This window comes from Lepidochelys kempii, chromosome 20, assembly GCF_965140265.1.
Source record: "Lepidochelys kempii isolate rLepKem1 chromosome 20, rLepKem1.hap2, whole genome shotgun sequence".
NCBI lineage: Eukaryota > Metazoa > Chordata > Testudines > Cheloniidae > Lepidochelys > Lepidochelys kempii.
Genome location: NC_133275.1, coordinates 20,778,869 through 20,919,100, shown reverse-complemented (window position 1 = coordinate 20,919,100; position 140,232 = coordinate 20,778,869). Strand labels below are relative to the sequence as shown.

At 53.6% G+C, this 140,232-nt stretch overlaps 4 protein-coding genes across 6 annotated transcripts; 2 read left to right on the top strand and 2 right to left on the bottom strand.

Annotated features, from left to right (window-relative positions):
• The first annotated feature begins 36,033 nt into the window (after nucleotides 1-36,033).
• On the top strand, nucleotides 36,034-59,833 carry LOC140900664 (cAMP-dependent protein kinase catalytic subunit alpha-like). Of its 2 annotated transcripts, none has more exons than XM_073318283.1 (10): nucleotides 36,034-36,229; nucleotides 46,018-46,079; nucleotides 47,454-47,582; nucleotides 47,762-47,860; nucleotides 55,856-55,938; nucleotides 56,825-56,951; nucleotides 57,195-57,290; nucleotides 57,407-57,529; nucleotides 58,657-58,821; nucleotides 59,625-59,833. In XM_073318283.1, exons 1-10 carry the CDS (start codon nucleotides 36,034-36,036, stop codon nucleotides 59,748-59,750), a joined length of 1,206 nt encoding a protein of 401 aa, XP_073174384.1. In that variant the 3' UTR covers nucleotides 59,751-59,833. The 2 variants fall into 2 exon arrangements, with proteins under 2 accessions (XP_073174384.1, XP_073174385.1); XM_073318284.1 differs by lacking the exon at nucleotides 36,034-36,229 and adding an exon at nucleotides 43,514-43,523.
• Nucleotides 59,834-64,256: 4,423 nt separating this feature from the next.
• Nucleotides 64,257-72,702, top strand: SAMD1 (sterile alpha motif domain containing 1). Its single transcript, XM_073318771.1, has 5 exons — nucleotides 64,257-65,307; nucleotides 69,406-69,805; nucleotides 70,326-70,419; nucleotides 70,987-71,098; nucleotides 71,772-72,702. Exons 1-5 carry the CDS (start codon nucleotides 64,579-64,581, stop codon nucleotides 71,928-71,930), a joined length of 1,494 nt encoding a protein of 497 aa, XP_073174872.1. The 5' UTR covers nucleotides 64,257-64,578; the 3' UTR covers nucleotides 71,931-72,702.
• Nucleotides 72,703-78,685: 5,983 nt separating this feature from the next.
• On the bottom strand, nucleotides 78,686-118,870 carry LOC140900853 (uncharacterized). Its single transcript, XM_073318756.1, has 6 exons — nucleotides 118,732-118,870; nucleotides 90,707-91,229; nucleotides 89,514-89,568; nucleotides 85,240-85,385; nucleotides 81,840-84,476; nucleotides 78,686-80,308 (listed from the first exon to the last, which is right to left on the bottom strand). Exons 2-6 carry the CDS (start codon nucleotides 91,140-91,142, stop codon nucleotides 79,881-79,883), a joined length of 3,702 nt encoding a protein of 1,233 aa, XP_073174857.1. The 5' UTR covers nucleotides 91,143-91,229; nucleotides 118,732-118,870; the 3' UTR covers nucleotides 78,686-79,880.
• A 10,612-nt stretch (nucleotides 118,871-129,482) lies between these two features.
• Nucleotides 129,483-140,024, bottom strand: LOC140900642 (CCN family member 1-like). Of its 2 annotated transcripts, none has more exons than XM_073318203.1 (5): nucleotides 139,970-140,024; nucleotides 137,973-138,186; nucleotides 135,316-135,633; nucleotides 133,613-133,812; nucleotides 129,483-131,881 (listed from the first exon to the last, which is right to left on the bottom strand). In XM_073318203.1, exons 2-5 carry the CDS (start codon nucleotides 138,115-138,117, stop codon nucleotides 131,573-131,575), a joined length of 972 nt encoding a protein of 323 aa, XP_073174304.1. In that variant the 5' UTR covers nucleotides 138,118-138,186; nucleotides 139,970-140,024; the 3' UTR covers nucleotides 129,483-131,572. The 2 variants fall into 2 exon arrangements, with proteins under 2 accessions (XP_073174304.1, XP_073174303.1); XM_073318202.1 differs by lacking the exon at nucleotides 139,970-140,024 and adding an exon at nucleotides 139,169-139,329.
• Between the last annotated feature and the right edge of the window lie 208 nt (nucleotides 140,025-140,232).

Sequence of the window (140,232 nt, the reverse complement as noted above, 5' to 3'; positions counted from 1 at the left end):
GAGCTCCGACGAGACAATCAGGCCAGGCAGCCTAGGTGGGCTGAAGTGTTTCAGGCAGCTAATCTAGAACACTGCAGGATGTGGGGGCAAATACTGAAGAATACCAGTGTCCAGAAAGAGCATGTCATTTTGCGTCATTGCTCTAGAAAGCCACGTTACTGTGGGCTGCGACTCTAGAATCCCACAGCATTTGGACTAGGCCTCCGGACCCACCACAGTATTGTATTTAGAATGCCGTAGTGCTTGGTGCGACTGCTCTGGGCCAGCCCTGTGTTTCTGGACACGACTCTCAAATGTCACAGCACTCGGGATAATTATTCTGGAATGCCTCCATGCCTTAGGCCGTGACTCTAGAATATTGCCGGGTTTGGACCAGCCCTCCAGAACACAGCAGAGCTTTTGGGTTGCGGCTCTAGAACACCACACTGTTTGAAGCCCTGCCTCTAGAATGCCAGGGCACATGGGGGTCCGTTATGAGAACTCTGCAGTATCTGGGCCCATCATTCTAGAACACAGCAGCATTGCGCCCCGTGGCTCTAGACCAGGGGTGGGCAAACACTTTGGCCCGAGGGCCACATCTGGGTATGGCAATAGTATGAGGGGCCATGAATACTCAGGAAATTGGGGGTCGGGGTGCAGAAGAGGGGGAGGGCTCCAGCTGGGGCTGTGGGCTCTGAGGTGGGCTGGGGATGAGGGGTTGGGTGTGCAGGAGGGTGCTCCAGGCTGGGACCAAGGGGTTTGGAGGGTGGGAGGGGGGTCAGGGCTGGGAAAAGGGGGGTGGGGTGGGTGCAGGTGCCAGGCGGTGCTTACCTCAGGCAACTCCCAGAAGCAGCAGCATGTCCCTGCTCCAGCTCCTACGGAGAGGAGCAGCCAGGCAGGTCTGCGCACTGCCCCATCCGCAGGCACCACCCCTGCAGCTCCCATTGGCTATGGTTCCTGGCCAATGGGAGCTGTGGGGATGACACTTGGGGCGGGGGCAGCTTGCGGAGCCTCCTGGCTGTCCCTATGTGTAGGAACCACAGGGAGGACACGCCGCTGCTTCCAGGAGCCGTGAGGAGGAGGGCAAGCCCTGGACCCCGCTGCCCAGTGGGAGCTCAAGGGCCAGATTAAAATGTCTGGAGGGCCGGATACAGCCCCTGGGCCATAGTTTGCCCACCCCTGCTCTAGACCACCACCGTAAATGGGCTCGTGGCTCTAGAAAGCCATCTAGGTCTGTTTCTGTGACTCCCATCGCCCTTTCCTGTCTCTGCCCTAAAAACTGTTTCCACCTTGATTATTCAGTCCAGATTGGATGCTGTTCTAAGAGATCTGCTCCTGAAATCGTTTGGGGGAAGTCCTACGGCCTGTGTTCTCCAGGAGGTCAGACCAGATGATTCCACCGGTCCCTTGGAAGCTCGGACTCTATTTTGTCCTGTTCTCACCATACTGGCCTGTTCCGTGCCCATCTCTCCCCCCACTGCCCGATCTGCACCCCGGAAGCCCTGACTCTCCATTCACAGACGCCTTGCCTGGCACATTGGGCTCTTTAATACCAATTTTAGTTCTCCGATTTGCTTTAAAGTGCCATACATTGCTCCGAGGGCGACTCTTGGGGAAGCGCGGCAGCCAGGGCTCTTGGAAACAGGCAAAGGGATGGGAGGAATAGCTCCATTTGGAGGAGGAAAAATAATCACAGCTTCTGACAGATGATATGTTAGTGACGGGCAGTGTGAGCAGGGAGGGGCCGCGGCCTTTGAAAAAGCCTACAGATACTGGTGAAATTCTGGGCTTGATTTTTGGTGCCCAGCTACTGACACAAGCCTGGGAATTAGCAGAGCTCCCCCCGCCACACACACACCCACAGTGAAGGAGGGGCCTGCATCCTGTCCAAATGCCTGAATGGAGTTGTTCTGGACCAAGCCCCAGCCAGGACTGTTGTGGTCCAGTCAGTAGTATCTCGGGTAGGAGTCAGGACATTGGGGTTCTGGCTGGGCCTAATCTGGGCAAGTCGCCGCCTTTCTCTGTGCCTCAGTTTCCCCTCCCAAACAGTAGATTGTAAGGTCTTTGGGGGCAGAGGCCGTCTCAGTGTGTTTTTCTGCAGACAATGGGGCTCTGATCTCGGTTGGGGGTCTGTGCAGCACCTGACACAATGGGGCCCTCATCTGGGGCTTTCTGTACAGCACTGGGGACAAGGAAGCCCTGATTTCAGCTAGGGCCTCGAGGTTCTGGTGTGTTATTAATAGCTCTCAGTTTGGGAACACGTGACAGGGAGAATTATTCGGATGATGGGTTGGACTCCTGGTTGGCTTTCCGTGCTCGAGCTCAACCATCAGCTATGGGCTGGAGGCAGGAGTAGCCAGGCGGATTCCCTGGCGTCTGCTATACAGTGGGTCAGCCTGGAGGGCCTGAAAATCTAGGAATCTATGAAAGTTGCAAACAGAAAGAGAAGGGAAATTCCTCCAGTACATTATTTGTTGCAAACTTTTGGCCCCGTTCTAGCAAGGACCCTGTTACCCCCTCCCCCCGACCGCCCCATTTCTGGGAGCAGGATGTCTGTTTTATGATGCATATAAAAGGCAGCCCTGCTACTCCATGTTGGGGCATTGGGGTCAGCGCTGAGGGAGAGGGGAGAGGGCCCCCTGCTGAGCCCACACCCTGCTCCCTGCAGCACAGCGCCCCCTAGTGCTGCACTGGGGCATTGGGGTCAGCGCTATCCGAGAGGGGAGCGCCCCCTGCTGACCCCTCACCTCACCTCACCTCGCAGCACAGCACCCCCTCCCCCGCCAATTCTTTTCCCTGTCTGTGCGTCCCCTGTGGCCAGGCATCCCCCGTGAAATGGCCGATCACCTGGCGCCGGTGGCTCGGCTTGTTTGGTTCCTCTCCTCCACCCTCGCTCTGTCTTATTTTCCCTCTATTTATTCTTGTTTTCCCCCCCCTCGAGAGAAAAAATGTTGCTCTCAGCATGAGAAAAAATAAATAGCAGTGAGCAGCATCGGAGACGGATGCCGGGAGCGGGGCGGCTGCAGAACGTCCAGGGGAAGAGCTTAATGATATGATGCTTCCTCGCTAATGAACTTCTCCTTGTGTTCACACGCAGCCTGCTGTTCTAGCTTCTCCTCCAACCACCCAAGCAAACAGCCAGCCCTGCCGAGGGGCTGAGCGAGTCCCCATCACCCCACTTCCCGCACGGGGGAGCTGGCCCATGTCCCCGCTTGCAGCTGGCTTTGGTGGTGCTGCAGAGCGGCATTGGTGGAGGCTTGGTCGCCCCTTTAGGGGATGGGGGAGGTCATGGGGTGCTTCCATGCCCTCCCCCCAACCCTAACAACTAGGGGCTCAGGGTGCGGGAGAAGTAACCCTGGGTCCATCCAGAGGGGGGGCAGCTAAGCAAGGCTGGCTCAGAGGGGTGGGAAATAGAGCACGGAGCCTTTCTCCTCTAGGGGGCGCCCGTTAGGCAGGGGGGCTGGAATGGGACACAGGAGCCTGTCTGCCCTGGGGGGGGGCTGCTGGTAGCAATTGAACTCTTACCCGCTGCCCCCCATTCTGCTGCCTCAGGGGCCCCCTTGCTGCAGTTCATTCTGGCCCCCAGCACTCCCTTAGAGTCCACAGAGATGAAAGACTGATGCCAGCTGAGGATCTAGTTTCTTATCTGGCTACCAGCCTCAACCAACGGCTCCTGGCCTGAGGGATGGTACCAGGCACAGCTCCATGCAGGACATCTTGGGTATGAGGCTCCAGCCAGACACGATGAAGGAAGTGGGGGTCAATGGGGGGGCTGGGGCGAGAATAGCAGCCTTGGTTATCATCACTTTATAGATGGGAAAATGAGGAAGAGAGAAGGGCTCAGGTCACACAGTTGGTGGCACAGGACCCAGGAGTCCTGACTTCCAAGCCCCACCTGACCTAACGCCCAGAGCCCAGAGCCTCTAGAACCCAGGAGTCCTGACTCCCAGCTCCAGCTGCCCTGGCCTTACTCAGTAGATCCCGTCACAGAGCTGGGACTAGAACCCAGGAATCCCAGCACACAACCCAACCCCCACGCTCATGCACCCCACTTTAACCACTAGAACATGGTCCCTTGGCATTGCTGGAAATAGTAGCCAGTCACATGATCAGTCCTATGCCCTCTGACATGGGGGGTGGATTAAGGAGGGGCCATGCTTGAAGCCGCCCTGCTGCGCTAATCATGGAAGGCATCCAAAATGGTGGACGGGGACAGTCTGCAGAGGTGTAGCCGACGTAGGCGGGGTGGAGAAAAGGACTTGGAGAATCCAGACTCCTGGGTTTTATTTCCAGCGGTGGGAGCGGAGTGGTGTCTAGTGGTTAGGGGAGGGACTGGAAGCCAGGACTTCTGTGTTTGCTCCACTGTGTATGAGGGGGATAATACCTGACACACACATTAAAGACAGTCAATATGCAATCTCAGTGATTTTTTTATAAAGGAACTAAAAGTAGCTTAGGTCCAATGCCCGCCCCCACCCCAAAATCCTCTGCCAATTTTTACACCCATGTTTTCTTTTTTAGGCCCCCCACTCATGTAAGACCCACACCAAACAAAGAGGGGGATCTGCCCATAGCCAGACAGCAACAGAGACCCGAGAAAATGCTGCAAAGTGTAAACTGGGCAAACTTGGAAGGCTATTTGCCTGGCTTCTGTCGCTGCAGCGATGCCAACCCCGACCGGTGAAAAATAACGATGGGCCTCAAACCAAATCTTGAGATTGGCTTCAAAATCGTGAGATTTTATAAATACTTGGCAGGGTGTTTTTATTCATTTCCTGCTATGGGGACTTTTAAAAGGTCACCTGGTTCAAGATTTCTCTGCAATGAAGAGGGCGAGACAGGGAGGGTTGATTCGGTGACTGGTGCTTTAAGAAAAAAAAAATCCCCACAAAGAGTGTCAGCCTCGTGCCCAAAGCATAAAGGTTGCTACGAGTAACAATATGAAGGTTACATTAAAAAATTGCAGCTGGATTCCTTTGTACAGGCAGTGGCAGCCCGAGGCAGAGCTGGGCAGGAGTTTTATCACCAGAAAACCTGATTTGTAGACAACAAAACTTTTCAAGGATAGATTGGTTTCAATAAAAGGTTTCTCAGGTCAAAATGAGACACCCTCCCAGTAACCCAGTGGTTTGGGCACTCACCTCTGCTGGGGAAAAGCAAGGTCCTGCTCTGACTCACTCCAATGTAGAATGGGATCGAATTTGAAACCCTCAAATTCTCTCACAAAACACAATTGGTTTCCAGCGCTTGGAACCCCCTTGTGCGAGGGGCTGTACGGAGGGCCTCATCACTTTCATTTTATTCCTCATAAACTGCCTTTCATTCACAGGGGTTTCCTCTCTCCCCCCCACCACACCGGGAATTAGCTGGCGTCTCATTACCTGATCCCCTTTGGAAGCAGATTCACACACATGGCAGGAGTTGCCCTGCAGTAAGGAAGGTGTGCACATATCCACACTTTGAGGAGAGTATTCTGCTTCTGGCAATCCCCTGCATTGCTGCACACCGGGGTCGGCCTGGCTGTTCTCCTCTCCTGCCCCCGCCTCATAAGGCTAGATTATCGATTCAGACAGGACCACTGTGAGCACCTCGTCTGACCTGTGTAACACAGGCCACAGGACTTCCCTGAATCAACTCCTATTGGAATTGGAGCTGATCCTTTAGAAAAGCCTCCCATCTCGATTTAAACAGCGTCAGTGATGAAGAATCCACCACGATGCTTGGTGAATTGTTCCAACGGCTAATTACACCCCCTCTCCCCACCCCAGTTAAAAATCTGCCCTTTTTTCCTGTCTGAATGTTTCTAGTTTCAGCTTCTAGCCACTGGCTCTCCTTCGACCTTCGTCTGCTAGTGGGACTAGCCCATTATCACAGTTTTATTCCCCATGTGGGTACTTTGAGACAGGGATCACGGCACCCCTTAACCTTTGCTTTAAGAAGCTCCTTGCATCTCAGCATAAGGCAGGTTTCCCCCCCATTTAATCGTTCTCATGGCAACTCTCTGCCTATTTTTCCCCTTCCTTCTCGAATTGTGGGTGTCAGACCTGGCCATGGTATTCCAGCAGCTGTCCCCCCCCGCCAGACACCGTGATAAAATAACCGCTCCGCTGCTGCTTGCGATGCCCGTTTATCCATCGGCCAGATGCCCCCCCCCCCGCCCCCCCATTGACACGCGGACACTCGCCCCTTGGGGCTTCCAACTCCAGGCGAGTTCAGGTCCTGCTTATGGCAGCCGCCGGCCCCCCGGCTCCATCCCTGAACACCTTGGGCCTCCGGGGAGAGGAACAGCTCCCAGCTCATCCCAGCCATGACAACTGTCTCCTGGAACCGGACAGCCCACACGCCAGTCTGATTTTTGTTTTTTTAAACAAAACTTTATGGTTTCCATAAAGCCTTATGGGGGGCACCAACCGTCACACTCTCTCTCTAGCCTGTTGAGAGGGAGGGACCTTGCTGCTGGGAGCTAAGCAGGTACCTAGACTGGAGCAGTGCTGGGGGCAGGCCATAGGAGCTGGGGAGCTTCGGCCTGGAAACCCCCCAGGCTGCAGGCCTAGTGTAAGGTCAAATAGGTACTGGGGTCACAAGGGCAGCCCAAGGGTAGGTGGAGGCAGCAGGTCCAAACCCTCCTTGCTGGTGATGAGGGGCAATTATACTACAGTCTGCCCCAGTGAATGGGGGCTAGATGGTGTCTGATAGAAGCCATGTACTGAGACAAGGTGGGGATAGGGGGTTGGGGGTTCCCCGTGGAGGGGAGACCCAGTGAGACGGCAGGGTACTGCCAGGGGGCAGCCCCCAAGAGAAAGGGGCACCGGGGTCCAGGAGGGACACGGGGGTCCAGCGGCAAGTGGGACATCGGCCTGCAGAGGGCGCTCCGACCACCGGAAAAGCTAATTCCTGAGACGACCAGCAGGAGGTGCCACAGGGGTGAGTCTCGCCTCGCTATGGCGGGGGGAGGGTGGGGGTGGCGGGAGACCCCTTATTCTAAACCTGTAGTAAGTAAATGACAGTTGAAAAGGGCAGGAGTCTATTTTCTCCCATGCACACCCCTGATCCCCCCACTTGCACATGCTTCCCCCCACAACATCACAAGCCTGCAGCCCCCCCAAGCAGCTCTCCTCATCCCCCCTCACCTGGGGTTTAAACAGATTTCCACACACACACACTCAGCTCCCACTAGTTACTTTCCACCCCCTCACACTGATCCGGTTACCCCCACACTGCCTCTCAGTCCACACGTGCTGCCCCCCCACTGTCCTGGCCGGCTTTATTGGTGGTTTTTAGTTTTTGAAGGGAGGCGCGGGGGGCGTGTTTTGCCATCAAATCTCCCCCAGATCTTCATGGCTATTTTCAAAGGCTTCTGGGAGCAGGGTGTGGAGCAAAGATGCCCCAACACCCACCGACATGGCAGATCAACATCCTGGCTTCTGGAATAGCTTTGAATCCCTCCACCCCCCAAGGGGGAGACAAAATCACAGCCCCCCCCCCCCCACCGCCACTCTGGAAAGAGGAAGAAGGAGGGAAATCTTGTCTCATTTTTTAAACTGGGGCAGGGGTTGGGCTCCTTTTTTTTAAATTAAAAATAAATAAGTAAATTAAACTTTATTTTCTGTTGCGGGACGGGGGTGGGGAAGAGGTTTTAAAAATGCAGGCATGGGGCTGGGCTGGGCTAACTTACCCTACATGCCCTACCTTACCCTGGGAGGTGTTCTCACAAGAAAGCACCTCTGAACTCTGAGGATAACATCAGTGAGTGGGGTGAGGTGGAGGGAAAAGTGAGGGGCACGTTAAATAAACATTTGTTTGTTGGACTATATTTTAGTGACTTTGCTCTAGAATGCTAGATTTGTGACTGGGAATGGAAACATATAAATGTGTTTCCTAGTAGGCCAAGATTTTTAAAATGCATTATTTGCCAAGGTTGTTATCTCACATCGTTGCTATCTTGAGAGGTCATTATGTTGGGGAGTTTCTGTACTAAACATCATATTTAATTTTTACGTAAGAATGGTCATACTGGGTCAGACCAATGGTCCACATAGCCCGGTATCCTGTCTTCTGACAGTGGTCAAGGCCAGGTGCCCCAGAGGAAATGAACAGAACAGGTAATCATCAAGGGATCCATCCTCTGTTGCCCATTCCCAGCTTCTGGCAAACAGGCTAGGGACACTCAGAGCATGGTGTTGCATCCCTCCCCATCCTGGCTAATAGCCACTGATGCACCTATTCTCCGGAACTTATCCAGTTCTTTTTTTAATCCTGTTATAATTTTGGTCTTCACAGCATCCCCTGGCAAAGATTTCCGCGGGTTGACTTTATGTTGTGTGAAGAAGTACTTCCTTTTGTTTTTTTAAAACCTGCTGCCTATTAATTTCATTGCGCGACTGCTAGTTCTTGTGTTACGTGAAGGATTAAATAACATTTCCTTATTCACTTTATTCGCACCAGTTAAGATTTTATAGACCTCTATCGTAATCCCCCCTTAATTGTCTCCTTTCTAAAATGAAAATTCCCAGTCATTTAATCTCTCTACTTGTTTCACACCCCTAATCATTTTAGTTGCCCATCTCTGTACCTTTCCCAATTCCAATTTATCTTTTTTGGGATGGAGTGACCAGATCTGCACACAATATTCAAGGTGTGCACGTACCATGGATTTATATAAAGGCAATATGATATTTTCTGTCTTATTATCTATCCCTTTCTTAATGATTCCAAACAGTCTGTTTGCTTTGTTGACTGCCGCTGCACATTGAGTGGATATTTTCAGAGAACCATGCACAATGACTCCAAAATCTCTTTGTTGAGTGTTAACAGCTCATTTAGACCCCATCATTTTGAACGTATAGTTGAGATTATGTTTTCCAATGTGCCTTACTTTGCATTTATCAACACTGAATTTCATCTGCCATTTTGTTGCCCAGTCACCCAGTTTTGTGAGATCCCTTTGTAGCTCTTCGCAGTCTGCTTTGGACTTAACTATCTTGAATAGTTGTGTATCATCTTCAAATTTTGCCACCTCACTGTTTACCCGTTTTCCAGATCATTTATGAATATGATGACAAGTAATGGTCCCAGTACCAGCCCCTTAGGGATACCACTATTTATCTCTCTCCATTCTGAAAACTGATCATTTATTCCTACCCTTTGTTTCCCATCTTTTAACCAGTTACTGATCGATGAGAGGACTTCTCTCTTATTCCATGCTGGCTTACTTTTCAAAAGTCAATTTAATTATTATTTTTCTTTAAATGATATTTTTTTAGAAATCTAGAACTGTGATGTGTTTTGGTGTATTTTGCATTATCCTTATGTTAAATTTGCATTATCCTAACAAAACATTTAATGTATTCATATCTCTTTTATATGTTGCAAGTCAAAGTGAAAATGAAAGACAAAAAACAATACAACAATTTTTCCACGCAAAGGCCACAAAAACTAACCAAGGTGAAGAACACATCAAGAACCAAGACTATATCAACATGTCATCTGAAGGGTCAAGTGGTGTACCTACATCTGACCAGCCCGAAGCACAAATACAGCTACCTACTGAAGAAACAGTGTCTCCAAAACCTAAAGGCAGTTCCCGATGTTTGTCGATCAAAGTGTTCCCATTTATTGAAGTTACAAAAGATGGCTACTGGTGCACCTCTTGTAAAAAAGCTTACGAAGACGGAAAGCTTCCCAATGCTATAATTGGTAAAAGTGGAGGAGCTGGGCTTGTCAGACCGATTAACAAAGCCAATGCTGACAAACTACGTGAAAAGGCAGCAAAACACCTCTGGAGTGCATCAACATGCAGAAAGCCTCATAAGCCCCCTTTCAAAGCCAATTTGAGACGTACTTAATGAGGCTGTTAAGAATGCTGGAGACACAACACAGTTCATAAAAAGAAAAGGAGTACTTGCGGCACCTTAGAGACTAACAAATTTATTTGGGCATAAGCTTTCATGAGCCACAGCTCACTTCATCGGATGCAGTGAGCTGTAGTTCACGACAGCTTATGCTCAAATAAATTTGTTAGTCTCTAAGGTGCCACAAGTACTCCTTTTCTTTTTGCGAATACAGACTAACACGGCTGCTACTCTGAAACACAGTTCATGCGAACAAACATGGCTGTGGCATCCTACTTTCTATTTAAGCAAGAGATACCACACGCTACAAACTGGAGGCCAATGTTAAGTGCATTGTCACTTGTTCATCCTGAAGCTGAACACTGGTTCCGAACAAGACCAGCAAATGCTCACTATCTTTCTGCAAGAAACTCAACTGACTGGCTAGAAGCATGCAGTGCAACAGTGAAAGACTCAACAGCTAAAAAAGTGAAGAACTCTCTCACCACATTCAAAAAATTTGCATACATGGCTGATGAATGCACTGATGCAAATGGGCATCAAGTATTAAGTCATTGTGTACGTTATCTTGATGTCAGTGGTAGGCCAGTAGATGCATTTCTAGATGTTCAAGTTATAGAAAATACATTGGCTGCATCTGTGACAACCCACATCTTAGAAGAGTTAAATGCTTGTCAGCTGGACCCCAAACAGATGGCTGCTTGTGCATTTGATAGAGCTGCAAACTTCTCTGGAAGACATGGTGGAGTACAAGCTTTGCTCAGATAAAAGTGTAACTCTGATCTCTCCTATACACACTGCAAAGGCCATCTACTCCAACTAGCACTAGTACGAGCAGCAGAATCTTCAAAAGACATTTAAAAAGCTATAAATTTAATGTCTTCATTATATTCTTTTTTCAGCAAGAGTCCAAAAAGACTGAATATCTTGGAAAATATCAAAGATACACTGGGACTGAAGTTCAAATTAGTCCAACCTGGGAAAACCCGCTGGCTTTCTCATGAGCGATCCTTCTCTGTTGTCTTAAAATTACTCCAGCCATTATTACTGGCTTTGGAAAGTATCTACCAAGATGGGATGGATCTAAGTACTGAGGCTGGTGGATTACTTTTGCTACTACGTTTAGAGAAGACTATTGCCATTCTCTCTCTCGTAAGTCTACTGTTGAAACCACTTGGGTCATTAAACAATGCCATTCAGGCATCTGCTACAACACTAGTAGATCTTTGTCCAGCAATAGAAGCTACATTTGGATCAATCAGAGAGCTATACATTGAAAAAGTACTGGAAGGAGCAAAGATTTCAGTCCAGAAGTTGACTAATCAAGTTGACTAATCAAGTTGACTAATCAAGGCATTTATATTGAATCCTTACGTGAAGAGGACAAGAAGTGTTTTGTTAAGACAACTGAAAATGTACACAGACTTGATTCTTAAAAATCTACAACAGCAACTTCTAGATTCTGCTCAACCTCTACATAGCTTGTACAGATGCCTGTCCCATAAAACACCGACAGTTGAGTGGAGTGAGGCACTACCAGCAATGGGGCTGCCATGTGCACAGGACAGAATAGAGAATTTGAACACAGAGTGGAATATCATACGACAAATGAATGAAGATTTGACTTCAACTTCTTTTTTATCATCACTACTGGCGCGACCCGATCTTTGTGCTATGTGTCCTGGGATGAAAGAAGTAGGAATTCATCTCTTGCTACTCCCAATCACAACAGCTACAGTTGAGCGTTCTTTTTCATCATTGAATAGAATTTTGTGTTCTGAAAGAAGTCGCCTTCTGCCTGATCATGTGAATGAACTAATGAGCATATCAGTTGAAGGAATGGAAGTACTGGACACAGGAGAAGCTACAAAAGATGAACACATTGCATTCAAGAAATTCATTAACAGAGTTGTGCAAAATTATAACAAGAAACCAAGAAGGATGTAGACGTGGTGCTTCACAGAAGGCTTGAGTAGCCAACTTTAATTTGTGTGATTTTAAAACATGAGTTAAATCTAATAAAATGGTCATGAAACATTTTTCAGTTTTTACTATGATGCTATACAGCCCACCTTCACCCCCACGGTCTCACCCCTCATTGGCCCTGCCACCTCCCCCCTCCCCCGTAAATTCGAACATGCCCCCCTAATTTCAATTCCTGGGGAAACACTGATCTGGACCGGATCATACTCTCTGTGGCCAGCCCACCCCACCTCCTGTGCTGCCATGGCTACACAGCTGCTCTACCCACTAGCTCAGTTGGTTCCTGAGCTGGAAATTACTCCTCTGGCTACAGTGTAGAGGCAAGTGCCAGAGATGGGTTGAAAATGCACCAGCAGGATTTGTAGCACAGCACGGGGCTGGGCAGGGAGGGCAGACATGCAATCAGAGCCCAGCTTTCTAACCTCTCTCTAGTTGCTAGTGTGAGCCCCGTCTCATAGCTTAAGCCAGGAGGGACCATCAGACCATCCAGTCTGTGTAGCACAGGCCATTGCACCTCACCCACATGTCCCTAATGCTGAGCCAAGTGACTCCTATTAGACAAAAGCATTTCAGCCCTCGGGTAACTCAACTGGTGCAGAAAACAGGGAAGATCTAGGTGCTGCCAACAGCCGAGGCCCCTGCAAGGCAGGGCATTGATTAGGGGAGGTGCCCAGCTGCTCCCAGCAGGCGATCCACGCGACATGCTGAAGAACAAGCAAACCCAACCCAAGGTCCCTGCCAATCTGACCTGTGGGAATCATCCTGAATAACCCCAAACCTGGGGTCAATGTGACCTTGAGCTTGGGAGCAAGAGCTACCAGCCAAAGACCTGAGTGCCATCCTCCCAGCCCTGGGGTGACGGGCACCTCTATGCACCACTGCACAAATCACAGCCATTCCCAGGTAGCGCTGGGCCGCTGGCACACAGAAGCCACTAGCTTGAGCTCTCATGGTCTAATGCACTGTACTGGCCTGTGTGCAGACACAGGAGAGACGGTCCCTGCCCCAGAGAGCTCACAGTCTAAAGAGACAAAGGCCTGGGAGAGGAAACTGAAAGAAAGGGGAACTGACTGACACAAGGTCACCCAGCAGGGCAGTATCAGGACAAGGAACAGAACATAAATTGCCAGAGTCTCAGTCCGGTGCTCTAGCCATGAGACCACAGAGCCTCTAAACCTAGGGAAATGAATGATGAGGCAGAGATCTTCCAAAGGTCACAGTGCAACTCAGGTTGACATCACCGGCCTGACAAGCTGGTGCGATGGTGTCTAGTTACTGCTGTTCTTGCTAAACAAGTACACCGGACCCTCGTTATAGCTCACGTCACTATAGCATGGGTTTGCGTACAGCATGGTCGTTGCCATGGATCCCAAATTTAAATATTTAAATTGGGATCCATGGCAATGCGTCCCCTGCTTTAACGCAGGGACTGCACATGGATCCCAAACCCCAGGCTGTAGTGAGGGTCCGGTGTACCTCAGAGAGATAATATAGAAGTGTTGTAACAGTGAGCTTGCAGCAGAGTAGGAAATAGAACTCAGGAGTCCTGATTCCCAACCCCCTGGCCCACCTAAAAGACTCCACTTCTCTCCCGAAGTGGGAAATAGAACCCAGGAGACCTGACTCCCAGCCCCCCTGCTCTAAACCTGTGACAAAGGGGAATTTTCTGTAATATTTTTATAATTCCTAGGCATGTCTCAGTTTCCCTCAGTACTTTGCATTGCTTCCCAGTGAGTGCAGAAGGGTTAACTCTGCTCTTGGAGCTGAGCAGAAGCACTTAGGTCACGTAGCTGTCTGGGATGGCATGAGTGGGGCATTAAAGGACTGGTGGTAGCAGTGGAGGATCCAGAAAGACAATGGGACCCCAAAGCCTGAGCAACTGACACCTCTCCACAGACAGAACATGTGAACTCAGCCTAGGCCTGGGGGAGGAGGTGAATGGACTGAGGGGTGGCAGGAGGCTAAGATAAGAGCTGGCCTCTGGGGAGATGCAGAGCTCACATCTGGGACTGACAAAAAGAGAGGGCCAAAAGTGGATTGGCTGGGTGGTGCGCTGGCCATGGCCAGGATGGACGGTGTCTTGGCCTTTGCTTCTGTGCGCTAACCTGGGGACTTCCTGGGATGGGTTCTAGCTAATAAACCTGACTGGTTGTAAAGGCTCCTGATGTCACTGCAAATCCTTGCTAAGGTGCATTGGGGCCTGAGGTGCGGACAAGTGTCTGACCAAGTGTCTGCCTCAGCTGGATTCACTCCAGCCCCAGAGGCTCAGTCGCAGAGGCACTGAGGCCTATGTTTGAGGAAGAGCCTGCAGGACCCCTTGGGGGACTGGCCAACTGCAGGGTTTCCTTTGAGGGACTGTTTAAATGCTGGGGCATAGCACAGATCCTGTGGACCAGTGATATATCTCCACTCCTCACCCAGAGCTGGGAATGGAACCACAGGGCACTGACCACCATCCTCTCCAGTGCCCAGCTGCCCTGAACTTTGGCACAGGGGAAATCCCAGGAGAAGAAGCCAGCTGGGATTGACACAATAAACAGATCCCCCTACACCCAATCCACAATGGCCTTCCTGAGAGAAGTGGGTGTGTGCAGGGGAAGCTCCTGCCTGGAGCTGCGGGGGGGAGGGGGGTTGGTTCCCCAGGGCCCCCCTTCACTAGTGCTAAATTCACAGATCTCTTTGACACTGATGGGGTTCCTGCTGGGCACACGGAGGCTGAACACGCCCAGCCCCTCTTGGCAAGGCACAGTCCTTCCATTGTCCCCAGCCCCAGGGCAGCCGCTCACCCAGCCCTGCTCCCTCAGCAAACAGACTTCACCCACATCGGAGCAGCCACGGACTGGTTGGTGTACATGGGGCACCGTTTCTGCCAAGAGCCAGGGTCAACCAGCCAGGGGACTGTGTTGAAACTGACACACGCCAGGCTCCCCCAGGGACCTGGGAAAACTGAACATTTCCCCTGGGCCCCCCAGCCAGCAAAAGTTCCTCACCCACAGCACTGAGTCCGTGTGAAAAACACTGAAAACTTCATTAAGGGGACCAGGCACAGAGCTGGAATCTGGGAGATGCAGCAACCACAACTCATCTTGATACGTGCACTCCTCCTCCTCCCCCTCCCCTGCTCTGTGGATCATGGAGGGTCTTGGCTCTCTCACAATTTGCCCCATACGAAGTGTGTCTACAACTAACAACTAAACCACCCCCCCACCCTCCCCGCAGTGCCTTTGACAGTGCCCTTTGCTGCCATGTCCCTTTTGCAGGGGTGAATTTCCAATGAGCCCCCCTCTGCTTTGTACCATCCCAGAGCCCTGGAATACACTGGGCCAGCCCCCATCCAGCTGCCAGGGGAAGCTGCGTGGTCTCATTCAGAGACCCATAGGCTGGCCCAGCAATAGTGATTTCAGCTACGCTGGCGCTGGCAGGGGGCGTTGCCTCTAACCACAACACCATCTTTGTATGCCAGCTCCACTGCCCAGGGTCCCTTACTGAGCCAACTATAGCAATTACAGTGCTAGTGGCACCGGGGAAAGGGGCCCTTATCAGAGTCACTCAGCGCGGTCAGTGCACTTAGCAGTTTCAGGAAAGAGCTACCAGGGATGGAGGCCCATTAGCAGATAAAATACCCATGCACAGAATCCATGTCACCACACTCTCCCCCCGCCCCCACCTTAAAATGAACCTGGCTGGTTTGTGCCCATGCTTTACTCAGCTGTACAAGATGAAGGCTCTGGTTATGGTGACTCCTCACTCAGGGTTTGCTGGTGCACTTCTGCTGCAGCCTTGTCGTACAACAAGGAGCCCCACCTTTCATCAGCCCTGCACCCACAACGTAAATGAATGTTAAACTAAATGGCCAAAATGGTCCCAATGGGCAACAAACATGCAAATAAGGTCCGGCTCATTCTGTCTCTTCCACTAGATGGCGGCAGAGAGCCCCTTTCCTCTACATTTTAGACCAGAGGGCTTATTGAGGTGCCCTGTGTACATTGGGCAGGGAGGGGGTTCGACTGGGTTGAGGACACAGGGCTGGTGCTGTGTTTGCTGCTTTGTTATTGCCCTAGAGGGGTTCTCACAATAAATGTTTTGGTGGCCTCAGTGTGTGGCCACCAACTCTCACTGGTGGCCGCTCTGACACTTTTTCCTAAAATACTTCCTTAACTTTAGAAAAAACAATTAAATGTGCACAGATTCACATCCAAATCAGTGTGATTTATATTGGTAGGGTTTTTTTGGCAGACTCAATAACAAAAATAATGCTGCCTCCCCTCCCCCAATTCAGGGCTTAAGTGAAAAGTGATATTTGTTAATATCACAGCACACAGCTACCTGGGAGGCTATGAAAAGTGATACGTGATATTAACAAACATACAAGTATCACTTTTCATAGATAGGTAGTAAGTCTGCTGTGAAAAGTGATACTTGCATGTTTATTAATATCACTTTTCCCAGCAAGCCCCAGGACCCATTAAGCCCTGGATGGGGTGGGGGCTAAGGGAAGGCAGCAGGGGCCAGAGGCAATGGTGGGATGGATGCAGGGCCTGGGAAGGCAGCGGGAGCTGGGAGAATGGTGGCGAGGTGAGGAAGGCAGCAGTGTCCTGAGGGGATGAGGGGGGATGGCAATAGGACTGTGGAAGGCAGCGAGGGCCCGGGGCAATGGTGGGGGCATTGCATGCGGGGCTGTGGGAGGCAGCGAGGACCAGGGGCGATGGCGGTGGGTGATGAGCCCTGCTGTCTCATGGCCAGGGCCAGGGCCTGGTGTCTGCTGCCGTGGGGCCAGGACTGGTGCGGCTCAGTGCCGCTGCGTGGCGAGTGCTAGCACTTGCCGCTATACAGCCAGGACCAGGGGTCAGCATCCGGAGCCAGCTCCCACCACTGCATGGTCAGAGCCTGGGAACAGAGCCATGGGTTGGCATCGGCTGCCATGCAGCTGGGGCAGGGGATCAGCACCAGGGGCTGGGGCCATGTGGCTGGAGCCCGGGGCCAGTGCCTGCCACCGCACGGCTGGAACTGGGGGCCAGAGGCTGACTGAAGCTCCGCGGCCGGAGCTGGGGGTCAGCACCTGCTGCCCTGTGGCCAGAGCAAGGGGTTGGTGCCCAAAGCCCCATGCTTGGAGCCCGCCGCCGTGTGGCTGAGGCTGGGGGTCGGTGCCTGTGGCCAATGCCTGCCATTGTGTGGTCAGACCCCAGACTCCTATTACCCCCCCACACACACACGCACACACACACTCCCTCTCCCGATTTTTCACACTTGCTGTCTGGTCAGCCTACTTTCCCATCCGCCACTTGATTTCATGAGCGTCAGTGGGGGATGAAGCCCAGAGTCTGAGCTATTCTGACTGTAGCCAGCAGAGGACAGTAGATCCCCCTGCCTTCTCATGACCATAGGGACACTGGCAGTAAGATTTCAAATGGCCCCTAACTTTGAGTGCCCACGTTGAGACACCTGGGGCCTGGATTTCAGAGGTGCTAAACACCCGCAGCTCCCAGCGGGGCTCGTGGGCACTTAGGGTGTGTCTACACTGAAGTTACATGCCCATGGCTGGCCCGGGACAGCTGACTCTGGTTCAGGGGGCTCGAGCTGAGCAGCTGTTTACTTGCAGTGCAGATAGTTCTGGCTTGGGCTGGAGCCCGAGCTCTGGGACCCTTCCACCTCGCAGGGTCCTAGAGCCGAAGCTCCACCCTGAGCCCCAAAGGCTACACTGCAGTTAAACAGCCCCGTAGCCCGAGCCTCGGGTGCTGGATTCAGCTGGCCCGGGCCAGCCACGGGTGTGTAATTGAAAATCAGCCTCCAGCCGTCTCTGGGTGGGCATCAAAACCTGAATCATCCACTGCTGGCCATTTACTCCCTACCGAATCCCTGGACCTGAACTCCATGGGCAAGGCCACCTTGCCTGGCCTGCGTTTGGCTCTAGGCTGCATCTACTGGGAGCCTAGCAGGTCCTCTAGGTTTGATGTATCTTGAGGGCAGCACATGGCTCTGGGGAGGCTCAGTAATTGGATGAGTCTGTTCAATTACACGGATCTGCTTCTAGCCAGGCCAGCATGAGGCGGTTTATTGCGTTTTGCTTGGGTCTGTAAAACAAAACTAAATCAAAGTGGCTAGTGGAAGCAGCGCAATGAACATTTAATAAGAATCAGTGGCAGAGCTAAAAGCGGGCCGGGGGGCAACCGCCCCCCTTGGCAGCCATTAGGTATACGTGTGATGCCTTTTCAAGCCAATAGGTATAACTGAAGGTGGAACCACCAATGACCCAGCTGCCTCCTGGTTCCACCACTGCTCAAAATGTAGCTCTGTTGATGCTAAGAATCTGGAGTCTATTGAGCAGGAACATGGGACAGACAGCACCCTTGCTTGGAGAACCCATACTTTGCAAAATGAGACATGGACTTTCATTCACCCTGCACTGAACTGCAGCCACTTCTGGAGTGGAGCACAGTAGCTGCATAACAACACACAGCAACACTGCACAGGGATTGCTCACCCAGCACTGAAATGCAGATACCTCTGGGGTGGAGTGCAGCAGCAGTGTAGTAACACAGCAACACTATACAAAGATCACTCGCCTGGCACTGAAATGCAGACATCTCTGGATGGAGCACAGCTGATTCATAGATTCATAGATACTAAGGTCAGAAGGGACCATTATGATAATCTAGTCTGACCTCCTGCACAACGCAGGCCACAGAATCTCACCCACCCACTCCTGCAAAAAACCTCTCACCTGTGTCTGAGTTATTGGAGTCCTCAAATCATGGTTTAAAGACTTCAAGGAGCAGAGAATCCTCCAGCAAGTGACCCGTGCCCCATGCTACAGAGGAAGGCGAAAAACCTCCAGGGCCTCTTCCAATCTGCCCTAGAGGAAAATTCCTTCCCGACCCCAAATATGGTGATCAGCTAAGCCCTGAGCATATGGGCAAGATTCACCAGCCAGATACCCAGGAAAGCATTTTCTGTAGTAACTCAGATCCCACCCCATCTAACATCCCATCACAGGCCATTAGGCCTGTTTACCATGAATATTTAAAGATCAATTAATTACCAAAATCATGTTATCCCATCATACCATCTCCTCCATAAACTTATCGAGTTTAATTTTAAAGCCAGATAGATCTTTTGCCTCCACTGCTTCCCTTGGAAGGCTATTCCAAAACTTCACTCCTCTAATGGTTAGAAACCTTTGTCTAATTTCAAGTCTAAACTTCCCAATGACCAGTTTATATCCATTTGTTCTTGTGTCCACATTGGTACTGAGCTTAAATAATTCCTCTCCCTCTCCGGTATTTATCCCTCTGATAGATTTATAGAGAGCAATCATATCTCCCCTCAACCTTCTTTTAGTTAGGCTAAACAAGGCAAGCTCGTTGAATCTCCTTTCATAAGACAAGTTTTCCATTCCTTGGATCATCCTAGTAGCCCTTCTCTGTACCTGTTCCAGTCTGAATTCCTCCTTCTTAAACATGGGAGACCAGAACTGCACACAGTATTCCAGGTGAGGTCTCACCAGTGCCTTGTACAACAGTACTAAAACCTCCTTATCTCTACTGGAAATACCTCTCCTGATGCATCCCAAGACCGCATTAGCTTTTTTCACGGCCATATCACATTGGCAGCTCATAGTCATCCTATGATCAACCAATACTCCAAGGTCCTTCTCCTCCTCCGTTACTTCTAATTCATCCGTCCCCAGCTTATAACTAAAATTCTTGTTATTAATCCCTAAATGCATAAGCTTACACTTCTCACTATTAAATTTCATCCTATTACTGTTAGTCGAGTTTACAAGGTCATCCAGATCCTCCTGTATGATATCCCGGTCCTTCTCTAAATTGGCAATACCTCCCAGCTTTGTATCATCCGCACACTTTATTAGCACACTCCCACTCTTTGTGCCGAGGTCAGTAATAAAAAGATTAAATAAGATTGGTCCCAAAACTGATCCCTGAGGAACTCCACTGGTAACCTCCCTCCTTCTCTGACAGTTCACCTTTCAGTAGGACCCGCTGTAGTCTCCCTGTTAACCAATTCCTTATTCACCTTTCAATTTTCATATTGATCCCCATCTTTTCCAATTTAACTAATAATTCCCCATGTGGCACGGTATCAAACGCCTTACTGAAATCTAGGTAAATTAGATCCACTGCATTTCCTTTGTCTAAAAAATCTGTTACTTTCTCAAAGAAGGAGATCAGGTTGGTTTGGCACGATCTACCTTTTGTAAAACCATGTTGTATTTTGTCCCATTTACCATGGCACTCAACAACACTACACAGGGGTCACTCACCCAGCACTGAAATGATGCCACCTCTGGGGTAGGAATGCAGCAGCTGTTGAACAGCCACAGAGCGACACTCCTCACAGTTTAGAGCAGGATGTGAAGAAGACTCTCACTTCCATTCGAAAGCTCTGGGGGAGTTCACAGAAACAGACCATGCTGTTAACCTGAGCTGAACAGCAGCCAGGACACAATAGATTGGGTCTGCACTGCGGGTAACCAGACAACAGCTCTGCCATGAGGGATTCGTTCTGATTGACGGAGGGAGGGATGGGGCAGGGAACCAGTCAAGCTGGGGAACAAATTCCTTCTCCAGGACGCTTTGCTCCAGGATCTTAGAGCCCAGGCTCTACGCCATTAATTCCTGCACCACCCAGCCGGAAGGGAAGGGCTGGGGCAGGTCTCTGCGCTCCACATGTCACAGGAGGACAAGGCAGAACTAACCATGTCACAGAATGAATCAATTGCATCGCCTGGACTAGAACCCAGGAATCCAGCTGCCAGCTCTCTGCTCTAACCATTAGACCCCACTCCGCTCGCAGTCAGGATAGACCCCAGGAGTCCTGATTCCTAGACACACACACACACACACACACACACACGTTTCTCTAACCCAGTGGTTCTCAACCAGGGTTACGGGTGCCCCTGGGGTACGCAGAGGTCTTCCAGGGGGTACATCAACAGGCTACACAAAAAGCATTAGCGAAGTCAGGACAAACTAAAATGTCATACAGACAATGACTTGTTTATACTGCTCTGTATACTGTTGGGTGTGTTTTGTTATAGGATTATAGTCTGTTAAAATATGTGTATATTAAATTCAATATGGGGTTTGTAAAGACAGAGCAGCAATCCAAGATGGCGTCGGAACGGCCATCTTGTGACCGCCATCTTGTTGTTTACGGTGATCATGGCCCAGTCACAACTGGATCCAACCGGTTTTTCCCGCCATTGGCAGCTCCCAGGACAATTTTACCTCAGACTGTTTCCACCCCGCTGGGACTGTACCATGTTTTCCCGCCGCTCCGTGCAGGAGGGGCCGGGACTGGCTGAGCAGTGGTACAGTCCGTTCCCTCCGGCCCTCCCCGCCCCCGGCAGCGCTGAAGGACGCCATTCCCGACGGGGCGAGACGGGCAGAGGCCGTTCGCTCCATTCGACCTGCTCCTGTTCCTGGGTACAACACGGGGCCTGGCTGAGGGGGGCTGGGTGGAGGGGGGGCGAGGGGCCTGGCTGACGGGGGGAGGCTCGTTGGAGGTGGGCGAGAGGCCTGACCGAGGGGGCGGGGTGGAGGTGGGGGGCGAGGGACACTGCTGAGGGGGGACACTGGTTGGAGGGGGGGCTTGCAGAGAAAGGGAAAAAGAAAAGGAGGACTTGTGGCTCCTTAGAGACTAAGAAATTTATTTGAGCAATATCTGTTAGTCTCAAAAGTGCCACAAGTCCTCCTTCTCGTTTTGCGAATACAGACTAACACGGCTGCTACTCTGAAACCAGAGAAAGGGAAGAAGCCATTCCTCCTGACCTGCTGCTGTTCCTGGGCACAACATCAACGTGCGGGGAGGGAGAGCTCAGTGGTTGGAGCATTGGCCTGCTCAACCCAGGGGTGTGAGTTCAATCCTTGAGGGGGCTGTTTAGGGATCTGGGGCAAAAATTGGGGATTGGTCCTGCTTTGAGCAGGGGGTTGGACTAGATGACCTCCTAAGGTCCCTTCCAACCCTGCTATTCTATTCTATTCTATCCTATGATCACCAGAGGGTTTTCTTCCACCTGGAGACATCGAGGGACTCTCCAGTGCTCCTCCTCTGCGGGTTCCAGTTACCCAGCGAGTTGTAGGTCCTGGACGTCACCACCACCACAGAGGTGCTGACAATACAGTGAGATCAATCGGGTTTTTTCTCTCTCTGGGGATTTCTATGTGTTATTGCCAGGGTGATTTGTAGTTTGGGCCTGAGCTTCATGCTCCTGTTTTAAAGCTGCTGTTTCACTGTTTTGTATCGTTTATCTAGTTACTGTTGATTCCCATTTACCCCTTCCCTGATTTGTAAATTTATCCCCCCAATACACTTACCTGTCGTTTTTACCTTTACCTATTGCCAGTTTTTATTTATTTGCACCACACACAGGGAAGAAGGAAGGAGACTTGTACACCAGTCCGCCGGTGACAGACACGGCAGAGGGCGGGTCTGCTCTTCTGAGTAAAAGGGGCTTGTTTTACATCTCGTTACCTACACCATTATACATTTAGGGTTACCTTGGCTCCCCTTTGAGGTAACATTTTCTGGCGACCGCGGCAGGACTCTCTGGGGATTGGATTGGCTGTCTCCTTAGGGTCCTGTTAGGCTTAGGTTTTGTTTTATTTTGTGAACAGCAGCAGTGGTGGTCCGTGAGACTGGGGGAGAGGGTCTGTGCTGGGATTGTATTGTAATAGCCGAAGAGCAAGGAAACCAGTTGGCTCCTTTTCCCTGCCTTTGGCAAGGCTGGGATTTATTCACAGCCCCCTTGAAATCCTGCTACTGTGGACCAGAGGTCACGGGGACGCCCGGGATGCCCCATCGGTAGTAGGTAGCGGCTACTGGTTGCCCTGTCCAGTGCCGTTAGGCCTTTCCCAAGAGAGGATTGGTATGGAGTCGTCTGTGCCCCAGAAGGGTGGCCACTTTTCTCTTTGGCATAAGGCAGCATGTTAGGCTAGCCTAGTCTGGGCCGAGGTGCTGTGTATAAGGGCACAGTTTTCTTACCAGAGCCCCTCTATCTTTCTGAGTAGCCCTTTTATTTCCTGGAGTTGGGTAAGCAACTCCTAACAACAGCACAATGGACCGGATCTTTAGCCTGCGCGGAAGGACTCCCCGGTCTAATAAAAACTCTTTGGACTATGCAATTGATTTATTTGGGAAGGGAGGAAATCCGTGGCAGCAGGAATCATTGGCAGGAGATGATTCCTTGGGCAAGTTCTCCATCCTATGGGCTAGCTATAACACCAGCAGGCCAAAGCCCAGTAAAATGGAGAGGAAACGAGCTCTAATCTACGGCCTGGCCATGGTCCGCTATGAGTTCAACTCCCAATTGGTGCTGCTTAAAGAGCAGGTAGACCAGAAAACTGACAAGAACAAGCAGCACATTCAGCAGGCTGAACAGCAAGCCACTGAGCTGCAAATGGCCAAAGCCACTGTGACCACGCTGACACTTCAGGTGGCTCAGTTAGAACAGCAGCTGAGAGATCTTAGCCTTAAGGCTACAGCTGCGGCTACAGCCGCTGAAAGGGCAGTAGAAATCAAAGCGCAAGAACTGCTGGAGTCACAAGCAGCAGTTCGGCAGCTAATAAAGGAGGCTGCTGATAGCCAAAAACAGCCTGACTCACATGTGGAATGCCAGCATCACATTAGGCAATTGCAAGAACAACTGCAATTGACACAAGGGGTAATGAAGGCAGAAAAAACCAACCCTTTAGCTGCCTTAACAATAGACTGGTGTGAAAAACATCCACCAGAAAGTTGGTGTGAAAGAGAGCAACCATCTTGTGCACCCCCAAGCTGGGAGGAGATGGAAGCTGCACAAAAAGGATGCCCGCTGGCTCCTGTCGTAACAACGGTTACCCAGTTCGAAAATGATGGGGAACCTCCCCTGGTAAAGCACGAGAGTAAAGCTCTGACACCAGAGCAAGCTCGAGCAATGGGTAAACATAAGGGTCCATGTAATCGGGACACTGTGCTTAATTGGTTAGCTAAATTATCTGTAACACCGAACGTAACACAAGAGGATGTGATTTGTGCATTGAGGGAGTGTATGTCCAGTGATGATTTTGCAGCATTTCCTTACAATGTGTTAATTGAGGCAAATGAACATCAGCTGCTGCCATGTAGCTGCCAGCTCCCAGCAGCTGTGATGCCCAGCAAGGCACTGGAAGGGCATTGCTAGTGCCTGTTGCAGCTGTTCACTAGGCTATTGGGGGTGGGGGAGGAAAGGGCGAGGATGAGCCCCCCACCAGGGGAAGGGCTGGGCTGGGCTGGGCCGGGCCAGCTGGAGGGGCCTGGCTGGTGAAGTTCTGGTTGAAATGATTGATGGTTTCAATGCTTCTGGAATTTTCTCAGATTAGAAATGATGGCCCAGGTGCTTGGAGCCTCATTACAGGAAGGTCGCACCCAGTGTGTCTTCATGTAGGCTGGGCCACATACCCACCGGACCCTGAGCCCCCACTCCAGAAATCAGAGCACCAGGAAAGGTTGATGGGACTGGATGTGACCAGAATCCGTAGAGCTCTGATCAGAGTGAGGGGAGCAAGGTCCCTGGCTCAGGGGCTAGAGTTGGAGGGTGAGTTGCCCGGGGGTAGAGAGCTAGTTGGAGTTGGGGATCAGGGGCCTCGTGCACGCAGTGGGGGTTGGCTGGAAAGGGGAGGGCAAGAGACCTGGGTATGGTCTTCTGGTTAGAGTTATGGGGGTGAGAGGCCTGGGTGAGGGGGCAAGGGGAGGCTGGCTGGAGGTGGGGGGCCAGAGGCCCAGCGAGGGTACAAGGGGAGGCTGGCTGACAGTGCAGGGTCAGGGGCTTGGTAGCAGGAGAGGGGAGGTTGGTTGGAGGTGGAGGGCAAGGGGCCCAGCTGTCTTGATCACTACTTATAAATACACTAGGAGAAGATTTCTGATAGCAGGGGCTCTTTTGTCTGGAAGATGAAGGCAAGACAATTCATCAGTTGGAAGTTGATGCTTGACAAATTCAAACTGGGAATAATAAAGAGCAAATTTTTAACAAGGAGTGAAATTGACCATGCAAACAGCTTACCAAGGGATGCAGTGAATCCTCCATCGCTTGGAGTCTTTAAATCCAGGCTAGATGTTTCTTTCTAAAAGATCTGCTCTTATTCCACTACAGTTTGTTGGGCTGGATGCAGGTGTGACTGGGTGGAATCCCCTGGCCTGGGTTATGCAGGAGGTCAGTCGGGAATGATGATGATCATCAGCGCTCCCTTCTGGCCTTAAACTCAGTGCACCTATGAATTGTCTCACTGCAATTGAAGATTTTAGAGAGATTTATTTGAAGACCAGTGAAAATTTCCCCCCCAAATTTCTCAACGGTTTTGAAAAGTGGCTGGAGTCATGGCACGGTCCAGGCTGCCCAGGCCCGCCTTAACCGATGGTTGGAGGGGTTGGAGCCTGGTCGATGCTCTGGCTCCAGCTGGTTTTAAAACTGGTTAGAATTTTTTGGGATGGGTGAAGGAGGGGGCATTTCCCCATGTAGAGAGGGCTGGGGTTGATTTAGACCTTGAATTTAGGGGTTGTAAAAACAAGGTTGTTACATACCCCAAAGTCCCTAGAAATTATGAAATTCCAAAGAGAACAGTTTGTTTTTTAAACCTTCCCCAGAAAACCAAACAGTGCAGCATTCAGAGTAGCAGCCGTGTTAGTCGGTATTCGCAAAAAGAAAAGGAGGACTTGTGGCACCTTAGAGACTAACAAATTCATTTGAGCATAAGCTTTCGTGAGCTACAGCTCACTTCATCGGATGCATTCAGTGGAAGATACAGTGGGGAGATTTATATACATAGAGAGCATGAAAAGGTTCTAAGGTGCCACAAGTACTCCTTTTCTTAGTGCGGCATTGTGACAGTGCAGGCTGCTTTGGCAGGCAGTGCAGCCTAGTGCATAGAGCACGGGGACTTGGGAGAATTGGGTTCTATTCCCAGCTATGACCTTTAGCAAGTCCCTTCCCCGTGCCTCAGTTTCCCCATCTGTAAAATGGGGCGTGTGTTACTGAGCCTCCTTTATAAAGCACTTTGAGATCTGCGGATGAAAAGTGCTTATTAAGAGCTCGGTGTTACCTCAGACTTTTGATAGTGTGGGGTTGAGGAGGTCCCCACGGGGCCCTCTGTTCCCATTGTGCCATCCCATCAAGCAGCTCCTCCTTCATGATCCCCTAATGTCCTGGGGCAGCGACAGCCAACGCGGAAAAATAACCTGAACGTAGCAATTGCCAGACTGGGTCAGCCCTGAGGTCCATGTCGCATCAGCAGTAGAGGCTGCAGAGGAAGGGTAAAGAACCCACAGTAGCAGTGGGGAGGAAAACTTTTCACCACCATAGGTCTCATCCTGGTGTCTAGCAGTTCAGCTTAAACCTTGAAGCACAAGGTTTAATATCCATTCCAGAATTATTGTTGTAATTTAAATTATAGTCCTGGATAGTCTTTCTCCATGTGAATGTCCAGGCTGGTTTTGGTCTCAACTTCATGTGGTGGTGAGTTCCACGGGCTAATTGAAAAGTGTTTCCTCTTATTGGTTTTGAATTCCCTACCTTTTCATTCTATTTGAGTGTCCCTTGGCTCTTGTGGGATGAGACAGGAAGACCAGAAGCTCCTGATCTCCCTTCTTCATCCCAATTATTATTTTATAGATATTTATTATGACCCCTCTTATTGGTCTCCTTTCTAAAGGTAAAGAATCCTTTCAATCTCTCCTCATAGGAGAGTTTGTCCAGGCCCTAGATCATTCTCTTTTCTCCCTTCTCTGAACCTTCTAATTCTGCAGTATCCTCTTTGATTTAGGGTGAACCGTGCTGCAGACATTATTTCAAATTCAGATGAAGAAAGTCTTTAGTGGGTTGATGCAGTTTAGTGGCTGTAAACAAGGAATCGGCACTAGCAGTTGCTGAGGTGTCTCCATCTGCTGATCAGGGTTCAGTGTAGCAATGTGGAGTGAGTAATGTACCAGAAGTGAAACTGACTCGAACTGGAGTGAAATTGACCAGCTGTAGTGGGTGTTTTTCCCCCTATTTGTCCATGCTGAAATACCTGCAAAGGCAATAAGTGTGGAGGGATTTATATTAAAAACAAGCTTTAAGTGTAATAAACCCAGGTGCCGGTAACACAAGAAGGAAACATAGTTTTTGTTGTAATGTTTTTTTAAACCAGTAACATCTCTCTAAATCCTCAAGCAAATAGTTTTTTTTTTTACTGAATTTTCTTTCGGAATCCTGAAAAGTTTCTCTCTGCATTTGGTTTTTGAGGAACTCTTTGAGGGGAGGCAATAACGGTCTCGGCAGCTCCAGCTGAGCCTCCTGCGGGCAGCGGGCGCCGGAGGGAGTAGCAGGGGTAGCGGAAGCTGCAACCGGACCCGCCCGGGCCCCAGCAGCACGATGGGCAATGCGGCGACGTCCCAGAAGGGCGGCAAGCTGGAGAGCAGTGAGTGCTGGGAGGATCGGGGAGCAGGGAGTGGGGGAAGGGGAGAGCGCGGGGTCTGGCGGGGGTGATTGGGGCCCCGGGGGGGAGCAGGGAGTGGAGGGATGGGGAGAGCGTGGGGCTTGGCGGGGGGATCGGGGCTCCAGGGGGGTGGGGACAGCGCGGGGCCTGAAGAGAGGATCGGGGCCACAGGGGGGAGTGGGGAGTGGGGGGAGAGCAGGACGCGGGGGGAGTAGGGAATGGGAGGCCTTGCGGGGGGATCGGGGCCCTGGGAGGGATGGAGACAGTTCGGGGCCTAAGCTGGGGCGGGGGAGAGAGCATGGGGCCTGGGGGGAGGAGTGGGGGGGGGAAGTGGGGAGTGCGGGGGATTGGGGATTGAAGCGGGGGGGTTGAATACAGGACCTGCCCTGCATTAAGAGGTACTGGGCCCGGGGTCATGGGGACTGGGGAGAGCAGTGTGCCCGGGCCTCGGGGAGAAGGGCTTAGCAGTTCTGGAAAAAGGCCTGTTGAATCCGGGCAGGGTGAGTGTGGAGAGGACAGGCTACTGAGGGGGCCCCCTTCCGCCCCCACTTCACCTTGCCTGGGACACCCAGCAGTTCTGTGCTGGCCTGGCTGCATTCTCCCAGCCCCGTGAACCCATAGCTCTAGAGCCTTTTTCATACCTGTGTACCCCTGCCCTGTTCCTCCATGCCCCACACTGCTGCACTTTGCTGTTGCCTGTGCCCCCACCCACCTCATTGTGTGTCTGGAGGGGTCTGTCTAGGACACTGGTTCTCAAACTCGGGCCGCCGCTTGTTCAGGGAAAGCCCCCGGCAGTCTGGGCTGGTTTCTTTACCTGCTGAGTCCGCAGGTTCAGCGGATTGCAGCTCCCAATGGCTGCGGTTCGCCGCTCCAGGACAATGGGGGCTGCGGGAAGCGGCGGCCAGTACGTGCCTTGGCCCTCGCTGCTTTTACAACCCTATGTTTGTAAATATACATAGTTTTGGGGCTGAAAATGATTGCAATTCTCTCCTGCATCAGCATGTGTTTGTGATGTGAGCATCCGAACTGGCTTCCTGCTTTCCTTTTGGTTAAGAATGGGATGGATTTGTATTATTTGTATTACAGTAGCACATGATGACCCGATCCGAGACCCTCCAACACCTGGAAAGAGTCTCTGCCCTAAAGAGCTTTGAATCTAAAGAGAGCAGACACACAATGGAGGGATTCATAGCCCCATTTTACAGACAGGGAGCTGAGCTGAAATGACTCACCCAAGGTTGCGTGAAGTTGGTGTCCAAACTAGGAATGGAACCCAAATCACCCGAATCCCAGTCCCCTGCCTTTACCACAAGGCCATCGGTCAGAGATCCCAAAGCCAGCCGAGACCACAGTGTTCGTCGTCTGGTGGTTTTCAACCTGTAGTCGGCAGACTCCTGGGGGTCTGCAGACAGTGTCTAAGATTTCCAAGAGGTCTGCATCTCCATTTGAAATTGTTCAGGGGTCCGCAAATAAAAAAGGTTGAAAACCACTGGGCTAGTCTGACCTCCAGCGTGGCAGAGGCCATAGGACTTGCCTGTTTGACTTAGAGCAGATCTCTTAGAAAAGCATCCACACTTGTTTTGAAAATTGCCTGTGCTGGAGAATCCGCCACAGCCCCTGGTAAACTGTGACAGAAAGCTTGCTGTAACTTAGGGAGTGGAGGATTGTGTGCAGAGCCTAGATCTATATTTCATGCTGTCTCTTGCCTCCCCCGCCCCCCCCCCGATCTGTTACATCTTCCCTTTTCCCTGCGTGTTCACAGACCCAGCTCGCTGCTGTTGGGGGAGCAGAAGCAGGGTTAAGGGGGGCAAGATGTGTATGTTCTATACCTGCAACTGCTTGGGTGGGCTTCAGTTGTTCAAAGATCATGAGTCCCTGTGATGGCTTCTGAAGCAGGGTGGCTTGCCTGCTAGGCCAAAATGAACCTATCTGTGTTAAATGGCCTGTACTCCCAGTGGTGCTTCCTTGGGTGCACAGGGCTGTTCAGCAATAAACATTCAATGCTTCCCTGATGCACCCACTTCTGGGGTGGAGCAGGGATTCCACTGCTGAAATGAATGACTAATGAGCTTCAGGCTGCCAGACCAGACACGCCCCTAGTTAGACCGGGTGTACCAAGTGGGGCTCTCACTGGTGCTGCCCCATGAGGCTGACTGCCCTGGGGTCACCATCTGTGGCCAGGCCATGGTGCTCCGATTGCTGAGGAGGGCAAAATGCCATCTGCTGTGTCCGTTTGTCCCTCCTGCTGCTGCTCGTTGCTGGCTGCAGGCAGATGATTTTTAGTGAGCACGCTGGAATATTTTAAACCTTTCGTGCTGAACCTGCGGGACCTGCCACCTGAGATGGCAGAAAATTCCCCTGGTGCTGCCAAAGCTGCACCTGCACAAGGTTAACCCTTTCGGCGTCGCTCTCGCCAGCCTGTCGGATTGGCACGTGGTGGGGGGGCAGCCCCTCAGGAGTGCGGACTCAGCTACATATCTGTTACCCCCACCCCGATCACCCCAGTTAATTCCCTCTGCTGGTGCCTTCAGACGGGGCTGGCAATGGAATTGTTCTGACCTGAACAGCTTGAGCACCCCGGGTTCCATGGAAGGGGGTTTAGGCTCCAGCTCTGGAGGATGGGCACTAATGGCCTGCTCCAGTCCCTTCCATGGAGAGTGGCTTCGAATCAATCCCCTTTTAGGCCTTATAGTGATGGGGGGAGCTCCAGCACAGGTCCCAGATGGGAGGGGCTGTCTCAAGACCCACCCCCGGAGAGCTGAGCGTGCAGCAGCTAGTGGAGACCTTCCCGCCCAGCTGCTCAGCTGATCTGCTCTTGTTGGCTGGTCAACGTCAAGGCTTCCATTCACCCAGGCGCAGCTCAAATAAGCCAATCATGTTGCACGTGGGAGCAGCACTGGAAACAATACATAGCGCGCTCCTCACCAGGGCAGGCTGAGCCCTGAGCCTGGGAAGCGACAGGAACGAAGCTGGCTGCTTCCCACCCTGCTACCCTCCAGACATTTCTCCCCCGGAGATCCCGCTTCCGCCCCTCAAAGGGTCCCGGAGGTCTGGTTGGAAGCCATGCAGCCATGGGGGATCCTCGAGCAGCGTAGATAAGGAGGGCAGTCTGAATCAGAATCCCGGCGGCCAGGAGCCAAGGTCTGCGTCACTGGGGGCAGCGGCATGGAGCTCAGACCCAGTCACCTTTGTGGGATTGAGGAAGGCTCAGATTTCGACTTCCAGTTCTGGATCCAGCTCTTCCTCTGGGTGCACTTTTTCAGCCGGCTGGTCCATTACCTCCTCTGCACCTTTTGGGGGCTGACACAGTAGCCCCCTTGTCCATTGCATCCATGGTGAGCAGCTTCCTTTCCGGATTCCCCCCTGCCACCTGCCTGCAGAGTCCCGGTCTCTGCAGACCCCAGCTGTTTGGAAACTGAGATTCACAAGGAAGGGCCTCCTTCTTCCCCATCCCACCCTCTTGCTTCTGCCCCGGAGCGCTACCCGGCTCTCTTTGGTTTCCGCTGACAGTGGCTTCTCGCTCCCAAGGTCAAGGAGCACAGCAGCGCTTGTTTGGGAAAGGCAAAGTAAAGAAACCTCCAGGCGACTAGTCCTGGGTCCCGCCCCTGCCAGCGTTTGGTACTGCCTGGGACTGCACGTCATGAGAGTCAAACCCCATGGTGCTTCGAGATCTCCTCCCTGGGGTGCTGTAGCAGGGTGCCTCCGAGGGCTGAGGGTTTCCGAATGTGGGTCTCTTTGAACGCCACTTGGAGAGCCACCTTTGATGTGCTGCAACCCCCTGCTGTTCGTCTCTGCGAGCGGGGCCCCCAGCAGTGGACTTAAGGACCTGCACCCCTCTGACTCAGGCCTCATGTGAGCCACAAGCCCACCCGCAGCCCCCCGATTTCCTTTGCAGCCACAGTGGCTTGGCCTGGGGGACACTGTACTTATAGGATGGTGTTTTTTCTAGAAAAAAGAAAAGGAGTACTTGTGGCATCTTAGAGACTAACCAATTTATTTGAGCATGAGCTTTCGTGAGCTACAGCTCACTTCATCGGATGCATGCCGTGGAAACTGCAGCAGACTTTATTTATACACAGAGAATATGAAAAAATACCTCCTCCCACCCCACTGTCCTGCTGGTAATAGCTTATCTAAAGTGATCATCAGGTGGGCCATTTCCAGCACAAATCCAGGTTTTCTCACCCTCCACCCCCCCACACAAATTCACTCTCCTGCTGGTGATAGCCCATCCAAAGTGACAACTCTTTACACAATGTGCATGATAATTAAGTTGGGCCATTTCCTGCACAAATCCAGGTTCTCTCACCCCCTCACCCCCCTCCTAAAAACCACACACACAAACTCACTATCCTGCTGGTAATAGCTCATCCAAAGTGACCATTCTCCCTACAATGTGCATAATTAAGGTGGGCCATGCTCAAATAAATTGGTTAGTCTCTAAGGTGCCACAAGTACTCCTTTTCTTTTTTGCGAATACAGACTAACACGGCTGTTACTCTGAAACCTGTCATTATGCAAGGCACTGCATTTAGCCGTATGGAGTGGAAATCTATCAACTGCATGAAAAAACTTGTACAGATACAGACAGACATCATCTTCCTTTCCAAATGCAAACAGATGGACATCGTACCAAAAGGACTGAAGGTAAAAAATCCATTACAATCTACATACCACACAGACTATGCTGACAGCTTGTGCCACACGCTCTCAAAGAAACTGCGGAATCACCTGATCAACATCCTCTACAGCAAACAGGGAAAGATTAAGAATGAGCTCTCAAAAATGGATACTCTCATAAAAAACCAACCTTCCACACAAACTTCCTCGTGGCTGGATTTTACTAAAACTAGACAAGCCATTTACAACGCACACTTTGCTTCTCTACAAAAGAAAAAGGACACTAAACTTTCTAAACTACTACATGCTACAAGGGGCCACAGCAATGGTTCCCTCAACCCACCTAGCAATATTGTTAACCTATCCAACTATAATCTCAGCCCAGTAGAAGCAGCTGTTCTATCTCGGGGCCTTTCCTTCTGCCCCTCCACCCCCACGAACATGATACAGTTCTGTGGTGACCTAGAATCCTATTTTCGACGTCTCCGACTCAAGGAATATTTCCAAAATACCTCTGAACAACATACTAATCCACAGAGACCTCCCTACCAACACTACAGAAAGAGGGATTCTAGGTGGACTCCTCCTGAAGGTCGAAACAGCAGACTGGACTTCTACATAGAGTGCTTCCGCCGACGTGCACGGGCTGAAATTGTGGAAAAGCAGCATCACTTGCCCCATAACCTCAGCCGTGCAGAACACAATGCCATCCACAGCCTCAGAAACAACTCTGACATCATAATCAAAAAGGCTGACAAAGGAGGTGCTGTTGTCATCATGAATAGGTCGGAATATGAACAAGAGGCTGCTTGGCAGCTCTGCAACACGAGTTTCTACAAGCCATTACCCTATGATCCCACTGAGAGTTACCAAAAGCAACTACAGCATTTGCTCAAGAAACTTCCTGAAAAAGCACAAGATCAAATCCGCACAGACACACCCCTGGAACCCCGACCTGGGATATTCTATCTACTACCCAAGATCCATAAACCTGGAAATCCTGGGCGCCCCATCATCTCAGGCATTGGCACCCTGACAGCAGGATTGTCTGGCTATGTAGACTTCCTCCTCAGGCCCTACGCTACCAGCACTCCCAGCTACCTTCGAGACACCACTGACTTCCCAAGGAAACTTCAATCCATCGGTGATCTTCCTGATAACACCATCCTGGCCACTATGGATGTAGAAGCCCTCTACACCAACATTCCACACAAAGATGGACTACAAGCCGTCAGGAACACTATCCCCGATAATGTCACGGCTAACCTGGTGGCTGAACTTTGTGACTTTGTGCTTACCCATAACTATTTCACATTTGGAGACAATGTATACCTTCAGATCAGCGGGACTGCTATGGGTACCCGCATGGCCCCACAGTATGCCAACATTTTTATGGCTGATTTAGAACAACGTTTCCTCAGCTCTCGTCCCCTAAAGCCCCTACTCTACTTGCGCTATATTGATGACATCTTCATCATCTGGACCCATGGAAAAGAAGCCCTTGAGGAATTCCACCATGATTTCAACAATTTCCATCGCACCACCAACCTCAGCCAGGTCCAGTCCACACAAGAGATCCACTTCCTGGACACTACAGTGCTAATAAACAATGGTCACATAAACACCACCCTATACCGGAAACCTACTGACCGCTATTCCTACCTGCATGCCTCCAGCTTTCACCCTGACCACACCACACGATCCATCCTCTACAGCCAAGCTCTGCGATACAACCGCATTTGCTCCAACCCCTCAGACAGAGACAAACACCTACAAGATCTCTGTCAAGCTTTCTTACAACTACAATACCCACCTGCTGAAGTAAAGAAACAGATTGATAGAGCCAGAAGAGTTCCCAGAAGTTACCTACTACAGGACAGGCCTAACAAAGAAAATAACAGAACGCCACTAGCCGTCACCTTCAGCCCCCAACTAAAACCCCGCCAACGCATTATTAAGGATCTACAACCTATCCTAAAGGATGACCCAACACTCTCACAAATCTTGGGAGACAGGCCAGTCCTTGCCAACAGACAGCCCCGCAACCTGAAGCAAATACTCACCAACAACCACATACCACACAACAGAACCACTAACCCAGGAACTTATCCTTGCAACAAAGCCCGTTGCCAATTGTGCCCACATATCTATTCAGGGGACACCATCACAGGGCCTAATAACATCAGCCACACTATCAGAGGCTCGTATACCTGCACATCCACCAATGTGATATATGCCATCATGTGCCAGCAATGCCCCTCTGCCATGTACATTGGTCAAACTGGACAGTCTCTACGTAAAAGAATAAATGGACACAAATCAGATGTCAAGAATTATAACATTCATAAACCAGTCGGAGAACACTTCAATCTCTCTGGTCACGCAATCACAGACATGAAGGTCGCTATCTTAAAACAAAAAAACTTCAAATCCAGACTCCAGTGAGAAACTGCCGAATTGGAATTCATTTGCAAATTGGATACTATTAATTTAGGCTTAAATAGAGACTGGGAGTGGCTAAGTCATTATGCAAGGTAGCCTATTTCCTCTTGTTTTTTCCTCCCCCCCTCCCCCCCAGATGTTCTGGTTTAACTTGGATTTAAACTTGGAGAGTGGTCAGTTTGGATGAGCTATTACCAGCAGGAGAGTGAGTTTGTGTGTGTATGGGGGTGGGGGGGATGTGAGAAAACCTGGATTTGTGCTGGAAATGGCCCACCTTAATTATGCACATTGTAGGGAGAATGGTCACTTTGGATGAGCTATTACCAGCAGGATAGTGAGTTTGTGTGTGTGGTTTTTGGGAGGGGGGTGAGGGGGTGAGAGAACCTGGATTTGTGCAGGAAATGGCCCAACTTAATTATCATGCACATTGTGTAAAGAGTTGTCACTTTGGATGGGCTATCACCAGCAGGAGAAAGAAAAGGAGTACTTGTGGCACCTTAGAGACTAACCAATTTATTTGAGCATGAGCTTTCGTGAGCTACAGCTCACTTCATCAGATGTTTACCGTGGAAACTGCAGCAGACTTTATATACACACACGGTAAACATCTGATGAAGTGAGCTGTAGCTCACGAAAGCTCATGCTCAAATAAATTGGTTAGTCTCTAAGGTGCCACAAGTACTCCTTTTCTTTTTGCGAATACAGACTAACACGGCTGTTCCTCTGAAACCAGCAGGAGAGTGAATTTGTGTGGGGGGGTGGAGGGTGAGAAAACCTGGATTTGTGCTGGAAATGGCCCACCTGATGATCACTTTAGATAAGCTATTACCAGCAGGACAGTGGGGTGGGAGGAGGTATTTTTTCATATTCTCTGTGTATAAATAAAGTCTGCTGCAGTTTCCACGGCATGCATCCGATGAAGTGAGCTGTAGCTCACGAAAGCTCATGCTCAAATAAATTGGTTAGTCTCTAAGGTGCCACAAGTACTCCTTTTCTTTTTGCGAATACAGACTAACACGGCTGTTACTCTGAAACCTGTTTTTTCTAGGGGTCTGCCCCCCAATGCAAGCAGGATCGGCAGTGAAGCCAGAGGGAGCCTCTCATGCTGCTTTCAGCCCAAGGATTTGAGAGGAGCGGAGACCCAGGGCGCTGTTTTAAGCCCTGCTGTGTGGGTGTTTCCCCTTCCACTGGCCATTGTCCCATCACTTCTGATGCAGAATCTGTCCTCCCCTCACCCTCCCGGAAGTGAAACTGACTTGGCTGGCTGCGTAAGTGACCAGACTCCCCCACTCCAGCTCCATTTCCGCCACCAGGAAAGCCAACTCTCCAGAGAGAGGTGGGAGAGAAGAAACCATTTCCAAGTCCCTGGGTCTTTCCCGCTTGGGAATGTGCATGGATGTGACTGGCTGGTCCTGAAGAGTCGCACACCAGTCTGTGAGTTGACAGCCATGCTCTGGGGCTGCTGCAGGGCAGGGGAGCTGTTGGATGGAAATTCTGCCTCCTGGTTTGAAGTCGAGAACAATCAGCTCAAACCCCCTGTCTCTGTCGTGAGTGGAGGAGTTTTGCTGAGGCTTGGGGCCATCCCTCTAGTTCCTGATCCTGCTGTCTTCTCCGCTGCTGGGTATACCAAGGCTGGAGGATTCCTGGATCAGGGCTGAGCTTCGCGTCTACTCTGGTTGTGAGGGCCGGGGAAGGAGGGAGATAAATAAATGAAGGGAAACATGAGCCATGGAGCAGAAATGACCTGCCCCAACCCCAGCAGGCACAAAGGCGCTAAGATGTCACTGCTTCAGAAGCTGGAGACCCTGGCTGGGCGGATCTTCTACTGGGGGTCGTGGAGCGAGGCGGGGGCCCCGGCCAGTAGCAAGACAGCCCACCTTAGCCAGCCTGACACTGTTTCCCAGCGTGATCTGCAGCCGAGGTACAGCTGGGGGAGGGATTGATCAAAGAGGGCGGGGCTCTCTCCAGCTTTTAAGCTTTGGCTCCTCCCCTAACGCTCATGGATCAGCTCCAGAGCTGAGTTTATTGAGTGTGGCATTAAATCTGGCCACTGGGAAATCGATCAGGGCTGCTGCTGCATCAACTTTCCAGCCCTGGGGCAAAAGTTCTGTCCTTCATCTGTTCCGATAGTGGGCGGTGGGGATGAGGCAGCGTGCTGGCATCGGGATCGGAAACTCCAGGAGCTCTGTGCAGGATCCGGCTGTAGCCTGGCACTCTCTGGATGGGGGAATCCGGGCGGCGTTTGCCAAGGAGGGAAAAGATCCTGGCAATATCTCAGAGTTGAGAAAGTCAGGCTTCTCGTCAGAAATGCAGGAGTGGGGGAGGGGGCGGGAAGCCCAGTGCTGGAATTGCCAGCCCTCGGATTGACTATCCAGGTGGCTGCAGTGGCCAGCTCATCCTTCATGATGTTCGCCAGCCTCTAGCCAAGGAACTTGTAAACACTTTTGTGAATGAACTCCGCCCCCCAGCACAATCCTCAGCCCCAGTTTACAGAGCTGGAAAATGACTTGACTGAACTCACACAGTCAGTCAGGCCTCCTGAGCGCTCCTGGCTTATCCAAAGCAATGTCAAGATGCCCCATTACCTCACTGGGTGCAGGAGCAGGTCCCACAATAACCCTGACCAAATGCCAGCGTGGTTAAGGGTACGCCACCTCCTCTGAAGTCCACCTCCCAGTGTGTTGGACCCTTCACTCTTCTGCACCGCAATGTGCCTGTTAAGGAGCTGCTGTCCCCACCCCAGAAGCAGCTGCATTTTGGTGCTGGAGGAGCAGTCCCCATGCAGCATTGCTGTGCGCTGTTGACCAGCTGCCATGACCCACCCCATGAACGTGCTTAGGGATGAGCCAGCCTATGAAGGAGAGGGGGCAGGAAGGGATTTCAAGTCATGTCTTTGACCTTATCTCTTGGCATGAGGGTACAGTTACATGCCCGGGGACGGCCAGACAGCAGGAGGCATTTGGCTTTCGTGGCATCCGCTGGAGCTTTTAACCACCCTGGCCCATGTTCCCTTGGGGGAGGAGGGGCGAGTGTAACCTAGTGTGTGTTGTGTGTCCCTGACCCATAGACGCTGCGAGTCTGTTCCTGCCCCAGCTGCAGAGCCTGGCTGTGATGAAAAGTTGTAAAGACTCCGGCCTTTAGCTCCTCAGGTCCCTGGTTCAATCCTTGGTGTTGACCGAAACAGTGGTTGTCACAACCCCTTGGACTCCTTCTGGACCTGGCTAGCTTTGGTCTTGTGCTGGTCAATTGCAAGTTTCTCAGGGCTAAGCCAGCTCCTGGGAGCCTACGGGTGGGTCTTTGCTCCAGAGTTAGCCAGGCTGATCAGCCCCCGGTAGCCTAGTCTGGGTCTGAGCAGCCCCCTGCAAAGCCGTTTGAGTAACTGTGTCCTCACTGGCTCTGCACTTGTTCCAAGGGAAAATCCCAGGGCTCTTTGTGCTGAGATGCTCAGATTCTTTCCCTGGCCATTGCGGGAGAACTTGTCTGCCCTGTAGAGGAATTGTGAGAAGGCCTTGGGGGACTGTTGGCACACGAGGGTTTAGCCTCTGCAGAGTGGGTGGGTTCCAGCCCGAGTAAAAGCAGAGCCTAACTGCTACCGTGCCCCCAGCTAGGCCGGCTGGCCCCTGGGCTCCATCTCCCACCCCCACTTGGCCGGCTAGCCCCTCCCAACTGGGGTCAGAGGTGTTTGTGTGTGGAGAGTAGTGGGGTTACGTCAGGTATGCCTGCCATGCTGCTCCAGGCCAGAATTTAGGGGAGACCCCTGGTGGTGATACCATGTAGTGCTGGCATGGCAGTGGCAAGCCAGAGAGATCTCCAGGATGTCTCTGTCAAATAGCCTGGATAGAGGATCCCTGTTTAGTATCTCTGCTTTGTGGGGTGCCCTATAGAGGGGCATGATCTAGTGAGTTAGAGCAGAAAAGGGGCGGGGGGCTTGGAGACAGGACTCCTGGGTTCTATTCCCAGCACGAGGCAGGGAGGGGTGGTGTATTGCTTAGCGAAGGTGTGGAGAACCAGGACTCCTGGGTTCTGTTCCCTTTTTGCCACTGTTCTGCCATGGGACCTTCAGCAAGATTCCTTCCCTTCTCTCTGCCTCAGTTTTCCCACCTGTAAACTGGGGTTGATTGTATGCCATGGGAGTTCTGCTTTGAGATCCTCAGGGTGGGGGGATAGAGACGGGCTTTCACAGCTCATAGGGGGATAGGGAGTTACAGTGAGGCGGCTGAAGTGGTGTGGGGGGGGAGTTGGGGGATCCTCTCTTCGTCCTCCAGGAGTGGATCAGGGCAGTGTCCAGATGCCCCAAGGGATTATGGGTGATGGGGTATTGGCTAAGAACCCAGTTAGACCAGTGTGGATGGGGTGGGGAAGCTGCAGTTGTTATTTATAAATAGACCCCTGGAGCATCGCTGTGTGAACGTTGTCTCCCTCCACCATGTGATCGGCTCTGTCCCTGTCCTCCCCACCCCCTCCCTGGATGTGCGTCCTCACGCCCAGAGCTCAGAACCCATGGAAGGGCTGGCGGCAGGCGCTGCTTTCTGGAACCAGCTGCCCTACATACCGGGGCGGTGAAGGGACACTTTGGGGCGTTGCCCTCGCCTCGTTGCTGCCTCCATCCCCAGGCAAGTGGGATTGGCAGCACTGGCAGATCCACCTCTAGCGGCAAACAGGAACCCAGGAGTCCGGGGCAAGGCTGACCTTGGGGGCGGACACTGCTGTATCCAGGGGCAATAGGCACTAACGGGCACAGACCCCCTGCGCCAAGGGGGCTTGAAGGCACCTGTCACCGGAGGATCCGGACACCGTGATGGGGCCCTCCAGCCTGGCATAAACCCGGCCCCTCCGATGCAGCCGAGGGAGTGGTGGTGCCAGAGACACACCCTGGAGCTGCACTGGGCCCTGTGCTGGCTCGGGTCTCTCCTCGGCTCGCCGGAGAAGCCGGGGTCGAAGCAGAGGTTGTGTTTGCTCCTGCTGCCTGGGACAAAGTCCCCCATGAGGCGCCAGGCCAGACCTCCCTCTCTGCCTGCCATGACCTCCTAACCACAGCCGGCGGCCTCCGTGGGTCACAGCATGGACGGTAAAGGGGGGCTTTGGGGGAGGGGATCCCAGGCAGGGTGTGTGGTCATCTCCCCTCCCTTAGTATCCCTGATGGCTTGAAGTGCCAGGGTCTGTCCCTTCCTTCCTCTCTGCAAAGGGGAGCTGATGACTCACAGCAGGCACACGGTGATCCTGCACCCCCAAGGCACAAGCCAGTTCTGGTCAGTGGTCAGCTCGTTTGAGATCTGCTTAACCCATCTATGAGTTTAACCCTCTGAGACCCGAAGCTCACCTCTACCTGCATCTGGTTACATTATGGTAGCTCTTGAGCCCTGACTGAGCTCAGGGCCCCATTGTGCAGGGCGCTGTACATACTTCCAGTCAGAGACAGTCCCTACCCTGAAGAGTGCAGAGTCTAAATTGACCTGAATGGGGAGGGGAAACAGAGCCCTGGAGCGAGGCAGTGACTTGCCCAAGGTTAGAACCCTACCTGCTAGGCTGCGCTGCTTCTCTATGCCAGTTTCTACTAGCAGCCTTGGCTGTGATCTTGCCGTTGTGATCTCTTTGGGGCAGGGAGCGTGGCTTTGTACAGCACCTAGCTCAATGCGGCCGAGCCTGGTGGGGGCCTGTTGGTGCCATCGAATCATAGGCTTGACATCATTGTAACCAATCCCCATGGGAGGTGAAAACCTGGCAGCTCGTTGCACCCAGCGGCCATCCAACAGGAGGATGTCAGGGTTCAGGGCTCTGTATCCCTGGCTCCCACAGCCACCTGGCCTGTCCACCCCGATCACTGTAGTGAAGGTCTCAGTACTCAGCTCTCTTCCCCAGCCCAAGCGAGAGGCAGGACGGTCGTGCACTGGCCCCTGCAATCGTTAGCAGGGTGCTGGGTGTAACGCGGACCACGTGCGCCAGACCGGGTTGTAATGTAGATCTTCATTAGATCCTTCGCATCAGGAGCCAGGCCCTGGATCGCTTACGCTCCAGCCCCATCACCTGCCCCCTTGGGCCTCTTTCCCCACTGGGCTCATTAAAGGAAATAAACCAGGTTTTTTTTGGAATCTGCTTGGTGCTCACCAGAGAGAGACAGTGAGTCCTTAGTGGCAGGGAAGCTCTGGGTTTAACCCTTCAGCCACCAGCACTGGAGGGATGGGGAGGAGGTGGATTCTCCTCGGTTCTGCCCAGGTAAGATGGAGTTTACACTTTGGGAGATCGGGATCTGGAGCAGCTGGGGGCATGAGATGGGCGGGATGTAGCTGGAATCAGAATAAGGCCTGGGGCTGCACTAGTGATGGTTCTTTCCTGTGGTGCTTGCAGCTTGCCCTGCCCCGCCCTTCCCCCCATCCTGGTCAGGCGTCATCCCAGTGGAAACCCTCCCATGGCCAGAAATGGCATCCAATGTGGAAAGTGGGGCTGAGGCAGGTTTGCTAACGTGCATCTAGTGGCCTGGGGGAACAGGCCTCAAAGGGCTTAAAATCTAAATCCATGATGGCAGGTGATGATGCTTGGCTAAGAGGGAGGATGGAGGGGAGTGGAACAAGCCCATGGGGGAGCTGTCAGCATGTTTGTTCCTATCGGACAATCATCGCTCGGGCACGCAAGGGCGGAATCTGTGTGGGTGTTAACCCCGGTGCCATTCTCCCTCCCTGAGTTTTCACCTGTAATTTCAGGATCTCTTTGCTGTTGTACAGTGTCCTGAAACAGCTGCCCTGTTTCACCCCAGAGGTGGCTGCATTTTGGTGGCAGATGAAATGATCCTTTTAGTGACCACTTAGTATTGGCTGCTGTGGAAGCTTTGCCTTCAGGAGTCCTGACCCCCTGTCAGTTACACTCCAAATGGCAGGGGGAATGAGCCTGCTTTTAAATTCTGGCTGCATTCCAAGGTGACCAGTCCCTGTAAACCTCTAATCTGCTCTTCACCATTCATGCCCTTTTTGCCTCTGGGGCGTGGTGAAATTTGATTAGTCAATTTCACTTTGTTTCTGATTTCTCCTGTGTTGATTTGCAGAGGCTGGGGGCCCAACACTGGTTTTGGAGGCGGAGTCTTTAAAGTTTTGTCAAACCAGCCCCCCTCCCCCAAATAGGGGGAAAGTTGTGTGACGTTTTGTAACCCTGGCCTTGTGCAACTCAATTGTTTTTCTTATGCATCTGGCCCTGATCCTGCAACGGGATTTCAGAAACAAGCCTAATCTGTCCTCTCTAGGTTCTTATTCTGCTCTTATCACCGCAGTATCTGAATGCCTTCCAGTTGTGCATTAAATTATGTGACTTCACATCTGTCATGTGGCTTGTTCTCTCATCTTCTCCCTTGAAGGAGAAGTGAGGCAGTGGAGTGTCTTATAGTTTTTGAGGTTCCGTAGGTCAAAGAAATGGGTCTGGATTTGGGATGGTCCCTGGTTCATGTGGCAGGTAGTTCCATAGTCTACAACCAGACCCTGAGGAAACTCTGTCTCCTGCACAGCTGAACTTCACCGTGGTGGTAGGTGCCATTGTACCAATGAAGTAGAGTTGTCAGCCATTATCTTTCTGTCAAAGTCGTACGCTCATTTAGATCCCCCTTGCCGCAAGCCATGGAGGCCTTGAAGATGGGGACTGAGAACTTGACTTGGTTTGAAAGGCAGAGGCTCTACAGTGAAGCATGAGGTTGGAAGCTGCTACCCACAAGCTGGCGTGCATTAGGTTTCTGTAATCACAAATGTTGGGCCTAAAACTTGTCATGTCTCTTTAAGAGCAGTCTGCCCTCTGATTAGGAGACTCAGCTCTCTTCCAGATAACTCTGATCTCTCCTAATTACAGGTCCCTAGAGCCCTGGTGCTGGGCTCTGCTGGGCTTTGAATCAGGCTCTGATTTCCCTTCAACAGAGAATGGCTTTGTTAAGCAGATCTGTTGTCCTAAGTGGTCTGAGCTTGTGCATTTTCCTTTCTGTGTATTGGGGTTGATCCCTGTCCCAGGTATTCGAATAATACCTCGTGCTGCTGCATTGGATACAAGAGAACTGGGTGCATTGTGATAAGCAAGAGTGCAGTCTAGCGGTCAGAGTAAGGAATGGGAGTTGGTATTCCTGGCTCTGGGATGGAGAGTGGGATCCAGTGGTTAGAGCAGGGGACTGAGAATCAGAACTCCTGGGTTCTATTCCCAGCTCTGGGAGAGGAGTGGAATCTAGCGGTTGAGGACTCTTGGTGCTCTTTTCAATTCTTCCACTTCCTGTGCAACAGTGGGCAAGGTCATGTCTCCCTGCCTCAGTTTCCCTTCCCATAAAAAAGGGAATAGTACCTACCTCCTGGAAGGATTAAGGAGGTTAAGGTTTTGCTCAGTTTGTTGAAAGGTGGTACAAAAGATTAGCGGTATGAAAACATCTCCATTAGCCAGCTATCCTCTGGTGTTTATCCTGGCGCAGGTCAGTGTGTTAGTCTATTGTGTAATTAGAGACAGTCAATTAGTTTCATATGCCAGATTTGTGCCATCTGACAAAACTGACATGAATAGAAATGCATTAATGGGTCTTTAAAGGGGCTCTCTCAGCTGAAAGGCCACTGAGCTGGAAAGGAATGGCTACAAAACCTCGGGGTTATTAGAACAAGAGGATTCTAAAAATCCAGGTTGCCATTTACTATTTATGAGTTACCATCAATGGCATGCAGGCTCCTAAAGCCTATAAGCCCTTTGGAAAATGTTACCCTGTTCCCGCTATTGCTTTTGCATAGAAGTTGCTCAGATACTAGGGAGCTGGGCACCCGTATAAAACCCTGAGATAGATAAGTCTGTCTGCTAAGCAAAGGAAATCTCACTAGTATCAATTTCACTCCTGCTTATAGTCATTTTCACTCTAGGGCTCTCTGAGCTGCAAGAGGCATGGGGGACCTTTTGTCTGTTTCAAGTGGGACTTAGTTCAAAAATAATTGGAATATTTCAGGATTTGTTTTTAGACAGCATTGGCGGGTTTAACCAAAACTTAAATTTTTGGAGGCCAAATTTGAATTGGCTGCTCGTTAAATGGTTTTTTAATTACAGTAGCCCCCAGAGATATTGATTGCAACCGAGGACTCCTTGTGTCTGGGTTCTGTACAGACCTGAAATGAGCCAGTGTCTGCCCCAAAGAGCTTACAATGGAACTCCCAGAGCTTGCAATTGATTGTACAGGGAGTATCCCCTTGGAAATCAATGGGGCTTAGTGCCAGGGTCTGTCCATACACTCAATTGCGGGATTGGAGCCTCAGTTAACCCTTTGTCCTGCCACAGTGCTGAGAACCTGCAGGATGGCATCTTAACCCTGCTGGCGAAGGAGTGAAACTGACCAGTGTAGAGGCACTGTGTACGTTCCTATCCTGCCCTCACTACCATAGTGTTTTGTCACTTTTCAGTCCATGCCATAAGCAAGGTGACTCCCATCTGTCCCCTGCAGTTCATTCTTTCACCAGGGGGAGAGCTGTGTGTGCAGTGGAGGTGCTGGTTTTGGTAGGGTCTTTTTATACATGCCTGTGCTGTGCTGTTTTTATAGTGGGGAAGGCTGATCAGAGGAGGGCACATAGAACTAGGAAGAAGAGGTGGGGAAGTTTGAGATGATCCCTAGATCCTGTGGCAGTCAGTCAGTCAGCGGCTTCCAGCAGCTGAGGTTTTGAATAACAGAGGCGTTACGTTTGCATACCCCTCCCCTTAGAGATTTCCTGGGAAACGTACTTAACTTTAGAAGGCCCCATAGTTTCAGATGATCCCTCAAAGCCCATAACCCTTCCCTGGGTTTCCATCGGAGACGTCACATACAGTCCCACAATAATACATAACCGCCTGCCTTTGTAATACAATGAACTCCTAAGCTACTTAAACTTAGTTCTGTAAGGTACGGCCAGGAGAGTGCAGGAAATTGTCTTCTCTGTCCCGTGTCCATGCAAGGATCCCTCTTCCCCGCCCCCTTGGGGCTGGGATCGATGATGGGACACAGTGGCTGGTGAGCCAAGCCTGTTTCTATAAATAATCCAGAGAGAGTAGGAGACAAAGTGAAAGTAGGTCAGACAGACTGAGCGTCTGGGGGAAGCAGATGTGAATTCAATCCCGCTCTGTAGGGCTCCACGGGAGATGGGCTGTGGAGACTAGAGGGTGAAGGGAGTGTGGGCGGGGGTAGTTAGCCAGCAAATAGCTGATCCCTAAAACCCTTTCAGGGCTGCCCTGCCCTGTCCTGTGGGATCAGGGGAATCCCCGTAATCTTGGTCTCCTTCCCTCCAGCAGTGAATCAGTCACATCTGTAGGATGTTGTTCTGCTTCGCTGGTGCATTTCAGGCCCTCGCCTGGCCCATTTCTCAGCTCTTTCTGTAGGGCAGGGATGACAGGACTAGAGCGCGGTGATGCCGGGTTTCCACAGAAGTGTTGCTATTTAGCGATTAAAGTGGGGGGCTCCTGGGGTTCTGTCCCCAGTTCTGGGAAGGGAGTGGGTTGTAGTGGAGAGAGTGGGGCGGCAGGGAGTTGACTCCTGGGTTGTGCATCTGTGACCCCAAGAACTGCAGCACCCACATCTGGATCTAGGCTTTTAGCTTGTCCCCTCCCTGGCATCTCAGCACCAATGATCCCTGGGGGAGGCAGTTAACTTTATACACCTCCGGTGTGGGGGAGACTTGCCTGTGATGGTGGGGGCAAGGGGGGAGCTCTGGGCTCAAAGCCACCCCCTGCTGCTGCTCTGTGCTTGGCCTTGCTGCTGCAGCCATTCCAATCCCGTGGGCGTCTCTTGCACTGTTAAGAGCTGCGGGACTTGTCCCTGTTGGGAGCAGCAGGAGGCAGCGAAGATAAAAGGGGCTCTCAGTACCAAATATCCCTCCAGATGCTGCAGATTGCTCCAACCCTCATCCCGCTTCCTCCCTCCCATGGTTCTGGGATCTGGCAGCAAGGACAGGGAGCCCGGCTGGCGAAGGAAGGATCACCTGGCTGGATGCCAGAGAGCGGGACACTTGGCTGGTCCCAGGCTGCTGCTGTGGAGGCTGTGGCAGGTTGTTTTAACCCCTTTGTGGGCAAAGCCCAACTGGGGTTTGCAACTTTCACGGCTGCCTTCTGCAGCTCTGTGTGTGTGCACGGAGCACCCCCTTGAGGGCTGTTGGTGTCATTGATCTGTGAGGCCTGCATGGTTGAGAGAAGGCTACACACAGGCCTCTGCCCTTTGAGCTAAGGGGGAATCTCCTTCCTCTTCACCCCCCTTTGCTGGCAGCAGTAGTAGATCACGTATCCTCCCATTAGGGCAACTTGATCCATGCATCTTAACGTCCTTTGGAGGGTTGTACGAGTGTCTCCTTATGCGGTGCAGTTTCTGTGTCGAGGGGCGTGGACCAGGCACCCCAAGTGGCATGTTCAGCGGGGGGATAGAGGCACAAGTGCATCCCCTTGGTGCTGGGGGCTGCATTAGCCCTCCCTGACGGGGCTGTTTGGTGTGTCCAGGGGCACGGGGGTGGGGATGTTGCGGGAGCACCCCCACATGGACCTCTCCCTAGCCAATCCCACCTGAGCCGCCCTTTATAGCCAATGAGGCATCACCATCCGGCTGATATGCTTAAAATCCCCGTCCCCTTTGTGACTGTGTGCCTCTTTGCTGAGTGGGGCGGGGCCTGAAAGGGGAGCTCTGTCCACCAGGCTGGGTGCCCCACCTTCTGACTCCTCACGCTGCTCCCTCTCTTTTTCCCTTACAGTGGAGGAATTCTTAGCCAAAGCCAAAGAAGACTTCCTTAAGAAATGGGAGAGCCCCTCTCAGGTACTGTGCCCCCAACCCAGATCACACCCCCCTCAATCAAGGCCTTTGCAGCCCCAGGCTGATTACTCCGCAGTCACCCCCTAGATCTCTTTCCCCATCACTGAGCCACCTTGCCACACAGCCTCCTCTGATGGTCTGGGGGTTGTTTTTGCTCCTGGGGGGCGGGGCTGAGTGGACCATGTTGCTCTCCTGCCCGTCCCTCCAGTCTGCCCTCTGGTAACTGGAGGGCCAAAAACTCTGTAGGTTCAACTCCACTCTGCTGAGGGAGGGGGACACTAACAATGTGGGACTCCTCCTGATCCAGCCTGTCTCCCCCATCCTCCTTCTGAGGGTCCAGCGTGGTCGCCCAGCCCAGCCCCAGATTGGCTCCCAGGGGAGTTGTGCTAACAGGGACCCTGTTCAAAGGGCCTCCATTTGCTGCCTACGCTTGAGCGCAGTGCCCCAGTGCCCTGGGTCTGTCCCCGCTGGAAATCCCGCCTGGGGTGGTTGTGGGTAATTCCTGAGGCAGAGCTGCTGGTCCCTCTGCAGCACCGTCACTTTGCTAGTCCTCCCGCACACCCTGTGTCATTAACGCCATGGCACAGATGAAGAAACTGAGGCCCAGAGGGGAAAGGGACTTGGTCATGGGTATAGGAAGTTGGTGGCAGAACTAGGAAGAGATCTTTTGACTCCTAGTCTCCTGCCGTCTGACCACTACACTTCACTCCCTCTCCTCACAGACCGAGGGCTAGAACCCAGGAGTCCTGACTCCCAGCCCCGCCCCCGCCAGCCCCACTGAATGGAGGTGGGCGGGTCGCCTGTCTGGAACTGGAGTTTGGTTCTGCCCAAGGAGCAGGGAGTCCCTTGTCAGTGTCTCCTTAAAACTGTAGTGGTTTCCTTTGGCGCCCTCTGGTGGTGAAATGTGACATGTACTTCATATCAATGTTCTCAAGAACAACCCCAGTGCGGGGCTAGCGGGTGCTGTGCTGCAGGGAGTGGCGGGCTCAGTAGGGGGCACTCTCCCATCACAGTTAGTGATGACCCTGTGGGGGCTGCCGTTCTGGTGAGCTATGAAAACCAAAGCTCTGACCAGGGGCGGCTCTGCCAGTTTTGCTGCCCCAAGCAGTTGCTGCTGAATTGCCGCCACCGGAACAGCGGCAGAGCTGCCACCAACTTGCGGCTGTGGGACACAGACTGCCACCCCCATTCTGAATGCCGCCCCAAGCACCTGCTTGGAAAGCTGGTGCCTGGAGCCGGTAGTGGCTCTGACCCCCCTCATGGTCATTAAAGATCCCTCCAGTCTTGCAGTGCAAATCCCACTGTCCTGGGCAGGTTCCTTCCTGATGCCCCCAGGACCAGTCTGGCCCCACATCACATTTATTTTACCCCTTCCAGAATACGGCCAGTTTGGATCAGTTTGATCGAATCAAGACCCTGGGCACGGGCTCATTTGGGAGGGTGATGCTGGTGAAACACAAAGAGACCGGGAATCACTATGCCATGAAGATCCTGGATAAACAGCAGGTAAGATGCTGGGGGCTTCCGTAGAGATCTGGCCTGGGGCCGTGGAATCCCCAGTGCAGGGGAGGGATTTGGGGCTGAACCCTGTGTGGGGACGCTGGAGAAGGGAGTGCATGGGAGGCGTAGGGGGTGCTGTGGCAGCAGAGGAAGATCAAGTGTTGCTACTTCCTTTTCTCTCCCAGGTAGTGAAGCTGAAACAAATTGAGCACCCCCTCAACGAGAAACGGATCCTCCAGGCCGTCAACTTTCCATTCCTCACCAAGCTAGAGTATTCTTTCAAGGTAGAGAGAAAAGGAGTACTTGTGGCACCTTAGAGACTAACCAATTTATTTGAGCATGAGCTTTCGTGAGCTACAGCTCACTTCGCCGGATGCATACCATGGAAACTGCAGTAGACATTATATACACACAGAGACCATGAAACAATACCCCCTCCCACCCCACTGTCCTGCTGGTAATAGCTTATCTAAAGTGATCATCAAGTTGGGCCATTTCCAGCACAAATCCAGGTTTTCTCACCCTCCGCCCCCCCCCCCCCCCCAAACTCACTCTCCTGCTGGTAATAGCCCATCCAAAGTGACCACTCTCTTCACAATGTGTATGGTAATCAAGGTGGGTCATTTCCAGCACAAATCCAGGTTCTCTCACTCCCTCGCTACCCAAGATCCATAAACCTGGAAATCCTGGGCGCCCCATCATCTCAGGCATTGGCACCCTGACAGCAGGATTGTCTGGCTATGTAGACTCCCTCCTCAGGCTCTATGCTACCAGCACTCCCAGCTACCTTCAAGACACCACTGACTTCCTGAGGAAACTTCAATCCATCGGCAATCTTCCTGATAACACCATCCTGGCCACTATGGATGTAGAAGCCCTCTACACCAACATTCCACACAAAGATGGACTGCAAGCCGTCAAGAACATTATCCCCGATAATGTCACGGTTAACCTGGTGGCTGAACTTTGTGACTTTGTCCTTACCCATAACTATTTTACATTTGGGGACAATGTATACCTTCAGATCAGCGGAACTGCTATGGGTACCCGCATGGCCCCACAGTATGCCAACATTTTTATGGCTGATTGAGAACAACGCTTCCTCAGCTCTCATCCCCTAATGCCCCTACTCTACTTGCGCTACATTGATGACATCTTCATCATCTGGACCCATGGAAAAGAAGCCCTTGAGGAATTCCACCATGATTTCAACAATTTCCATCCCACCATCAACCTCAGCCTGGTCCAGTCCACACAAGAGATCCACTTCCTGGACACTACAGTGCTAATAAACAATGGTCACATAAACACCACCCTATACCGGAAACCTACTGACCGCTATTCCTACCTACATGCCTCCAGCTTTCACCCTGACCACACCACACGATCCATCGTCTACAGCCAAGCTCTGCGATACAACCGCATTTGCTCCAACCCCTCAGACAGAGACAGACACCTACAAGATCTCTATCAAGCTTTCTTACAACTACAATACCCACCTGCGGAAGTGAAGAAACAGATTGATAGAGCCAGAAGAGTTCCCAGAAGTCACCTACTACAGGACAGGCCTAACAAAGAAAATAACAGAACGCCACTAGCCGTCACCTTCAACCCCCAACTAAAACCCCGCCAACGCATTATTAAGGATCTACAACCTATCCTGAAGGATGACCCAACACTCTCACAAATCTTGGGAGACAGGCCAGTCCTTGCCAACAGACAGCCCCGCAACCTGAAGCAAATACTCACCAACAACCACATACCACACAACAGAACCACTAGCCCAGGAACCTATCCTTGCAACAAAGCCCGTTGCCAACTGTGTCCACATATCTATTCAGGGGACACCATCATAGGGCCTAATAACATCAGCCACACTATCAGAGGCTCGTTCACCTGCACATCCACCAATGTGATATATGCCATCATGTGCCAGCAATGTCCCTCAGCCATGTACATTGGTCAAACTGGACAGTCTCTACGTAAAAGAATAAATGGACACAAATCAGATGTCAAGAATTATAACATTCATAAACCAGTTGGAGAACACTTCAATCTCTCTGGTCACGCAATCACCGACATGAAGGTCACTATCTTACAACAAAAAAACTTCAAATCCAGACTCCAGCGAGAAACTGCTGAATTGGAATTCATTTGCAAATTGGATACTATTAATTTAGGCTTAAATGGAGACTGGTAGTGGCTAAGCTATGTTTCTTGACTTTAGCAAAGCTTTTGACACGGTCTCCCACAGTATTCTTGTCAGCAAGTTAAGGAAGTATGGGCTGGATGAATGCACTATAAGGTGGGCAGAAAGCTGGCTAGATTGTCGGGCTCAACGGGTAGTGATCAATGGCTCCATGTCTAGTTGGCAGCCGGTATCAAGTGGAGTACCCCAAGGGTCAGTCCTGGGGCCGGTTTTGTTCAATATCTTCATAAATGATCTGGAGGATGGTGTGGATTGCACTCTCAGCAAATTTGCGGATGATACTAAACTGGGAGGAGTGGTAGATACGCTGGAGGGGAGGGATAGGATACAAAAGGACCTAGACAAATTGGAGGATTGGGCCAAAAGAAATCTGATGAGGTTCAATAAGGATAAGTGCAGGGTCCTGCACTTAGGACGGAAGAACCCAATGCACAGCTACAGACTAGGGACCGAATGGCTAGGCAGCAGTTCTGCGGAAAAGGACCTAGGGGTGACAGTGGACGAGAAGCTGGATATGAGTCAGCAGTGTGCCCTTGTTGCCAAGAAGGCCAATGGCATTTTGGGATGTATAAGTAGGGGCATAGCGAGCAGATCGAGGGACGTGATCGTTCCCCTCTATTCGACATTGGTGAGGCCTCATCTGGAGTACTGTGTCCAGTTTTGGGCCCCACACTTCAAGAAGGATGTGGATAAATTGGAGAGAGTCCAGCGAAGGGCAACAAAAATGATTAGGGGACTGGAACACATGAGTTATGAGGAGAGGCTGAGGGAGCTGGGATTGTTTAGCCTGCAGAAGAGAAGAATGAGGGGGGATTTGATAGCTGCTTTCAACTACCTGAAAGGGGGTTCCAAAGAGGATGGCTCTAGACTGTTCTCAATGGTAGCAGATGACAGAACGAGGAGTAATGGTCTCAAGTTGCAGTAGGGGAGGTTTAGATTGGATATTAGGAAAAACTTTTTCTCTAAGAGGGTGGTGAAACACTGGAATGCGTTACCTAGGGAGGTGGTAGAATCTCCTTCCTTAGAGGTTTTTAAGGTCAGGCTTGACAAAGCCCTGGCTGGGATGATTTAACTGGGAATTGGTCCTGCTTCGAGCAGGGGGTTGGACTAGATGACCTTCTGGGGTCCCTTCCAACCCTGATATTCTATGATTCTATGATTCTAAGTCATTATGCAAGGTAGCCTATTTCCCCTTGCTTTTTCCTACTCCCCCCCCCCCCCAGACGTTCTGGTTAAACTTGGATTTAAACTTGGAGAGTGGTCAGTTTGGATGAGCTATTGCCAGCAGGAGAGTGAGTTTATGTGTGTGTGTGTGTGTGTGTGTTCCCCGGGGGTGGGGGTGGGGGGTGAGAAAGCCTGGATTTATGCTGGAAATGGCCCACCTTGATTATCATGCACATTGTAGGGAGAGTGGTCACTTTGGATAAGCTATTACCAGCAGGAGATTGAGTTTGTGTGTGTATGGGGGTGAGGGGGTGAGAGAACCTGGATTTGTGCAGGAAATGGCCCACCTTGATTGTCATACACATTGTGAAGAGAGTGGTCACTTTGGGGGGTCGAAGGGCACAGTCTGCATCTCTGTTGTATCCTGAGAACAAACCTTCCTGGCGTGATGTCTGGGATCAGGTTTGGAGCTAAGAAAAATCAGTTTGGATCATTCCCCTTTTTCACTCTCTTCTGTTCTGCTTTTGACTCCAGGTTTTGAACAGTGATACTTCCCCCCGCAACCTAGTCAGTTTTGCTTTCGTTCCTAGCCAGTTTCAGTTTCCGGCTCCCATGCGCTGGCCCTAGGGCATGAGGTCTGGCTTGCAGGGGAGTCTCAGAGGAAGTCCTAACTCCATGCACAGTTGACTTTGTGGAGACTTTGAAACTATCACATGGGATCGTTTCCTCCTGGTGGAGTTTCTGTGAAAGATAAAATTCAGGCCCCTGGTGATGCGGCTTGGACCCTCTTCCCTGAACCTGGATTTTGGGGCCTGTGAGCTATACCCTGTGTGTAGGGGGGAGAGCAAAGGTAGTTGTCCCTTAGAGCTCCACAGCACCCCCTGTGGCTGGCCTGATTAAAGAGGGGCTGGCTCTGAAGAGAGACCTGTCTCCTCGTCTGTAAGCCTGTGGTTAGTGGGTTGTAGCAAGGAAGAGTTGTCAGCTCAGAGGAGGCTGCAGGATAAACTGAAGCCCCCTGCGGGAGCCTGGAGGCTAGGGTGATGGGTGTGTTAGCAGTAGGCAGTGCTGGAAGGGTCGTTTTCTTGGGGGCCCCTCATCGTCCCAGGGTTAAATAGCTTTGATCTCTGGCCCCTTGTCCGCAGAAGTTGCTACAATAGAAATATCCCACCTGCTCCATGCCAGCTGCGTGGGACTGGGCTGTGTAGCTCTCGGGTGACACAGTGGCACTGGGGCCAGCGGCTGCTGTCACACAGGCTGGCTCGCTGAGCCAATCGCTTCTCCTATGACAGCGTAAAATAAATACCTGAATCCGCGGGTGTAAATATGGGAGAACTTTGTTGAAATCAATGTGACTGCTCTGGATTTACCCCTCTGAGCTAGGAGTCTGTCCTGGTACATGCTGACTGGGCATTGGGGGCTGTCTCATTGGTAGAGGGTCAGGAAGGCCCATGTCACAGCCCAGAATGGCCTGAGCAGGGAGATCAAGGATGGGCTGCCTTCATCCCCTTCGAGGACAGCAGGGTTCAGGCATTGTTCCCCGTATGCTCTAGGGCACCCACCTTTACCCTGGTCCTGGCTCAGGGCATCACCTCACACTCTGTGGGTTTGCAGGGTCTTTTCCCAGTGAAAGAGCCTCACACAGTAATATCCTTAACCTCTATTTATTAACAGTTACCAGAACAGAATACACCCGCTCCGCATACAATGCCCATCACTGCCAATAAGGCAGACCAACTTTCCCTGGTGGCCAGTCGGGATCAGGTCGTGCTGGGTCTCCAGCTTCTGCCTGGTGTCATTGGCAGGGTGTTGAGGTCTGATATTGGGCTGTGTCCTGGAGTTGGTTGCAAGAACTTCCTTTTGGACCCCAGTTTATAGAGTGAAACTTGAGTCCTGCTTAGCTCTACCTTAACCCATCATTTTATGCAAGTAGTACAAAATAATTCTCTGACCAATCCGAACATAGTGTGAAAGAATTCTTTACCCAGTCGGATCCCACCACCTTAGTTGATGTACACCTAGCAAAATTAGTTAGAAACAATCAAAGAACCAGACAGAAAGCAGACAGATAAACAATAGAGAAGTGGGGACCAGCAAGGGAAAACAATAAAGAAGTAGAGATTTCACACCCGCACTGCTGATAAGTGATTCCTTTGAACATCCTAAGATCTGTTTCTTTGCCTGGTGATGGTGGGTCCTAGTAGGACAGAATTGCCTTCTGAACAGCCCGATATTACCTTGTTTTGATATAATTTAGCTGGAATGTGAGGATGTGACTTTCTGCTTCTTGGCTGCTGGCTCCTGCTCTCCTAATGCGGCTGCAGAAAAAGGTCTCTGACCATCCAGCATGGGGCGCTGTGCCCATGCCCTGGCTGGACCCTCTCTCCAGGGCTAGCTGGAAATTGACCCTGGGCTCGAGGGCAGGGGCAGTGGTCTCTGCTGGCTTGTGCGTGGGTGCTTAGTGCTCATGTTCTCATCACTGAGCCGGGTCGGCTTTCACTAGCAGAATGTTTCAGAGGGGCAGCCGTGTTAGTCTGTATCAGCAAAAACAACGAGGAGTCCTTGTGACACCTTAGAGACTAACAAATTTATTTGGGCATAAGCTTTCGTGGGCTAAAACCCACTTCATCAAATACAAGGAGTGGAAAATACAGTAGAGAGGGAAAATTCACAGCCCCCCAACGTGAAGCAAATACTCACCAGCAACTACACACCACACAACAAAAACGCTAACCCAGGAACCAATCTCTGCAACAAATCCCGTTGCCAACTCTGTCCGCATATCTATTCAAGGGACACCATCATAGGACCTAACCACATCAGCCACACCATCAGGGGCTCGTTCACCTGCACATCTACCAATATGATATATGCCATCATGTGCCAGCAATGCCCCTCTGCCATGTCCATTGGCCAAACCAGACAGTCTCTACGCAGAAGAATAAATGGACACGTTAGAGAGCTTATTCCTTCACTCTCCCTGTTCCCTGGTCCTTCTCGCATGAATAGAGAGCAACAATACCCGAAGTCCAAAGGTGCAAACAATTCGATGTTTATTGGGGTGAACTTCCAGCAAGCTTAAATCCAAGTTCCTTTTTCCTTATTTTCGAATCCCAACTTACTTCCTGTTTGCCCCTAATTTATATAGTAATATTCCTAGCTCTACCTTAACCAGTCATTCTACTGAAATTTACCTAACCAATCCTAATATATTGTAACATGATTAGCTAACCAATTATATCCCACCACCTTCATTAGTTTACACCCAGCAAAATTAATTATACAGCAGACAGAAACAATCACAGAACCAGACAGAGACCATGCAAATAAACAATAGCAAAGTGGGAACTATAATGACAAAACAATACAGAAGTGAGGATTTCACAACTACATCTATAAAGACATAAGGGTTTCCCAGCTGTGTCTATTGATAAGTGAGTTCTTACCAGACAGAAAACTATCAAACTAAATTTCCTTTTACATCTTCTAGGCTCTTCCCTTTCTCTGGTGGTGATAGATCGGATTATCATTTTAACAGCCCCATATTGACTAGTTTGGAATGTGAGGATGTGACCAGTCGCTTCCCAGCTTATGGCTGTCTCTGCTGCTTAGCCAAGGCATTGGCGTAAGAACAGGGCCTCAGACTGTCACAGTGAGAGAAGACCCTTACACAGATTCTTTCTTGTATACCTCTATTACTAGCTAAATGATAAACATATACCTAAATTCTTAAAGTACAGGCCTTTACAGGCAGGCCTGAATATCTATATCCTAACAACACAAATCTGACATCAAGAATGATAACATTCAAAAACCAGTAGGTGAACACTTCAGTCTCCCTGAACACTCAATAACAGACTTAAAAGTGGCAATTCTTCAACAAAAAACCCTTCAAAAACAGACTCCAACGAGAAACTGCAGAACTGGAATTAATTTGCAAACTGGACACCATCAAATTAGGCCTGAATAAAGGCTGGGAGTGGATGGGTCACTACAAAAACTAATTTTTCCACTGCTGATACTCACACCTTCTTGTCAGTTGTTTGAAATAGGCCACCTTGATTACATTGAACTCATTAGCACTACAAAAGTGATTTTTTCGTCCCTTCTTTTGTCAACTGTTGAGAATAGCCCACTAGAGGAATGGCTTTGTTGGGCTCAGCGGAGTTACTTTGCAGCAGTGAGGGAGGGTGAAGCCAACCTGGTCAATTTCACACACCGCTTTTGAGAAAAAAGAACAGGAGTACTTGTGGCACCTTAATTTGTTAGTCTCTAAGGTGCCACAAGTATTCCTGTTCTTTTTATGGATACAGACTGACACGGCTGCTACTCTGAGACCTGCTTTTGAGAAGTTTCACTTCCTGCTTCTGCTCCTTTGGCTGTCAGACCTGGCGGCAGGTTGGGTTTCCCCTTTGATTGGAGACATCAGAGCTGGGAAATCCCTCTTGGGCCTGCCTGTCCCTGCCTCTAGACCAAAGGTGGGGGAGGGGTTGAATTTTCTAGGGCTCTAGTACGAAAATACTCCAAGCAAATAAAGCTTGCGCCCTCTCATTAGTGAGTCTGTTCCCCAGCCGCGTCTGTGCAGCAACTCCCACTGCAGGTGTGTGCCTGGGACCTTCAGCACCAAGCACAACCCCTCTGGCCCTTGAGCCAAAGGAGTAACAGAAGCAGGTGGTGGCAGTAGTAGGCTGTTATCTCCCAGACAGCGGGTGTACTGCATTGTGTGCTGGGGGAAGCCAGGCCAGTTCATCAGGCTCCCTTGAGGAGTGTGGGGTTAGTGCCCTGAAAAGGACGGGGCTAATAAAGGAGCAGGGGTGTGGTGAGCAGCTTCATCCCGGTGTCACAGGCACTGACGGGGGCCGGAGTGACTCCATCCCTTGCACTCAGTTTCTGCTGCATTTCCTTCTAGGATAACTCCAATCTGTACATGGTGAAGGAATACATCCCGGGCGGGGAGATGTTCTCCCACCTACGGCAGATTGGGAGGTTCAGGTGAGCGTTGCCACGGGAGCCGATGTTGGGGACAGAATAGCTAATGGATAGAGCTGGGTCCTAATCCTGCCTCTGCCATTCACTCCTTGTGGGGAGGGGGGAGAATCACTCTGTGCCTCCGTTTCCGCAGCTGTAAATTTGGGATTTAGTTCGGTAGAGAACTAGACCTTTTATCCACTAGCAGCATCTGCAGCGACGCTGGCTTTGATCCTCATGCTGCAGGGTGTGACCTGATCCCCAGCTGGGCTGGTCAGGAAGGATTCCCCATGGGGAGAGCTGCTGAGATCTTCTGCCAGCATGAGCCACAGTCAGTGGCAGGGATGCCAGGGCCAGATGGGGCCAGGCTGGATGGAGCTGGAGGTCCATGGGGGTGTGTGCTGGGGGGGGAGATGCTGGTCTGGGAGGGGTTTGCCAGGCTGGGTGGACTCAGGGGTCTAGCAGTGGTGGATGGGATGTGTGGGCTAGGGCAGATGGGGCCACCAGGCCCAGAAGGGTTGGGGCATCTTGCCTGGGGTTGCCTGGGTAGATGGAGTCAGGGATCTATAAGGAAGGTGAAGCAGCCGCGTAGCCAGGTGGAGGGAACAGGGGGAGCGATCACCCAGCGGCGCTCTGCAAGCCTGCCTCACTCGCACTGGGTGTCTGCAGCCGCCCTGACGCTCCCACCGCCGAGGTGCCGCCGAAGGCCCGCAGCAGGTGGAGGTTTCTTTTTTTATCGCCAAGATATTCAAAAGGCACCACTTGTGCTCAGTGAGGGGGGCCGCTCCCCCGTTCCCCCCCTAGCTACTGAGGTGAAGGTGGGGGCGGCAGGGGGCAGAGGGTGCTGAGCTGGCTGTGAGGGGGCAGATCTGGCCTGGGATGTCCACGTTCTCCTCCCACCTCATTGCAGTGAACCTCACGCCCAGTTCTACGCTGCGCAGATCGTCCTGACCTTTGAGTATCTGCACTCGCTGGATCTCATCTACCGAAACCTGAAGCCAGAGAATCTCCTGATAGACCAGCAAGGCTACATCTTGGTGATGCCCCTCCCTCACTCCTTCCCATCCCCATCCCCATCCCAGCGCTGGCTCCTGGCTCCCTGCCGTGATCTCCTGCCTGTCTAAGTCTCTCTCTGCTGCCATCCCCTTCCCAAAGCCAAGACACCCCCAGAAATGTAACACGGCCAGAATACATCAATCGTCTGCTCCCCCCCATTCCCCTCCTGCTGTCACAGCCTCCAGGCTGATCCAGCTTCTCCCCTCTCTGTGTTTTGGCTCCAGGTGGCGGATTTTGGTTTTGCCAAGCGGGTGAAAGACATAACCTGGACTCTGTGTGGGACCTCAGAATACCTGGCCCCTGAGATCATCCTCAGCAAGGTGAGCTGGGGAGGGCCTGTCTGCTGCCTGATCTCTTGCTGGTCCCTGGCCACCAGGTGGTTCCTCCCGCCCCCCAAATGTTCGGTGCATGACCCCAGCCTGCTTTCCCTGGGCAGGCTTATAACAAGGCTGTGGACTGGTGGACTCTGGGCATCTTCATCTACGAGATGGTGGCTGGTTACCCCCCATTCTTCACGGACCAGATCATGAAGCTCTATGAGAAGATTGTCTCTGGCAAGGTATTTGGGCTGTGGGAGGGGACACTTGTGTGATTTTGTGGGGGGCAGGATTTCGCCAGCAAAAGGGACGTGCCAAGTCTCAGCGACTGATCAGGGAGATGCTTACACACACCACACACGTGTTCATGCCCTCCCATGCTCCCCCAATCCCCAACACGTGGGCATCCTCCCTGTCATGTACCCCATTCCCCCTGCACCCCAACACATAGACCCTTCCTTGCCACATACTCCTGTTCTCCAACATATGGACATCCTCCCCATTATGTCCCCCACTCCTACGCCCCACACATGGGCCCTCCCTTGCTGTGTACCCTACTTCTCCAATACATGGATTCCATTCCCCACCCCACCACCACTGGGCTCCCTGTAACTCTCATGGGGACTCCTGGAACAGGTGCTTTTGGTTTTCTTATACACTGTCGTGAATTGCAAAACTCTCCACAACTCTGCTACATTGCAAGACTAAATGTTCCTTAAAGACATCAGTCACCTCCAGGCACTGGTAGAGCACTCATCACCATAGTAACCAAGAGCCCATAATATTCCTCTGCCCAGCCCAGCGCCTTCTCGCCAAGGATCTCAAAGCACTCGTGTCGGACACGGTCAGCTTTAAACGTAGTGGGGTTTTAAAAAAGCAAAGTTGTGTTGCAGACCTGGGTTCTGTTCGCGGTTCTCCTACCAGCCTGCTGAGTGACCTTGAGCAAGTCACGTCTCCCTGTGCCTCAGTTTCCCCTTATGTAAAATGAGGATAGTGATGCGGCAGCCCTGTGGAGGAAAAATGCTCAATAAGAGCTGGGGGGCTGCTGCTAATTAACCGTTTCAGCTCCTGTGTCAGTCCTCAGTAGCCTGAGGAATAACTTCTTGTCCACTCATTGTCCTGGAGTGTTTTTAAAGGGCTTGTTCTTTATTATTAGGTGTATTACAATGCAGTGCCTACAAGTCCCAGTCATGGGTCAGGACCCCATTGTGCTATAGGGCCGTACATTACTACGTGTATTATGGTAGTGCCCAGGTGCCCCAGGTGTAGCCCAGGACCCCCCCTGCGTTAGGGGCTGTACATTACTAGGTGTATCTATGAATCTAGCCACGAGGGCAGGGCAGACCTCTGTCTCTCCTCCCCACCCCAGTTCCAGTTCCCGGCTTACTTCAGCTTTGACCTGAGGGACCTGCTCCGGAACCTGCTGCAGGTGGACCTCACCAAACGCTTTGGCAACCTCAAGAACGGGGTCAACGACATCAAGAACCACAGGTGGTTTGCTACCACCGACTGGATCGCCATCTACCAGAGGAAGGTAGGAGGGTGGCGGCAGGCAGAGGAGAGCCTGGGTAACTCCCACCTGGTGCAGCCTCCGTCAGCAGGAATTGAACCTGGGATCATCAGTGCCCAGGCCTCTAGGAGCGCATTGGTTCCTGGGACTCTGTAGCAGGGTGTTGTGGCTGGGTGCAACCACTAGGGGGAGATATGCTCACCCAGCATTGGTTTAAAGTCGGGTGCCCTCAGTCACCTGTTTGTAACATGGTGGCAAAAGCAAGGTCCTGTCCCCACCCCCTGAGGATAACAGCCTCCTTCTGCTGCTGCCAGCTAATGGCATTATTTCTCCATGTCTGGTGGGAGAGGGCTGGGCTGAAGGTCCTGATTAAAACCCTCCTGATGATGCAAGTGGGGGCTCTTACAGGGATCCAAGGGGCTCGTGACCCCCTGCCCTTCCCTGATTGCAAAGTGAGAGGAGGAGGTTCTGGCTAGATAAAAGGGCTTGAGGAGGTACTGATCCGCATCCCTCACCTGGTTGCTAAGGGGCCCGATCCTGTATCCCTTAAGGGTGCTGGAAGCCCTCATCTTGGGCTGTTAAGGAGGGTGCTGGGGGTCCTGATCCTGGGCTCCTAAGGGGGGTCATGGGCTCCCCCTTCTGTGATTGCAAAATGTGCGGGTTTCTGGCTGTATAGTAGGTGCGGAGGCGGGGCTGATCCTTGCCTGCCTTGTTGCAAAGTTGGGGCCTGACCGTGCACCCCTAGCAGACCCAGGAGTGGCAGGAGATGGGTAATACAAATGTTGATCCCTCACTTCGTCCCCAACCTCCCCCCACTCCCTTCGCAGGTGGAAGCTCCCTTTATACCAAAGTGCAACGGCCCCGGAGACACAAGTAACTTCAACGACTGTGAGGAAGAGGAGATCCGGGTCTCCAGCACTGAGACGTGCACTGAGGAGTTTGCTGAGTTCTAGGGCGAGCGGCCCCCCCCGAGAAGGTGTGCACGGAGCAGGTGGGGGCGGGGTTGGGTTTGATCAAGAGAAAGACCCGAGTTCCTTGCCTGTGTGTTTTATTTTTGTGGGCGGGGGGTAGGGATTTGCCTGGATCTGGTTTGGTGGGGAGCGGGAGACCCCTTATTCTAAACCTGTACCCTCCCCCCAAAATCTCCCTTTCCCACAAAGAAGCTGGAGAGTCCCGTCTAGAGGGTGAGGGTATCATCCGCCCCACCCTGGGAAATACATCTGTGTCCTCCGACAAAACTTGTTTAGGAAAAAACAAAACAACCCCCCCAGCCCCCACTTCCTCTTTAACAGTGTGCTTTGTTGTCAACATATTTGAAACAATTACCAATAAAGTTTTGTTTAAAAAAAAAATCAGTCTGGCGTGTGGGCTGTTGGGCTCCAGGGGACAGTTGTCGTGGCTGGGATGAGCCGGGAGCTGTTCCTCTCCCTGGAGGCCCAAGGAGTTCAGGGATGGAGCCCGGGGGCCGGCGGCTGCCATAAGCGGGACCTGAACTCGCCTGGAGTTGGAAGCCCCAAGGGGCGAGTGTCCGCGCGTCAATGGGGTGGGGGGGCGTCTGGCCGATGGATAAACGGGCATCGCAAGCAGCAGCGGAGCGGTTATTTTATCTCGGTGTCTGGTGGGGGGCGACAGCTGCTGGAATACCATGGCCAGGTCTGACACCCACAATTCGAGAAGGAAGGGGAAAAATAGGCAGAGAGTTGCCATGAGAACGATTAAATGGGGGGGAACCTGCCTTATGCTGACAGGCAAGGAGCTTCTTACAGTGAAAGTTAAGGGGTGCCGTGATCCCTGTCTCGAAGTACCCACATGGGGAATAAAACTGTGATAATGGGCGAGTCCCGCTAGCAGACGAAGGTCGAAGGAGAGCCAGTGGCTGGAAGCTGAAACTAGAAACATTCAGACAGGAAAAAAGGGCAGATTTTTAACTGGGGTGGGGAGAGGGGGTGTAATTAGCCGTTGGAACAATTCACCAAGCATCGTGGTGGATTCTTCATCACTGACGCTGTTTAAATCCAGATGGGAGGTTTTTCAAAAGGATCGGCTCCAATTCCAACAGGAGTTGATTCAGGGAAGTCCTGTGGCCTGTGTTACGCAGGTCAGACGAGGTGCTCACAGTGGTCCTGTCTGAATCGATAATCTAGCCTTATGAGGTCGGGGCAGGAGAGGAGAACAGCCAGGCCGACCCCGGTGTGCAGCAATGCAGGGGATTGCCAGAAGCAGAATACTCTCCTCAAAGTGTGGATATGTGCACACCTTCCTTACTGCAGGGGAACTCCTGCCGTGTGTGAATCTGCTTCCAAAGGGGATCAGGTAATAAGATGCCAGCTAATTCCCAGTGTGGTGGGGGGGAGAGAGGAAACCCCTGTGAATGAAAGGCAGTTTATGAGGAATAAAATGAAAGTGATGAGCCCTTCCGTACAGCCCCTCGCACAAGGGGGTTCCAAGCGTGATCGGGCTGGAAACCGATTGTGTTTTGTGAGAGAATTTGAGGGTTTCAAATTTGTTCCCATTCTACATTGGAGTGAGTCAGAGCAGGACCTTGCTTTTCCCCAGCAGAGGTGAGTGCCCAAACCACTGGGTTACTGCGGGGTCTTGTTTTGACCTGAGAAACCTTTCAACCTGTCCTTGAAAAGTTTCGTTGTCTATAAATCAGCATTTTCTGGCAATAAAACTGCCCCGCTCTGCCTCTGGGCACCACTGCCTGTACAAAGGAACCCGGCTGAAATTTTTTAATGTAACCTTCATATTCTTACTCGTAGCAACCTTTGTGCTTCGGACACAAGGCTGACAGGATTTGTGCGTGGGGCTTTTGTTTTCTTCTTAAGGCACCAGTCACCAAATCATGTGAGCCTCCCCAGTTTGATTAAAAAGCAATCAGGGCTTGTCTGCATGGGGAAATTTGACTGGAGTCACTATGTTCCACTGTAGCTCTTTCTGTTAATTTCCTCAGGTGGAAAAACCCTCCCTGTCTCGCCCTCTTCACTGCAGAGAAAAGCTTGAACCAGGTGACCTTTTAAAAGTCCCCATAGCAGGAAGTGAATAAAAACACCCTGCCAAGTATTTATAAAATCTCACGATTTTGAAGCCAATCTCAAGATTTGGTTTGAGGCCCATCGTTATTTTTCACCGGTCAGGGTTGGTATCGCTGCAGTGGCGGAAGCCAGGCAAATAGCCTTCCGAGTTTGCCCAGTTTACGCTTTGCAGCATTTTCTCGGGTCTCTGTTGCTGTCTGGCTATGGGCAGATCCCCTGTTTGTTTGGCGTGGGTCTTACATGAGTGGGGGGCCTAAAAAGTGTGTAAAAATTGGCAGAGGATTTTGGGGTGGGGGCGGGCATTGGGCCTAAGCTACTTTTAGTTCCTTTTTTAAAAATCACCAAGATTGCACGTTGACTGTCTGTAATGTGTGTGTCAGGTATTATCCGCCTCTTACAGAGTGGAGCACACACAGAACCCAGGCGTCCTGGCTTCCAGCCCCTCCCCTAACCACTAGACACCACTCCGCTCCCACCGCTGGAAATAGAACCCAGGAGTCTGGATTCTCCAAGTCCTTTTCTCCACCCCGCCTACGTTGGCTACACCTCTGCAGACTGTCCCCGTCCACCATTTTGGATGCCTTCCATGATTAGCGCAGCAGGGCGGCTTCAAGCATGGCCCCTCCTTAATCCACCCGCCATGTCAGAGGGCATAGGACTGATCATGTGACTGGCTACTATTTCCAGCAATACCAAGGGACCATGTTCTAGTGGTTAAAGTGGGGTGCATGAGCATGGGGGTAGGGTTGTGTACTGGGACTCCTGGGTTCTAGTCCAGCTCTGTGACGGGATCTACTGAGTAAGGCCAGGGCAGCTGGAGCTGGGAGTCAGGACTCCTGGGTTCTAGAGGGGAGTGGGCTCTGGGCGTTAGGATCGGATGGGGCTTGGAAGTCAGGACTCCTGGGTCCTGTGCCACCAGCTGTGTGACCTGAGCCCTTCTCTCTGCCTCATTTTCCCATCTATAAAGTGATGATAACCAAGGCTGCTGTTCTCGCCCCTGCCCCCCCATTGACCCCCACTTCCTTCATCGTGCCCGGCTGGAGCCTCATACCCCAAGATGTCCTGCACGGAGCTGTGCCTGGTACCATCCCTCAGGCCAGGGGCCGTTGGTTGAGGCTGGTAGCCAGATAAGAAACTAGATCCTCAGCTGGCATCAGTCTTTCGTCTCTGTGGACTCTAAGGGAGTGGTGCCAATTGACACCAGGTGATGCCAGTGGCATGATGTGAATTGGGAATCTGGGCCCAGGCTATCTGAGAGCCAGGTCTGACTGCCAGGTAGCTCCAGAGCTGCAAATCCAACCCAACAGCCATGGGGCTGCATACTCAGGGTGAACGGCTCAGTGGTGTTTTCAGCTGGCGCCAGCCAGCCATGCAGAGAGGGAAAGCGGCTGCTGCCAGTCTGCCAGCTGTGCTGCAAAATCCTGCCAGCGGGGGAGCGGGCAAGCAGCACGGGCCCTTAAGGGCTTTCAGGATTTTGCTGCCACAGTCCTGGGCCCTGGCAGCTGTCTGGGACTTGGGCCCTGTGGTCCTGTGTCTCACCAGAAGGGTGCCCCCACCCCCCCACTTAGGAGTTCAGGCTCCCTGGCTCATTTGGGCCTGGCTGTGACTAACCAGGCCCCAGCCAAAAGAGCTAAAGTGAGTTGCTTGCCTCAGAGGCTATGGTGGCCCATCTGCTGGGGGCCAGAATGAACTGCAGCAAGGGGGCCCCTGAGGCAGCAGAATGGGGGGCAGTGGGTAAGAGTTCAATTGCCACCAGCAGCCCCCCCTAGGGCAGACAGGCTCCTGTGTCCCATTCCAGCCCCCCACCAGACGGGCGCCCCCTAGAGGAGAAAGGCTCCGTGCTCTATTTCCCACCCCTCTGAGCCAGCCTTGCTTAGCTGCCCCCCCTCTGGATGGACCCAGGGTTACTTCGCCTGCACCCTGAGCCCCTGGTTGTCGGGTGGGGGGGGGCATGGAAGCACCCCATGAGCTCCCCCATCCCCTAAAGGGGCGACCAAGCCTCCACCAATGCCGCTCTGCAGCACCACCAAAGCCAGCTGCAAGCGGGGACATGGGCCAGCTCCCCTGTGCGGGAAGTGGGGTGATGGGGGGGCAGCGACTGCGGCGGGATGGAGTCGGCTGCTGGGAGGTAGGGCAGGTTTCGGGGAGGGGGCAGGAAGGGGATAGGGAAGAGTTTGCTGTGGGTCGGGGGGAGGGGACCTGGGGGGATGAATGCTGGTGGGGGGTGGAGAGGGGGATGGGTGAGCGGTGAGGACTGTTGTTGGGGGTCAGAAAGGCAGGGGTGAGGGGCTGGGCTGGACGGCGGAGTGCCGGGAAACACGCAGGACTCGGAACTCGCCGGCTCCACCTTAAGCGGCCGGGGGAAGGGAGGTTGCGGGCAGCGGCGCCTCCTTAAGCCGCGCGAGGGGCTGCGGGTCCCGGGCGGCGGCGCGTGCGGCGGGGAGGGAGGGGCTCGCGCTGCCTGCCCGGGACCAGCCCGCGCGCCACCGACTCCAGCTGCAGCCGCGGCAGCGCTTGGGGAGCCCGGCCGGGGGATAGCGCTCGGGGAAGGAGGAGCGACTCCGCGCGGGCAGGGGGCGGCGCGCCGAGCCGAGCCGGTGCAGCGGGGAGCGCCAGCGGCGCCGGGACCGTGCAGCCGCCCGCAGAAGGCCCCGCCGAAGGAGCCGGTGCAGCGGGCGCAGCCCCCGGGGGAGGGGAGGCAGAGAAGCGGTAGCGGCCCCGGCCGGGCGAACCAGGAGGCGGCGGCATGGCCGGGCCCCCGCCGCCCCCGCCGGGGCAGGAGGCGCCCCGCTACCAGGAGTGGATCCTGGACACCATCGACTCGCTGCGCTCCCGCAAGGCGCGGCCGGACCTGGAGCGCATCTGCCGCATGGTGCGGCGGAGACACGGGCCGGAGCCCGAGCGCACCCGGGCCGAGCTGGAGAAGCTGATCCAGCAGCGGGCGGTGCTGCGAGTCAGCTACAAAGGCAGCATCTCCTACCGCAACGCCGCCCGCGTCCAGCCGCCCCGCCGGGGGGCCCCGGCGCCGGCCCCGGCCCAGCGCCCCGGGGGCGCCTCCCGCCCGCACCGCGCCTCCCCGCCCGGAGCGTCCCCCGCCGCGCCCCGCTCCACGCGGGCACCGGCTCCCGCCGCGCCCCGCTCCCACCGGGCAGCGCCCCGCGCCGAGCCGCCGCCGCCGCCGCCTCCTCGTAGGACCGGCCGGGAGCGGCCGCCGCCCCCTGCGCCCCCGGCCCCAGAAGAGGAGGCCCCGGAGCGCAGCTCCCCAGTCAGCCTGCGGGAGATCGTGCGCTACCTGGGCGGGGATGGGAGCGCGGCCGGCGGCGGCCGGGTGACCCGCGGCCGAGTCCAGGGGCTGCTGGAGGAGGAAGTGGCCCGCGGGAGGCTGGAAAGGACCCGCTTCGGCAGCATTGCTCTGGCCCGGGCGGAAAGGGGGCCCCAGGGACGCGCCCCCCACGCCAGGGCGCACCGGAGCAAGGTGAGCGCGGGGGAGGGCCTGGGGCAGGTGGCAGGAGGGTCGGGGTGGGGGTGAGCGGCGCCCTGGCGCCCGGAGGGACTGGGAGGGTGAGCGGTGACCGGGGGAAAGGGGCAGTGGCGGGGGTGGGGAAGGCTTGGGCAGGCGGCACGTGAGTACCAGGGTGGGGCGAGGGGGTGCGGTGCCCCGGCCCCGGAGGGGGAGGGGCAGTGTCTGGGGGCGGGGGGAGTGAGCCGTGCCCTGGTGGGGGGAGGGGCAATGTCTGGGAAGGGCGGGGCTGTGTCTGGGGGGGGAGTGAGCGGTGCTCCGGCCCCTGTGGGGGGAGGGGCAGTGAGCAGGGGGCAGTGCCGTGGGCCACAGGGGAGGTTCAGCTCAGAAAAGGGTTGGCTTAGGGGGTGCTTGGGATAGGACCTGAGCGTGGGGTGGAAAGGGCTGCACAAGAAGGTGATGGCTGGAGGGGGGATGCATAGGAAAGGGCTGCACATGGAGTAAAGGGATCGGGGCTGCTTGGGGCAGGGCTGCCAGGGAGTTAGGGGTCAGGCAGTGATCTGGTGCTTGTTTCCAGGGAAGGTGCCCGTGGCCGGGCCCTGGGGCAGCCTCTTTCGCTCCTGTACAGGCACATGCCCGGAGAGTCACAGGATATGCAAGGTGTCAAGAGGCAGGACTGCCTGGGGTGCCATGGGGCATCTGGGGTGGGAGGGACCATGGGCAGTGCCCGTCGAAGGGGCTTAGAATGAAAGCGGCCATGGGAATCGGGTTGGGTGAGGTCCAGGATTGTTCCAGTTTAGGGTACGAGTGCCGCCGTAGTTTCTGATCCGCTGAGGCCTCCTGTCCTGGCAAGGTCCTGGGCGACGATGCCTGCCCTGGCTGTGATGCGTTGGTCTGGACAGTCTGTGTGATGGATGGGTCTGTTCAAACAGCGCTATGCTCACAGCAAAGCATCCAGGAACAACCAACCTGCAAGCTGCTTCCCGGCAACCGTTCGTGGGCGCTGGGCCCCAGCCCTGCCAGACAGCCCCCTGGCAACCAATGCTGGGCCCAGCACAGCCTTATGATAAGAACAGCTTTCCTGGGCTGGCCCAATGGTCCCTCTAGCTCAGTAACCTGTCTTGCAACAGTGACTGTGACCAGAGGGAACGAACAGGACAGGGCAATTAGTGAGTGATCCATCCCTTGTCATCCAGTCCCAACTTCTGGCAGTCAGAGGCTTAGGGACACCCAGAGCATGGGGCTGCCTCCCTGACCATCTTGGCTAATAGCCATTGCTGGATCTATCCCCTATAAACGTATCTCATTCTTTTCTGAGCCCAGTTCCACTTTTGGCCACCACAACACTCCCTGGCCACGAGTTCCACAGGCTGGCTGTGTGTTGTGTGAAGAAGAACTTCTTTGGGTTTGTTTTAAACCTGCTGCCTGTTAATTTCATTGGGCGACCCCTGGTTCTTGTGTTATGCGAAAGGGTCAATAATACTTCTGAATTCACTTTCTCCACGCCACTCCTGGTTGTATAGACCTTTATCATATCCCCCTGAACGGTCCCAGGTGTTTTAATCTGTCATACAGAAGCTGTTTCATCCCCCTAATCATTTTTGTTGCTTTTCTCCAATGCTAATGTTTTTTTTTTTTTTTTTGAGATGGGGCAACCAAAACTGCATGCCGTATTCAAGGTGTGGGTGCACCATGGATTCATATAGTGGCATTGTGATATTTCCTCTCTTACTGTCTTTCCCTTTGCTAATGGTTCCTAACATGCTGTTAATTTTTTGATGGCCCTGCACACTGAGTGGAAGTTTTCAGAGAACTATTCATGACTCCCCCCAAGATCTTTCTTAAAAAGAAAAGGAGGACTTGTGGCACCTTAGAGACTAATCAATTTATTTGAGCATGAGCTTTCGTGAGCTACAGCTCACTTCATCGGATGCATCATTTTAGATAAGCTATTACCAGCAGGACAGTGGGGTGGGAGGAGGTATTGTTTCATGGTCTCTGTGTATAGAATGTCTTCTGAAGTTTCCACGGCATGCATCCGATGAAGTGAGCTGCAGCTCACGAAAGCTCATGCTCAAATAAATTGGTTAGTCTCTAAGGTGCCACAAGTCCTCCTTTTCTTTTTGCGAATACAGACTAACACGGCTGTTACTCTGAAAGATCTTTCTTGAGTGGTAACAGCTAAGTTAGACCCCATCATTTTGTACATATAGTTGGAATTATGTTTTGCAATGTGCATTACTTTGCATTTATCAACATTGAATTTCATCTGCCATTTTGTTGCCCAATCACCCAGTTTCGTGGGATCCCTTTGTAACTCTTCGCAGTCCACTTTGGACTAAACTACCATGAGTAATTTTGTATCCTCTGCAAACGTTGCCATCTCACTGTTTGCCCCCTTTTTCAGATAATTTCGGAATATGTTGAACAGAATGGGTCCCAGTACAGATCCCTGGGGGACCCCGCTATTTACCACTTTCCATGGTGAAAACTGATCATCTGATCCTATTCTTTGCTTCCCATCTTTTAACAATCCAGGACCCCTGGTGCAGGCCTGCTGGGCAACCCTACAATCTCTGCCTGTGTTTTGGGGGTGCCTGTGTTCTCTTTATGAAGTGCCCAGCACAGTTCTAACTGGGACCTTTGAGCACTACCATAATATAACTATAATGAGAGCACTCCGCACGGGCCTGGCTGGCAGCCCGGCAATAACAAACCAGGCATCTCTGGCATGGCTTCCTCAGGTAGGCAGTCTGCAGGGGGGAGGCCTCTGACGAAGGGAGAGCCAGATCTTGCTGAAGAACTTGGACTTTCGCTCTGTTTTTGCTGCGGTGGTTGTAAAAGAACAAAGGGGGGGTATATTTTCTATTTCTATTTTTTTTAAACCATTTTTGTTCCTTTTAAAAGCAGAAGGGTGCGGGGGTGTAATTATCTTCTAAATCCTAATGAGCTATTTTAACAGGCTCTGTTAAAACTAAATTGGGAGCTCCTGGTTTTGCTTCAGACATTTTTTTTGTTTGAGTTGGATTAGTGCCTAGATGCCCCAGCTGAGATGGGCGGGGGCCCCTTCGGGCTGGGTGCGGCAGGGGCCCCCATCTGAGATTAGGGACCCACCATTGTGCAGAGTGTTGCACAGGCATGTGGCAAGAGAGAGAGTGTTCCTGCCCCAGAGAATTTATAATCTAGACAGACAAAGGAAGGATTATCCCTGTTTTACAGCTGGAGAAACTGAGGCAGAGAGCAGGGCAGTGACTTGCCCAAGGCCGCCCGACAGGCCAGTTTCAGAGTTGGGAATAGAGCCCAGGTCTCCTGACTCCTAGGCTGGTGCCACATACATTGGACCATGCTGCCTCTGACCCATCTCAACATGAGCTTTGGGCGTAAAGTTAAGGTGACCAGATGTCCCGTTTTTAAAGGGACAGTCCCGTTTTTTGGGACTTTTCCTTATATGGGCGCCTACTACCCCCCACTTCATCCCGATTTTTCACAGTTGCTATCTGGTCACCCTTTGTTTACAACAAACTCTTCCCCAGTCCAGTGCTGCCACAGTCAAAGTGGTCCTGGTGCTTCTAGGAGTGGGTCCAACTGGACGTGTGCCCGGTAGTCTGCTCCGGCAGAGGGGTCTCCGTGGCAGCTGGCGCTCTCCAGGAGGAAGTCTCTTTTGATGAGGTAGTCTGGTAGCCCAGCAGCTTCCTGTTTGAGGGTCGATTTTTATGCTGTGACCAACTCGCTGTGGTTAGATGCTTAGCCCTGTACCCTAAGAGTCGCCTAACACTAGAGCAGGCAGGGTGCTGGAGAAGGGAGTATGGGGACTGGAATAGTGGGGGTGGAGAGCTGCAGGTTGGGATCAAGGGGCACCACCAGAGCTGGGGTGGGGATCCAAATTTGGACTAGCAGGAGGCTCCAGGCAGGATTGAGGGGCATTGGCAGAGCTGATGTGGGCGTGGAGCCCAGGGCTGGGTTAGCAGGGGGTCCCGAGTCAGGGAGAGTGGCTAGATGGGGCCCAATGGTGGGTAAAACCAGGAGCCCCAGCCTTGCCCAGAAGATGCCTTGTGCAGGGCACAGGGGAGCAGCTTCCTGGGGTCTCTAACTCTGGATTCTTGGTGCCCGCAGAAGGCCGGGGAGGAGCCATCGGAGGAGAAGGGGGAGGAGGAAGAGGAGGATGACGAGGCCTCCACCATGTCGGAGGGCTCCGAGGCTCCGGACTACGAGGGGGCGGGCGCCGGGGCTGGGTTGGAGAGTGACGGCAAAGCAGCCCCCGCCGAGCAGAGCCAGATGAACGGGGACTGTAAGGACAGCAGGCGTGGTGGGAAGGACTGTCCTGCGGGGGGTGGCCACACCAGGGACTTGCACCCCCCGGACGAGCACTCCCCGGACAAGGGCTCCGAGCGCCCCCACCGCGAAGGCAGCGAGAGGTGTCATGCCAAGGCCTGCTCCCCTGGGGAGAGCGCCTGCCAGCAGTTCGGGATGGGCAAGAAGGAAGGGGGCTCCTACGGGCAGCCAGACAGAGCAGGTATCGGATTGGGGAGACTCCAGGGGCTGAAATTTCTCTTAGGGAAAGGGGGTAAGGGGAAACCAAGGGTCTATGGGCGGGGGCGGGGAAGGGTGAGACTGGTGAGGTGCAGTGGCTGAGATCACCTGTGAAATGAGTTTGGCAGGTCTCAGCCTTGGGGATGTTGTGAAATTCCGCTGTGCTGGCTGTGTCTGCGTTCGGGAGACAGCTCTGGAACTGGAATATCCAGGGGGCTGCAAGACATGATTGAGGAGCATCGGAAGAGCTGTGGGAAGGGGGAGCCCAGGGCCGGGATAGCAGAGGCTTGCGGGTCAGCATCGAGGAGCATCAGCAGAACTTTAGGGGCGGGAGGAAAACCAGGACAATGGGACAAGATTGAGGGGTATCAGTCGGGCTGGAGGACATCAGGGGAGCCAGGGGCTGCGGGGGGCTGGTTTCCTCATGTTCCACGGGGAGGTGAAAGCCCTGTCTGTGATTGTGCCGGGCCTGACATCTCTCTCTCGTTCTCTCCTGCTTGCAGTCTCTCCAGCCGTCGCGGGCGCGGACCCCCCTGTGCCCTTGTCCCCCGGGCGGCCAGGCATCCAGGCAGCGGACGGGACACCGTTCAGCTGCGTGTAAGTCCTGCGCTCGTTGACTTCTTGCCTGCCCGTCCGCCTTGCTGCCACCAGGAGGATCTCCCTCTGCACAGCGCCAGGGCTGGTATTTAGTCTGTGAGCCCTGTGTGAGCAAGTCAGGCTCTAAAATGTCCCCCATCCCCATGGCTAACAACCCACTCTCTCCCACTTCACCCCCGGCGGCTGGGTCCTTAAATCTCCACATGTGACATGTTTCCCTGCTGCTTCCCCCAGCGACTCCCAGCTGCACCAGTGCCCCACCCCAGTGGGAGCCTCCAGGGCCTGCCACCCCCATGGCATGGGCGAAGCCCTCCATGCTCTGGCAGCTCCCCCATTCCCTTCCTGCCTCCATTAACCCTTGGCTGCCTGGAGACCCCTGTTGCAGAGAGGGACTGGCTCCCAGCCCCCTCCCCTTGAGATGTCAGGGGACTCCCCCCAGTGTGGGAGGGGATGGGGCAGGGGAGTTCAGACCTGGTGATGAAGGCAGGGTGTGGGCTGTGTCTGCCTGGGAGATGAGGGTTGTGGCCAGGATCCTGATGGCTCTGTTCCCCTTTCCCCCCCGCCCAGCTCGGTGAAGAAGGAGAAGCCCTCGGACCCCGTGGAGTGGACAGTGATGGACGTGGTGGATTATTTCACAGAGGCTGGATTTGCAGAGCAGGCGTTGGCCTTTCAGGAGCAGGTCAGTGCAGGGCTGATGGATCCCTCCTGAAAGTGTGGGGGGGAGGGGCTTGAGGCCCCACCCCCTCTGTGGCCCCACCTCTTCCCCTGAGGACCTGCCCCCCAGCCAAGCCTGGAGGTGGCAGGCCCTGAGAGCAGTCCCGGTCCATGTCCCAGGACAGGTGGAGGGTCCGCAGCTCCCCACAGCTGCTCGTGCGGCTTTTACCCTGACCTGGCTCTGGCTACAGGCCTGGCCTGGGGGTGGGGCCTCGGGGGCTGAAGAGCTGCAGCTGGGCCTTGATAACAGCTCCCTGGGCACAGACCCTCCATTTGCCCTGGGCGGGGGGCTTAAGGGGTGGGGACACGGGTCGGGTGCTGCTCTCGGGGGGGCCCCCCCCCACTCCAGGCAGGTGGAGGGTCTGCAGTTCCCCACAGTTGCCCGGGCTCCCGGGGCCGCTCTTACCTGGCTGGGCTCCAGCTTCTGGCCTGGTCGGGGGGGGCCGGGCCCGTGGTGGAAAAGTGGATGGGCCTGGGCCCCTCCCGTTCTGGCGCCCCTGGGTCAGTGCTCAGGGGTGGGGGCAGCTGCCAGCTCGGAGGCAGGGAGCATTGTGTGGAGAGAACCAGTCCCCTAGAGGAGAAAGGCCCCGTGTCCCGTTCCCCAGCCCTGTTAACCCTTCCTCCGTTGTCCCTCGCAGGAGATCGACGGGAAGTCCCTGCTGCTCATGCAGCGCACAGACGTCCTGACTGGGCTGTCCATCCGCCTGGGCCCCGCGCTGAAGATCTACGAGTACCACATCAAGGTGCTGCAGCAGAGCCATTTCGAGGAGGACGAGGTGGATTCCTTCCTGGGCTGAGCAGGGAGACAGGGGGGTCGCAGCTGGGGCCAAGCGGGACTGTGCCAGCAGCTGCTGCCTCCTGCCGGGCCCCTCCCTGCCTGCTGCACCCCTTCCCCGGGTGTCTCGGGAATCAGCCCTCCCAGCATCCCTCTATCTCCATGGAAACGGATGATGGGGGGGTGTCCATCAGCCTGGGGGCTTTTGGTGCAGGGGGGAAGAGAGCCAGGAAAGGACCCTGGCATCCTAGCTGCATCCTCCCCCCTCTCGTGATTAACCCCCAAGTGGCTGGGGAGGGGTAGAAAACCTGCAGTGGGGAGGGAGTGAAGGCGTAGGATTCGGAGGAGGGGTTTACAGGGGTGTTTTTTGGGGGGAGGGGGGAATCCGTGCCCAGCACTGCCCCCCACCCCCCCGCTCCTCCATTGTGTGTTTATTCCCTTGGTTAGTCTCACATCGTAGCATCGTTGGCCATTTCAAGCTGGGGGCAGGTGGGAGAGGTGGATTTTTTCGCTCATTTCGTGCCCAGGAGATGTCTGAGGACTTTGGTGGGGGCCTCTTTTAGCTCTCCTCCCCGCCCTGACTCAGGACATGGCACTCTGGTTTGATCTCCCCTCACCCCCAACATCTAGTCTCCCTGCTTTCCGGATGGGGTGGGGCAGGGATTTTTTGGGGGTGGGTGGGGCACTGGGGGGTGCCCTGCATCAGGGGAAGGTTTTAACAGGGGATCCTTTTTATTCTCTGGTTGGGCAGGGGGGTAAAATTGTTTTTTTTTTTTTTTTGGTTTGTTTTTTTACATATCAATGGATGCTACCCAGAGTCAGTCGCTTTTTAATATCGCACCCTCCCCTCCCCCCACCTTCCTTTTTTTAAAATAAAAAAATATATCTTAAAAACAAGAGAAACACCAATCGGTTAATATTTCTGGACCCTTTCAGGATGGGAGGGGGAGGGCAGAGCTTAGGACAGCCGAGAGATGAGTTGTGTCTAAAGAGAGGTGCTTTTGGGCGGGGGCTGGGAGTCAGGACTTCTGGGTGCTGTGCCTGGCTCTGGAATGAGAATATGGGCTAGTGGTTGGTTTGTGTGGGGGTCAGGGCTCCTGGGTTCTGTCCCCAGTTCTGGGAGGGGAGTGGAATCTAGTGAGATTATTCCCACTTTAGAGAGGGGATGATCAGTGGCAGAACTGGGGTTAGAACCCAGGAATCCTGACTTCCAGCTGCCCCCCCCCACTCGAACGACTAGACCTCACTTACGCCAGAGGAGGCCGGTTCCTGTGCTTTGGCACCTCCCCCTCTTCCCCCCTCACCCCCTTTTGGGGAAGCTGGTTGTTAAGGAAGGAATGCTGGCTTCCTGTTAGCCCAGTACCCAGAGGATGGAGGTGTTTCCTCTTGTGCTGACCCCGGTAAGAGCTTGGGGGAAAAGGGTTTGAATCTCAACTCGCCTGGCTTTGCTCGTGGGGGGCAGAGGAAGTGGACTGGGAAACCCCTTGGGGCCAGGGCCCTTCCTCTCCCCATACCCCTGAGGGCTACTTTGACTTCCCCAACCAGTGCCTGATTGTTGGAGGGGCTCTCTCCTCTTGTTGCTGGGGGCTCAGTAGGGGGCACTCTCCCTTAGCAGTCAGTGTTGGCCCCATTGTCACACCAGGGGGTGCCTTGTTGCAGGGAGCAGGGTGGGAGCTCAACAGGGGGTGCTGCTCCATCCAATCAGTGCTGGCCCCAATAGACAAAGGCAGGATCATTCCTCCCATTGTATAGGTGGGGAAACTGAGGTCCAGTGCATTACAGTGACTATCCCAAGGTCCCAGGTGGAATCTAGGAGAGCTGGGAATTGAACCCTGCTCTCCACAGGCCCCCTTGCGTGTCTGATTCCTCTGGGCTCTCCCTAGCCCAAAGGGCAGGCGGAGCAGGGCAGAGTTGATCCCTGTGGCTGTGGGAAGAGGGGCCATGGAGCAATGGTGGCTGCTGAGCTGGGGCTGTCCCCTGGTGGAGGTGGTGGCCAGGTGATTCTCTCTCCCCGGTGAAGAGGGGGGAAGGTTGTGCCTCTTCAGCTGCCCCCCATGGCAGCTGCCTGCTGGTGGGAACATAGAAATCGCCAGCCAGGGCATGTGCCCCCCTGCTCCACCAAGCCCCGTATCCCTGTGGTGGGAGCGCCCACCAGCTACTGCTGAGGAAGGTGGAAGGACCTGGTGGATCTCATTCTGGGCTCTGGGGGAGAGTGGTTGAAATGAGGCATAATATCTCTGCCAAAGGAGAATTACAATTCTGTAAACATCCAAGTCAGAGCTTGTTGACCCTGGTTCCATGGAGGAGGACAGGACTAGTGGGAGGGGACTTAAAAGAGCAAGAAAGCAAAACTCTGCAGCAGAAGGGATCTAGGCCCAGATCCTCACAGGTGCCTAGCTCCCCTTGATAGCAATGACTTCCTGTTAATTTCAAAGGGAGCTAGCTGCCTAAATCCCTCTGGCCATCCAATTTATCCAGCAATATCTGCTAGGAAACAATAATCCTTAGCTCTCCTCTAGCACCCTTTACAATATCCCTACTTTATAGCTGGGGACACTGAGGCACAGAGCAAGGATGGGACCCCGCAGAGTCCCAGGACAGCATCAGGACAGGTCACCCCGTAGAAGTGGGACTAGAATCCAGCTCTGATGCCCTGTCTAGCGCTTTGTCCCTGGGAAAAGACTTGGAGATCTTTAGCTGCTTTGGCAAGGCTTGTGCTGCCCCCCCCCCCCTTTTCTTTAAGTGCCCATCTTAAGATGCTTCTGGGGCCTTACTCAGTGAGGGGATGCTCATACTTTCTGAAACCAGACCCTCCCCTCCCCCACCCCCCTCTGCTGCCTCTTTAAGGCCCTGTTGATTAAATCCCCACGCCAGCTGTGGGCCACCCAAACAGCCTGTGCAACAAGAAAGAGATGGGAGATCATCTCTGCTCTTGGGGATGGGGGGAAGTGGAAGAGCCAGTGCAGGTTTGGGAAGCATCAAAGGTTGAAAATTTTATGACAGCTTTGAAGGACTTTGCTTAGGGCCACCCTCCCTCCGTCTCCTCCCTAAAGTCTAGGGTGGGGTTGTGGCTATATTGTATTCACTGTAACCAAGGAGGGTTAGGAGATTCTTTGATTGGGAATTAAGGGGTCATCCCCAACCTACAGAGCAGCAGCCCTGCTCTAGTGCAATTCTACAAACCCAGGGGCTTCCCATGCAGCAGAGTGGGACTCCAGGGACGCAGGGGGTTAGAGCAGGAGTCTAAGGCTATGGGGTGGGAGGTCAGGGGGTGTGGCCCTGGGTGAGTTGCAGCAGCCCAGCTAGTGCAGGTGTATTTAGCTTCTAAGCTAGCTTGAGAGAAAGCTTAGCATCAGTGTGGACAGTTCTCTGAAAACATCTGCTCACTGCAGCAGTGGTCAGAAAGGTTGTTAGGACCTAGTAGGACAAGGACAGAAAATCCCACAAGCCGATGCTATAAACCCATGGGCATCCCCCCAGACCCTTGAGCACTGTGTGCAGTTCTAGCTGCCCCATCTCAAAAAGGATCTAGGGAACCTGGGAAAGGTTTACAGAAGGGCAATGAGGATGATCAGGGGTTGGGAATGGCTTCTACCCAAGGGGAGACTAAAGCAATTTGGGCTTAGATGGGTAAGGAGGGGTATGATAGATGGGGGGGAGGGAGAGCTCAGTGGTTTGAGCGTTGGCCTGCTAAACCCAGGGTTGTGAGTTCAATCCTTGAGGGGGCCATTTAGGGATCAGGGGCAAGAATCAGAGATTGGTCCTGCTTTGAGCAGGGGCTTGGACTAGATGACCTCCAGAGGTCCCTTCCAACCCTGATAATCTATGATTCTATGATAGAGGTCTAAAATCATGACTGGCAGAAGAGTTGTATTGTGGAAAAGGAGAAGTAACAAAGTGTGGGGGGAGGGGTCAACTGATGAGATTAATAAGAAGCAGGTTTAATACAAAGACAAGGAATGTAAAATAATGGTCTCAGAAGGAGTTCTTGGGCAAGGGATCAAAGAAAGCCAACATCGCGGGATGTATTAGCAGGTGTGCTGTGAACAAAACAAGAATTCTTCTGTGCTGATTAGGCCTCAACTGGAGTCGTGTGTCCAGTTCTGGGCACCACCTTTCAGGAAAGATGTGGACAAATTGGAGAAAGTCTAGAGAACAGCAACAAAAATGATTAAAGGTCTAGAAAACGTGACCTATGCGGGAAGATTGAAAACACTGGGTTTGTTTAGTCTGGAGAAGAGAAGACTGAGGGGGGTGGGAACATAATAGTTTATGTACATAAAAGGTTGTAACAAAGAGGCGGCTGAAGAATTGTTCTTAACCGCTGAGGATAGGACAAGAAACAATGGGCTTAAATTGCAGTGAGGGTGGTTTAGGTTGGACAGTAGGAAGATCTTCCTAACTGTCAGGGTGGTTAAGTTCCAGAATAAATTGCGATGGGGAGTTGTAGAATCTCCATCATTGAAGGATTTTAAGAAGCAGTTCGACAGTCAGGGATGGTAGAGCTATTACTTAGTCCTGCTTTGGATGCAGGGGACTGGACTAGATGCCCAACTGAGGTCTGTTCCAGTTCTGTGAAGTCTTTTTTCCACACAATTACCCTGTGGAACTTATTGCCAGGGTGATAGCCCAAAGTATAACTGAGTTAAAGAAGAACTAGATTAGTTCATGGAGAACAGGGCCAGCACTGGCTCTTGGCCAGGGATGTAACCCTCTGCTTGCATGGATGTTAAACCTCTGACTGCCAGCAGCCAAAGCCAATGTCAAATCTCCTTGCCCTGCTCTGTACATGCTCCCTGAGGCTCAGGCTCCAGCAGTGGCTAATGGGCGAGATGGACCATTGGGCTGACAGCTGCAGCTTAAGAGCCTCATGTGTCAGTAAAGTGGGAAACAATAGCACCTTGCAGAGGTTGTGATACATACTTGGATACCATCAGGCCAGGGCCGATGTCAGTTCACTAGGGCATAGGAGGACCACACTGAGGCAATGGGCCTGTGTATTAGCCTAGACCACTGGTGCTGTCCTGGGAAAACAGCAAGGGGCTGGTGCTTGAAAGGCCAGAGGACTAAGAGTGATCACAAGAAGCATTTTCCATATGCCCAGCCCGAGCCTCAGGCCTTCCCTCCCTCAAGACAGCACTTAGACAAAGAGGATTATTTGATGGAGACTACGAGCCAGTTATTACTAAAGGCTGCTGCTTGTTTGCAAAGTCTCAACTTCCTGTGGTTGAGTTCAGGCCCAACCTTTCAGTAATATGCTGTAAGACGGTTCCCAAGGAGGTGGATAATCCCATCACTACACCTTCCTTAGGCACCTGTGAGTAGGAGGCAGTTCTTGGCTCAAGCATGGCTCCTGTTTTCACCTCAATCATGTAAAATCATCGACCATAGCTACTACTGGCCTCTGGTGAAGACAGGGACCTGGCTGGAGCCTGCTACCTTCTCAGAGAAGCTGCAATGGTGCATACAGCCCATTCATCCTCCCCCCCCCCGCTCAGAGCATGGGTTCAAGAGCTCTGGAAGCAGAGAGGTAATAGAGCCTGCTAGTCAGGTCACTGCCTTCTCATGCACTTTTCCCCCTCTCTGTGCCTCAGTTTCTCCTCCCACCCTTCTTAGGGTGTAAGCTTTGAGATGGGGCTGGGTGCTGCACATTTAGGCCATCCCTATGGGCTTCCCTCTCAATTGGGGCCTGTTGGGGTTATTGGACTTGGTGAACCAAGGTTTAAAACTCAGATATTGCCAACCGGTGGCACAGAGATCCCCTTTTCCACTCTCCCTCCCACTCCAGCCTAGGTCACGCAGGAAGAGCCCAACACCAGAGCATTTAATTCATCTTTATTAAAAACCTAAAGAGTCTCTTAAAAAAAAAGCCACAGCTGTTGTTTAAATGAGTTTCCTGTTCACAGTTTGTCATGTTAAAATGAAACCAGCAGGACACACACTTCATCAAAAAGGCCACTTGCTCCACTACAGCTAGGTTCCCTACAGTTCACGACAACACCGTTACACACATTAGCAGGCTGTGGCTCTAGGGGAGGTAGGCTGAAGAACCACGTCCCTCTCCGCAAGACGCAGCCTAACCGCACGGACGCCCATTGACTGGGAATGGCTGAAGAGCTGGGCTCTTCTTCGGCCCGTGCTTTCCCCTTTGAGATCCAAGTGTTGGAGAACGCAGGCCTATCCCTTGAAGATGGCCAAGTCTGAGGGGCAGGAGGCTGCATAGCTGGCTTGACATCTGGCTCCTCTAAACTTCAGTAGTGAGCCGTGGCTAGGCCATGGCAAGAAGCCTGCTGCCACCCCTCCATGGGGTGAAGTCAGCCAGCAGCCTTGGGGTTCCTCCAGCGAGGAGCTTCCCCGTGGAACTTTATGGAAGATGAGCAGAGTTTGGTGCTCTTCAGCACAGCAAGGGTCTCTTCTCCATGCCCACTGAGGTCCTCAGGTAAGCCATGGATGGCACCAGAGAGGTCCCCGCCACAGCATCCAGCCCAGCGCCTCCCCTGGAGCCGAGCAGCACAGTAGAGGGAAGCGGGGCTGAGCTGTTATGGTGGAGATGGCACCATGGGGCCTTCCTCTCTGCCACCAGTAGTCAGGAGGCTGGACCTAGGCAGAGGCTTCTTGTAAGCCAGCCTACACATAGACACAAGGGGCGAGCAGCTAGGGTGCAGGGCTGCCACAAAACACACCCCCTTGCCAGAGGCTTGGCCCCTGCAGGAGAGGAATTCCCAGCCCCCCTCCAAGCCTCTCCACCCCACTCTGCCCATGACCCTCCCCAACCCCCTGCACCCAGGCCCGACCTGAGGATCCAAGCCTTCAATCCACCCCCCACCCATCCACTATCAGGGCTCTTTCAGCTACTGGAGTTTTGGCTGGGCAGCGGCAGTCAACAGAGAGAGCAGATCTGTGCATAAAGGCTACACCCACAGCAGCAAAAAGCAAACACAACAACTCCACACCCCCACAATGCAACAGCAGGAACGTCAGCGAACGCCTCTGCTCTCTTCCAATGCAGCAAGCAAATCATGGCAAACTACCCCCATGCATGCAGCACAGCCCCCCAGCCCCGGTCCATGAGCCCAGCTCCAAGAGCATGGTGGTGGGGGGGAAGAGAATTAGAGAACATTCATTGAAGAGTTAGGTCCAGCTTTAAGGCCATGTCATTCTTCCTCCCCCCATCCTGCCACAGGCTAGACAGATCATGGACCCAACTGACCCACCCCAACTCTTCGATGTCTTCGAGGGGGAAGAGCCCCTGGGCAAGGAAAGTTCCACCGCCGCCATGGCTTCGATTCTTCCAGCTACACCATGGGCGGTTGGCACTGTTCTCCTGAAGGAAGAGGCCTCTTCTAGCAGCGGGTGGGAAGGAGGTGAAGAGATGGGCTTGGCTGTTTGAGAACTGGCTGGGAACTGCTAACCCCTCTTCCAGCCTCTGCCGAAGAACCTGTAGATTTTAGATTCCTTATGGAGGCCACCAGGGCTAACAAACTAAAAGGGTCTCTTAAGGGACCAGACTCAGGAGGTATGTGGCAGGCAGGGGCTCTTAGGGGCTCACCCCACCTTAGGAAGGGGCTTGCAAAAGAGAGTTTTGCCCATCCTGCTGTTAACCCTTCACCTGCAGGCTCTGGGAGCTCCATGGAGCTGGGGAAGAGGGGACAAGATCAGAATTCAGACATTTGAAACCAAAGTCAAGGACTCGGGGGAAGCAGCTACGTCTCATCCCAGTGCAAGTTCTTCCAGTGGCCGCCTCCGCCTGGTTACTTGGGAAGCCACTTGCTCCACTGTGGGCCAAGAGGTAGAAGGAAAGTTCTGCGTGGCTGGATCAGAGGCACTGGCCAACCCACCATGCATGATCCCCCAGAAAAGCCAAGGGAAGGAGAAGAGCAGGTCACAGCAGGGATTTAAGCCACAACAGTCAGAGTCTTCAACTAGAGGAGGTGTGGGGAAGAGGGGGTGAAGCCAGCGTGGGTGGGGGAAGTCAGTGGAAGGTCTCCACCTCCACCACCGTCCAGTCGCCCTGGGGAGACGAGACGTCCTCGGGGGAGAAGCTGGTGACTGAGGTGATGCTGGCCCGAGACTCATCCAATGGTGACAGCAGGTCTGTCCACTTGCCGAGCTCCACCTCACTCATGACAGGGGCCCCTCTGCCCCCCACTGGCATCTCCCCAGTGGTGGAGAAGAGCAGAGTCCGGCTGATCAGCTGCTGCATGACAGTTGCTTGGAGGCTTCCCAGGTGCAGGGGGGCCTTGTCACGGGGGTCAGCGGGCAGGAGCTGGCAGCTCCCATCCTCCTCTTCCGGCACCTGCCCAGGGGTCTCTGCGCCTCCTTCCACCTCGTAGATGGTGGAGAGGATTTCAGGGGGGCAGGGCCCCCAGGAGAAGGGCCCCAGGCCAGCCCCACTCTCACCTACAACAGGGCACAGGAGCACGGGTTGGAGACAACAGCCCATGGGGAGGGGTGTCAAGACGGACGAAGGAAAGACAGGGGGCACCAACAGGACAGACTGGCATAGGCACACACAGACAGGCAGGGAGGAGAGTCCAGGCAACATCCAGGGTTAGCCCATTTGACACCACCCCACCCAGGCAAGATGCCCAAAGCGGCTTCAACTAGGAACTGGCTCCTACTTCCCCGCCTATGGCCAGATCTTCGGGATGCCTCCATGGCAGCGATACCCAGGCTGCCAGCAGCTGCCCAGGAGGGAGACAAGGTCTTGGGGGCAGTATCCTAAGCAGAGCAGCTAAGGAGAAGGCTAGTGGCGCCTTCACTGCTTCCCCCCCCCCCCCCCGAGATGGTCTTTGCTGGGTGGAGCTACTCCTGCTGCAGTGAGTTGGCTGATGGATGCAACATTAACTGCATGTCTGGGTCCTGTACTGCAGCTAGGGACCTGGGGTTTAGCACCAAGGAGGACAGAGTCTGGTGGGAGATGCCTAGATTAGGTCCATCTCCTACCAGCCACGAAGCTTCCATTTAAGCACAATGCGCTGGGACCAACCTAGGCACAGCATCCTTCGGCTGTTCAAGTTATCTAGCATCTCCATGACAACCGCATCACTGAAGCTGCCCATAGAACTAGGCCTCGGGTCATGGCAGGGGCCTGGTTTTTCGGCTAGATCTGTCCAAGGGAAGGTACTACAGCATCAGGTGCTCTGGTTCTCAAAACTATGGTCTGTGGACTCAGGAAAGTTCCCTTGGACCAAAACATCCAGGAGATGAGGGCTGGTGGGGTCTAGAAGAGTCTGCCCACCACATGGTGGTCCAGGGAAGGCTTGAGACGCTCTCAGCCCCATGAAGAACTTCCATGTGGTGGCCAAACTATCTCCTGGAGAACTCATGGCAACAGAACGTCTATGGGTAAGGCCAGACGTTCTAGTCTACTGCTAGGCTACAAACCAAGCAGTTAGACATCAGCCATGATAGATGGCTGCTTCCTAGCCCCCACCCCAAACCTACTTGGCTCTGCTTGCTGCTGCCAATCACACCCCCCACCCCCGCTCCCTCTAATCTCCCCTCCCCAGCCCAAGCTAAGGTAAGAGTCCTGCACAAAAATACAAAGAACAGGCCAGGAGGTCAGATCCAGATAAGTGACTCTTTATTCAACGTACTGAAAGGCTAAAAAGTTTGGCCCCCAATCCTCCACCCAGAAACGGAAGAACATTAAAACACAGATGTCTTCCCCCTAGGTGCCCATGATCCTGGGGGGAAAGCCTGATCTAGACACAGAATAATGTAGGCTATGAACGAGGGACTGTACAGCAATGTCAGACCCTTCTGGCTAGGTGGGAGATAAACATCGGGAGAGGAAGAGGGGGAACACTGATGGGGCGGGGGGGAGATTCCCTTCAGCAGGGGGTACTATTGCACATGACTGAGTTAAGCTTTAAGGTACCTCGGCGATGGCACTTGGACACACATGGCAGGCTCCTCTATACGTTACCTGCCGCCGGGCCACGGGGAGCAGTGCCATAGGGCTGGGAGGCCGGTTCCTCCTCGTCCGCCAGGCCCATCTGCAGGGGGCGTTCCAGCTGGCAGCCCCAGTCCCTGGGGAGGGAGATTTTGCTGTGCTCTTCTGTCTCGGGGAGGCTGGCCGGCTCGGCGCCCTTGGGGATCTGGTCTCTGGTGTTCTCGGTCAAGTGCTCTTCGCTCTCCAGGGAGGAGAGGCCGGGGCTCTTCCCGCAGCTGTCAGTGGAGGGAAGGTGGAAGGCAGCATCGAAGGAGGTGGCCGAGTTGGTGGAGGCCGGTGTCCCCGTGCCAGCATCACCCGAGCCCAGCTCCGACTCCTCCAGGGACGGCTTGCGGGGCGGGGAGGCCGCCCGGCACACCAGGGGCTTGCCCATGGCAGGGAAATCAGGCTCCTTCAGGAGGTCTCCGTCCAGCTCGCCCTCCTCCTCAGAGGACACTGTGGGCAGGTCACCTAGGAGCTCGTCTGCTGGGAGGGTCTCTGCCTCATCGTCCCCCTTGTCCATGTGGATCCCCAGGTCCTGCTCCCCCAGCAGGTCCTCCAGGGGGCTGCGAGGGAAGGTCTGTTCTGGCTTCTCGTCCGACTTCGACTCCACACCAGAGCTGCTGTCGTACTCCCGCAGCTCCTCTGGGGTGCTCGTCTCACTGCTGCTCTTGCCGGCCAGGTCGGGGCCGCTCAGCGTGCTGGACTTGGAGGAGCGGCTCTTGGGCGGCCCCTCCGACTCGGCGCTACTGGACCACAGCTGCCCCGGGTGCGGGGGGCATTGGGCTGGCTCCTGGGGCAGCTCCAGGCTCTTCAGGGGCAGGCTCTGAGGCTTGTGCATGGTCACCTCGGGGCACAGCGGTGACCCCCGTTGGGCATGTGGCTCTGGGTCCTCCAGCACATCAGCCCCACCCTTCAGTAAGGGCTCCCCTTCTGCAGACCCCACCCTGGCAACGTCTCCAGGAGAACCTAGGTGGTCGTATCCCAGCTCGGCTTCCTCAGGACTTCTCAAGGCAACTCCGGCCAGCTCAGCAGGGAGAGACCCCCCAGCACCAGAGAGGGACATGCCAGGAGGAGAAGCAAGGCTGGGTTGGTCTTCAGGGCCCTTGCTGTCCTCAGGGAGCTGTTCTGTGGGGGGAGCAGCCGCCGCCTCCCCTGGCTCATGCCCTGCACGGACAGGCTCTCCGCTGAGCCCCTCTATCCCCTGGGAAGCAGCCACTGCCTCTGTACTAGTCATTCCTTCCGCATCCAGATCCTCCATCTTTCCAGAGCCCCTGCGAGCGCCCTGTGTTCCTTTCTCCAGGGGAAGAGCATCCTGGGTCTCCTGTCCATGCCCTGGCAGGGTCAGAGAGAGACTCCCCTCGTTCCGCTCCTCTCTCAGCTCCACGGCTCCTGGCTCTGCCACATCTTCTGGGGAGACCCCCTCCAGGCCAACCCGAGGCAATGAGTCCATCTCGTGCATTGACCACTCTGCCTCTGGCTGTGCCGGCGTCTCTTCCTCCCGCTCCCCCCCTCGCAGAGGCTCTGCCGGGTGCTTCGGTGACATGGATGGAGATTGCCATCTCCCTGTGCCACCCCGAGGGATCTCTTCACTGAGGGGCAGCATCTGGGAGGCCCCGGCTGGGCAGGAGGAATCCAGCTGGGCTGGGGCCAGGCAGGTCATGTCCTGAACCGCTCTTCCTTTGCCTTCCGACCACAAGTCCAGGTGCTCAGCAGGCATCAGCACTTCCTGCCAGGGCAATGGTTCCCCCTCGGCTGCTAGGCCAGTCTCACAGGGGTCTAGAGGCATAGCCGGGGTGTCCACCAGGCTCTGCTCTGCCTGGGGTGTGAGCATCTCATCAGGGAGCTCTGTGCCCACTGGCTTTGGCCCCCAGGTGCCTGCTGTGGGCAGCATCTCTCTGGGAGGAGAGCCAACCTCTTGTGGTGGGGAGAGACCAGTCAGCTGCTGGTCTCCAGGACAGCTCTCTTGGTGGGACAGAGGCTCAGCTGCCACCAGCTCTGGGCCAGATGAGCCTCCTCCTTCCTGGGGTGCTCCACCTCCAACCACCCCTTCCAGGTCCCTGACGGGTGTTTGCTCCCGTGAGCTATAGGCTGGAGGTGCTGGGAGCAGAGCATCCTTGTCTGCAGGGACCGGCTTGGGCAGGAGCGGGCCCACCTCTGGCGTTAATCCTTGCTCATCCAGAGGCCTCACGCCGCCCTCAGGGGCTGCCCTTTCCGTGCCAGGCAGGGCATCAGGAGAGGCCACAAGGACATTGGCAGCAGCTTCCTTGGCCTCTCCCTGCCCTGAGGAAAGCAGCTTTTTCCTGGGCACAGGCACTGGCTCCAGGTTGTAGCTAGCCTCTTTCTTAGGGGGCTTCTTGCCAGGGCTCCCAGCAATCAGCCTCTTCGGGGTGGAGGCCACCGCTCTCTGTGGGGTGGCAGGACGGCTGCCCCCTGCCTTGGGAGAGGTCTTCGGCCCCGGAGGCCCTGGCTTCTCCAGGCCCTTGGGAGCGGCAGGGACTGGGTGGCTCTTGGCCTTGGGCTCCACCGGGAGCTTGGCTTTGGCTGTTTTGACCTGGCCAGCAATCTTGTCGAGGGCAGGGTTTGAGCCAGCTAGCCGGGCCCTGGAGATGGGGGCAGCTCTGACGAGGTCTGTAAGGGACAAGAAAGAAGCCAGGTCTCAGGGCCAGGCTGCAGATTTATAGCCAATTGGAAGTGCCTTCTGGGGTAACAGACCAGGCCAATAGAGGGCCCTGTGAGCTGCTGCAGCACCCTGGGAAAGCCACTGGGTCCCACGAAAGTGGCTCAAGTACCACCTCACTCCATGGGGCAAGGATAGAGCAGGCTTTAAGCCACCTTGGTGGTGGTCCTAACGATGGCCCTGCCCACAGAGTCACTGGGAGCAGCCACGGGGCTGCTCCAACTCATGCGCTCCCTTAGGAAATGAGAGAACACTCCAGCTGCATCCCTAATGCCCAGGGCGGGGAGCTGAGCCCTGGGATCGGCTCCATGCTGGCTGGGGTCCCCGTGCCCCCCAGCATGGTGGGCCAGGGAGAGACTCTCAGAGGAGCTGAGCCCTGAGCAGCACGTCGGGGCACCGGGGTAACAAAGTGGGGCGGTTGGGGGGGTGGAGATCGTTCCTTGGACATCCCACCGCTGGGCGAGCGAGCGGCAGCAGCCCGCTGCCCGGAGGAAGGGCCACCCCCGCTCCTGCCCAGGGTCAGGGGCAGCCCGGCGGCCCAAGCGGGCAGCAGCCTACGAATACACCTCGCCCTTTGCCCCAGGCACCCTTCCCAAGGGATCCAAGCAGACCCTGGGTCTCAGACGCCCCGGCTGCCCGTGCGGTGGGGTCACCGTAGCTTGCTGGTGTCAGATCGAAGCCGCCTACCCATGCTTAGTCGCGAGGCGCGTGTACCTTTCTTTGCGGAGGCGGCCGTGTTCTTCTGCTGCTGTGGTACTGCTGAGGCCTGGCCACCAGGTGGCGCCATCTGCTTAGGTTTGGCCATGGCTGGTTTGTTACTGGCCAGGGCTCTGGTGTACTCCGTCCCTGGAGCAGGGGGTCTGAAACCAGAACAGAGAGGGGTGAAGGGAGAGAGAGAAGCCAGCAGGTGTTTGTCTCATGCAGTCAACAGAGATGGGTCCATGTCACACCCTGAATATCTGGATGTTCTCTACGCTTCTCCCATGCAGAGCTCAAAGCCCTGTTCTCCTCACTCTACATATGGGGAAACTGAGGCACAGGGCAGGGCAGTGACCTGCCCAAGGTCACCCAGCAGGCCAATGGCAGAGCTAGGAATAGAACCCAGGTCACCTAAGAGCCAGTCCTGTGCCCTGTCCACCAGAGGGACCAAGTGGTACAGCCCAGGGGATGCCAGAGCAAGCTCCCCCAGTGCACGCACTGCTGCACCACAAAGGGACTGCCTAGTACCAGTCTGCAGTGGTCTGAGACAGATGTTCCCAACCCTGACTGGGGGACTCCTTGCTCCCTGACTAGCTCGAGCAGGGGTCACTGTATCATCTGCGCACCTCACCATCTTTACTGCTGTTACTCCAATGTACCCAGGAGGGGAAACTGAGGCAAAGGGGACAAAGTGGTTTGCTCGATCTCACACAGGGAGGCTGTGGTGGTGCTGGGAACTGAACCCAGTGTCTCAAGTCCCCAGCTTTTTAGTGGGACCCAGCGGCTTTCCCAGGGTGCTGCAGCAGCTCACAGCGCCCTCTATTGGCCTGGCCTGTTATCCCAGAGTTCTAGTCACTGGGCCGGCCTTTCCTTTCTGCACCGAGAGGCACTTGGCCACCTACCAAACAAATCCAAGCCATCCAGGCCCTTTGCCAGCCCAGGAGCTTAGGGGATCTGAATAGAGGCCACGTTCTTGCAAGTAGAGGCTCACCCTCTGGAGAGCTCTGACTGGTGCCCCTCCAACACCCCCTTTGTCTCCCAGCTGCAAGCCCCCTCGGCAGGCAGGACGCATTGCAGCTGCAGCGCCTCTGAACATAAGTGCTGAATCCATCAGTCTTGGGGTTACAGTAAAACCCCTTCCGAATCACAGCCGATTAGCCCCACCATATCCACACTGAAGGGCAGCTTGCCGGGCCTCCCCGGTGAGCCAGAGCCCTGGCCTCCCCCCAGTGCTGGGATCAGGGTTTTGAGAGAGAAAAACGGGAAGAACATTTGAAGTCCCATTCAAAGCAGAGTTTCCCGCTAACCTGCGGGGTGGGATGCTGAGAGCCCTCTAACCCCACTAACACACTGGGGGAGTGAAACTGACTAGCCGCTCAAGTGAAACTGACAAGCTTGACTTATCTCAGGAGAGATAACTTATCTCTTGACTTATCTCAGGGAGCTGCACTGCAACTGTGGGGCCTATTTCCAGCCCCACTGGTATCCTGTCTCCAGGCAGAGTTCCTCTGAGCAGCAGGTGGCCAGGGTTCTCTGCTCAGAATCCCTGTCAGGTGCCCTCATTTTGACACACACACCCCCCTCGCTCCCACATCCTTGTTTTCACATGTGTTGTCCCAAGTCCTCGGCTGATGGGGTGGGGGTTAGTTTTGGGTGGGCCTAGCCCCCACCCTTCCCAGAATTCAAACAGGCCAGTCCACATGGGAGCCAGGAACTGGGCACAGTGTTGGCTCAAGCTTTCCCCATTACCTTGAGGCATTCAGTAAAGGTGTGCTGGTGAGAGTTGGATTTGCCTTTTAGCTATACTTTATTTTTTTTTTTAAGCCATCTAATTGAAGACAAAAGTCCACTTCCCCCAGAAGAACAGGGCTGGAAGGGAGCTCAAGAGGTCATCAAGTCCAGCCCCCCAACACTGGGGCAGGACCAAGTACACCTAGACCATCCCTGACAGCTGTTTGTCCAACCTGTTCTTAAAACCCTCCAGTGACGGGGATTCTACAAACCTCTTTTGGAAGCCTGTTCCAGATCTTTAATCTAATTGTTCAGCGTAGTTAAGTTTTTCCTAATATCTAACCTAAATCTCCCTTGCTGCAGCTTAAGCCCATTACTTCTCATCCTACCTTCAGTGGACATGGAGAACAATTGATCCCAGTCCTCTCTAACAGCCCTTCATGTATTTGAAGACCATTGTCTGGTTCCTCCCCCCACAGTTTTCTTTTGTCAGACTAAACATGTCCAGGTTTTTCGCTTTTCTGCACAGGTCAGGTTTTCTAACCCTTTGATCATTTGTGTTGCTCTTCTCTGGACTCTAATTTGTCTACATCTTCCCTAAAGTGCGACGCCCAGAACTGGACACAGGACTCCAGCTGAGGCCTCCCCAGTGCCGAGCAGAGCTGGACAGTTACATAGGACGCTCCTGTTAGTACACACCAGAATGGCATTAGCCTTTTTTGCAACATTGTTGACTTGTCCTCTATAAGCCCCAGATCCTTTACAGCAGGATGACCACCTAACCAGTTATTCTCCATTTTGTAGACGGGCATTTGATTTTTCCTTCCTAAATGAAGTACTTTGCATGTGCCTTTACTGAATTTCATCTTGTTGAATTCAGACCAATCCTCCAATTTGTCACAGTCATTTCGGACTCTCATCCTCTCCTCCAAAGTGCCTGCAACCCCCCGTTTGGTGTCATGTGCACATTTATAAACTTACCCTCCGCCCCACGATCCAAATCATGAATGAAAATACTGACTAGTACCAGACCCAAGACTGACCCCTGCAGGACATCACAGCACTGGAACAACTACGAGTATGACCAGTTGCGCACCCACCTTTCCCTAGTTTGCTTATGATAGAGGATCACTTGGGACTGTGACAAAAGCCTCACTAAAAATCAAGTTACATCATGTCTATGGCTTTCCCGCCACCCACTAGGCCAGAATGGGTGAATGGACTTTAAGAGAGGGTGATGAACCATTGGTACAGCTTCCCAAGGGGCGTGGTGGTTTCTCCATCACTGGATGTCTTTAAGAATAATCAAGCCTGGATGGTTTTGTTTGTTTTTGTTTTTAAGGCCACTCCCTAGTTCAGCCACAGCTCCCGAGTCATGGGACTCCTGTGTTGTGCAGGACATGAGCCCAGGGGTCTCCTTTAGCCTTCCAGGAAGAATAGCAGTAGCTATTTCTTGTCATCTCTTTGGTTTGTTACATAACAGGAAAAAAGCCACCGTTGGGTCCCAGATAAGCCTATTTCCCAACTATGCACAAAACAAGCCAGGCCTAGTCACCTACGGCCTGCTGCTCGGACAGGTTCTGACAGCTCTCAAAACACGGGGGCCAGCAGTCCAAAGGGGACGCTGCCTTGTTCCCATACACTCCAACAAACAAAGGCCAGACAAGCCACCTGGGGCTTTGTGCATCAGGCAGGTTCACATCTGTCTGAGACAACGCATCTCTTGTAGAAAGACATCCAGGCTCAATTTAGAGGGATGGAGAATCCCCCACAGCATTCTCAGGGCTAAAAATTCACCCTATTTCTAATCTGAATTTGGCTAGCTTCAACTTCATTGATCTCATTTGGACTTCGGCTGCTAGATTAAAGAGCCGTCTACCACCAGAAGTCTCCTCCCCCCTTTGGGATATTTCTGTCTCATGATATGCAGAACCACAGTCCATCGGTAACAGGAAGCATTTACTGAACCACAGACAAGCCTCCACTTAACTCATGTCCCACTTCTGTCTCTGTTGTTTACCAGGGACCACTCCCTGACTGGAATGCTATGCAGCTCAGGGACATCTAGTGGCTGAACAACATACTGCCAGTGAACATCCCACCACACACTAATGGGAGAGAAAATTCTGAAAGGTTTCTAACACAGAGTCTGTTTCCGTCTCATCTCATGCTCTCCCAAGTGCTGCCTCTGATCTGGGACGGTTTTCCTCTGGAAGTTCCCCTAGATCAGGGACTCCCGCTACCAGCCCTTCTCATGCTGTTATTCGTGTGATTGCGTCTGATCACATCAGATCAGGTAGCACACACACCCTGCACGTGGCTCATGGCATTTGCCTCTGCCTGCTGCTCCAGGTGGGCTGGGGGTCCCAAGGGCAGGGCCTTGCCTGATCAGGAGCCATCCCACATGGAAATCTCATCCAGACCCCATCAAATGCCAGCCTTCCTAGCACCACCATGTGCCCCCTTGCTGGGTATCCTAGGGCAGGCTTTTTACCCAGCCCCTCCCACATCTGTCCCCATAGTATCAAGAGCAGCCAGCAGGCAACTTCATACCATACCTGGAAGGGTTAGCAGATTCCGGTTTCTCAGGCTTCACTGAGGCCGACTTTGGGACTAGAAACAGGGAGAGAGACAGACACAGCTTCAGCGCCCGGAGATCTGAGGTTACTGATGAGGCCGCTGTTCCAATATCAATGGACATGGAGTGTGTGTGTGGGGGGGGTGTTTCACGGAGAGCACAGGCTGCGTTCCAGTTCCACAGGGGTGGATGCGGGAGCAGAGAGCACAGGCTGACAGCTCTGGAGTTTAGCCCTGAAGTCTAGAGTAAGAAGCTGGAGGGGCTGCCCAAAGCTCTGGGCAGGTAGGTTAGTGCCAGGGCAACAGGACTCCTGGGTTCTATTCCCAGCTCTGGGATCCAAGAAGTCAGGGCACACAGGAGAGGAAGCTGGTGCTGCCCCCCATCAGTGCAGTTGGGCCACCCTCCGTGGAACGGGATTTAGCTTTGGCCCCTCTGGCAGAGGGGCCAAACCCCATGGCAGTGGGAGGACGGGCACCTGGCCCGCTAGGAACGGGGACTATGATCTGCCACACTCGCTGCAAACAGGGGCCTCTCAACCACCCTGGCTATCACTAGCGCAGGGGAAACCAGGGGTTCTATCCCACTCCCCCAAGCCAGGTCACGGTGTGTGTGGGAGGGTGTGAGACTAAGGGGACCCTCCCCCGCTAAGCGCTTTACCTATCATGCCATAGCATGGCATTGCCCTGCCCCTGCAGTGGGACAGGATGCCGCAACGTGGCTCCCTTATCAGCAACACCAACCCCTGACCCCAGTCTGTCAGAGCCCTGCCAGCCGTTTTATTTGGGGGGTTCTGATCACAGCCCAGCACACCCCTCCCCCCTTTACTATAGAGCCAGTGAGAGCCCCCCCTTCCAGCCTTCCTCCCCCCAGTCTCCTTACAGCCTTCTATCAGCCCACAGGGGACTTTCTGCACTGAGCCTTCCCCAGATCAGGACTGAACCGCCCTGGCGTAGGACAAGGGGCTGAGGAACAGGCCCTAAGGCACCTGTAGGTCCCAGGGATCCCAGCCTGGTGCCACCTCCTAGGGTTGCCAATTTGGGTTGGACGTATTCCTGGAGGTTTCATCACATGACAATCTTTAATTACTCGAGACTCCAGGACAATCCTGGAGGGTTGACAACCCTACCACCCGCCCAGACGGGCCTGGTGTTGGCAGGAAGGTGAGGAACATACCCAAGGCCACAGTTGGGACCGGCGTCTTCCTCACGGCCTTCAGCTGCCCGGCCTTGCCCGGCCCAGCCTTCTCTGAAGGCTTTGCCCCACTCTCGCCCGCCGGCTTCCTGGCCACCGCTTTGGCCGGAGTGAGCTTGGCAACGGCAGCACCAGCTTTGGGTGCTGATGCTGCTGCCGGTGGCTTCCTCTGCGAGGCTTCGGCCCTCGGGGGCACCCCATTGCTGAGCGGCTTGGAGCCGCCACCCGGGGCCGCGGGGGAATGGGCGTGGGTGGTCGCAGGCCGCCTAGCTCCAGAGACGGGGGCTGATCTCACAGCGTTCTTGGCAGGCTTGGGTTTTGCTGCAGGCTGGCCAGCTGCTGCCGCCCCTTTCCCAGCAGTTGCCGTGCCCTTGGTCTGGGGCGGGGGGGGCCCATTGGCAGTAGCTTTGCCATCCATCTTGTGCCACCCAGGTGCTGGGCAGGCCGTCTGCCCCCTCCAAGGTGATGGAGAACAGCCAAATCCTCCTCTGCCTCCGAGCTAGGACTGAAAGAGACAGACGTTAATCAGAGAGGGACCAGTTCCGCCCCACTCTGCAGCACCTCCAGCTAAAGCTTTGCCTCCCCCACCTCCAGGGAGGGAAATCTCTACTAGCCAGGGGCAGAGCTGAAAGATCAGCCCCCACCCGTAGCACACCAGGTTAGAAGCCCTGACCCCCCCAGACCTGATGGGAAAGGCCCATCCCCACGCTTTGTCCATTGATCCCATCTTCCCTGGCCACCTCTGGCTAGTAGCCTCTGAAGCATTCCAAGCACCAGGAAGAGGGGGCTCTCCTCCATCAGGCCCCTTAACAGTGGGGTGTCTTATCCCCTCCCCCAATCTTAGAGGGACTTCCCCCCACCCCATGAATAGCTCCAGCCCTGGCATCCTCCTCAGCCTTGCCAAGGGGCACAAAACAGTCTGTGCTGGTCACTGTCATGAGTGCCCATAGACAGAGTAGCCATGAAACTGACTAGAGCCCATACAGGTCCCCATGGTTAGGTAGAAAGATGAGCAACAGAAGCAGCACAGAGCTGCCTGCAGGTTCAGGAAGGCAGTGCTGCATTGGGAAAGACTTACAGGCTTAAGCACGAGTTTAACTTAAAACACAAAGTTAAATTCCGCAGCAGTGGATGTCAACTGCCTGCCCCTCCACACAGGAAGGGTTCCCACTCTTTTGGAGCTCAGGACTCAGACTTTAAGGTCAGAAGGGACCATTATGATCATCTAGTCTGACCTGCTGCACAACGCAGGGCACAGAATCTCACCCACCCACTCCTGTAACAAACCCCTAACTTATGTCTGAGCTATTGAAGTCCTCAAATTGTGGTTTAAAGACTTCAAGGTGCAGAGAATCCTCCAGCAAGTGACCCTTGCCCCACGCTGCAGGGGAAGGCAAAAAACCTCCAGGGCCTCTGCCAATTCCTTTCCGACCCCAAATATGGTGATCAGCTAAACCCTGAGCATGTGGGCAAGACTCACCAGCCAGATACCCAGGAAAGAATTCTCTGTAACAACTCAGATCCCACCCCATCTAACATCCCATCGGGCATATCTACCACTAATAGTCAAAGATCAATTAATTTCCAAAATTAGGGCTATCCCATCATATCATATATATGTCTCCTCCATAAATTTATCGAGCTTAGTCTTGAAGCCAGATATGTCTTTTGCCCCCACTGCTTCCCTTGGAAGGCTGTTCCAGAACTTCACTCCTCTGATGGTTAGAAACCTTTGTCTAATTAAGTCTAAACTTCCTGATGGCCAGTTTATATCCATTTGTTCTTGTGTCCACATTGGTACTGAGCTTAAATAATTCCTCTCCCTCCCTGGTATGTATTCCTCTGATATATTTATAGAGAGCAATCATATCTCCCCTCAACCTTCTTTTGGTTAGGCTGAAGAAGCCAAGCTCTTTGAGTCTCCTTTCATAAGGCAGGTTTTCCATTCCTCGGATCATCCTAGTAGCCTCTCTCTGTACCTATTCTAGTTTGAATTCATCCTTCTTTTTTGCCTTCCTCTGTAGCATGGGGCACGGGTCACTTGCTGGAGGATTCTCTGCACCTTGAAGTCTTTAAACCACGATTTGAGTTCTTCAATAGCTCAGACATAAGTTAGGGGTTTGTTACAGGAGTTGGTGGGTGAGATTCCGTGGTCTGCGTTGTGCAGGAGGTCAGACTAGATGATCATAATGGTCCCTTCTGACCTTAAAGTCTATGATTCTAACACATGGGAGACCAGAACTGCACACAATATTCCAGGTGAGGTCTCACCAGTGCCTTGTATAACGGTACTAAAATCTCCTTATCTCTACTGGAAATACCTCTCCTGATGCATCCCAAGATCGCATTAGCTTTTTTCATGGCCATATCACATTGGCAGCTCAGTCATCCTGTGATCAACCAATACTCCAAGGTCCTTCTCCTCCTCCGTTACTTCCAATTGATGCGTCCCCAGCTTATAACTAAAATTCTTGTTATTAATCTCTAAATGCATAACCTTGCACTTTTCACTATTACATTTCATCCTATTACTATTACTCCAGTTTACAAGGTCATCCAGATCTTCCTGTAGGATATCCCAGTCCCTCTCTGTGTTGGCAATATCTCCCAGCTTTGTGTCATCCGCAGACTTTATTAGCACATTCCCGCTTTTTGTGCCAAGGTCAGTAATAAAAAGATTGGCCCCAAAACCGATCCTTGAGGAACTCCACTAGTAACCTCCCTTCAGCCTGAGACGCCGAGCATTTTACAGATTGAATGAAATTTAGCCTCATACCCCATTCCCTGCAAAACAGGCCAGCTTCATTCTTATTTCACAGCTGGGGAAACTAAGGCACTGCCAGGGTGGAAATCTGCCCTGCACCACACAGCCAGTCCAAAGCTATCTGGGAATATGCCTTAGTCCAACCTGCTTGGATTGAGAGATTTTTCCCAGATGGACTCAAGTCCCGAAATCCCCTTGGATTTAAAGGGAACCCAAATCCCCAGGGATGCAACTCTGATAGCATTGGACCCCGAAGCTCACAGGGAAATCCACAAGGCCTTGTGCTTACCATCTATTCTTTATCTCCCTGGAAAATGCTGGAGCTGTTAATTCTACTAAGTGGCTGGAATACACTAGAAAGCAGTTACATAATAGAAAAATCTTTATTGTACAGGCAGGGAGCCCGTTTCCTATTTGCACCTGGGTTGCTCAGTTCTCACCAGTGTTTCGTGGACGCTCAGCCAGCTGGTCTTCACAGAGCGCGCTTACAAACACCCACCCCCCTCCACGATCACAGCTTTCAGCCAGGAGCTCAGATTCACATTCAAGAGGACATAATCACCCAGGAGATGAGCGGTGCTGGCCCCCGTCCAGTCACGAGCAAACTAACCTGTCACAGCCAGGGCTTCTTAATCATCGGGCTGGGGGGCAGAAATGGGGAGATCTGGTTTGAAAAGGCCTGGAGAATAGAGTATTTCATGCCCTGACTCCCAGGTGGTTTCCTGCTGTGTCTAAACTGGCGTTTAAAAGGTGCGATGCTGGCCCCAAATATGCCAGTATCAGACCTAATCAGTGTTGCCAAGCCTGAGTGTGCAGAAATCAGATGATCAGCTTAAGAATTCACGCATGTGAGGGATCTGGGTCTTCTGGTTGGAGCCTGTAGAGCTAGGATTGCCAACTTTCTAAATTGCACAAAACTGAACACCTCTGCCACACCCCTTCTCCCACAGCCCTGCCCCTTCCCCCATGGCCCCACCCATACTCACTCCACCCCCCACTCCCCATCGCTCACTCTCCCGCACCCTCACTCACTCTCACTGGGCTGGGGCAGGGGGTGCAGGAGGGGGTTCTGATCTGGGGCAGGAGGGTGGGGTGCAGGCCAGGGTTTGGGGTGCAGGCTTCAGCTGGGCAGTGCTCAAGAAGCTCCTGGTTGGCGGCAGAGCAGGGCTAAGGCAGGCTCCCTGACCCGACTCCATGTGGCTCCCAGAAGTGGCTGGCATGTCCAGCTCCTAGGCACCAGAGCCAGGGGGCTCTGCATACTGCTCGCACCCTCAGGTGCCACCCCCAACACCTCCCATTGCCCACGGTTCCTGGCCAATGGGAGTTGCGGAGCCAGCGCTGACTAGCAGGAGCAGCACAAGGAGCTTCCCTGATTTCCCCTCTGCCTAGGAGCTGCAGGGACATGCCGGCCACTTCCGGGAGCCGCGTGGTGTCAGGACAGGGAGCCTGCCTTAGCCCCACGATGCCACTGCCTGGACTTTTAACAGCCTGGTCAGCAATGCTGACCGGAGACGCCGGGGTCCCTTTTTGACCGAGCGTTCTGGTCAAAAACCTTGCTTGGCAATCCTCTGCAGCCCTCATGACAGAGAAGAGCTTAGAAGCATGACTGCTAGAAACTGGCTACACATGAGAGCTGATATTTGCAAGTGTTGGCAACCCTGTTATCCAGAGGAGGTCTTGATGAGTCAGGGGGTGGGTCTCAATCGCGTTAACACAAAAGTTCACTTAATATTGAAAAGCCAAGTCAAGACACTGGCTAGCGTGTTTGGAGGTATGTTGGCGGCTTAGGCCAGGACATAACCTGCTTACAGCTTAGCCTGCAACACCTCACCCTGTCTGCAAAAAAGCTGCCCCTGGACAGGTTAGCTCAGCAGGAGACGGATACATTTCAATGGAGCATGTTCATATGGCACCACTTGGACCAGTGTATTTGGTTCAGCAAGGAGAGTGGTATACCATGGATAGACAGTCCAGCATTCTCCACTGCCCCGCAGGCTCCCCGAGTTTACGTAATGTGATTCAAAGCCACAGCTTTCTGCCCAGCATGGCCTGGCCCAGAGGAATGCCACACTGATGGTGGAGGGCGTTTACCTCAATTAATTCTGTTCTTACCCTACTTCATGCACTGAGGACCTCAGGCCAAGAATTTTTATGATCTGGGCGCCCAGACTGGCTAATCAGTTTCAAGGCAAGCAGCCAACAATTTGCAGGGCATGCAGAGATCACAACACACACAAACCCCACTGAAATTCCTGGGAACTGCAGCTGGCCACCGGAATTCATTCTGGCCAAGAATTTGGCGAGCTTCAAAAGAGGGAGCAGATATTTAAATGGGCGAGAAGATCCAGAGTTCATTACTGCCAACACTTTATGGAAGGATGTTGAACCTCCTGCTTTGGGACTTAACACAATTCAACTAGTAGGGATCAGCGGGGGTCGGGGGAGGGGAGGTAAGATTACCCCCACACCTGCCGCTGTAGGACTCACTTCTTATACGTTCCTCTGAGGCAGTTGGAGGCCAGATACTGGACACTATAAACCTCCAACTGTCTAATCACACAAACACAACACCCTTGTCCCGCCCTGCACCCTCCATCGCTCGCTCTCCCCCACCCTCACTCAGTTTCACAAGATTGGAGCATGGGGTTGGGGTGCGGGCTCTGGGCTGGGGCTAAGGGGTTCAAGCTTGGGGGAGATCAGGTGCTGGAGGGTGCTCAGTGTTGGGGGAGGGGATTGGGGTGCGGGAGAAGGTGTGGGGCTGGGGCATGTGAGAAGTTTTGGGGTGCTGGCTCTGGGAGGCGGCTCAGGGATGGGGTGTAGGAGGGGGTTTGGGCTCCAGCCAGGCGGTGCTTACCGCTGCGCCACCCACTGAGGGGCTAAGGCAGGCTCCCTACCTGCCCTGGCCCTACGCCGCTCCCAGAACAACCAGCATGTTCCTGGCTGGAACCACAGCAAATGGGAGCTGCGGGGACGGAGCCCGCCTTAACCGCACTGCTTTGCACCCAGGAGCCAGAGTTAAGCAGGACAAAGGCTTCACGTGCTGCCCCCTCTGTGTACCACTCCTCGAAGTGGCCAGTAAGTCCATGGGGCCCCTGGGAGGGGGGCTCCACACACTGCCCCTGCCTACAGGCATCACCCCCACAGCTCCCATTGGCTGTAATTTCTGGCCAATGGGAGTTGTGGAGTTGGTGCTCAGGGTGCAGTCAGCGCGGAGACCCCTGGACCCACCGCAGGGGCTGCAGGGACATGCCGGCCGCTTCCGGGAGCCGTACGGGGCCAGGGCAGGCAGGGAGCCTGCCTTAGCCCTGCTGGACTTTTAGCACCTAAAAAAAAAAAAATCTCCCCATTTGGCTTCAGTAGCCTCTGGGAGATAGAGCCCGATTCTGGGAGACACCCAGCCAAACCAGGAGGGTTGGCAACCCTTGATCTCCAATCTGAGCAAGTCCAGCAAGCCCTTCATGTCCCTAGCATCAGTGAAGAGGATCCAGCCAGTTCTACCAATGGGGCCCCAAAATCCATATTTAGTAAGTCACTTCACTTTAGCTCTCCAGCTGTGAACACTTAAGTTGTGTTCGCTGCAAAGAGAAGGCGTGTGTTTTTACAGTGCGCCGAACTCTGTGCATGTCTGGAACAGAGACCGTGCTCTGTAGATGTCGCTAGGCAGGGTCAGTCAGAGCGGTGGGGGGGAGGGATTTTCCTCAGGAGACACGTTGTAAAATGAAGATTCATCCAACCTGAAGTGTCGCAGGAATGGATCAGGTTTGATGAAACTTTGGTTGGGAAGGTTTCTCAGGCCCAGGATGGACACTTCCCAACACAGTCCAGTGGGTAGGGCGCTCTTCTGGGATGTGGGAGACCTGCTCTGCCTGATTCAGAGCAGAGGCCTGACACTGGGTCTCCCACATCCCACAGTGGGGAAGAAAGCTACCAGACCCTCCCCTGGGATAGTGCTTGGGGTGTGCTATAGACCGCTGGGATCCGATCTGGATATGGATAGAGACCTCTTTAATGTTTTTAAAGAAGCAAATACTAATGGGAATTGTGTGATCATGGGAGACTAACTTCCAAGATGTAGACTGGAGGACAAGTGCTAGTAATAATAAATAGGGCTCAGATTTTCCTAGATGCGATAGCTGATGGATTCCTTCATCAAGTAGCTGCTGAACTGACTAGAGGAGATGCCATTTTAGATTTGGTTTTGGTGAGTAGTGAGGACCTCATAGAAGAGATGGTTGTAGGGGACAACCTTGGCTCAAGTGATCATGAGCTAATTCAGTTCAAACTGAACAGAAGGATTAACAAAAATAAATCTGTGACCAGGGCTGTTAATTTCAAAAAGACTAACTTTCAAAAATTAAGGAAATTAGTTAGGGAAGTGGATTGGACTGAAAAACTTGTGGATCTAAAGGTGGAGGAGGCCTGGAATTACTTCAAGTCAAAGCTGCAGAAGCCATCGGAAGCCTGCATCCCAAGAAAGGGGAAAAATTCATAGGCAGGAGTTGTAGACCCAGCTGGATGAGCAAGCGTCTCAGAGAGGTGATTAAGAAAGCAGAAAGCCTACAGGGAGTGGAAGATGGGAGGGATCAGCAAGGAAAGCTACCTTACTGAGGTCAGCACATGTAGGGATAAAAGCCATGTACAGTTGGACCTTGCAAAGGGAATTAAAACCAATAGCAAAGGTTCTATAGCCATATACATCAGAAGAAAACAAAGAAAGAAGAAGTGGGACCGCTAAACACTGAGGATGGAGTGGAGGTTAAAGATAATCTAGGCATGGGCCAATATCTAAATACTTTGCCTCAGTCTTTAACGAGGCTATTGAGGAGCTTAGGGATAATGGTAGGATGGCAAATGGGAATGAGGATATGGAGGTAGATATTACCACATCCGAGGTAGACGCCAAACTCGAACAGTTTGATGGGGCTAAATTGGGGGGGCCTGGATAATCTTCCTCCAAGAATATTAAAGGAGCTAGCACATGAAATTGCAAGCCCATTAGCAAGAATTTTTAATCAATCTGTAAACTCAGGGGTTGTACCATATGATTGGAGAATTGCTAACACAGTTCCCATTTTTAAGAAAGTAAAAAAAGTGATCTGGGTAACTACGGATCTGTTAGTTTGACATGTGTAGTATGCAAGGTCTTGGAAAAAATTTTGAAGGAGAAAATAGTTAAGGACATTGAGGTCAATGGTAATTGGGACAAAATACAACATGGCTTTACAAAAGGTAGATTGTGTCAAAGCAACCTGATCTCCTTTGAGGAGGCAACAGATTTTTTAGACAAAGGAAAAGCAGTGGATCTAATTTACCTCGATTTCAATAAGGCGTTTGATACGGTTCCACATGGAGAATTATTAGCTAAATTGGAAAAGATGGGGATCAATATGAAAATTGAAAGGTGGATAAGGAACTGGTTAAAGGGGAGACGACAACGGGTCACACTGAAAGGTGAACTGTCAGGCTGGAAGGAGGTTACCAGTGGAGTTCCTCAAGGATCGGTTTTGGGGCCAATCTTTTTATTACTGACCTCGGCACAAAAAGCAGGAATGTGCTAATAAAGTTTGCGGATAACACAAAGCTGGGAGGTATTGCCAATACAGAGAGGGACCGGGATATCCTACAGGAGGATCTGGATGACCTTGTAAACTGGACTAATAGTAATAGGATGAAATTTAATAATGAGAAGTGTAAGCTTATGCATTTAGGGATTAACAACAAGAATTTCTGTTATAAACTGGGGACGGATGAATTAGAAGTAACGGAGGAGGAGAAGGACCTTGGAGTATTGGTTGATCATAGGATGACTATGAGCCGCCAATGTGATGTGGCTGTGAAAAAAGCTAATGTGGTCTTGGGATGCATCAGGCGAGGTATTTCCAGTGGAGATCAGGAGGTGTTAGTACCGTTATACAAGGCACTGGTGAGACCTCACCTGGAATATTGTGTGCAGTTCTGGTCTCCCATGTTTGAGAAGGAGGAATTCAAACTGGAACAGGTACAGAGAAGGGCTACAAGGATGATCCGTGGAATGGAAAACCTGTCTTATGAAAGGAGACTCAAAGAGCTTGGCTTCTTTAGACTAACCAAAAGAAGGTTGAGGGGAGATACGATTGCTCTCTATAAATCTATCAGCGGGATAAATATCGGGGGGGGGAGAGGAATATTTAAGCTCAGTACCAATGTGGACACAAGAACAAATGGATATAAACTGGCCATCAGGAAGTTTAGACTTGAAATTAGATGAAGGGGTTTCTAACCATCAGAGGAGTGAAGTTCTGGAATAGTCTTCCAAGGGGAGCAGTGGAGGCAAAAGACATATCTAGCTTCAAGACTAAGCTCGATAAATTTATGGAGGAGACATATATATATATATGATATGATGGAATAGCCCTAATTTTGGAAATTAATTGATCTTTGACTATTAGTGGTAGATATGCCCAATGGCCTGTGATGGGATGTTAGATGGGGTGGGATCTGAGTTACTACAGAGAATTCTTTCCTAGGTATCTGGCTGGTGAGTCTTGCCCACATGCTCAGGGTTTAGCGGATTGCCATATTTGGGATTGGGAAGGATTTTTCCTCCAGGGCAGATTGGCAAAGGCCACAGGGGGGTTTTCACCTTCCTCTGCATCGGGGGGCATGGGTTACTTGCTGGAGGATTCTCTGCACCTTGAAGTCTTTAAACCATGATTTGAAGACTTCAATAACTCAGACATAAGTTAGGGGGTTGTTATAAGAGTTGGTGGGTGAAATTCTGTGGCCTGTGTTGTACAGGTCAGACTAGATCATCATAATGGTCCCTTCTGACCTTAAAAATCTATGATTCTTCCCTGTTTTCAGGAAAGTTCTGATGTGGAATAAAAACAAAGCTGAAATCCTCCTGTGTTCCCAAACTATGGAATTCTTATTTGCCAGCCCTAAAGTTAAATCTCTCGATGCGAGGAGGTAAGGAATTACTTCTTCCTTGTCTCCTAGGATTTCACATAAAACTAACAGCACCTTTTCACTCCTGCGGCCCCCCAGTGAAGATTAATCTTGAGCCTTCAGCCTCAGATCATTGAGTTGTGGGTGGAGGGAAGGAGGTAGCTTGGTCACTATCACCAGATCTAGATTCAATTAAAGGGTTTTTTTGTTTGTTTTTTTTTAAAGCCCTCTTCTCAGATTCACACTTCTCCCAGTTGGAGTGTGACATTCCCTCATGGTGTGAGGTCTCACGTTACCAGCACTAAAACAGCCTTGGAATTTCTAAGTATTCTAGGATGACAAATTTCCTAACTCACAATGTTGTATCCAACTCATGGGACTTCTCTGTTAGAAGTTGTCCTGACAAATAAAGAGGAACTGATGACAGAACTAAAAGTTACATAGTAGCTTAGATACAAGTGATCATGATTCCATTGCATTCATAACGTGCAGGCAGAATAAAGTCCAGACCAGTGATATGTACACACACGGTGTTTTAAGAGGGCCATTTCACAAAATTGAAACCAATTTGAGCCAAATCAGCTGGGAGGAAGAATTTAATCAGAAAAATATGAATAATAATTGGGAATTTTAAACACTATTAGATTCCCCAAAAAGCCACAGTAGAAGAAGGCCACATTGATTAGGGGGGAAAAAACAAAAACAAACCTGGTTTAGAAGGCACATATAAAATGGAAAAAAAGAGGGAAGTTGTTAATGACTATGAATCAGAAGTCAGGAATTGTAGAAAACTGGTAAGGGAAGGAAAAGGATGCAAGGATAAATCTATGGTTAACAGAGTTAAGGACAATGAGGTTTTTTGTTTGTTTTTTAAAGTATATTAGGAACAAAAAGAATCCTAAACAACGGTATTGGTCCATTGCTAGATGCAAATGGTAATAAATAATAATAATGCAGAAAAGGCTGAAGTGTCTAATAAATATTTCTGTTGTATTTTCCCACGTAGAAATGATGTAGTCATCACATAGGATAACACTCTTTCCATTCCACTAGTATCTCTCAGGAGGATGTTAGATAGCAGCTACTGAAGTCAGACATTTTTTAAATCAACAGACCTGAATAATTTACATCCAAGAATTTTGAAAGAGCTGGCTGAGGAGTTCACTGGACTGTGAACACCGATTTTCAATAAGCCTCAGAGCACTGGAAAGTTCTAGAAGAAAGCTGATGTTGTGCCAATACTTAAAAAGGGTAAATGGGATCACCTGAGTAATTATAGGCGTGTCAGTCTGACATCGGCCCCAGGCAAGATAATGGAGCAGCTGATAGGGGACTCTATTAATAAAGAACTAAAGGACGGTAATGTAATTAGTGCCAAGCAACATGGGTTTATGGGAAATGAATCCCGTCAAACTAAATTGATCTCTTTTGTTGATGAGATTAGCAGATTAGTTGATGAAAGTAATGTTGGTAGAATATGTATGGCATTCTGATCAATCCACTGAATGTGTGCCACATCAATTTCATAATATTCTCATTTTAAAAAAGCTGGCTAACGGGCTGTCTCAAAAGGTAGCTGAGAATGGGAAATGAGCATCAAACAGGTGCGTTTCCGGGGGGCTGCAGGAACAGGGTCTCGGCCCTACACTAGTTAACATTTTCATCAATGAGCTGCGGGGAGGGGGAAGGCATCACTGATGACTCTCAGATTGGAGGAGTGGTCACGTGAGGAAGAGGACAGGTCACTTGGTAAATTGCGTCCAAGCAAACAATCTGGGTTTTAATCTGGCTAGAGGTAAACAGACATCTAGGGCCATCCTTACAGGGTGGGGGGGACTCTATCCTGGGGAGCAGTGACTCTGAAAATGACTTGGGGGTGGGGGTGGCTCATCAGCTGAACGCAACCCCAAAAGGGCTAATGAGATCCTGGGATGCATGAACAGGGAAATCTCAAGTAGAAACAGAGAGGTTATTTTACCTCGTTCACAGACAGTGTTTTCCCTCCCCTGTCCTTAGGGAGGTGTTGGAAGGATTTTAGTCCACAGAGGCCCCATAAGACACTGCGCGCTTGTTGGGAGCTAAAACTGCGGTGAGCTTGTAAGCACAAGAAAGAGCCCCGAGTGGGATCTGAAGGCGTACTCCCCAACGAGAGCCCCTGTGGGAGTGATCGAGTGCTCTCTGGTGAGCTTATTAGCATGCGTGTAGGTTCTTGTATTGGCTTAAACCCATTTTCTCCAACATCTGTCAGGGATGGTCTGAGTTTACTGGGCCCTGCCTCAGTGCAGAGCACTGGACTTCGCTTTGAGTCCCTTCCTGCCCAGCGTTTCTGATGCTTTTACTTTCAGAAAACAATGTGCTTGCTTCGAAATAGCTGAGTGGTGGCTTAACTGGGGCAATTACGCGGTTAACTAGGAAGAGAAAGACACAACAGGCTGTTTAGGCCACTTGTCTTTTGTGGAGGACGTTACAATAGAGTCGGGTTGCTGGGAAGCCCAGCAATAGGCCAGTCCGAAGGGATGGGGTGAGTATGTCCACCCAGGACAGGTCAGGAGCCTGAAACTCAGCGGGTGCCCTTCCTGGCCCCTAGAGGAGGGGATACAGGTGCAATTGCCCTGAATTGCGGCATCCAGTGCCGTGTGCACAATGCACGAAGGGTATTGACAAATTAGAGAGGGGTGGAGAAGGGCTCGAAGAAGGATTAAAGGATCAGACAACATGGCTCAGGCTCAAGGGGCTCAATCACTGTATCTGCTTAGTCTGGCAAAGAGAAGCGGGGAGGGTGACCTGACGACAGTCAAGTGCCCACACAGGGAACAAATGACAACGGGCTGTTCCATCTAGCAGCGAAAGGTCTTACCCGATCCAATTCGGGCTGGAAATAAAGCCCAAAGTTCTGAACAGGGAGGGGAATTAACCCCTGGAACAATTTACCAGGTTCATGCTGGAATCTCCAGCACGGACCATTTTTAAGTCAAGTTTGGATGTTTTTCTGAACGCTCTGCTCTAGGCAGGGCCGGCCCTAGGGGCGTGCAGCGCCCAGGACGTAGGTGCCAAGCTTCTAATCTGCTCCCCCTGGCTACGCCCTCCCCCGACCCCTTCCCCAGGGCCCCACCCCTGCCCCGCCTCTTCCCTGCCCAGTTCCACCCCCTGCCCCAAACACACTGCACCCTCGATCCTCTCCCCTCCCCCCCAGCACCTTCTGATGCCGCGAAACATCTGATCCACAGCAGATGCTGAGAGGGAGGGGGAGAAGCTGATTGGCGGGGGCCTGCCGACGGGCAGGAGAGAGGTTCTGGTAGGGGGATTCCTCCTCACACACCCCGCCCCCGGCCGCTCGCCTCCCTGTTTGCCCCCTCACCTTGCTTGCTCACCACCCGCCTCACCTCCCCATGCAATGCTCAGGGCGATCACCCCGATTCACTGTACCCAAGCGATGGCTCTAGGCATGGTTTGGGGGCAGTTCTCCGGCCTGTGGCATATAGGAGGTCAGACTAGACAATCCCAACGATCCCTTTGGGCCTTGGAATTAGGATTTTTACAGGCAAAGTTTACCCCCCTCCCCTCGAGCTGTCGCCGAGTCAGCACAAGGGTGGTGGCGGCGGGGGGAAATAGGAGTGGCCTGCAGAGGAGAAGAGAGTTCTTAGCTTCCTTTGTCAACTGCAAGAAACTCCGATATTTTCTAACCTCCAGGAAGCAGCTCTCCCCACCTACTCTGGAGTTGCCTCAGCGGGCCAAAACCAGGTGGCTTTTTTAATTATTGCAGATACACACTGCTGGCTCTTGCTCTAATCTGCTGCCCACTGAAAAGAGCTCGGCCTGCTCTAGCCAGTTTTTGTACTGATAACTATGTGGGTTGAGGCTGGGTGATTTTTAACATTTATATCCAGTACAACCCCTAGTGTTGACACTTATACTGGTATAAAGATGTCAGCACTGCCTAGTGGCTACAGCACTGTACTGGGTTCTATTCCCCAATTGGCAACCTCAGCCAAGTCACTTGTGTTCCTCAGTTTCCCCACCTGTAAAATGGGTCTAGTGACACAGACCCCCAAAGCACTTTACAAAGGAGACCTACTGATGAAAGACGCTAGGGATTATTGTTCCAACATGGTTTACTCGCCTTCCTGTACAGGTATAACTATATCAGTAGAAGCACCTCTAAACAGATATAACTGCATCCATCCTAGGGCTTTGTCTAAGCACAAGATGTGTAGTTAAAGCAATGCAATCCCTAATCTCTAGGTAGCTCTGGGATTTATTTTACTACCGTAGCTGAGCGTCTCAATCTGGAAGGTATTTATCCTTACATTAAAGGGTTATTATCCCCATAGTACTAGTGGGGAAACTGAGGCACTGAAGGGCTCCCCCAGGGTGACACAGGAAGGCTGTGGCAGATCTGGCATGTCAGGCCAGGTCTTCTGAGTCCCAGGCTAGTGCTCTAACCATTGCACTGTGCATCCTCTCTGCTACAGGGCTCTCGAGGACCCTCTGCTCTCAGCAGTCCCAGTCTATGTAGCTGTGTCACACACGGTGACAGATCAGAGCCAAGAGCCCATTCTGTCAGCACAGGGACCCCAAAGTCAGCCTGAATGAGCATGTGGTGACCATCCAGGAGAGGGTCTCTGCCTTTGTGTCAGAGGAAGGAGCAGAGTCTGGGAAGGGCTCCAGGCCAGTGCTGGTCAGAGGCACAATTATGTCACTAATTAAACATTACATAAACCCCACCCCCAAGCCAGAGAGCAGCCTCACATGCCCCCTGTGCTGGCTCGGTAGCCTGATGCCAAGGGCCACCCAGAGAGGCTGTTCCTAGTGAGAGCAAAGTCTTCCTGTCCCCTCCCCCCCAGCCATGCCTGACCCTGCCCAGGAGGAGACCCCACCATCCTATGGAACTAGGGGGTTGGAGCCATGGCTCATGCAGAAGCCAAACACAGGGCTATGTGCAACACTGCCCTCTACTGGCTACAATGGGGACTGGTCGATCGTGTGCCACAGGCCCCGCGCTGCTGATGGAGATCTCCTTCAGCCCAAGTGGGCTGGGCTGGGCTTTAGGCGCAGGAGGGGGAAGAGTTCTCGCCCCGCTGATGCCATGAAGTTGCGAGCAGCCATGATGCAGTGGGGTGGGAGAGCTCATGAACCACAAGCTGTGTGCACACACACACACACACACAGAAAGAGGCACATTCACAGCACCACAGGAAGAGCCGCAGGGGCTGGGTGGAAAGAGGGAAGAGGAGATTCCTTGGGAGTAGCTGACGACGCGGCCTGACTGTTGCTACAGACAGACCCGTGCACAGATCTAGCAGCCTTGCCCTCCCGCCATGCCCAGAGATCTCTGCTTGTGTAGAGGGGAGAACAGATCTGTGCTACTGCCCCCGTGCTCCCCCCCCAGCAGAGATCTAGTCACCCTGCCAATCCCTACCCCCAAATCCAGTTACAGGCTCCAACAGCACTTCGGGTGGTTTAAGGCCACAGAGGGATTTAACAGCAAAATCCCTTCCCGGAGCATGCTGGGAAGGATGAGACACAACAAGTCTGGGTGGCAGCAGCATCTCTGCACAGCTGGCCTGAAAGTCTGCCCCAGAGTGCGCACCACATGGGTCACAGCAGTCTCTGCCGGTCATACGAGCCACTGAGGAACCTACATGGGTCTTATGATCCCATTTGCTCACCACTGCCCTGTGCTAGCTGGAAGCAAAGTTGTTCTGCTGTGTGTCATAGGCCCTATACTGCTAAGGGAGATTCCCCATGCTTGGGACAACCAGCAGTGGTGGTGCTTGTGGGGTGGGAGGAAAAAATCAGAGCGGAGCCCCCACTGGGGGAGTTGCAAGTACTTAGTGGAGGGAATCCAAGACTCGACCCCACACACACACTCCAAATGGGGTGCAGTGCCCCATAGTGCCTGGGGAGCTGCCTCCAGGGAGAAGGCAGAAGGCATTTGCCCCCACCCCCTCCTCCTATGGCCAGCAGCTGCCCTGTTCTGGTGACCAATAGCCCCAGAGGCATCAATTCTGCTGTCCCCTCCAGGCTGGCATGAAGCGCTGCTCCCAGCCACAGAGCTGCAGACCCTTGCACCTGGGGTCATGGGTGCAACCCAGTGGTATCTTATGGACAAATACAGAGGCCTAGTGCCTGTCCAGCCACTCCTGCAAAGCCAGGAGGAGAACCAGCCCGCAGGCTCCTGCTACTAGAGCCAGGGCAGCTCTCCTATGGCTGGTAGCAGTAGCAGGTCCCTTGTCCTCTGGGCTCAGCCTCCAACCTGTAAGGCCTTTTCAGCCCTAGATCTCAAAGCCCTGGCAGAGAGGAGCCCTGGGTAACCACAGCTGGGGAAATGGAGGCACAGAAAGACGAAGCAACTTGGCCCAACAGCAGGAGCAGTGGTCAAACCCCATTCAGAACCCCAGAGTCCGGACTCCCAGCCCTGCCCCCTTCCCCCATGCTCTAGCCAATAAGACCCCACTCCCCTCCCAGAGCTGGGCATAGAACCAAGGAGTCCCAGCTTCCAGGTCTGTTCCTCTTCCCACTGGCCTATGCTGGCCCCACTCTGAAAACAGAAAAGGAGGACATGTGGCACCTTAGAGACTAACCAATTTATTTGAGCATAAGCTTTCATGAGCTACAGCTCACTTCATCGGATGCATCCTGTGGAAAGTACAGAAGATCTTTTTATACACACAAACCATGAAAAAATGGGTGTTTACCACTACAAAAGGTTTTCTCTCCCCCCACCCCACTCTCCTGCTGCTAATAGCTTATCTAAAGCGATCACTCTCCTTACAATGTGTATGATAAAAAGATCTTCTGTACTTTCCACGGTATGCATCCGATGAAGTGAGCTGTAGCTCACGAAAGCTCATGCTCAAATAAATTGGTTAGTGTCTCAGGTGCCACAAGTCCTCCTTTTCTTTTTGCGAATACAGACTGACACGGCTGTTACTCTGAACTCTGAAAACAGATCTGGCTCCACTGTGGCCTGGCTGGGAGCAAGTCAATAGACACCAGCCGCTGCTAGCCCAGCCTGCTCCCCCCTGCAACTCAGTGCTGGGAGGCACCATATGGCTAACAATGGGGCCCCTTAACCAGCTCGGTGGCTTTATTAACTGTCTGAGTTTAGAGGAAGTTAATCAGACCCGGAGGCCTGTGAGGAGGGGGTTGCACCAGCTGGACAGTGTCCCCCACCCCCCAAGGTCCCAGCCCACCAGTCACTCCCTCCCCAGCTGGGCCCAGAGGGCAGAAGGCCCACTGCTTTCCCCATGGACAGGAGGCTAAGCGGCAATAAGCCACACAGATCCAGGCAAGGTTTGATTGGAGGGGGCAGATTCTCGGCCACCGGCCCACACTGAGGTCTGGGCGAGCTCCCTGGGGCTCTTTGCTGAATGCTAAGCCTGCCACAGCCACTCCTTTCCGAGCCACCGTGGCAGGAGGACTCCTGCCTAGCAAAGGGCCAGAAGCAAAAGCTACATTTAGCCGGGGGGGCATCCGTTTGTTTCGTCAGTTTCGGAGTCTGGACATTTGCTTTGTAAAGCAGGCCCCCCCAGGCCCGTTTAAAACCGGGAGACACAAGCATCCCGCGGGTCACGTTCAGGCCTACTGCCCCTGCTCCAAGCTCGAAACACACCATCAGCCAGAGTTCACGGAGGATAGTTCCCGCAAGCGGAGATGGCAGCTTCCCTGCCCATGGGTCTAGCCAGCTTCCTTAGCGTGTGCAGGCCCTGCCTCACAGCTCTGAGCCCCAGCCATTCTGCTCCTCGAGCTCCCCCCACCCCACGCCTCAAGATGGCAGCTGCCCTCTTTGTTTATTTCCCGCTCCCTGGGGTTGAAAGATACCGGGAGGTTGCTAGTGATTAACTCCTCATTAGATGCAGCAATCAGCATCTTTAAGGCTCTGCGGAAGGGCTCGAGGCAGCTCAGACACACAGCGCTCTGCCGTGCCAGCCAGGGGCAGGCCAAAAGCCTGATCGGATTTCAGGGAAAGCTAAGCAGCGTCGGCGAGCCGTGCCCCCATTTCTTCACCCCACCTCCAAAGCCGCAGATCCCCTTCAGATCCGGAGCTTGCGAGGCAGCACCAAGCTAGAGAAAGGGCAGGGCCATGGCTGAGGCACTGGGATTCAGGAGATCAGGGTTCAAATCCCAGCTCTGCCACAGACTGCCTGGGTGACCTTGGGCAAGTCACGGCAGCTCTGTGCCTCAGTTTCCCCACCTTTAAGCCAGGGTGGGGAATACTTTTCATCCTATTTGGATAATGAACTTTTGGGGGCAGGGACCCTCTCTCATTGTGTCTGTGCAGGGCCTGGCACAGCAGGGCCCTGATCTCTGCTGGGGTGCTATACAATTAGCATTGATCTCCCCTCTGAACAGCCCCAGCTGGTAGGGTTGGAATCAGATTCATAGATTAGATTATCACAATAGTTCCTTCTGGCTTTAATCTGGCCTCCTGTATAGCACGGGTCAGAGAACTGCCCCACAATCATTCATAGAGCCAGTCTTGACTCAACACCGTGAGTGATGGAGAATCCCACCACAACCCATGGTAAATTGTTCCAATGGCTAATTAATTACCCTGACAGTTAAAAAACATACACTCAATTTCCAGTCTAAATTGGTCTTGCTTCAGCTGCAAGTCATTGGATCATGTTAGGCCTTTGCCTGCTACATTGAAGAGCCCAGTATAAAATGTTTGTTCCCCATGTAGGTACTTCTAGACTAATCACTTCACCCTTCAATAGAGGCCAACCCAGGGCAGAACCATGCCCCTGGGGTCAGAACGGATCTGCATCTATGTAGATATATGGGAGAGCAGAAAGTGTTAAACACTCTTCTTCCCCAAGAGGAATTCCCAGACCTGCCTCTTCCAAGATGGAGAATTCTTCCCCTCCCAGGTCTAAATGTCACCAGGCCAACTTCAGACACAGATCAGAACTTCACCGTTTGCAGGGAGTTTGGCTCAGACCCCATTGACACCAGCACACTCCATGCCTATGACACTATATCAGCAGCATTGCCTAGAGCACCACTATCCAGAGGCCATGGGTTCTATTCCTTGCTCTGTCACTGGCCTGCTGGATGACCTTGGGCACGTGTGAAAGTCTGTATCCCTCTTTTATAGAGATATGCTAGATCTCATAAAGAGGAGGCCCTGTGTGGTATCATTTGAAAACTCAATTTGCTGATCATTATTGTCCTGGTGAAGTGTGTGGCAACTTTGTATGCAAAGTTGTAAGATTCTACTTACTGTATGATGTTACTAAGCCATATTCCAAATCTGAAGACCACTCACAAACAGTTCCCCAGAGAAAAAAAGGCCAGCCAATGCCTCAGCAAGGTGTCCACAAAATCAAATGGACCCACCACCTGGCTAAGTGGCCATTCTTTGACAGGAAAAAGGATGTGGGCAAAAATCTACACCTTGACAAAGGAACACGGGGGGGGGGGGGGAAGGGGGGGAGATTGTGTGGACAGGACTCCCCCCTGACTTGGAGAGGATTCTCAAAGAAGAGACAAACGTATAAGGAGGGAGAGCAAACACCCCAAATTCTCTCTCCTCCTTCATCTCTACCCACAGCCTCACCACCACCTAAAGAACAAGGAAAACAGCATTGGACTGTGGGAGGGATCCTGTCTGAAAGAGACTGAGTTCGTAAAACAGTTGGGAATATGCAGTGAGAGAACAAGCTAAGAGAATTCTAAGCAAAGTCTAAGTTAGGCATTGGTTGTGTTTTGCTTTCATTTTCTTGTAACCAATTCTGACTTTCATGCCTCATTACTTGTAATCACTTAAATTCTTTCTCTAGTTAATACATTTGCTTCATTGTTTTATCTAAACGAGTGCGTTTGGATTGGAGTGTTTGGGAAACTCCATTTGAGATAACAGGATTTGCACATAATCACCTTTTATTGACAACACAACCAACTTTATATGAGCTTGTGTTGTCCAGGAGGGTGCTGGGCAGTGCAAGATGCACATTTCTGGGGGAAGCCTGGGACTGGGAGTTTGCTGGTGTTGCCCTGCAGCATAATTCAAGAGTGGCTGGCTGGAGCCCACATGCAGTGTAACTGGAAGCAATGCACATGCAAGAGGCTGTGAGAGAGCACACCAAGAGTGGCTGCTCTCTCAGTGAAGCAGTGTAAAAGGCACCCCAGGCTGGAGAACTGAGGGGACACAGCTGTCCATCAGTCCAGACTGTACCCTGGTGATGTCACAGCATGCCCCTTCGTGCCTCAGTTTCCCCATCTGTAGAGTTCGGCTAATGAGACTGACCTTTTCAAAGCCCTTCGAGATCTACTGATAATAAACACTATAAAAGCAGAGTTAATTTTAATAGTGCTAATGCTCTACTGTGACTTCCTGTTTCTATAGGGGGTCCTTTGAAAGGATGCTCAGGGCGTTCCTGGCATGCTCCGACTTCAGCAAGTGAAAGCCAGCAAAGATGAGTGCAGAGTACTACACCTAGAGAGGCCAAATCAAAAGCACAGCTACAAACTGGGGAAGAAGAGACTGGCAGCGGTCCTGCCGACGAGGCCCTGATGGTTAGAGCGGATCACAAATTGGACACAAGCCAACAATGATGCGACTGTGAAGAAGCCAGATATTCTGGGGTTCATCCACAGAAACTTTGCATATAGCAAACAGGAGGTAGCTGTCCCCCTCTACTCAGCACTGGTGAGGCCTCACCTGGAGTACTGTGTCCAGCTTTGGGTGTCCCGCTTTAAGAAAGACGTGGACAAACTGGAGACAGTCCAGAGGAGATTTGGGGGGGTGGGGGGGGAAGTGTTATAAAAGCTTTAGCAAACCTAAGCTGTATGAGGAAAGGTTGAAAGAACTGGACATGCCTAGTCTAGAGAAGAGAAGGTTGAGAGAGGGGAGAACTCATAACAGTATTCAAATACATTAAGGGCTGTTATAAAGAGGACAGTGATCAATTATTCTCCACGTCTACTGCGGGAAGGGCAAGAAGGAACCAGCTTAATAAGCAGCAAGGGAGAGATATTGTAGCTTAGATATTGGGAAAAACTATCCTCACAACTAGGAAGTGAAGTACTGGAACAGGGGACCAAGGGGAGGCTCTGTAATCCCCATCACTGGAGGGTTTTAAGAACAGGTTGAACGAACACCGATCAAGAATGGTCTAGGTTTACTTGGTCCTGCCTCAGCACAGGGGGCTAGACTAGATAGCAGAGGTCCCTTCCAACCCTCCATTTCTACGAGCTAGAAAAACGTGTGTGTGCATCACTGCCCATTAGTGGATAGATTCAGAACCATGTGTCCTAAGCCCTATGCTACAGACCACCGAAGGGTGATTCGCCTCTAGCTCAGCAGCCAGCAGTCTCAGAACAGGTGGTTCTGTTCGTGAAACCCCAAGCGGCGCTTTCACAAACGGACCTAGGACACAGCTTGGCTCGAGCACGTAGCTCCACTTCTGTCCAACAGCTGTTTAGGCTGCTCGGCACAGCAGAATGATACAAAAAGCAACCGCCGAGATGCAGCCAGCTCTGGGGCATAGCGCAGCTGTGGCTGCTTTTAACACCATGCTGTTTCACACAGGAAGCGAAGACTATTGCATCTGCAGGTGGAGAAAGGCGAGGAAGGGGCAGACTGGGGAGGCAGAATGGAAACTGCTCAAGCTGGAGCATGGCCAGGACATCGCAGGATCTTTAAATGGGTCAGGATCTCAGCTGAATGAGTCAGTGTTTTTCTGGCAGAGACTTTCCAAGCAGGTCAGAATCCTGCTGTTACTAACACGCTGCCAGTCTAGCTCCTACACACAGGGATGTGAATTGGTGCTTTCAGAAACTTGCTTCAGCAAGATCTTCCCTGGGAGCTTGAGCTAAGCCCCCTCCCCCAGTCTGTTCACTGTATCCACCTGCAGTCTCTTCTTATAAGCTCTTTGGGGCAGAGGCCTTCGTCATTCTATGTACAGCACCTAGCACAATGCAGCCCTGGTCCCTGTAGCACCTTCGGGCACCGTAATGGTAGCTTGCGAGCTACCTCACAACACACAGGAGTCCTGCTGCCCAGCTCGATCCACTACACCCCGCCAACTACAGTTTATGAAGTTAAGCATAGGACTCTTCATTCACAATATATCCCCCCCAAATACCCCAATTGTAACCACCTCTTCCGGATCCTGGATCTCCCCCAGCAGCCAGTGACCCCAGACCTCACTCAAGGCTCGCAGAAAGCAGACACCACTCCCCTCCCCTCCCCACCCCGTCCCAGTCCCCCAGAAGAGAGATCTGCAGCCGACATGCCTCAGCCCCTCTGGGCAGGGAGAAGGGGCTGCCCCCTCCCAGCTGAAGCATTGGCAGACACCAGCCCTTCCACCCAGCGGTTTGGATCCAACATCAGCCCGGAGTGGGTTGGGTTGGGGGAAAGGAACCCAGCTCCATACAGCTGCCTGCATTCCCATTGAAACACCCCGCTTTGGGCACACAGACCTGCTATTGGACTGGCCCCGTGCAAACACAGACAATCTGGAGTGAGCCGCCTCATCCAGCTCACACCCCAGGCAGCCCTGGGCACTGCCCACTCCAGGCCTCACTGGGGTGCCAGGGCTCCACACCCCCTTTGTCCTCATGTACAGCAGCTGTGAGAGCTTTGCACAGGGCTTCTGCCCTGCTCCCCACAGCACCTCCTGCTGGGAAAGGCTGGGGCAGCAGGATCTTCCCCCCCAAAGCTAGATTTAGAGAGGATTAAACAAGATCGTGTCTTTCTTCCCTTTCCGAAGGCCTTCTAGGCCAGTGCATTTCAGAGGCAGAGTCCAGGCTTGGCGCCTGCTTCCACACTTGGACAAAAGGGGGCATGGCCCCTTTAAGAGCTTTCTCTATCCCAGCCCTTGTTTGCATAAGAATGGCCCCAGCTAGGGGGGAGGGGGGGGCGGTGCAGGAGAGAGAGAGAAAATCCATTGAGAAGGGGAAACAACCAAAAGAAAAACATCCCTGGATCAGAGCTGAGCCAGGCAGCTGCTGCTCCCCATGCACCGATCCATCCCCCACACAGTGCCATGAAGCCTAGTCATAGAGCCAGCCCCACACATCCATCTGCTCAGGCTGCTGCCCCAAAAGGCCCCCCCCCCCCACTCCCCGGCTATTGCTACAAGCTGACTAGTGTTCCCTGCAGCAGTGACCTCTGCTGGCTGGAATCTGAACTGCATAGCCAGGTGTCATGGCCTATACTGCTAACAACTGGTGAGGATTCCCCATTAGCAAAATACCTGCTGTTTAAGAATGGGAGGGTCACAATCCCACCCTCCCACAGATGCCTTTGAGTCACAAGCACAGCACAGGGGAAGGCCTAGGAGTCACTCCACGGATTCCTGGCTTGTGCTTTGTCCTGGGAGAACAGCAGTAGTTGCCCCCCCCAACCCCCCCCCACTCCAGTAATAGAACCCAGGAATCCTGGCTCTCCAGCCTCACCCTGATCTAATCCACTAGACCCTGCTCCCTGCCCAGAGAACCCAAGAATCCTGCTGCCCCCCAGCTTCAAGCCACTAGGCTCCACTCGCCTCCCAGAGGACCCAGGAATCCTGGTGCCCCCAGCCTAAACCCACTAGATCCCCCACCCTGCTACTCCCAGCTCTGGGAGAATCCCGGAAATGCTGGCATGGGTCAATATTCCCCTGCTGATCCTCAGCAGCATCTCACAGATCCTCCTGGGAGCCTTGACTAGGCAAATACCCTGCCAGATTGTTTTGTTTATTCAAATAACTGCAGTGACAAAGTCGAGCTGCCTCTCCCCCACTTGGCTTTGTGTGCTGGATACGCAACTGAACTCCCTGGGAACAGCCCCTTGCCCAGGCACCTGGCTTGCCGGGGAAAGATGCTCAATCAATGATCGCTGAGAAGCCATCACGGCTGCAGTTAGCAGGGCAGGGGATCAACCCCTGAACAGCCTACCTACCCTCACTGCATGTTTTGACATCAGGATCAGTTGTTTTCCTAGGTCTGCTCCAGCCCCCTCAAAGGCCAGGGAAGGCCTGTGGCCTGGGTTACAGAGGCCGGACTAGAAGATCCCCAGGGTCCCTGGGGCCTTTATGGGTATGTTTACACTGCATTCCGGAGCCTGCCAGCCCATGTCCGTCTCTGCCCAGCAGGGCTCACGCCAATGCTGTAAAGACAATGGTGTAGACTGGGTGGGGCCAAACTGGGGCTCGTGAGCCACACGTAGCTCTTTTACAGTTAAAGTGCAGCTTGCAGAGGCCGCCCCCATTCTCAGCCTACCAGTCTGTATGGGGGGGAGCTCAGACTTCTGTCCTGTGGCAGGGTGGTGCGACTAGGGACTTCTGCCCAACGGGGGGAGTGGGTCTAAGGGCTTTAGCAGGTTGCCCCTGTTCAAGAGCCGCAAGACTTCTGAAGATTATTGTATGCGGCTCGGAGCATCAGCGTTTGGCCACTCCTGATAATAGACTGGGCTTTGAAATTGCAGCTTGGGCTCTGAAGGCTGGGGCGGGGGCTTCTCAGCTGAACTCATGGCAGGAGACACCCATGCACCCACCCAAGAGCAGGGCTCTGTTCTGTCTGTGGTGAGCCCCCTGTACAAGGACTCGCAGAACATGCTCAGACTCCTGGCGCTTTCTGTCAGTGGATCTCCGAGCACCTCCCAAAACAGGTCAGTGTCATTCACCCCCTTTTTGCAGGTTGACAACTGAGGCACAGAGGGGGAGAGATTTGCCCAGGGCGAGCCAGTGGCAAAGCCAGGGATAGAACCCAGGCTGCAGCAGCTGCCTTCTCCTGCGACACTGGTTTCCAATTGAGGGGGAAGCGGTTTTAGGCCACATGAGTCTCTAGTGAGGCTGACTGACCCAGAGGTTTCCAAACGCTTGCCAGCCTGCACTACCTAGCACCACCACTGGGGGTCACCCTAAATCCTGGCCTGAGCATGCATGGGAGCGGCTGCTGTCTACACTAAGCAGCTGACTGGGCAAGTGGAGCAGAGGGAGAGGATTGGTGACCACCTCACCTGGGTGGCTGGGACAGAGACTCAAAAGCCAGCCAGGCAGGTTCTAGAGCCAGCCAAGAGTGCCTCCCAGCTCTGTTCCCATACGTGGCCGTTTCTGAGCAGCATCGGGCATGCCGATTCTGACACATCAGGAGAACCAAGAGAGACTCAGATCCAGCACAGCACACGGTGGAGTTTAGGGGGCCAGGCACTTCTCCCCAACACACTGGGACATGGCATCTCGGCCACTCCAGAGCGTGGCAAGGCAGTAGGGTGGACAGGCAGCAAGTGTGAAAAATTGGGACAGTGAGTGGGAGTAATAGGCACCTATATAAGACAAAGCCCCAAATATCAGGACTGTTCCTATGAAATCAGGACATCTGGACACCCTATAGGGCAGCATTGGGTACAGCCATTGTGCCATGCTGGGGGAAGCCTCAGATCCAGCAGGGACTTCGATAGGGGGCAGGTGCAATAGACACACCCTAGAGAGATGCAGCAGAGACAAGTCCTGCCAGCACCTGGAAGGAGCTCAGCAATTTCTCCTCTAGATCACAGCTCCCCTTTCAGGTGGAGAAAACCTCACCCCACTGCAATGAAAGGGTCAATCCCCAGCCCATTCATCTCCACCTCTGGCAGGATGGTTTGGAAGGGGAGCCCAGATGCACCCCAAGGTGTGGCCCACTCCAGATAAGAGTCATCATAGGATGAAGTTGTTCCTATTATGGTTGGGGGGGGGGGATCATTCCCACCCCACCAACAATCCTAGTTCTAGACCTGGCAAATAGCTGGAAACCACAACACTGAAGAGCATCAAGTGCCTTAAGATGCCAGGGGATGGCATGGAGGCAGAGCACGGGGTTCAGTGCCCCTCCCTCCCCCCACCTGCATCCAGCTATGTGCTGGCAATAGAACCCAGACATTCTGCCACACCATCCCCAGAGGTGGCTGCATCTCAAGACCTAGACCATGCTGGGAAACATTTAGTTTCTGGCCCTATGCAACTGGTAAACCTCCTCTCCTCACCAAGGACAAGGGGGGAAAGCATGGTAATGTGTCAGCCTATGGTATTCTAGGCAACTCCCCCACCCAGTGACGGCATGGAAGGTGGGGGAGGAGAAGAGATGCTAGCCTTGGAGACCCCGTGTACCCACAGGTTGGATAGAAGTTGCACAACGGTGGGATAAGCTTCCACGCACACCCCTATAAGAGCTGAATCTTGATCTGCACTGACCCCTAACCCTGGGGGAAAGGGTGTGTGTGCGCTGTCTGCTGTCCCTTCCCTCCCCCCCCCCCCCCCACACACTGCTGCCACCAGCTAGATCCCACCTAATCCCCAGCCCGTCCCGCAGGTTCCAGAATGCCAGACTGTCCGGAGGCCAGTGGCCCAGGGCCAGACATTCCTGCATTTACTGTGGGCTCCCAAAGCCCCCTCCCCCTCAGGGGCAGAATGTGCCCGACAGATCAGGATATACCAGTCGGGTGGGGGCTGGAGACACCAGATCCTCTTGCTCCCCAGGTGCCTCTGCTCAGAGACACAGGCCTTGCCCAAGAGGCCTTCACAACAGGAGCCCTACAAGATGACAGCTTCCCTGGCATCAAGGGACACTGTGTGGGGTGGAGTGGGGAGGAAGAGACATCTCAAAACAGGACCTTCCTCAGTCTCTCTCAGCAGGGGGGTTGAAATTAAATAATCCCATTCCAACCTGGCAGCTACTCCCTTAAACCAATCAATAAACTAATTATTCATGGATCAGCCATTTAGTTTATAAACTGGATTTAATCCACAGACAGAATCCAGGGTGGAGCGTCTTTTACTCATCTCAGCAGAGAGATACCAAGACCCTGGTGCATTCACAGAACAAGGTGAGTTAGGCAATTCCCCTCCTCGCAAAGAGGAGCGTTTGTCCCACATGCAATGACCAGACACTGGAGACGCCAGCATGGGGGTGAATCCCCTTCTGTACTTAAGACAGTGGTTGGTCATGATCTTGTCAATTTCTGACGAGGATTCGCTGCCTCTCTAATTTAATCCAACTACCTACAGCCCTGGCCAACCCACACAGCGATTTTAAGACCAGAAGGGGCTATTGGAGTATCTATGCAAGCTTCCTGTCTAACCAGGCCAGAGACTGCCACTCACTTACCCCCGTATTCAGCCCAGTGAATGCACAATTTTATCCGAGGGCTCTGCTACATGAGGTAGGTTAAAGATGGTGTTCCTCAGGTGTTAGTTTAAACCAGTTTAGTTAAAGAGTGTTCCCATGGGCCTTCACCAGGTGATTTGTTTCAGTCGCTTGGGACTGTGTAACCAGGCAGTTGTTTATGTGTGACTTTTTAAAGTCATCTCATATCAGCATAACCCCTAGTGCAGCTGCAGTTTTAAATTCACTGATGCTGGTCTGGCTTATTCCCTCTCCCCTGTGCAGCTGTTGTGTAGACATACCCACATGCATCACTGCCAACCCTCGTAGAGCATCTGATTTAGATTTAGCTTAAGCCTGTTGCTTTGGTCTTTCCTTGGGACACGTCTGCTGGCGGGAGCTGTGGTCACACGAGGAGGGTCGGCCCCGGATGGCTCTCCCAAGCCCCTTTCCTAGCCATGGTTCCACACCCATCCGCCCGGGCTGGCTGCGAGGAGTTTAAAATTCACCCCTTGAATTAAAGCTCATGCACTTTTCTCCTGGAAAGAGCCCCAGGAGGGGCTAAACCAGAGCCACTTTGGGTGCAGCTTTACGCCTGGCTCAGAACTGCCAGGCCCATCCCCTCAGCCTTCACACCCTTAAACAGCCACAGGCAAAGCGCGCTTCCCCCCCCATTGCATTAGTGAACCAGACACATTGGGCCTCCATTACAAACCCCATTGCCACCCCCAGGCCTCTCTGATGGGCAGAGTAGCAGCCCCAAGGCGACCTAGGAAACCCCCCCGGATACCATCAGTCAGCTGTCGGGAATCCTGAGCCATCCGTGGTACTCACCAGGGAGGGTAAAACATACAGGACCCCACTGCCAAAGGGGCTCGGAGCAGTGGGTGACCCTTAGAGCCCTTTCGCCCCACCTTAGGGCGCCACCCACCCACGGCCAGCTCCAGCCAGACGCGGGGCAGGGGGAGAAGCGAGGTGGGTCAAGCCGCCCCGGCTAACAAAGGCGCTGGCTCCCCCCCCCCCCAAGCCCAGCGGAGAGATTTGCACCTGCTGGGCGATTAAGATTCACACCCGGCTACATCAAAACAAACCTCCCCCGCAGCTCCGCTCCAGCCGGGAACCCGGCGGGGTGGGGATGGGGGGGTGGGCAGAGAGAGAGCCCAGGACTGGCCGGGGGGGGGGCGGGGGGGCTCAGCTCAAGCCGGGGGGGGCCGCAGGGAAAGGGCCGCCTGGCTGTTACCTGCTGCGATCCGCGGGGAAACGCCTCTCGCCACCTGCTGCAGCCCCCGTCCAAACCCGGCTTTGTCTGGCCGCGGCGGCTGCTCCCGGCCCGGGCGTGCGGTGCCGAGTCGCGCCCCAGCCCCACTGGGTGAGGAGGGGACCAGGCGGGGAGGACACACGCCCCCCCCGCTGAATTAGCTCCTTAGCCAATGGCAGGGCAGGCTGGGGTTTAAAGCGATGATGTCACCCGCCCCCCCCCACCCCCAGGGGCTGGTCAATTATCTTCGCCAGCCGGCGGGTGCTGCCGCTTGGTGCCCCCGCGCCGGGCAGCTGGTTCCTGGATCGATGGGCCGGGGGGAGGGGAGCGGGCCTGTAACCCTTTCACTGCCAGGGCTTCCTGGGGGAGCAAGGGGCTCCCTGTCCTGTCCCCGCACCACAGTCGGTCTGCCTGTCTACACACACACACACACCTCTCTCTCTGTCTGCCTGTCTCTCCCCCCGCCCCCCCCCACACCTCTTGGTCTGCCTGTCTACCCCCCCCCACACCTCTCTGCCTGTCTATCCCCCCGCTCCCCACACCTCTCTCTGTCTGCCTGTCTCTCACCCCGCCCCCCCCCCACCTCTCGGTCTGCCTGTCTACCCCCCACACCTCTCTGCCTGTCTATCCCCCCCGCTCCCCACACCTCTCTCTGTCTGCCTGTCTATCCCCCGCTCTCCACACCTCTCTCTGTCTTGTCTGTCTACCCCCCCACCTCTCTCTGTCTGCCTGTCTACCCCACCCCACACCTCTCTCTGTCTGCCTGTCTATCCTCCCGCCCCCCCCCCACACCTCTCTCTGTCTGCCTGTCTATCCCCCCCACACACACACCTCTCTGTCTGCCTGTCTATCCCCCCACCTCTCTCTGTCTGCCTGTCTACCCCATCCCACACCTCTCTCTGTCTGCCTGTCTCTCCCCCCGCCCCCCCCCACACCTCTCGGTCTGCCTGTCTGTCTACCCCCACACACACACACCTCTCTCTGTCTGCCTGTCTTTCCCCCCACCCCCCCCCCCCACACCTCTCGGTCTGCCTGTCTATCCCCCCGCTCCCCACACCTCTCTCTGTCTGCCTGTCTCTCACCCCGCCCCCCCACCTCTCGGTCTGCCTGTCTACCCCCCACACCTCTCTGCCTGTCTATCCCCCCCGCTCCCCACACCTCTCTCTGTCTGCCTGTCTATCCCCCGCTCTCCACACCTCTCTCTGTCTTGTCTGTCTACCCCCCCACCTCTCTCTGTCTGCCTGTCTACCCCACCCCACACCTCTCTCTGTCTGCCTGTCTATCCTCCCGCCCCCCCCACCTCTCTCTGTCTGCCTGTCTATCCCCCCCCCACACACACCTCTCTGTCTGCCTGTCTATCCCCCCACCTCTCTCTGTCTGCCTGTCTACCCCACCCCACACCTCTCTCTGTCTGCCTGTCTCTCCCCCCGCCCCCCCCACACCTCTCTCTGTCTGCCTGTCTCTCACCCCGCCCCCCACACACCTCTCTCGGTCTGCCTGTCTACCCCCCCCACACCTCTCTGCCTGTCTATCCCCCCGCTCCCCACACCTCTCTCTGTCTGCCTGTCTATCCCCACCACACACACCTCTCTGCCTGTCTATCCCCCACTCTCCACACCTCTCTCTGTCTTGTCTGTCTATCCCCCCACCTCTCTCTGTCTGCCTATCTACCCCACCCCACACCTCTCTCTGTCTGCCTGTCTATCCCCCCCACACACACACCTCTCTCTGTCTGCCTGTCTATCCCCCCCACACACACACCTCTCTCTGTCTGCCTGTCTATCCCCCCCCCACACCTCTCTGTCTGCCTGTCTATCCCCCCCCACATACCTCTCTGTCTGTCTATCCCCACAAGCTACTTTGTCTAGTCACCCCTGCGCACAAATCGGTCCATCTCTCTATCCCCCTGCACCTCTGTCTGTCTGCTGTAGCCGGGTTGGTTTGGTTAGCAGAAGAGCTCTGTGTGGCTGGAAAGCTGGGCTCTCTCCCCAGCAGAAGTTGGTCCAACAAAAGACATTCCCTCCCCCACCTTGTCTCTTTTCACAGAGTGATCGCTCTGCCTCTGACCTCTCAGGCCTCCACCTCAAGAGAAACCTGCACCACTTCAGAAGAGGAGCTTGGGAGTGTCCATTCATAACTCTGCCTTTATGGCTTATCACAACAAACTGTAACCCACGGACGCCCCCTTTTTGTCTTATGACTGCAGAGGGGTTAATGGGCCACGCTGCCTTGAACGGTCTCTTTAACAGACGTTCTTGTTAAACCCTGGATTTGTGCTGGAAATGGCCCACCTTGATTATCATACACATTGTAAGGAGAGTGATCATTTTAGATAAGCTATTACCAGCAGGAGAGTGGGGTGGGGGGAGAGAAAACCTTTTGAAGTGATAAACCTTTTGAAGTGATTCCATTTTTTCATGGTCTGTGTGTATAAAACATCCTCACTGCATTTTCCACTTTATGCATCCGATGAAGTGAGCTGTAGCTCACGAAAGCTCATGCTCAAATAAATTGGTTAGTCTCTAAGGTGCCCCAAGTACTCCTGTTCTTTTTGCGGATACAGACTAACACGGCTGCTACTCTGAAACCTCTCTTACAACAGGGGTAGTAAATGATTTTTTTGTCAAGGTCCAGATTCCAGAGAAACATTTTTCACACCACAATAATGATAAATAAAAAGATTTGAGGGTCTGTTCAGAAGCATCTGGCAGTCCGGATTTGGCCTGCAGTATTAACTATCCCTCCTTCCAGTATGTGCTACCTACCTATGCTGAACGATCTGTCCCACCTTGCCTGTAGCTGTGACACTCAGAGGACCTTTCCCAGACCCGAAGAAGAGCTCTGTGCAGCTTGTCTGTTTCACCAGCAGAAGTTGGTCCCATAAAAGATATTCCCTCCCCCACCTTGTTTCTCATCTCCTGGGATCAACACGGCTACAGCACCACGGCAAGCATCTCTCTATCCAACCCCACACTCACCCATCTGTCTGTCCATCATGCATTCTCTCTCTAACGCTTTGGTGTCAGAGGAAGTGGGAAATCCAGGATCGCCTGGTAGATCCTGTAACATTCAATATTGCCCCATATCGTCCAGTATGTTTATGACTGTGCTGCAAACCCGTGCCTTGTGGACGGGTCTCTCCTTGCTCCCCAGCCTCCAGGGGAATTTGGAGAGACAGCCTGCCCCTCTCCCCCGCCCCACCCACCACCCATTATGTAGGGCTAGGGCTCTAGAAAGGGAACCAGCCCGTTGCTGTCCTGGTAAGGGCTCAGCCCCATGGCACCCTGCCAGCTGGGCCCTGCGGTGGGGCCAGCAGGATGGAAGTGCAATCTCCCTGGGGGCTGCAAACAAGGTGAAACAGGAGTGGGCAGGTCTGCGTAGGGAGGAGGGTAGTGAAGCACTGGAATGGGTTCCCTAGGGAGGTGGTGGAATCTCCTTCCTGAGAGGTTTTTAAGGCCCAGCTTGACAAAGCCTTGGCTGGGATGATTTAGTTAAGGTTGGTCCTGCTTCGAGCAGGGGGTTGGATTAGATGACCTCCTGAGGTCCCTTCCAACCCTGATATTCTATGATTCTATGAAATCAGGGGAAATAAACTGGGTGAACCCTGGGCCCTGAAGTGCCTGGGGTGCTGAGGGGATGCTTCTGGGGGCAGGATCCTATGGTAGGACTTGCCTCCCCTTCCCCAGAACAGGGCCTGGGCTGCTAGGGCTGGCTTTGCCGCCTCTTGCTCAAGCAGTCCCCAGCTACACTCCTTATTGCTGAACAGCCCCAGTTGTGTCGGAATGGAACAGCTGGCCTGCCCACGAGGTTGTCCCCCCCCCAGTGGTTGCTCTGTGCAACTGCAGCAGGAGGTAGGCGCGGCCCCTCCATTTCAAGCAGTAGGGGGCTGCTTATAGGTCACAGGCTCGAGCCTCACCCTGGACATGGGAGACCGCAGGCAGAAGTATTATTGGATGTACCCCGGGACGCACCCCCCGCCCCCAGCCAGGCTTCTCTGCTGCGCACGCTGTTCTGGAGGCTGCTCCTTCAATCAGCTGCCTTTGCTTCTCCAGCTCTGACGGGGCACCCCCCAAGGAGCTGAGGGATGGGCAGAGCTGTGTGCCAGAGGAGCCCAGGGCTGGGCCAGCAGGGGGCTGGAGGCTGGGACTGAGGGGCACCGGCAGAGCTGAATGAGGGCTTGGTGCTGACTTTTGGTTTTGCCGGTGGGTGCCCTCCCGAGGCCCCACCCCGACTCTGCCCACTCCCGAGACGCCGCCCCCGCTCCACCCCTTCCCACCCGCTCATTCCCTCCGCCCCCTCCTCCGAGCACCTCTGCCAGTTTTGGAGGGAGGCTATTCACATTGGGGAAAAAGGGTGGGTGAGGTGATATCTTTTATTGGACCAGCTTCTGCTGGCGAGAGAGACAAGATGTTGAGCGTTCACAGAGCCCTTCTTCAGGAAGAAGAACTCTGTGAAAGCTCCTAAGCTTCTCTCTCTCTCTTACCAGCAAAAGTCGCTATTTTCAGGATTCATTTTAGCGTAATGGCATCATCACACCAAGGAAGGAGCACGGCCAGCACAATGAGATGAATATAGCCACGGGTGCATGCCAGACAGTCACAGGACAAGCACACTGGGATCCACACAGCAGGATAGTAGTGTCCGTCTAGCTCTCAGTTTAGTGGGGCTACACTCAGGGACTGAGTCCAAGGGGTCAGCTAAACACCAGAGCACCTGCACGGGGCTGTACTAACCGCAGGCCCTACACTGGCCCAATAGGAGGAGTTGCACGTCTGGGCACTAATTCCCAGTCCCAGTGCAAGGCAATGTGGGATCCAGGCACCAGGTCTTTAGTGCCAGAATTTGTACTCCCAGGAGAGAGGGATGGAATTATAGAAGTTACCGGGGGCAAAGCCCTCTGTGATCATCCTGGCTCAGTCAATCTCCCTGCCAATGCAGGGCTGATCCTTACTGCATGTTTTGTCCAGTCTCCTTTTAAAAGTCCCAAAGCCTTGGAGTTTCTAGCTGTGACGCTCTATAACAGGGGTTCCCAAATTGAGGGGGTCAGGACCCCGCAGGGGGTCGCGAGGTTATTACATGGGGGGGTTGCAATCTGACAACCTCCACCCCAAAGCCCGCTTTGCCTCCAGCATTTATAATGGTGTTAAATATATTAAAAGTGTTTTTAATTTATATGGGGGGGGGGTCGCACTCAGAGGCTTGCTATGTGAAAGGGGGTCACCTGTATAAAAGTTTGAGATCCACTGCTCTATACCTTGGGGGAGTGGCGTGCTGTGCTCTCTAGGCCCCATATTCATCGTTTGTATATATTCTTTATATTTCATATCAAGCAGGCCATGTAAGGTATCATGGAAAAGGTTATGATTTGCTGAAACCCACTGTTCTGTCGAAATATGTGTATCATTAAAGTGCATAAAGTTGTGAAATTGTGCTGTATGGTGTTAATGAAATATGCTGCAAATCTGGGAGTAGCCCAGAAGGCATCTCCCCAGAAACAACAAGGCACTTGACCGAATGGCTGGGTGGATGCTACACAACCATCACCAGCCATTGTGCAGCCAAGTGAATGACAATTAGCAATTCAATGAGAATTACTCAACCCTGGGACTCAGCAGTGCCCGCCCCCACCAACATGATGCTTGGACTTATGTTTGCCAGAGCACATGGACTAAACATATAAAACAGGAGACAGTTTCTTCCAGCCCAGGTTGTACTGTAGGGGTCACACACTAGCCCTTCCCTTGGGAGACTGTTCCATCCACACCCCAAGGCAGAGATTGCACTGCTAGGAAGGTTTCCCCGGACAGATTGAGTTTCCCTTTCTCCCGCCCCATATCCCTTCCCCACTGCCTCTTCCCTTTCATCCCCCACCCTCGTAAGAGGCAGTCACCCGGATGCCAGGGCAGGGGACCAAGTGCACTGCATGGACATGGCCACTGTCTCCGAGAGGCAGGCATCTCAGCCTGGGCAGGGAGGGCAAGCAAGGGGGCACCGCACCCCGCAGGAGCCCAGGAGACGCCCCCCCGCCCCCATGCCCGTCCCTGTCCAGCTGCCCGGCGGAGGCTGGTACTCTCAGTCTCTCTGGGCTGCAGGGGTCCGGGGCATGTTATTGGAGACGCCTCTGACTGAGCCCCCTGCCAAATGCAGAGAGCTGGGTGGCAGCCGGTGGCCCCCCCCCCACCCCCATCACCACGCAGACGGCCACCCCGCCCGCAGCCAGGTGCCGGCTCTCAGCACTGCCCTCCCCGCCTCACCCTCTCTGTCCCCACAGATGCCTCAAGGCAGAACAGTCCAGATTTGCCTCCCTGGGGTCCAGCGGGGGGAGTGTGGGGTGTATGTGTATGTGGGGGGGGGGGGGTGTTGGAATTCAGAATCATTGGGCCCCTCACACAGGTTTGTAAAGCGACAGCACCACCTGCTGTCAGCTCCGGCAACACACACGGGTGCACACGCCCGCTGCAGGCCTGCTCGGCCAGTCGCACGTGCACGCACCCATGCATGTGCAAAGCCACACACTGCAGCAGGCCTGCCGTGGGAGCTGGCCCTCCCTGCACTGGTAGCTCAAGGTGTAATGTGACTGTGGGCCCCCAAGTACACGTCAGGGCTCTAGCTGGAGGTCTGGGGTGCTGTCAATGCTGCTGACATTGGCCTTACCGAGGGGGGGTGGGGCTGCTTCGCTACTCAGCTGCTCCCAGATGGTTTTGCAGTGTGACACGCACACGCCCCCACCCCTGGCATCTCCGGGCCCTGGTACAGTTGTTCTCAATGCCGGGGGCGGGGGAAATGCCCTGGAGTCTTGGGGAGCTGCTGCTGGCTGAGCCCTTTGGGAACCCCAGCCCCACACAATGGGCATCTCTAAAAACAGCCACAACTCAAGCAACCACCAGCTCATCCGCCCCCTGCACCCGTGTGTTTGAACCCGTTCGGACGAAATGTCCGGCTTCTCCCCTAGCAGGCAGCGGCTGCAGCAGCCCCAGAGCTGTCAACCCACCGGCGGGGCCGCGAGGGTTGTGACTCCTGCCCCAGTGGCTGGTCTGCACAAGTGGGTAAGAGCCTGCTACTACTGCCGGCTAGTGGAGCTCCTCCTTCGGCTCCTTGGGCGGGGCCTGGGCTTCGGCCCTGAGGTTTGCGGGTTCAGTGGGGGTGCGCCTCATCATTGCAGGAGCAAAGCGGGGGAGCTGTAGTTCAAAAAGGTCCTGTCGCCTCCACAAGCAAAGGCTGGGCTGTGGGATACTTCCCTCCTAACAGAATACCACCCCCTGGGAATGACCTAGGCCAAGCCATGGGGCACCTCCCCTCCCTCACCCAGGCCTAAACTGGGCCATGGCCCCCCTCAGGAGCTGAACCTAGGATCTCTGGCTCTTAACACGTGAGCCTCTGGGGCCTGAGCTAAGAGCCAGGTTTGCAGGCCGGGGCTGAATCAGGCCCATCAGGCCCACCACCACTAGAGGGGGAGGGTCTAATCCAACCCCCAACCACCCTCACTCAGGCCCAATCTGAGAAGGACCCTAGTCTCAACAGGTCCTTATACCACGTCCATCACCGTGGCATTGGGGTGCCCCCCAGCCGTGCATCAGGCATCTGTCCTGCCTGCTCCATTCTCCGTCTGGGTGGGTGAGGAATGACACGTTCATCGTCTCTCACTGCTGATGCATCCCCCTTGCGGGGGAGCGTTCCTACTCCAGGGGCTGCTCAGCAAACAGCATGGGGGCCGCTGCCCTAAGCCAGGTCTATTTTAGGAACGTATGCCCATATAGCATTGTCGGGGGGGGGACGGGGGACGTTTCTAGACCAGCAAATGCCCTAGTGTAGACACAGCTGTGCGAGAGTGGTTGTGCGTTGCCTGTAGAGCCTGTTTTCCTCACTGAGGGGGTATTAGCACCTCGCCAGTGAGCCCCTCCTAGTGTAGACGGGGCTTAGAACTCGTTAGTTAAAACCTGTGCTGGCCCATACCTGGACTCTAGTCCTTTAACCTGCTTAAATATACAGACACAAGCATCTCCAGTAGACAGACAGAGCCTGAAGCAGTATTATATTGATTTAACTACGATCCCTTTGGAAACTGGGGTACAACCCCCCCCCCCCAGTATGGGCCCAGTTGTACCAGCAGGGTTGCCTACCCTCCAGGATTGTCCTGGAGTCTCCAGGAATTAAAGATTAATCTTTAATTAAAGATTATGACATGTGATGAAACCCCCAGGAATTTGTCCAACCACAGTTGGCAACCCTAGGCACCTGTATAGCTTAGCCCGTTATTTGGGCTAGTGCAATCCCGTGGCTGTGTAAACAGGAAGTATTGATCCATAGCAAGGACATTCAATTCCTCTGTTTGGCACCGGTGTGACCGCTGCTGGAATAACATGGCCAGTTCTGGTTGCTAAAGTTTGCGAAGGCTGGCTGCGGGGCCATGGGGGAGGATTCAGAGATGACCCAGCAGAACGACTAGAGCAGTGGTCTCCAAACTTTTAAGGGTCACACCCCTCCTTATCCCTGTACATACCCCCCATGCCAGGCTCAGGCCAGGAGCACGGCTGCAGCTGGGGGAACATGGATGGGGGAAGGGGGCCAGGACTAGGGATGGGAAAGGAGGAGCAGCAGCAGCACCCAGGCACAGCTCCGCTCTCAGTCCCAGGCAGGGAAGGGAGCCAGGGCCAGGGGCCGAGGCTGGGGGCAGGAGCAGGGTTGCAGCCAGGCTGTAGTGGGGGCCAGCAGTTGGGCCCTTGGCCAATGCAGAGCCATACGTGGGGATGGGACAGGGCTGGGTGGTGCTCCCTCCCCACCCTCATGGGGGCTGACCAAGGCCCTCCACACCCCTCCAGGAGGATGCCCCCCAGTTTGGGGACTTCTGGACTGAAGGATTAGCAAACCTGCCTTCTAGTGATAGACTCCAGAAGCTCAATCTATTTAATTTAACAAGGAGGCGGTTGAAGGGGTGACTAGATTGCCATTTGTTAGTACCTACAGGGGAAAGAGAAATTTGCTGATGGGCTCTTCAGTGCAGCAGACAAACATCTAACGAAATCCAAAGGCTGGAAGTTAAAGCTAGACAAAATTCACACCAAAAATAAAGAACCATTTTTGGTATCAGTGAGGGTCATTCACCCTTGGAACAGCTCACCCAGGGCTAGAGCAGATTTTTCCTCACTGGAAATCTTTAAATCAAGATTAAATGGTTTTTAGGAGAGACATGCTGCAGCTCAACCCCAGCTTTTGCACTTCAATGGGCATTAATTCAGGGCCATCCTACGGCCTGTGTTAAGCAGGTGGTCAGACCATGTGACCACTGTGGTCCGCTCTGGCCTTGGAATCTATGAGCACACCTTCATCCTGCTCAAACTGCATCCTTACTCAGAGGAAGCAGAGTGGCCTAGTGGGTACAGTGCTGGCCTGGCACTGCCCACCGTGTTGGGTGACCTCAGAAAAGTCACTTCCCCCCACTCTGTTTCCTCAGTTTCCCCATCCATACAATGGGGATGGCACTGAGCTCCTTTGTAAAGCACTCAGATCTACCCCAGAAAGGGCTAGGAAAGATTATAACTGAATGAGCAGCCTCGGTATAACCCCCTCCCCCCGATATACAAAAACCCCTGTTCAGCCCTGGCCGGTGCTAGATTTAAACCTACATAAAAAAAAAAAAGAGTATCCAGGCAGAGTTACACCCGTTGGATTAAACCTGTATAACCTACCCCCAAATGTGCATGCTCCTATTTCAATGTGAAAGCTGCATCACCCAGGGAGCACCCGCACTGGGGACAGAACTCTATGGGGACTGTGACCTTTGTGGGGCAAGGAGTGTCATTCTGGTCTGTGTTCGTACAGCACCTAGCCCCCTGGGGGCCTGGTCCATGGCAGGGCTCCTAGGCACTGCTGTAATACACCAAATAACATACAGCACCTAGCACCCTGGCCCACAGCTGAGATCCTAGGCACTGCTGTAAGACACCTGATACTGTACAGCACCTAGCCCCCTGGGGGCCTGGCCCACAGCTAAGATCCTAGGCATAACTACAACTCAAAGAGTTAAAGCAGGTCTACGCTACTGACTTCTGCTGGCATCACTCAGGGGTGCGGTGAGGACAGAGCATTGCTGGCATGAGCTCCTAGCATAGACTCACTTTGCCTGCAGAGCTGCCCTGTTACCAGGATAGGTTGCTCTGGTCAAGGGTGGGGCAGGGGGAGGCTTCACTGTAGCAGCACCGTGCACAGCCCTGCTGCAGCCAGACTGGGAGCCCTTTTGCCAGTATAGCAACCCCTAACTTACCTTGCACTTTCCAGCAGTAGCTCTTGAAGCACTTTACAAAGGAGTTTGGGATCATTATCCCCATTGCACTGATGGGAAAACTGAGGCATGGAGCAGGGACGTGACTTGCCCAAGGTCACCCAGCAAGCCAATGGCTGAGCTGGGACCAGCACCTAGCCTGGTGATCCACTCACTAGACCTCACTGCCAGCCATATCCACACGACTAGTGCTTTGGTGATATAGCAGTAGGGGGAAAGGGCTGCTAGTATGAACGTGATCTAATCAGTCCAGCTTGTTGCTTAGACCAAGCCTAAGGGCCCTGATCCTTCGGGCAAGCTGCAGCCCAGAAGCACCTGCTCTTCTTTCTGCCCCGGGGTGCAGACACTCACTGGGGAAAAAAACCAAGCAAACCTCCAAACTAGCCACAGCTGAGTTTTCTATAAAATAAACTTTGTTTTATTGTGTAAATTAAAAAAAACAAATAAACCCCCCAAGCCCTAGACTCCATTAGTTATATCCAAAAATAAAAAAATAAGCAGCTTTTATTGTGATAAATACATATCACCTCTCCCCATAAACCGGGCTCCGTCCACCTTAGACACAGAGAAACAGCCAGGCTGGCAGGTAGCCACTGACCTGGACATAGAACAGAGACCCCGTAGCCCCACCCCCAGGCTACCAAGCGCCATTAACTCTTTAGTAGCTGCTTAACCTCACAAGACAAGGGGAGGCTGCCTCTGATGAGATGCCCCCAACCAGGGCAAAAGCAGGGAATCTAGAAGCAGGAGTGGCTACTCTGACTGCGGTGTAGCACTTATGAGCCCCTGCCCATGGATAAGGGCCGAGAGGGCGACAACGCTGCTCAGGGTGGGTTACAGGGAGGCTTGGAAGGATTCGATTTCTAGGGATAAATGTCAGCAAACATGAATTACACCAGTCACACAAACCCACAAAAAATAGCTTTGGTACAAGTCAGTTATCAGTGACGACCGGCCACAGCTGAAACGCGCTGCTTGAGAACTCCTGAGTTTGATTTAAGGCAGTTTCCTGTGTAGAGTTTGACATAGGGTGTTGGCCATTTGTGTTTTAAAGCTTGTTCACCGTTAACTTTTCGAATCTCAACATCTACTGTAATTAGCATCTGACCCCCCCCTTGTCTGATCCCCCTCCATAATTTCCCACAACTGTAAACGTCTTTTTTTAAAAAACCAAACAAGCATTATCTATTGAAATTAAAATCAAATGCTGCCAAGCTTAGTTAGATGCACTGAAGGGGGAATCCTGAATAAACTCCTCTGGATCAGGAGATAATGGCAGGATGATGGGGGAGGGTATTTATGAGAGAAACAGAGCTGCCCTCCCCTCATATGCCATTCCTGTTCTAAGCCAAACTAAGCAGAGAACAGACAGCTGGGCTGGTGGGGTGGTTCAGAAGAGCCCCATAAACTTTAAAGGGTTTGGTGGATCCAGATCTGACATTTGCAGCTAGTTATCCAGCCAGCAACTGGAGCAGAATACCAGCTTCTAAACTCCCTTCCAGTTTTTTGTTTGTTTTTTGAGTGGGGGGAAGAAAAGAGAAACACATTCTGATGGAGATACGAGTTTGCAGAGGGTCTGGGGATACCCCTTCCCCCACAAAGCAATTATACCCGCCAGCAAGAGAGAGAAAGGACTTTCAATCATGGTGACAGTCACTATAAATTGCCCCCTCCATCCCCCCCATGGAGGGGGAGAGAGAAAGCAGGCATCGTTAATTAACAAGGAGGGGAAGACAGCAAGAAGGGGTGACAGATGAGATGGGCTTCCTTATGAAGCCAACAGCCATCGCTCCAAGCCGAGTTTGAAGCTGGGTGTGTGCTAAAGAAAAACAAAACAATTTCCCCTAAACAATTCTCCCCCTCCCCCCCAGCAAGTGCAACATTGCTGTGCCTGTGAGTACAAAACAGCCCAGCAGGGGGCGATAGAACAGGCATGAAACTCTTTAGACACCCTCCTCTGCATCCTTCCCATGGGACCACCAACCCCTTGGCTCCTGGCATCCAGGGTATAATTAAAAGTGCTTAATGAGGCTGGGGGGAGAGAGAAGAACCCTTTGGATTATTAGAGGGTGGGGCAGCTGTATATTGCCCCCCATGTGGTTCAAATGACACCTACTCTCTTCCACCAGGGATGGAGAGGGTGTCCATTGGGGGCTCACCACCAGGGGGCAATGAGTGTGCACAAGGCAGAGGCAGACAGTGTGTTGGGGGGAAGATGTGGTGAGATACTCCCACCCCCAGGAGGAAGTGGGGGTGCACAGCAGGGTTCCATGGGGTAGGTAAGGGAAGTGGGGCACATGAAGGGGCACAGGTGGAAAGAGACACTATGGGATAGGAAATGGGGGGGGTCACGAGTGGAAATACAGGATAGAAAGGGGCTGCCATGTGGGTCAATAGCTCCCTAGGCCTGCCCTCCACCCATCAACTTAGAGACCCCCCAATCTAGGGCTGAGATCCAAGTCCTTAAAGTGTCCTTTGAGCAGGGGGCATCCCTCCCGCCACGCCATCGCCAGGACCTCGCCCGTTCTGGGTTGCCAGCACAGCTCACTCCAGGAACTTGTGTGTGTCTTCATCTAGCCGGTGCTGGGGATGCATGGCAGGCTCGTTGAGGGGCTGGCAGTGAGCCGGCCCGCACTGGCACGAGTGGATCACCATGACGCTGTGCGTGAAGGAGGCCCCATCGGGGCAGTGGAAGGGCACAGCCAGGGTGCGGGTGCGCAGGGGCACACAGCAGCGCCCGTCCAGGCACGAGCCGCAGTAGCTGGGCTGGTACTTGCGGAGACTCTTGCAGCCGGCATAGACATAATGCACCGGCTCTTGCGCCTTCTGGGTCCGGAGACACTTCCTGCCCTTCTGCGGGGGGGGAGGGAAACACCCCAGTTAGATGCAGCTGGAGGGGGAAGGGAGAATGTGGCGGGAGTAGGAGCTGCCTGCATGTCAGACAGCTATAAGGGCCCCAATATCTACAGCTGCAGTGTGGCATGAGTTTGCCAGGTCTCAGCCAAGAGGGGGATGGGGGACTCAGTTGGATGCACCCAGAGTGGAATGAGTATGCTAGGCCTCAGCTGTGTCTGGGGAGGGGATATGAGGAGGGACTCCTAGGAATGGGTGCACTGGGGCTCAGCGCAGTTTGCCTGTGGCAGGACAGACACTCCCAGCACTGGCTGGGATCCAACCCATCACTCAAAGGCTGGGCTAAGTCTCCAGCTCCCTAGCGGGGAAGCCTGGACTTCAATGGAGCCATTTATACCAGCAGAGGGTCTAGACCCTCATGACCCTGACCTGCATCCCCAACCCCCAGAAGCCAGCCCAGTGTGACCCTGCATCAGCCCCTTAGCTCTACACCAGACCCGCCCCTGCCTTTAGTGCTGTGTTGGGCCCTGGATACAGTCTCCATGTGGAGATGGGGCTTTAGCAACCCTTTTGATCTCCAGTTGACAAATGGAGAAACTGAGGGGGGAAGGATCTTCCCCAGCTGTTCAATATCTTCATAAATGATCTGGAGGATGGTGTGGATTGCACTCAGCAAAATTTGCGGATGATACTAAACTAGGAGGAGTGGTAGATACACTGGAGGGCAGGGATAGGATACAGAGGGACCTAGACAAATTGGAGGATTGGGCCAAAAGAAATCTGATGAGGTTCAATAAGGATAAGTGCAGGGTCCTGCACTTAGGACAGAGGAATCCAATGCACCGCTACAGATTAGGGACTGAATGGCTAGGCAGCAGATCTGAGGAAAAGGACCTAGGGGTTACAGTGGACGAGAAGCTGGATATGAGTCAACAGTGTTCCGTTGCTGCCAAGAAGGCCAATGGCATTTTGGGATATACAAGTAGGGGCATTGCCAGCAGACTGAGGGACGTGATTGTTCCCCTCTATTTGAGATTGAGGAGGCCTCATCTGGAGTAGTGTGTTCAGTTTTGGGACCCACACTACAAGAAGGATGTGGAAAAATTGGAGAGAGTCCAGCAAAGGGCAACAAAAATGATTGAGGATGGATCTAGACTGTTCTCAGTGGTAGAAGAGGACAGGACAAGGAGTAATGGTCTCAAGTTGCAGTGGGGGAGCTTTAGATTGGATATTAGGAAAAACTTTCACTAGGAGGGTGGTGAAACACTGGAATGCGTTACCTAGGAAGGTGGTAGAATCTCCTTCCTTAGAAGTTTAAGGTCAGGCTTGACAAAGCCCTGGCTGGGATGATTTAATTGGGGATTGGTCCTGCTTTGAGCAGGGGGTTGGACTAGGTGACCTTCTGAGGTCCCTTCCAACCCTGATATTCTATGATTCAAGGCCACAGTGAGCCAGTGGCAGCACCAGGGAGAGAACTCAAGAGTCCTCCCCTACCAGCTCTGCTCTAACCACTAGATGCCACTCCCCTGGAGCAGGAGATACCCCCCCCCCCAAGAGTCCTGATTCCTAGCCCCTCCTGAAACACCCCCACCCCCCTGGAGTCCTTTGCTAGGATAGCAAGCTCCTTGTTCCAACACCACTTCTAGAGGCTGTCCCCACCTCCCTTGGCAAGGTCAAGGACCTCCCAGCCTATCCCCCCCACTGCCCCACAGGTAGGGATCCCAGCCCCACCTTCAGCTTGGTGAAATCAGGCTGGCTGCAGGGTCGGATCTGACACAGCCGCGTCTCCTTGGCCAGCTTGCACTGGGGATTGTTGTTGGTGACCCGGGTGGAGGCACCCAGGCCACACGTCTTGGAGCAGGGAGACCAGTCCGTAGTCTGGGTTAGGCATTTCCTCAGCACCGAATGGGCCTTGAACAGAGGTGCCCAGGCTGGAGAAGGAGAGAGGGAGCCCAGTTAATACACAGGCTCACCAGCAGGGGGTGCTTGCCATCAAGCCAGGACCTGGGAATTTCAGGTTGCCCTTCAGTCACACGCTCCCGCAGCAAAGCCAGGCCTAGAAGCTTGGCATGAGCTGCAAGGTATATAGGGCAACCGACTAAAGCTGCCGTCTCTGTCCTGCCCCATTCCCAACTCTGGAGCTGGTCCTAGAAGGGGAGAATGGAAGTGCAACCTGCTCATGACCCCTTCACAGCAGACCCTAAGTCCTGCACTGCCCCAGGGACTCTGCCTGCCCAGCACCCCTGGATTTGGGGGCTGGTTACGCAGCTTCCTCTGCTGCCCTCTTGAACTTGCAGAGGGGAATTCAGCTGATGGCCAGTTGGGCCGCCTCTTGAGGGGTGGCCAAGCCAGGATTTGCAACCGGGGGTGCAACAGGTCACTGGTGGGGCACCCAGCAGCAGCTCCTGCCCACGGGGCTGGGTTCAGCTCCCTGTGTTGCAGCCTGGCACATGGGGTCACAGTGCCATGCAGGTTTGGCCCCGCTGGCCCTTGGGGATGATGGTGGGGTGTCACCTGACCCTGTGCACCACATCACACCACCAGGAGCAGGGAGCCAGGCCCAGCCCCAGGGACAGGCACTGTTGCTGCCAGGCAAGCGCACTCTCCGGCCCCATGGGAAAATGGGGGGCAGGTGCCCCCTCCTGTCAATTGCATAATCCACTTGAAAAGGCACCACACTTATCCCTAGAGGCTGCCATGCCCTGCTCCCCACACCCTCCTACTAACTTTGCCACTGCTTCCCAGCAGCGGTGAACCGAGCCCTTTGGGTGCCATTGACCACAGCACCTGCCATTCCTGGGCACTCAAACAGCCAATGTGGATTTCCAACTCTTGGGGCAGGGACTAGCCTCCAGCCTTATGTTCCTACTGCAGCCAGCAGGGTCCCAGTCTAAATGAAGTATGCACGGAAGCATGCACCCAGCCTATGCAATGTGGGGAAACTGGAGGCAAAGATACCTTCCAGTCCAGCCACAGATGTGCATTTAGAGCTGCCTAGAGGCTGCTCTAATTTACGCTCTGCCCCTCTGTGGTCCCTGGGGAGCAGAGACTAGCCGCAGCACAACAGGCTCTGGCTGTGCCCTGATCCATTCCCTAGTGTGAGAGCAGAGCCCTTCTACCAGTTGAGGAAGTTCCCTGCTGGTGGGGGGAGGGAGGAGAGATTTTCTCCCAGAACAGACAATCAGGCTAAATGACAGGAGGAGTTGGAGCATTAGCCTGGGGAGGTGGGTGAAGCACCATTCCTAGTCACCCTACCAGGACGGGTACATCAGACTTGAGCTTGTTGCTAGCTGGTGATAGCACCCTACAAATCAGGGGTTATCCCACAACACCCACCACTTCTTGTCCAGCCCTGGCATCTCATCCTGGGCTCCTTGGTGGGTGGGCACCCCCTCCCCAGCCCTTTATCTGGTGCCCACCCCTCATGCACTCACCTGGCAGGTTCTTCCAGTGCCCATCCTTGCCCACGTAGACAAGCTCGTTGCTGTTGGTCTCCCTGCCCTCAAAGGAGACCTCCCCAAACCTCTTAGCCCCCTTGCCGCACACAAGCTTCTTGCAGCACTGGCCAGGCACCTTGAGCAGCTGTGGGTCAGGGCAGCTGAGGGAGGCCAGGGGCATCTCCAGGGGGCACAGGGGCAGGCAGCCGACAGCACCGTCAATGCAGCTGCACTGGTGCTTGCAGCTGGGCTGGAAGTTCTCACCGTTCTGGTAGATCCGCCCGTTGTACTGGCATGTCCGGCCTTCCTGTTTGGCTGGGGACACAGCAGGGCCCCCAAGAGGCTCCTTAGTCAGCTGCCCAAGAGGGGCACCCACTCCCTAGTGGATCCCTCCACCTCTTTCATGTCAAGATAGCCAAATGTCCTAGGAACCCACTGCTGGTCTGCCCAGCTCCTAACTCCCCCACCCCTCCAAAGCCACATGCTGGCTTGGCATTGTGGCCCCAGAGCAACAAGGGTCTCCGGGTACTTTGCTGCTCAGAAGCATTGCATTGTGGGAGAGGGGCAGAACCACGGCAGTGGCCAGACAACTTGCAGCATCAGTTGCTCCACATGGACTGGGGGTCAGCAGCACCCTGGTGCAGCTATAGCATGGTGCTTGGGCATCCATGCCCTTACCTCCTGGCACAGGCCTATGCCCAGCTGGGGATTGTTGTGCAGGCATCAGATTTGATTAGAGACTTGGGGCATCTTGCACTGGGGACTAGAGAGGACTTGGGGGGGGTCAAGCCTGTTAAGGGGGGGCACAGCATGGTTCAGGATTGGACCATTCCCATCAGAGGTCCAGGGCTGGAGCCCCCTCCTGTGGCAGGGGTCCTTTAAGCGTGGTGACTAGGGTGCCCCCCAAAATAAGGAAGGAACCTCACCTCTAAGGGAATTCACAGCCCATCGCCAGAGCATTCCAGGCCCTGGAGAGGCCAATGGGAGCTGCTGATGCTGAGTGACCTTGCAGGATGAAGGACGTGGATGGATCTTGGGGGGGGAGGGAGGGTGTGTGGGGCAGGGGAGTACAGGTGCTTCATCCTTAGACCACACCATTGGGCCAGACCCAAGTGTTGGAGCAGGGACTGAGGCTGCTGCTCCCCTTAAGGGCCCAGGAGCAAGAGATTTTAGAGAGGAGCCCCAGCTTTAAATAGCTCCGGAAAACAGGATGTGGGCCGGGATCACAAGGGCCAGGAATGGATCGTGTTGCAACAGCAGGGGAAAAGAAAAAAAAAAAAAAAAAAGAGACCCTCATGCTGGATTCAGGCTCCCTTGCCCGCCAGGACCAGGGGAAAAATTACCTCCCCCACCCCCACAGGAGAAAAGGGTGAGGGGGGCAGATTTCCAAGGATGGAGGGGCAAATGTACAATCCCTGCAGGAATGTGGCTGGCTCTGGATCCCTGGCCCGGCTTTTCACTCTCCTGGACACATTCCTGAGCCCTGAGCTCACAGGCTCCAGATTTCCCACCACCCCCCCTCTGGACCTGGACCTGAGCCCATCCACACTCGGGCAGGGGGGCACAGGTCAGCGACGCTCTCCCACCCCAAGCCAGCAGGGGGGACGCCTTGCTCTTCGGTCTCCCCATGCTTGAACAGGCTGCTGAATGAACTTCTCTTTCTGGGCTCTGTGCCATGCCCCCTGCCCTGCCCTCCAGATGTACATGGGGGTTGAATCCAAGAGAAGCACACGTGTGTCCCCACTCCTAAGCCAGCCATCCCCCATCCTCTGTCACACCAGGGTATTATTGACACACACGTGATCAAGGGAGACAGTCTCCCCAAGGCAGTCAGCTCCAGCATGGCAGGGGAGATGGGTTTTCAAGACACCCTGAGCCGGATTGCCTTCTCAGCCAGTGAGAGCTCAAAGGGAGACCCCGTCCCCCCATTTACACCATCCTGGACTCCTGTGGGGCAGGCACTCACCCATCCCACTGCCCCATGGGGCTGGCATGAACCCCCCCCCCCCCCCCCGCTTGGAATAGAGCCTGGGAAGTTGGTGCTGGGGCGGGTGGGGTGTGTGTCAGTCAATCATAGGGGTTGGTGGAGCATCAGTGACAGGCCCCCTCCACTGTCCTGGGCTCCTCTCCCCACCTGCCCTGTGCAGTGCATCAGCTGGGCATGGTTACTGAAGGACCTACAGTACCACCACTTTGCTCTTTGACAGGGAGGCTCCAGGAGACACCCTAGGCCCTGTCATTACCCCTGGGATGGGAATTCCACCAGTTCAGACAGGTGGACACCTCCTCCATGCCAATTTGGTACCCAATTAACACCTTTCCTAGGCGAGGACAGGGGCTAGATCTGTTGGACTGTGGGGGAGGAGGGGAAAAGAGTTCATTGTCCCCTACATTAAAAAAAGATCCTCTTATTTAGCTCAAGAACCAGAGGGACGGGGGTGTTGCCAGCAGGGTCTGTATGTGGGGGTTCATCTCACTCTTTTAGGGTGGGGGGATTGTCACAAGCAGAGTTTATATTGGGGTGGGGGTATTTGCCCCCCATCCTCCCTGATGATCTGGAATCAGGGTACCCCCCCCAGAGATGTAGACAGAAAGTAAATGAGGATGTGCCCCCCACCCCACACACCCTGTGCCAGTCCCAGCAGCCTGCTTACCCCGACAGATGCCCTTGCTGGCCAACGGGTCCGCTCCAAAGTTGCATTCGAGCCCCCTGTGGGGGTCACACAGCCAGTGTTTGCTGCAGTCGTCGTTCAGCTGCCTGGCACAGATTTTGCAGCACCCGCAGCCATCAAGCACCATGCTGACCCCAGGAGCACAATGGGGTGGGCTGGGGGGGCAAAGACACTGCAGAGGGCAACGACACGCCACCTACAGGCAAAGAAAGCCCTTGGATGAGGGATAATATTTTGGCAAGACCTAGAAAAAAAGGAGTCCCAGCTGGTTTTGAATAGACGCCATGTTAGAGGTGGGGAAGAGGGACAGAACAACAACATTTTTGTAGGTCCTACAAAAAGGTTTTGGAGGTTTTAAATAGACAAGCCCTGCTGAGTCCAAACATTCCCCTCCCCCCAAAAAGCTGGGCAAGCACTTCAAAGAGGGACTATTTTGGGATGGATGAGCGAGGCCTCTTTTTATGGGAGGTGGCACTAAAATAGTTTCCTAGGTGCAGCTGCATTTCTCAGAGGATCTGCATTTCCCCCCCTCCCCCCCCACTAAACCTCAACAATAAAAATCCAGCCAGGATCAAAGTCACCACCATCGAGACAGAGACGAGATAAGGGATTTAGGGAAGTAATTTAGAAGAAAAAAAAACGAACACCTCAGGATCAAATTCTGCTCTCAGGCTAGCACAGATCCCACTGGAGTGACTCCTGATCTTGTTTACACTAGTTTAAATCTAGAGCAGCAGCACAGGAAGTGACTCCAGGTTTACACCAAAGCAAGTGAGCTCAGGAGGCCGGATCTTCAGCTAACCTAAACCAGTGTCACGCCCACTGATGGAGAGGAGCATCGAGCAGAAAAATCCCCAGATTCAGGAACCTAAAGTTAAGCACCTCAAAGAAAAAACACGTCAGTAGCCAGGTTTGCAGAACACCCAGCGCTGCGTGAAGTCCAGGCGAGGAAAGGCCAGATCAGGTCTCAACAGGACCCAGCTCCTTAGCTGGGATCCCTCAGAAGTTGCCCCCTATGGAAACCGGCTCCCTAGACAGCGGCGCAGACTTTGGACGCCCCCAAAGCGAGCCCCTCGGCCGGTGAGAGTCAGCCTCGAGTCAACGGGAGCGACGGACTTACACCAGCTGAGGATCCGCCCGCCCACCCCCAGGAGGAGCCGGAAGATCCCTCCCCTCACCAGCGCAAGGCACAGCAGGAAAACAAAGCTGAGCAGAGACGCTTGTTCCATCGCGGACTTCAACGGGCCAGAGGAAAGGACGCCCCGAGGGCTCAGCGGCTCCGGCAGCCTGAGCTCCGCTGCCGCCGCTCAGCAAACCGCGCCGAGCACATGCATCACCCAGCCACCCCGAACAGCATCTACGCCGGCCCCTTTCGGCTCCCTATTTATACTGCCACCGCCAGCGCCCCGCCCACCGGCCTTGGCCGGCCAATAGCAAGGGTGGCGGCCTTCCAGACATTCCAAGGGGGAAGGGGCGGGGCCTGCGGCGGTGGGAGGGGCCGCGTGAATGGAGTCATTCATAAGAGGAGAGGCGCTGCAAGGCTGCAGGGCCGCGCGTGGGCCGCGGCGCGTTCCAGCTGGGCGCAGCGCCTGGCCTCGCCCCCTTTGCGCCGCAGACCTGCCCGGGCGAGGGGCAGCGCCGGCCGCAGCCGTCCCTGCAATGCACGAAAGCCACCTCCACGCCGCGGGCGGCCGGCAGACGGGGCGAAAGGAAATAAACAGCGCGCGGGGTTGTAAGGCGAGCCAGGCTGTGAGCTTTGCGGCGGGCCAGGGGCCGCGGGAGCAGGTCTGTGCACGCCTCTCCCGCCCCGGCGGCTCGTCAGCACTGGGTTCTGCGGGCCCATAGGGTTATTCATCGCGGTTAGGGCCCAAAGGGGCTGCCAGACCATTGACTCTGACCAGCACCCCGGAAAGCAGGCCCCGCCCCCAAGGCTCTCGCCAGAGGTGCGCCCAGGATTTTCGGCTAAGGAGGTTACTTACCCGCCCCCCCTAAGGTCGAGTGACCGCACAGAGAAAAGCACCAGTCGATTCCCCGCCCGCTCCCCAGAGCTAGGGCGACCTGGTGCATGAGGTCCCACGCCACTCAAATCTGGCCCAGCTGACCACTGTCATGCCATGCCTCCCTTGGGGGCTTCACCCCCCCCCCGGCTCTGAAGAATGGGGGCACTGCACCAGCACTCAAAGTCCCCCCTGTTGAAATCTGAAGCAATGCTCCTGCTCAGCTCTCCGGGTGTAAATCTGGA

Excerpts from the sequence above, each read along its gene's own strand:
- LOC140900664 (XM_073318283.1), top strand. The coding sequence starts at position 36,034 with ATGAAGGGAAACATGAGCCATGGAGCAGAAATGACCTGCCCCAACCCC. Across the intron at positions 46,080-47,453 it reads AATGGGAGAGCCCCTCTCAG|AATACGGCCAGTTTGGATCA; the intron begins GTACTGTGCCCC and ends TACCCCTTCCAG. Across the intron at positions 58,822-59,624 it reads TCGCCATCTACCAGAGGAAG|GTGGAAGCTCCCTTTATACC; the intron begins GTAGGAGGGTGG and ends CTCCCTTCGCAG.
- SAMD1 (XM_073318771.1), top strand. The coding sequence starts at position 64,579 with ATGGCCGGGCCCCCGCCGCCCCCGCCGGGGCAGGAGGCGCCCCGCTAC. Across the intron at positions 65,308-69,405 it reads CCAGGGCGCACCGGAGCAAG|AAGGCCGGGGAGGAGCCATC; the intron begins GTGAGCGCGGGG and ends TGGTGCCCGCAG. Across the intron at positions 69,806-70,325 it reads CGGGCAGCCAGACAGAGCAG|TCTCTCCAGCCGTCGCGGGC; the intron begins GTATCGGATTGG and ends TCCTGCTTGCAG.
- LOC140900853 (XM_073318756.1), bottom strand. The coding sequence starts at position 91,142 with ATGGATGGCAAAGCTACTGCCAATGGGCCCCCCCCGCCCCAGACCAAG. Across the intron at positions 89,569-90,706 it reads GGTCCCAACTGTGGCCTTGG|TCCCAAAGTCGGCCTCAGTG; the intron begins GTATGTTCCTCA and ends CCCTGTTTCTAG. Across the intron at positions 84,477-85,239 it reads GGCCGCCTCCGCAAAGAAAG|ACCTCGTCAGAGCTGCCCCC; the intron begins GTACACGCGCCT and ends TGTCCCTTACAG.
- LOC140900642 (XM_073318202.1), bottom strand. The coding sequence starts at position 139,219 with ATGGAACAAGCGTCTCTGCTCAGCTTTGTTTTCCTGCTGTGCCTTGCG. Across the intron at positions 135,634-137,972 it reads CAGCAAGGGCATCTGTCGGG|CCAAACAGGAAGGCCGGACA; the intron begins GTAAGCAGGCTG and ends CTGTGTCCCCAG. Across the intron at positions 133,813-135,315 it reads GCACTGGAAGAACCTGCCAG|CCTGGGCACCTCTGTTCAAG; the intron begins GTGAGTGCATGA and ends CTCCTTCTCCAG.